The sequence below is a fragment of the Emydura macquarii genome, unplaced genomic scaffold (genome assembly GCF_026122565.2).
Source record: "Emydura macquarii macquarii isolate MOO-44397 ecotype Brisbane River unplaced genomic scaffold, CSIRO-AGI_Emac_v2 contig_1119, whole genome shotgun sequence".
In the NCBI taxonomy this organism is placed as follows: Eukaryota; Metazoa; Chordata; order Testudines; family Chelidae; genus Emydura; species Emydura macquarii.
The window spans coordinates 21,617,881-21,738,189 of NW_027131256.1; the positions used below are offsets into that span (position 1 = coordinate 21,617,881).

Consider the following 120,309-nt stretch of genomic DNA (forward strand, 5'->3'; position numbering starts at 1 on the left):
TTAAGACAGGTTTGGACCAATAAAATGTAGATCTGACTTAGCAGAAATCATATTACATGAAAAAATACTCCTTAAAGAACATACACACAAAACTGAAATAAAGGAACAATTTCTTAACTATAGAAGTGTAGGTTGAAACAGTAACAAATAGTAGGAACATATTGTGGTCGATGGAAGTAACCTATTTATAGGGTAAAAAAGGAAATTTTAAAAATTCTGAATTTAAGGTTTAACTTAAAGAAACCCAAGCATGTACAGGTCTGGAGATACACAGTTAGGGCACCCAAATACCCTTAACTCTGCCCTGTAGGGTCACCATGGTGGGGAGGATAAAACTAGATGTATATTTTTTAAATTGTTTGATTAGCATTGGACTTCAGATACTAAAATGCCTTAATCATATGGTTATTGCATGTGTCACTACAGGGCAGAGTTAAAGTGTTTGGGTGCCCTAACTACATACCTAGACCTTTGCACATCTGGATTTAAGTTTAACCTTAACTCTGAATTTTGTTGGTTTATACTGGTTGCTTTCGGGATAAGTACACATCTCTCAAATATGTCTTATTCTAAATGTACTGGTATGTGCTGTCAACTTTAACTCCTTATCAGAGTTTCTCTTTTGTCTGGGAAATAAGCATGCATTACTAACCATAGCAACCACAATTCTCTTCCCCTCGCCCTCCTATTGTCTGTCTTAATTTGTAAAGTTTTGCCCATGCTTAGACTGTAAGCTGTAGGGAATAGGGGCCATGTCTCTTATACATTCTGTACACTCTAGTTAATGTATTATTAACATAACAATAGCTCAACGGGGCCAGATCCTCAACTGATATAAATTTGTGTAGCTCCATTGATTACAATGGAGCAAATTCCAGTTTCAACAAGTAGAAGCTCTGGGCCCTAACCTGGGAGGTTCTTTAGAAAGGCAAGTGGTGTTCATAGACTATTTTCATTGTTTGCACATTGACTATTTTTCACGTCCTTTTCCTTGGCAGATTTAAAAAAACCCAAAGCACTGTGTAAATGGGAAATCAAACACTGATAATGGAATTCATTTTCCTGGGCTTTTCAAACCATCCCAACCTTCAGATTTTATTCTTCTTGGTGTTCTTGGTCATCTACACAGTAACCCTCCTGGGGAACACACTGATCTTAACCCTGACAAGGTCTGATCCAACTCTTCACACACCTATGTATTTTTTCCTTGGTAATCTGTCCTTCTTGGATATCTGCTACACATCTGCCACAATGCCAGTCATGCTGCTAAACTTCTTCCGGAGCACGAAAACCATCTCGTACGCCGGGTGCATTGCACAACTATTTTTCCTCATTACTTGCACCGGCACAGAGTGTGTCCTGTTGGCTGTCATGGCTTACGACCGATATGTGGCTATCTGCAGCCCATTGAACTACTCAAGCATTATGAGCAAGAAGCTCTGTGTGCAGCTGGCAGCGTTTTCATGGCTGTGTGGCTTGGTGAATTCCCTGGTGCACACTCTCCTAACATCAGCCGTAGTCATATGCAAGTCCAATCTACTCAGCCACTTCTTTTGTGATGTCCCGTTGCTGCTGAAGCTCTCTTGCTCAGAGACCTATGTCAATGAAGCTGTGCTTCATTTGGCTAGTGCCTTGATCGGACTGAGCCCTTGTCTGTTCACTGTGGTCTCCTACGGCCACATCATCTGCGCTATCCTGAAGATCCGCTCATCCCAGGGCAGATTCAAGGCTTTCTCCACCTGCACCTCACATCTGATTGTGGTCGTCATATTCTACAGCACCTCCAATTTCAATTACAATAGGCCCAGCTCAGGCTACTCTCTGGACATAGACACCTTGGTTTCATCGTTGTATTGCATTGTGACCCCCATGTTAAACCCGGTTATCTACAGTCTAAGGAATAAAGAGGTAAAGGGTGCATTGAAAAGAATGGGCAGAAAACATTTCGCTTCAGTAGCCAAGTCCAGAGGAAGGGAGGGGGCACTTCAATAACTTTAGCAAAGAAGAAAGGTATCAGGGCATTATAACCAGGGTTTGTTGAACTTCATGGAACTGAAGGGTTTTCTGACTCTCAAACCACTTTGTGGGGCCAGGGTTAAAAATCAAACAGATTTCAGTTTACTACTAATTCTTATTATCCCTGAAGCCCTTGACTGAGAAGGGCACCAGTGTGTTTGGACGGTGGTTAGCACAGAGTGAGAGACAGTCCTTTCTCAAAGGGTTTACAGTCTAAGGCCATGGTCCTACAAATGACTCCATCTGGGAGGACCTGTGCACCTGCAGGGGAGCTTCATGTGTGCACAGAGGTATGCTCTGCAAAATAACTTGTGGAATGGGGGCACCAGATCAGACAAAGGGAAGTGGAGGAAGGAAGTGTTATCCCTATCTTACAGGTGGAGAACTGAGACACAGAGATCAAGTGCTCAAGCTCACCCGGGAGGATGTGGTGGAACTCGATCTCCTGAGTCCCAGGGCCCTGTCCTATCCTTCTCCTCAGTGTCTCCTTAATCTTAAGCTACTCTATAGAGGCAGATCTCTTGGAGGAGCCCAGTCCTTTGTAAAGGACTAACAGGGATGACGTCCGGGAGCCAATAGTGTCTGCTGCAAAGGCATCAAAGAGCATATGGTGCAGTTGCAAGGACTATCCAAACTGCAATGGTCACTGGCCAAATGGTACGCTAAAGACCTCAGCGTATCTTCAGAACAGAGTAGATGATTTTAGCCATCCATGCCTTCCATATGAGCTTCCACTCGATGTTCAAAGCGGGGTTTCCTCAAAGGACAGCCTCTGCCTGTAGCTTTGAATCCAGAATGGTGCTGAGCTCCTTCATCTCCTATGGAAGTTAGTGAGAGTTGCAAGGGCTCCTCTTTTCTCTGGATTTGGCCCCACATGAGGGAATTAAGCCTGTGAACTTGGTCCAGATCTGCCCAAATGCGAGAAGAGGCAGTGTGAGGAGCAGGTTCTGGGGTTGGAAAATCGGACTGCTCTCCTGGAAGCTGGACGACTCTGTCTGAGAAGGGCAATCTGATTCTCCTGCTCTCCACTGGACAGGTGTCCAATCGCCTACTGCTTGTACAATAAACCAAGCATAGGCGGACACAACGTGCCCATAAAGCAGACAGGCAAAGATGTTTCTTTGCAGAGGGAGAGTAAGACCTGGCCATGTCCTGAGTCATAGGTTACTGTGGTAAATATGCTTTCTGTCTTGCACACGGGAGAGCTGGCTGGATGCATTTAACTCATTTCAGGGGGACTAGAACCCAGTGGAAATTTCACAGCCCAGATTCTGCATTGGGGGATGGCTGCTTTGGGCCATGCCACCACTGCACAGAAGCTCTGAAGCTAGGGTAAACAGCAGCATTGCCCCAATGTAGTGGGATTCTTGGGCAGTGTGGTGGCTCCTGTCCCACCCATTCCTCACTGCTGCCAACACAAGGGATGGTTTTTGCCTCACTCGTTGCATGCTGCTGTACTGGCCCCTTGGAGCAGCTGGCATCAGCCTGCTCTGTCCTGCTGGGATATTGGCCTGGTGCACTAACACTTGCAAAGAAGGCCTCTTATCGGAGTGCTGCCTGCCCTGATCTCTGCTTGTACTCTGATCTAGGGGAACAGATGCCAATGGAGTGTTGGTGCATGGGTCACAAGAGGACTCTCTCCCCTCCCCTTAAAATAATCTCTTCCTGGTATTCAAGGACCAGACCTTTTGATGTCCCAACCAGCCAGAGGTGGACAATGTGAGGGAAAGGCTCAGATTGGTGGCACATCTTCCAGTGCAAGTAAAATGGCCCCTCATTTCTCAAACAACATTAGTGCAATTAATCGCTTCCACCAAAAATCATAACAAGTTTACCCTGCCTTTCTGCCCCCCTGTCCCACCCTGCTCTTTAGTTTGGGTCTCAGTCCGTTTCCCCTACATTCCTAGGGCTTTGCTACCACAACTCTCTGCAGAGCTGAATATTTCCGTGGGGAGTGTGTAGCTGTGGCCGGGGTGGGAAGGAAGGCTCCCTAGTGCTCAGATCAGGTGCACAGAGACAGCGAAGCAGCAACATGGTGATTCCCTGGCATAGAAGGCACTGGAGTCTGAAACAGTGGCTCGGCTACAGATCCCGGGGAGCAGCCTGGAAAAGAAGGGGCATCCAGGAATCCCCACAATTTTCCAAACAGAATCGTGTCAAGAGCCTATCCTCAGGCTTTGTCTCACACCTCTCGTCACGTGATGCACCACACTCAGAGGAACTAACTTTAAGCACATGGATGAGGTCTGCAATTTACACACTGCCAGAGTGGTGTAAATGGGCCTACGTGAATAATGGCCTGGGATAATGGCATTATGTGTTCTGAAGAGCTTGTGGCTTACATCCCCTACATGCTGCATGTGGCTTGGGGAAAGGAGGCAGCGCTTTTCTCCTCTCAATACTGCTCTTTTGGTCTGTGTATCAGTGCTCTCGGCAGCTTCGGCTTTTGTGTAGCCTCGACTGCCTGACAGCCCTGGAGATTCAATCCCATTGAAGCCCCAAACTGCTGGGAGAGCAAAGGGTTCGAATAACAAGCTGTGCTCCCCATTCAGTTTTCATGGCAGGGAGACGAAGCTTGTACAGAATACAGCTCCCTACCCACCCCCAAAAGGCATCTTGCTTTGCTTGTGTTGAAAGCTGAGCCCAACTCTGTAGCTCCAGTTGTATGGAAGAGCCTTTCAGACATCTCTCCTGCTCAGTGACTTCCTACCGACTCTCTGATCTCAGCAAGAAATCCAGCTTTTGGCTCTTGCCCATGCCATTTCACTCTCTCTCTCTCTGCTACATGGTATATACAAGGCCTATGTATAATGTCATTATTCAGCCACGCACACGGACACAGATCTTTTTTTTTTTGCTGCAAACTGTGCTCTAGAATCTGTTTACGTAACCAAATAAAAACATCAGTATGATAAATGCTGCAGAAAATAATTGATTTTAGACAGTTGTGTTAATATGTGTAGAGGTCACTAGAGATGAAGGTGGAATACTAGAAGTGAACCAATCTACACATGATCCATCATCCATTCAAAAGAACCCATATGAGTAATATCAGATTATCCTTGGTCTTCATCACAGTTGTGGCTGAGGTTGCCCTGGGGACAATCACCAGGTGGCAGTGTTTGGGTGATGCATCTTTGCCCATTGCGTCTGAGCAGCATCCAGGCTGTTTCTAGCCTTTCAGACTCACTCCCATGGTGTAGACTCCTTGTCTGGTACCTCTTCTCAGAAGTGGGAGCCTGCAGTCCAGCTGCCCTAGGTCCCAAGGCCAGGACTGACCCCCTAAAGTCTCCCCCCCCAGTAGTTTAAGCACACCACACCCTTTCCCAGAGCGCCACCCTCGGAGTACTCTGGTGTACAGTTTGTCCATTTGGGATGCGTGACAGTTACAGCAATGAACTCTGAGGCTTTGCAAAGTAACTTAAACCCACACCCCCTAATCCTAGAGAGAACACAGAGACTTAAAGATCTAGGCCAAAATCACAAAACCTGCACACAAAATCACTGCCTGCAATGTCCTCTCTATTCTGAAGGCCTTCAAGTTTTTGGACAGTCCTTCACTTCTTTGGCTCAGCCTTCAGGTTCTCTCTCCCTGTCCCTGCAACAAACTCTTCTGGGTTTGTTCAGGTCTGGCATTCAACAGGTTCCCCCAGTGCTGAGAGAGCATGTCCCTTTTTAACAACAGTTTCTAATGCCTCTTCCTTTGTTCTCCTTTATGAGGAATTTTCATTGTTTCAACTCCTGTCCCTGCAGTCAACCTGGGGGGAAACCAGTTTCCTCTAACATAGTCATTGTTCTACCAGCTCAGAGTCAATCCATGTTAACTATTCTTGTGATTGTTCTCTTGCTGCTTCCAGACAGGGAATGTGATCCATGAATCAGCCATTTTCTGACAGGGACTATGCCAATTCACACTGAAGACTACACAGACTTCATAACATCCATCAGAACTCATAAGCTGTATGTAGACCATTTCCCCAAACTGTCACAGTCTTCATTTCTTCCCAGTAAGAAATGACAACCATTTATGTTCCTGGGGAGGTCTTCCCTTTCTGAGCAGCAGGGGAATTAGTGGAGCTTCTTTTCTAGAAAGCTAATTTTTGCACTGATCCTGCAAACACTAGGCATGTACTTAACTTTACACACACAAGTGATTGCACTGGAATTAACAGGGCTACTTTTGAGCAGAGAGTTAAGCATGAGCATAAGTGCTCACAGCATCGGGTACCTTTAGGAAGAAACTTGAATTCTTTCCCTCCATCCAAAGGTGAAAGGACTTCTTGAATCACCTACATTGTTTGCTGGAGAAGAGGTTCTTAGTATGGACAGGCAAATGTTTTGATGGCTTGGGGATTAAAGTGTTTGAACAGGATTTGGGAGATCCAGGTATTCTTCCTGGCTCTGCTATAGTCTTGTTATGTGACTTTTGTGCAAGTCATCTAATCTCATTCTACTTCATCAATTTCTCCACCTGAAAAATAGGGATAATGCTTAATTGGAGGAGTTGCATGCAAAACACATGGTGATCCTTAGATGGCAGGACTGGAGAACAGCAGAATTTCTTCTTTGTCCACAATCTAGATTCCTCTATGTCCAATGAGCCATTTCAGAAACAATCCTTCCAGTTCCCATTACCTGGAGAGCAGAAGAGATGCCCACTCATTTTATGCCATTCCCTTCATGATTTAAGAGATTGCTCAGGCTCATCACCCTGCAGTTGATGGGACCTTACCACCACCATCACCACCATAGTATGGGAGAGTATTTCTAAGCTTTATCTAGGAACACATCGCCCTCACCAATGTAGTATCTGAGCACCTTGCAATCATTCATAGACCTTATCCTAAAGCTGGGAGGTATTATCCCCATCTCACAGAAGGGGGGAACTGAGGTACGGGGTAGACCAAGTGATATGTTTAAGGTTACGCAAGAAGTCCATCACCAAGTTTGGAAATGAACTCAGGTCTTCCAAGTCTCTTTCCAGTGCCTTATCCATGAGATCATCCTTCTTCCTTATCTCAGTCCATGCTATGTGCCCTCAGTTAGCAAAAGGAACTTTCCAGTTTTTACAGCACCACCTTTGGGACAGGGTAGGTTTTGTGAAGAGTTAATACAGTTTCCATTACCACCTCCAGAATTTTACAGATCATTTCTTAACCACTATCTGCCTAGCTATGATCAGGCTGCGGCTCGCTGTCTCCATCATGGAAGAGGTGAGTTTTAAGAAAGGATTTGGAGAAGAAGGTGGTGGCTTTCCAAACTTTGACTGGGAGCATTTCCCACTTGTAAGGGGTGGCATGGGAGAAAACACTTCCTGGAGAACTGGGCAATGAGGCTGGCATCGCTGTAGAGTGGTTGAATTATAATATTTATCAATGAACAAACATTTTTTGAAAACAGGCATTTTGATGGCACTCATCACTATAGGCATAGGAAGCAGGAGGCAGTGTTACTTGCCCCGATGACACAGGAAGTCTGGCAGAGCTAGGAACCGGATTAGGGTGATAGTAAAGAGAGGAGGTTTTTTTTAAGGGAAGCAACCCACCATAATATGGAAGTTATTTATTACACTTATTTTGGAAGTTCTTATTTCCACTAGAGGGCAACACAGGCTAGTAATAAGGAAGCTGATGGAAAAAACAGCTTATGAGCTGAATACCTAAATGGCTATTTTCTTAGTAACAGTGGGCATGGCAGAGTGAGGCTTACTCATATTTTGATCCCATATTTATATTCCAATACAATTCAAGCACCTAGAAGCAGACTATATTGAGCTGGGTTTTCTTATTGTCTCATCTCTATTTTCTTAGTTTCTTTCCTCTCTGATTTTTGTCTTTATTCTATTCTTGCTGTCTTCTGCCCGCCTGTCAGGTTCCTTCTGTCTCCCTCTGTCATACGTCTGTATTTTCTCACAGCCACACAGCCCTCCCTCTGTGCAGCTCCCTCCATGAAATGGAGCTGAACAAGTCCACAAGAGCAGCTTCTTTTTTTTTTTTAATGCCATATGCCGAGATACCACTTCTCTTATGGTATGTTGAACTCATTCATGCTGGAAACACTCTGACAATGGCAGCATTGTGGTGTTCCTGCCAATTCTTATATGGATCAGAATGGAATTAGAGACTGAATAGTAACAAAACCTGGCATTGGGTTGCACTAATATTTTGTCAACCTGAGTCAAATTTGGGCGGATCCTGCTTGGTCCAAGGCAAGACGCACTGTCTTGAAAGTAACATAGTAATCTTTCAAGAAGGTCATCCATCCATGTGCTATCAGTAAGCAACGGTTGAATTGGGCTGGGTCACACCAGGTCAGCGACTTGCCTCCTCCCCCTTTTGTTAGGCTTCCATCTTCTGCAGAATCGACCTTTAAAAAATGAAAATAATAAAAGCTAAATCTCTTGCCCTTGTAGTTGCCAACAACCTTGGAAAGGTGACACTGATGTAAATCGGTGCAGTGAGTAATGCCTGCCTGCATTTGTAGGGAGCCTGAAATGACAGTGGCTCTGAGAGGCGGAGCCTGTGAGCCACCCCAGTCCCCTCAATGCTCAATTGTCAACATTGTTAACTATTTCACTGCTGTCAAAATGTGTCAGGAAAGCGGGAGGGTCACAGATCTGCACAACCCACGGTGAGCAGAGTCTCATTTTAGTGGCACAAGTGGGCGGTGCTTGGCAGATACCACCACTTTTTCCCTAACTGATCCAGGGAGAAAAAAGATTAGAGGGGTTAATCGGCACCCTAGGAGTGAATTTGAGCCCCATGAAAAGGAAGCTGATCCACGGGGGCCGGCAGGACATTCAAGCTCCCAAGCAATGGTGGCCTGGTCTGCTCTGACAGAGAATTCCAGTGTCATCTCATGACTCTTTCCAGGAGCTGAGGCTATCGGTATGTGTCAGTTGGGCCTATGGCTCTATCTGACCTACCCATGCGTATATCTGAACCCCTCTTAACGGGAGCCCAGCCGGAGGATGCCTGCACAGCCCATGGGACCATGTTTTGGATGGGTGCACAGTCTGCAGTGAATGGTTTAATTTTGGCATTTCAAGTGGGTGGCGGTTGGCTTGCAGACAGAGCTGCGTAGTATACAGCCAAACTCTCCCTCTCCCCTCATCAAGTTGTCCCTGTAATCAGGGCTGGATTGCCAATTAGACACAGCAGGCATGTGCCTAGGGGCACCTAAGAAGTGCGGATTATTGCACAAGCCAACGGGGCCCGAGACATTTTGGGGGCCCCACACAAGTACCCAAACTATGGCCCCATCCCCTGCTCATCCTGTTTCTCCTGAGGCCCCACCCCCTGGCCAGGCTGGAAGCCAGAGTCCAGGGGTGACCATATTCCCCCTCACCAGGAGCTGGTCAAGCCAGTCACCCCAGCCCCTCTATTCCCACCACCCCTCCCCCGTGTGCAGCTAGCCCAGCCAGCCCCTTTCTCCCCCATCATCCCCCCAATGTGGAAGGTCAGCTATAGGTGGGGGGGGGCAGGGCACTGAAAAGGCTATTAAAGAAATGCAATAGTCATAGGGAAAGACACAATGGATTAGAAACTGATTATAGTACTGCAAACCCCAAGCAATCAAAATCATGAGGCAGGCTCCCAGAATCATGAGAACTAACATTTCTGATCTTTCAGTTCAAGTTTATTAGCCTTCTAGTGTTTTTAACCTTTGGAGTTCATTTGGGTTACTATAAACTTTTCTCCTAACCATGAGACCTAGAAACTTTCACTTAAACAAGAAAAATTGAGGTCTCACAAAATACAGTGACTCCAAGAGCTCAGGCTTTAAGACACTGCAGGTATTGTGAGACACCACAAATGTTGCCATCTTCCATGGTTTTCAGTTAGAACAAAAACAAGGAATAAATGGTCAATTTCTGAACAAGGTGAATAGTAGGATGCCATCACGTTGCAAAAATGCATCAATGGTCTTGAACATGATTTATTTATTATTTGAAGAAGAGGGAAAACAGTAATGTGGCAAAGCTGCAGAGGACAAAAGTTAGATTAGGCAAGACTAGAGAAAACCACCAGGAACTCCAGAAGTACGAAGGGACTGGCAGCATTAGGACAGATAAAAGTAAATGTAAATAAAGTGCAAGTGATGCACATTGGAAGGAGCAGTTTGAACTACTCATACACATTGATGCATTCTAAATTAACTGATCTCAGAAACAAGATCTAAGTGTCACAGGACAGCTCAGTGGAAACATCTGCTCAATGTGCAGGGATGGTCCAAGCAAACAAGATGATATGTTATAGTAACAATGAAATACAAAATGATACTTGGTATTACATAAACTGATGGGAGAGCTTCACTTTGAAAACTGGGCTCAATTCTGATCACCCCATCTTTGAAAGGATATAGCAGAAACAGAGAGTCTAAAAAAGGGCAAAAAATTTAGAAGCATGGGTAGAATTCAGTATGAGGAGAGATTAAAAAGATTGGGACTGCATAGTTAGGGGAGTGGAAAAATAAGAGATGACATGCTTCAGAGAGAAAATGAACAGTGTAGAGAGGGTAGATTGGGAGTTCCTATTTGATTTTTCAAGAAACAAGAATAAGGAGATACTCAACAAAATTAAAAGGCAACATTTATAACTGACAAAAAGAAATTATTTATTACATAAAGCACTTTGTGATCTGATGAAGAACTGATAAAGAAGATGCTTTATGAGACCTGGGTATTATAATGCAATTAACCTATGGAACTCATTGTGACTAGTCATGGAGACTCAGACACCTGCTAAACTTTTAAAAGGAGTAGATGAGGATAATGAGAACATCTACAGTTATTATATGTGATAAAAAGTTATAAAAGCTATATATCCTCCTGTGTAAGGAAATCACTAACCACAATAAGCTAGGAAGAAATTTCCCTTATGAGCAGGATATCTGTGCCCTCCTGCACTCTATTAAAAATGTGCCTATTACAGAGTTTCTTGGACCTCTTCAGAAGCATCTGGTACTAGCTATGGTTGAAGAGAGGATACTGAATTAAATGGACTGTTGGTCTGATCTAGTATGGCATTGCCTGTGTTCCTGTCCCATGTTCTTCAATTTTAAGACTAGGAACTAGGAACTCCTGAAGACCAATCCCTGCTCTGACTCTTAACACCCTCTGTGAATGACTTTGGGCAAATCACTGAACCACTCAGTGGGCTTTTTTTTAAAGCACCTAAGTCACTTAGTTGCTTTAAGTCATTGATTTTCAATGAGACTCATGCTCCTAAGTCACATAAGGTAGGATTTTCAATAGCACCAATGTCTAAATTGTACAGATGGGAAAGGGGAAATTATAAAACTCTCACAGGATTAATCAGTGCTCTTTATCTTCCAAACCCTTACCAAACATTAAATTGACTATTATCCTTATAGCTGTTTTCCCAACCCTGTTCTTATTAGTTTACATTTTTGAATACTGAGTAGCCACTTGTGCCTCTCTAGTTTTCCAGGTAACTTTGGATCATATCTCACTCCTTGCTGATACTCCCAGCAATGCCATCTGCAACCCTGCACTGCTTACTACATACTCCATCCTTTGTGCCATTGACAGAAAGTAAGAAAGCTGGATATCCACTGTTGCCTCCTTCCTAAAATTTCCAGAGGAAGGATTGGTTATGACTGAGTGATGGTCGGCAGATTATTAATTAATATTGTACCAATAAGGAGGCATTATAATAATCCTCATCAGCAATAATGCTGGGTACAGCTCCCTGACTCTTACCAGCCATGAGATGCGTGGGTCCACTGGTATAAATTTCTCCCTGGGGCCTTCAGAACCTCTGAATGAGACTCATACAGGGAGTGCGGTGCATTCGCTCTTTCCTGGTCTGGGTACCAGAACAACACTCCTGACTCTGATCAGTCTTGTCTGCAAAACAAGAAGAGAGAGCATTCAGCTATGAGACTGGGCAAAACTTGTTATTTGTAGCCCCTGGGTGCTAGTTCAATACTGTCATGGATCAGGGCTCCATTGTGCGAAACACAGGACAAATGCATAACAGAAGATATGTCTACACAGCAAAAGCTGTGCATGTGCTAGTCTACCTGAGATAGCCTCAATAAAGCTAGCAAAGGGGTTCTCAAACTTTTTTCGCAGGGACTCCCTTTGAAAATATTTCAGGCTGTGATGACCACCCCAAAAAGTGATGACCCCCTCGAGGCCATGCCGTCCTTACTGGCATGCACAGGGGATAACAGCTCATCACCTTCCCATAATAACCTCACGACCCCCTGAGAGGTCACAACCCCCAGTTTGAGAACCCCTGAGCTAGCACAAGACAGTGTAGTGTGGACATAAGCACAGATAGTATAAGTCCGGCACGGACCCTGGGTTTGTACTTGGCTTACTCTGAAGTCCACACTGTGCCGTCTTCTCTGCTATTATTACCTGCACTAGCTGGATTCAAGCTAGCTTAGGTCTGCTAGCCTGTGCATTGCTTTTGTTGTGTCAACATCCCCAAAGAGGCAGTCCCTGCTCAGTAGAGTTTACAGTCTAAGTAAACCTAAGTTAATCATTTGGCCATTTAGCAGGAACAATCTCGCTGATGCTGTGGTGGAGAAAAAGAGGCTTGCATCATGGCTGCTGCACAGTCTTGTAGACGCCTAATTCTGCAAGCAATTACAGCTCTGCTGCCGTTAAGGCCGAGTGTGATTTTTTAATAGATGACTGTTCTAAGTATTCTAAAATCTGCCTGTTGTCTCAGATCGTCTTGAAATTTGCTGTGCCTCATGGGGGTGTGGGATAGGATTAGTAGTCCAAATGAGGATTCCTTTGAGCCAGAGGTTCCTGAGGTATATCCCCTTCAAAAAAATCATGTGATTACAAACAGACTATGATTTACCTTTAGAAGTATTGTCAAGGAAAATTAGTGTTCACGAAATAGAGGGAAGATGAAAGACTAGTGAGCAGTTAAGATTAATAAAATAATGATCGTGCTCTTCACCCATTTCCTAAACAATGGGACTGAGTGTGAACGAAGGAAAGCAAGTCACTGGGTTGTTTAGTCAAGCGGTTCCTGATACACAACCACCCTAACATGAGCTGCTCCTAAGATTTGCAGATTCTTATAATTTTTTGAGGATGCAGAGCTAGGCCAACAGGGGGATTGGAGCAGTGTTGGGGCGTGCTGGCACAGTGCACTGGGATGTTGGGGGTGCAAAGGTGTCAGGTGGACACTATCCTTCTGCCAACCTTATGAGTGTGCTCTGGCACAACTACTGAGGGCCAGCAGACCCCAGACAATGATTCCTGTTAGTGTAAGGAATTATTCCAGCGTGGTTTTTGAAAACCCAGTTCGATGTCTAGAGCTTGGACAAAGAACCGGGTTTCCAAAACTCATTTTTCTGTGGTCCCTCAGTGAATAAAGGATCATCCTTAAAGGGACCTTTTTTCTCTGGGAGCTCAGAAGCGCTGACAGAGCAGAACCATAGGGGAAGAAAGTCAGGCTCTTTCCCTTCCCACGACACTTGTCAGGTGATGGGAGAGAAGGGAAGTGGAGCCATCTGTGCCCTCCCTCCCTCTGCTAAAAATACCCTCCGGAGCTGCTCCAGTAAGCCATCGGAGGGAACTCAAAGGCTCCACTTCCCTCCACAACTCCCTGATCAGGGAAGGAACCCAGAACTCCTCTCTTTTCCATGCTGCCTCCAGCAGTGGGTAAGGCAGTGTTTCTCAACCTTTTAAGTAGCAAGTACCCCCTAACTTCTGAAAATTTTAATAAGTACCCCAACACTCAATTTTCCACTCCGAGAAATACAACCTTTTGCCCCTTTACCGCTGGACGACTGTATTTCTCATAAATCAGGAGAATTCTGAGTTCTGCAGTGCTGTGTGGCTGTGGCAGATCACAAAACCCCCTGCTGTTTCTCCCCTCCTTCTTCCTCTCCTGCCTCGATATAGGAGCAAAGGTCAATGCTAGCTAATCACTATGACCTGATGGCGGGGGTCACGTGGTGTTCTCCTCACACAGGCGGGACTTTGTGAGGTATGAGCAGGCACTAGCGGCCCAGAGTGGATAGAAGTGCTCCCCATGGCCGTCCCTAGGGGGGTGCGGGCCTGGGGCAAATCACACTGTGTGGGCCCCTCTTAACATTTTTATGCTGGGTAAAATCTGGGGCTGTCATAGTTGTCAATTTCACTGCACAGCTAGAGCAGAGAAATTGACAAGTAAGCCTGTGGGTAGAGCCGGGCTCCAGGACTGGGCCAGCCGCTGGGCTCTCTGCCTGGCTTTCTGGGCACTGGGCTTTGAGCCGGGGAGGGGAGCTGCCACTGGGAAAGTTGCAGGTGACTGCTGCCTGGCTGCCAGCCCAAGAGGTGGTCGACTGCCACCTTCTCCGAGCTGGGGCGGAGGAGACTTCCGCACAGGCTGGGACCCAGGGATGTGAGCAAGCGTCTGCTGCCTGTCTTTAAGCCAGGGTGTGAGAGGCTGTCTCTTGGTTCAGAGCTGGGGTGCGGGTGGCAGCCACCCAGCTGCAAACCCAGCTCGCAGGGTGCAGGAGGCTGCTGCTGGGCTCCCACCTGGGAGCTGGGACCGGGCAGGACATGGGCGGCTGCCGCCCGGCTTCCCAAAAACACAGCGGCTGCTGCCCAAGCCAGCAGCTGCTGTCCGGTGTCCCAAAAAGCTGATGGCTGCCGTCCAGCTTCCCAGGACCGGGACAGCTGCTGTCTACCTCCCAGCTAGGAGGTGGGACTGGGCAGGAAGCTGGCAGCTGCCGTCGCCGGCCTCCACCAGAAGCTGGCAGCTGCTGCCTGCCTCCTGACACCTGGCTTCCCCAGAAGTCGGCAGCTGCCGCTTGCCTCCCTTCACTGGGTTTTTTGCTGCGTACCCCCTGCCTGTATCTCACATACCCCCGGGGGTATGTGTACCACAGGTTGAGAAACTATGGGGTAAGGGACACCTGGCTCACCTTTCCCTCTACTGCTGCTTTTAGGGGAAAAGGGGAAGTCAGTGCAGTGGCGGATATAGGGGGGGCTTCAACTCTGCCCCCAACCCTCTGACATCCATGCCCCCTTCATTTCTGTCCCCCACCTTCAAAACACACCCCATTGACCCCATGTCAGTCCCCTGTTCCTGTGTCCTTTACCCTGCTCGTCAACCTGAGGGGACCTTGCCGATGCCCACTCCTCCATGGAAAGGAGGGAGGCCCAGGCTGCCCTGGACAGACGGAGAAATGAGAGACAAGGAGCTGATGCAAGGGCAGTGAAGGGACTAACTGCAGCCAATGTAATCTGAGGCCAGTTTAACCATTGCCAAGGAGCTAGAGGAAGTGGAGGGGGAAAACTGGGCTGTGGAACACAGGGGTGCTGAGAATTTATTTTTAAACAAACAAGGAAATTAGCTACCCAAAAATGTCATTTAATGCAGAATGAAGGTTGCCCAGTGGTGCCTCATGCCCTTCCGGAATGTCGAGTTCAGCTGCTCTCAAGCCTCTGAAAACCAAGAGGTGAGCTCCTGCCACTCCTGCAATGCCCCCCACTTAACTGTTCCCTCCTTGAGCGATGGCTGAACACGCGATGGCAGACTACAGATGCTACAGAACCTTCCGGGAACAAAGCACCCGGTCACTGCAGGACAACATCTAACACCTTCTTGTCACTAAGGCGAAGGCTCATGTAGGTCAGGCATTGTGAACAGGCGCGATCTACAGCTGGCCTTCACTCAAACACTGAGCCTACGCACACAACCCACCCCAGACTTGCAAAATGTTAGCACCCCTTCTCTGTTGCCCTGAAGTTTCCTTCTGAGACATTGCCTTCACTGACTTGCCACTAAGGCCTGGGGACCTCAGTCATGCGTGCCAATCGCCATGATCAGAAGACCCCTGTGTGCTGTTTCTGACACAAATCACAGAACTCAGTGCTGAAAAGAGGCATACTTGACCCTTCGGGCACATCTATGCCTCTCCTCGTGTCACGGCGACAACTCTTCCAGCCTGCTCCGGCTGTCCCTCCACTATTCGATACAGCTACCCTACATCCAGTGACTGTGACCGGAGTGCAGGCAGATAAATGCTGCAGTTCAAATCTGGAACATGGCACAAACAACGTCACCGTCTCATAACCCTTCATGTCTACCACTTATGTCACCAAGACCTCTCCATTCCCAGTTGATATTGGAAAGGGAGATGTTTTGACTACTCAGCCATCCCCTCTAGCTATGTCAGAACAGTGAATATTGCAGTGTACGTAGCTAGAATGCTTTGCTTTTCTGTGGCAATCATTACCACAGTATGTGAGGATTAGCAAACCTTAGTGAACTTAATCCCCCCAACACTCCTGTGAGCTAGGGCAATATTATCCCCATTTTATAGATGGGGGAAACACAGGCAGAGAGACAGTTAGTGACATGCCCAAGATCACACAGGCATCTTGCGTCCAAATCAAAATGCATTCTTGTCACTACCCCACCCACACAAACGTAGAAGCTCCTGATTAGGTCATGAGACTCACCTGCTCTGCAGCAAGGACTGTCTCCAGCTCCTTATCTCTCAGCTTCCCAGTGCTGAGGGTGGAGCTGCTAACCAGAGGGAACCACTAACCCTAAACAGAACTGGAGATCTGGATGCTTAACCTTTAAATCCATGGCTTCCCTGGAAGAAGCAGTTGGTTCATTGGTTAATTGTCAAATGAAAAGACTGAAAAGTATTTCAAATCCTATTGACCCAGTCCTGTGCTGTTTTATTTCACGGTGGTGCATTTTTGAGGAGCTAAAGTAGCTGAAATGGGACCTAGAGATGTGTTGCGTGATATGTCTGGAAGGGCCTGTGCAATTATAACTCGCTATTTGTATTGTGGTCGCTCCTAGACACCGCAATCAGGGATGGAGATCCCGCCATGCCGCCATCATTAAAAAAGATTTCCTCTGCCCTAAAGAGCTTGCCATGGGAGTATAACACGAATGACAACAGGTGGAGCCAGCGAGCAGCCAGGGGAAACACACAGGGTAACAGTGAGGTGACGCTGACAAGTGGTGGTCAAGCACACCAACAATTTAATGCCTGAGCATGCCTAGACTGAACGAGAGCTTTCCAGAAGCCTGAGCAGTCTTGGGGTGAGCTGGCTGCTGTTGGCTTTAATAGCAGTGCTGTGTTCTGCTCCTGAATGCTAATCAGACATTTTAGCTGCAGCTTCTTTCTCCTCAGCCTGAACTGGACCCGGATCAGGCAGCAGAACCCGCTCCCCCACAAGCACTCTGTCTGTGCCCCTCCAATTCAAATGTCTCCCTCCCCATGCCTTGGGCTGGAGTAGAGGGCATAAGAAGCCTGGGCAATATCTTTTGCACATACCACAATTTAACATAACATCCCTCCATTCCCCAGAGCTCTTTGTGTCTGTATTAGGCACAACTGAAGACGCAAAAGTGGAGTAAAATCGTAAAAGTGAGGGCAGCGGTGGCTGACCAACCACTATTTTCACATTCTGAATGTGGTTTTCAGTCACTGTGTTGTGACATGTTAGCATCACCCTTTATTACGTGATAAAGCTATTCACCAGACTCTGTCTCTCTTGGTTTTTTCCCTTTCCTCTCTTCCGTCACTCTTTTCAAGCTAGGATCCTGGGGTACCCTCCTCTCCCCATTATTTTCTGTTGTTCCCTTCAGTCTGATTACTCCTTCTTGTCTCTTCCTCTTTTCTTGTGTTTTGTTCTTCTTCTCCCCTTATCTATTATGAGACTCCCTACTTCCATTCCTTCTATAGCCCTATCAATCTCTTTCTTCTTCCCCATCCCTAGCCTCTCCCTCACTTTCTTTTCCAAGCCATCCCCCTTCCAACCTCTACAATAGCTACATATGTCTGTCACCCACTCACTGCTGCACAAACCCTTCAGCACCTATTTATTGCTTCTTCCATTCACTCACTGCCCTTCACACTCACCCATGCACACACTCATTCATGGCTGGTCTACGATCCCACAGCCAACCACCACGAACTGCTGCCCCCTGTCCAGACATCAACCCACTGACTACTCTCTGAACCTCCCTTCCCCAGTCTGCTCTGTCTGTCCACCCTAATCTTTATCCCCTTGGATTCCCTATCTTTCCTCCACCCATTCCTGAGGGCTGCAGGCCTGCTTTTCTCTTCCCTTCCTCATCCCACTTCTGGGGCCTCCATCCCCTCAGCATCTCTTCCCTGGGCCTATCGTCTTTGTTGTGATGAAAACAACGCATGAGCCTTGCTAAATTTAAGTCAAAATGAAAGATGAGATTTCTGGGAAATTATTTATTTCTTAATTAGTGCTAAGCTGTGAGACTAAAGTACCTAAATCCAAATAACCATTAAAGCTGCCTTCATGTGGCCCTGAGCAGCATTATAATCACCTCATTGTACCAAAACAAGTGTGTGGTGTGTCTTGGACTATGTAGATAAAGGGATATTTTTAACTATATATACTCTTTCAAAGCTCCATAGAACTTCTAGCATTTCCATCTTTCCCTCCCCTTGCTTTGTTTCTTGATTCTCTTGCCATTTGCTGTGAGTATTTTCTGTTTTTCCTCTAGACTAAGGAATGGGGATTGTAGGTTTCGAGGCCTTTCCTGTAGCTGTAGGTGTAAATTACCTAGCTTGTGTCTGTAATTGGCTTAGTAGCTCTAATTTCTCCCTCTTTATTTTCTTTGAATTGTTTGTCAGTTGTGGTCTCAGAACTGATGGCAGTACTGGTGATAAAATGGTTTGACTGAAGGAAGGTTAGTCTAAATTGTGGCAGGGTGACATATGAGGTGTTTTTTTCTCTCCCGTCAGGTCCCAATCCTACTCCCACGGAAGGCAATGGAAAGATTCCAGTGGGAGTTGGATCAGGTCCTTCCACAGTAAAAGAATGGTAGCTTTAGCATCAAAATACACAGTGCTTAGAGTACAATAAAGGCCTCTCTAAATCCATCAACACTGAATGATTGAACCGTTTAAAGGCTAAATGTTACAGATAACTGGTTTTTAGTTGTGCATGTTCCTGCAATGGTTCACTGTCTCCACACTAACCAGTCTGGCTTCTGCAAACCAGTTCAGCACACCCAGTGCTCCCAGTTGCTGTTTTAGTGCACTGTAGGTCTCCCAAGTAACTATCCTGTATTTCTGTGCATCTTTGGAAGGGGCTTCTAGGATAAATTGCAGAATATTGTAGCACTGCAGTGGCCTTCTGAGAGATTGGACGACGATCCCAGAACTCACTGGAGATAGAACAGAAGAAGGTGGCAATCTCCATCCTGGACCACACAACACAGTCAGATGCTGCGTCATCTCCTTGCTGTGGCTTCAGTTAGAAGTGGGGTTTGCTGAGCAATGCAGAAACAAAATGGTCTCCGCAGCCCAAAGATGGCAGTGGGCACTCAGCTGTGAGTGAGGGCTGCCAGAATGCCAGAACCAGTGGACTCTGTCTCACTGAGTGCAAAGAGTCTAGGCTGCCACTGCCGATGCTATTCGGAAGCTGGGACAGATGAGATGCCAACACCACCGTCTCATTCCATCCCAGCTTCCGTGCAAAGCTGAACACTGCTCTTAAGGCCAGGATTGCATCCAGTGGCTGGTAGAAGAGGGTCAAGCTGAAGATCCCTAAAGTGAGGAGGGATAACTGCAGAACTGCTGACTGTGCAAGGAGACCTTTTCCTCTCCCTGGAGTGAGCAGCTTATCCTGCCACAAGAATGCCATGCTGTCTGAGAGAGCGTTCAGGTCACCGTGGACAAGAGAATGGGAGTTGTCCTGTGGAAGCCGGCAACCCCAGGTGATCACTGATCAATGGGACATCCATTTGGAGTTGGGAAACGCTGAATCCAATTGGATCCAGGTGGGGCTAATTGCGGGGGCGGGGCTTTGAGGGGTAAGTGCAGGGGCGGGGCAACTGCCCCAGCCTTATAAAAGGCAGCCAGCTGCGAACCAGCTGAGCAGTGAACAGAGGGGCGGCTAACAGAAGGAGAAGGAGGGAGTTTGCCTGGGAGTTCGCCTGCGGAGAGAGCCCACTGCAGGTTTTTGCCTTACAGACGTTGCTGAGCAGGAAAGTGAACATCTGAGGAGGCTCTCAGAGCAGTGATATGGAGATGGAGCGATCTGTTGTTGTCACCTGCACTGGGTGTGCTATGTTTGTCTTCCTCCCACAGGACAGAGATGACTTCATCTGTACCAAGTGCAGGCTGGTTTCCTTATTGGAAGAGAAGGTTAAAGGACTAGAGACCCAAATGTCAACCCTGCGGTGCATTACAGAAAACAATGTCTTTCGCCATCAGGCACAGGCAGAGAGTAAGGAAGATTCAGAGAAGGCCAGGCAGGCGAAAACCAAGAACGGGGAAGAAAATTGGCAGCATGTGACCTCCCGAAGAAAGAGAACCCATGTGCCCACCATGCAGATAGAAGTAAGGAATCGTTTTCATCCTCTCTGCACAAGTACTACCGCAGAGAATGATTTGGAGGACCCTTCGGAGGGAATGGATCATCAGGAGACCCGTTTGATCAGAAGGCAAGGGATGCATTCTCCTAGGGATGGGGGTTCCACGACCACCATTCCAAAGAGGAAGAGAAGGGTGATGGTGGTCGGGGACTCCCTCCTAAGGGGGACGGAGTCATCCATCTGCCGTCCGGACCGGGAAAATAGAGAAGTGTGCTGCTTGCCTGGAGCTCGGATCAGGGATGTGACGGAGAGACTGCCAAAACTTATCAAGTCCTCAGACCGCTACCCCTTCCTGCTCCTCCATGTGGGTACCAATGACACTGCCAAGTACGATCTTGAGCGGATCACTGCAGACTACGTGGCTCTGGGAAAAGAGATTAAGGAGTTTGAAGCGCAAGTGGTGTTCTCGTCCATCCTCCCTGTTCAGGGAAAAGGCCCAGGTAGGGACAGTCGCATTGGGGAAGTAAATGCGTGGTTACGCAGGTGGTGTCGAAGGGAGGGCTTTGGATTCTTCGATCATGGAATGCTGTTCCAGGAAATAGGATTACTAGGAAGGGACGGGATTCATCTAACGAAGACAGGGAAGAGTATCTTCGCAGACAGGCTGGCTAACCTAGTGAGGAGGGCTTTAAACTAGTTTCGACGGGGGACGGGGACCTAAGCCCGAAGGCTAGTGGGGAAGAGGGACACCGCAAGAAAGCAGAAGGAGGAGGGTGCAGCAGGGGAGGCCTCCCGATTCATACTCTGAAAGTAGGCCACTCGGCTACTTATCTCAAGTGCCTGTACACAAATGCAAGAAGCCTGGGAAACAAGCAGGAAGAACTGGAAGTCCTGGCACAGTCAAGAAACTACGACATGATTGGAATAACTGAGACTTGGTGGAATAGCTCTCACGATTGGAGCGCTGTCATGGATGGGTATAAACTGTTCAGGAAGGACAGGCAGGGGCGAAAGGGGGAGGAGTTGCACTGTATGTAAGAGAGCACTATGACTGCTCTGAGCTCCAGTATGAAACTGGAGATAAGTCAGTTGAGTGCCTCTGGGTTAAGCTTAGAAGCAAGAACAATAAGCGTGATGTCCTGGTGGGTGTCTGTTACAGACCACCAGACCAGGAGGATGAGGTGGATGAGGCTTTCTTCGCTCAACTAGGGAAAGTTTCCAGTTCACAGGACCTGATTCTCATGGGAGACTTCAATCACCCTGACATCTGCTGGGAGAGCAATACAGCAGAGCACAAACAATCCAGGAAGTTTTTGGAGAGTGTTGCAGACAATTTCCTGGTGCAAGTGCTGGAGCAACCAACTAGGGGCTGTGCTTTTCTTGACCTGCTGCTCACAAACAGGGAAGATTTGGTAGGGGAAGTGGAAGTGGGTGGCAACCTAGGCAGCAGTGACCATGAGAAGGTCGAGTTTAGGATCCTGATGAAAGGAAGGAAGGAGAGCAGCAGGATACGGACCATGGACTTCAGAAAAGCGGACTTTGACTCCCTCAGGGAACTGATGGGCAGGATTCCCTGGGAGGCTAATATGAGGGGGAAAGGAACCCAAGAGAGCTGGCTGTTTTTTAAAGAGACCTTATTGAGGGCACAAGAGCAAACCATCCCGATGTGCGGAAAGAATAGCAAATATGGTAGGCGTCCAGCTTGGCTTAACAAAGATGTCCTTGGCGAACTAACGCAAAAAAGAAGCTTACAAGAAGTGGAAGCTTGGTCAGATGACTAGGGAGGATTATATAAACACTGCTCGAATGTGCAGGAATGAAATCAGGAAGGCCAAAGCGCAATTGGAGTTGCAGCTAGCGAGGGACGTGAAGGGGAACAAGAAGGGTTTCTACAGGCATGTTGCCAACAAGAGGAAGATTCGGGAAGGTGTGGGCCCCTTAGAGAATGAGGGGGCGACCTAGTGACGGAGGATGTGGAGAAAGCTGAGGTACTCAATGCCTTTTTTGCCTCTGTCTTCACAGACAAGATCAGCTCCCAGACTGCTGTACTGGGTGGCACAGAATGGGAAGGAGGCGAACATCCCACAGTGCTGAAGGAATGGGTCCAAGACTATTTAGAAGGATTGGACATACACAAGTCCATGGGGCCGGATGCAATGCACCCGAGGGTGCTGAGGGAGTTGGCTGAGGTGATTTCAGAGCCGTTGGCTATTATCTTTGAAAGCTCGTGGCAACAGGGGGAGGTCCCTGAGGACTGGAAAAAAGCAAATATAGTGCCCATCTTCAAAAAAGGGAGGAAAGAGGATCCAGGGAACTACAGACCGGTCAGCCTCACCTCAATCCCTGGAAAAATCATGGAGCAGGTCCTTAAGGAATCCATTTTAAGGCACTTGGAGGAGAGGAAGGTGATCAGGAACAGTCAACACGGATTCACCAAGGGAAAGTCATGCCTGACCAACCTGATTGCTTTCTATGATGAGGTGACTGGCTCTGTGGATGTAGGGAAGGCGGTGGATGTGATATACCTTGACTTTAGCAAAGCTTTTGATACTGTCTCGCACAGTATTCTTATCAGCAAGTTAAAGAAGTATGGGTTGGATGAATGGACTATAAAATGGATAGAGAACTGGCTAGAGCATAGGGCTCAACGTGTAGTGATCAATGGCTCCATGTCTAGCTGGCAACCGGTCACAAGTGGAGTTCCCCAGGGGTCGGTCCTGGGGCCGGGTTTTGTTCAACATCTTTATTAATGATCTGGAGGATGGGGTAGATTGCACCCTCAGCAAGTTTGCGGACGACACTAAGCTGGGGGGAGTGGTAGATACCCTGGAGGGTAGGGATAGGATACAGAGTGACCTAAACAAACTGGAGGATTGGGCCAAAAGAAATCTAATGAGGTTCAACAAGGAAAAGTGCAGAGTCCTCCACTTAGGAAGGAAGAATCCCATGCACAGCTATAGACTGGGGACCGACGAGCTGGGCAGCAGCTCTGCAGAAAAGGACCTGGGGGTAACGGTGGATAAAAAGCTGGATATGAGTCAGCAGTGTGCCCTGGTTGTCAAGAAGGTTAATGGCATATTGGGCTGCATTAGGAGGGGCATTGCCAGCAGGTCACGGGAAGTGATTATTCCCCTCTATTCGGCATTGGTGAGGCCGCATTTAGAATACTGTGTCCAGTTTTGGGCCCCCCACTACAAAAAAGATGTGAACAATTTGGAGAGAGTGCAGCGGAGGGCAACCAAAATGATTAGGGGGCTGGAGCACAGGACTTATGAGGAGAGGCTGAGGGAACTGGGCTTGTTTAGTCTGCAAAAAAGAAGAGTGAGGGGGGATTTGATAGCGGCTTTTAACTACCTGAAAGGGGGTTCCAGGGAGGATGGGGCTAGGCTGTTCTCGGTGGTGGCAGATGACAGAACAAGGAGCAACGGTCTCAAGTTGCAGGGCGGGAGGTCTAGGTTGGACATTAGGAAAAAGTTTTTCACTAGGAGGGTGGTGAAGCATTGGAATGGGTTACCTAGGGAGGTGGTGGAATCTCCATCCTTAGAGGTTTTTAAGCTGAGGCTTGACAAAGCCCTGGTTGGGATGATATAGCTGAGGTTAGTCCTGCTTTGAGCAGGGGGTTGGACTAGATGACCTCCTGAGGTCCCTTCCAACTCTAATATTCTATGATTCTATGATTCTATGAATGGGGGCTGCTGTGCTGAGGTTGTGTATGGCAATATGTAAGATTGCCCTGAGATCATCGTGCAGTTTTACAAGCTGGGTTTCCCATACAGAAACAAGACTATTGATGGCAGTCGTTCCTGTTTGTACATACTTGTGGGATTTTACAAGCTGGGTTTCCCAAAGAGAAACAAGGCTATTGATGATAGTCATTCCTGTCTGTACTCACCCATGCAAGCCAGTACAACGTGTCCTCTGAAAAGAATACTACTCCCCAATGATGCAATCCCTAGTGGATTGCTGCAGTTGGTTCCTAAATACATAGGCCTGATAACTTGCATGTCGTCTTCATTGTCAAGAACTATGTGCAGAACGGCATACTCTTCACAGCCCACACCACAGACATCCTTGTGGAGCGGTAATCACATTGTGATTCTCAAAGGCATCATACCCACCTCTGCCTCCGGCTTACGAAACCCTAGGATGATTTCATCAGCATCACTTCATTTGAGGCAGGGGCACATGGTGGGTTAATGTGAGCATTTGGAAGGCTGAAGGCAAAATGGAGGTGTCTTCTGACGATCACTGCTATTGAAAATCTCTCTTATTTCTCCTCTGCTCCTATTATTTCAACCTGATGTATTGTGCATATCTGTTTTCTTAGAGCAAAAGGGAAATGATCCATAATAAGGAGAAAACCAAAGCTGAGGAGGCAACAGAATTTAGCAGAAAAAGCAAGTATCTGTGGTTCAGGACTACACAACAGTTGCCATACTTCCAGGTATGCCACCTAACAGGTATACCTACCACTTTGCCAGTATGTTGGGGCTGCCAACTATTTCTTGGGGACAGTGGATGCTTTGAGCCAGAGTGTGCTCCAGCTCACTGTAGAAGAGGCAGGTCTGCCTTTCTGGAGCTGTCCTGTGCCTTAATGAACTATACAAGCTCTGATGTTTGTCTTGGTGGAACTTGGCACTGCGCTTCATCTCAAGATAGGCCAGCCATTGGGGCACATTTGCTTACACTAAGGTGTTCCAGGTAGTGGAGTTCAGCTCATACTAGATCTCCACACTGCCCCATATACCAAAGAGGAGGATGCTAACCTCCATCTTGGACCAGCCAACAGCACCATCACAGGAAAGCTTCACGGCAGCAGGCATTATTTCAAAATCCAAAAGCAACGAGTGCAACAAGAACATGGCTCTCACAGAGAAGTGGATACTGACAACAAGGTGAGTACTATAGTTAACTGATGTCATGCGGGGCATTGTTTTCAGGTAAAAGTTTTCCTGGACTGTTCAACCACAGAATCTCTGGGCAGGGAGCAGAGTGCAGAGGGACCATTACTCAGCATCTTACTGGGAGGCAGGCAATGGTATCGTGTGATTGCGCTGGGTGGACCAAATAAACTGGGCAGCTGCAACATCTCATCACCTCTGTTAAATAGAAATAGAAATAGAAACAGCTCACCCTAAATTGCTGTGGGTTGGGACACTTACATGATTTGCTTGGGACTTGTGCAATTGTAACTGTGCTGGTAACGCTTGTGAAACATTAGGAAATCTCCCTTTGTATGGACATGAAGTATTCCAGGTACTTGTAATGGGGACACCAATATTTTTTAATGCCAGTGGAGCTTGGATGAGCCGATGTTTTATATAGTAAAGTACAACCAGTCACCCAACCTTCTCTCTCACATTTGTGAGAAGGGAGAGCGGCAGTGTTATACCCGCTCTCCCTCTGCTATGCTGCCACAGCTGTGCTCAACAGGGGCACTTGAGCTGGCTCCCTCACCCCTCACTATAAAAGAGAGGGGGCAGCTGACAGAGCGTTCTCTGTGATGGTGCCAGGACTCAAGAACCTGCTCCCCCCTTGGTCTGAAATTATCTGAATTTGATGATCTTCTGGGCATGCTGCAAAAGACCTCTGGGTTTTTTTGGAGAATGAATGGGTGGAAAAGAACTCTTTTTCTTTGAGCTGTCAGTTCTCATTTTTGAATAATTATTCAATGCTTTTGGGGCTTTGTTATCACATTAAGTATGTGTTAAGGCACCTAAAGTCTTGTATTGACATCTTATTATTTCATTATAAATAAATAAATAAATAAATATATGCAGTAAACCAAATGCCACTCTCTTTGCTCTCTACTGTTTCATCATTGCTTCTATCCAGAGCACTCAACCATACCAGATTTTACAGAACATTCTGCAATTGAAGCTGAAACACGATGTTAGCTAAACTAGATGAGAGAGTGGCTTCAAATTTCTTGCAGCCTAGGGGAAGGTGCACTGAGCTAGGAGCCAGAAAATCATGAACTCTGGTCTGTCCTCTACTGACTGCCATTTGTGTTTCATAGCACTTACAACTGACCATGGCTTCGTATCCTCCCCTTCCCCTCCTCCCCTCTAATTTTACAAATAAAATAATGGAAAAGTTTCACACGGTCACATCAGGTAGTGCTATGATTAGAACCCACATCTCTAATATGGTAAATGGATTTTAGCCTGTCACCAACACTATTTTTCAGGCTCAAGGTGCTACACCTATGTGATTTGATGAACCTATCTCTAGCTACTGCTCTGACCTCTAGCTCAGTGGTTCCCAACCATTTTGAATGAAAGTCCCACTAGTTAACACTAGGTAAAACACACGCTCCTTCGACCTGCCCCTCACCAGACAGAAACAAATACATATAATGATAATAATAATAATAACATTAAATTATGTAAATAATAATAATAAATTACTTTTACCTGAGCAAGAAGCTGAGACATCCCTGGTGCAGCCGCCACTGCACGCCCTGTGTGGCCCCATCTCTTCCCGTCCCTTATGTATTGAGGGTAATGGAGGCGGACCTTGGCAGGTTGGCCAAGCCTGCTCCAGGCCCCCACCGACACAGGGCTGCTCCTCTCTGGCCAGGCGCACAGCTGGTAGGGGACTGGGGGGGTTGCTTCCTCGCTCCAGCCGTGAGGAGCTTGGGGGTGGAAGGATTGTGACTGGCCAGCGCAGAGCTCGGGGGATGGTGGGGTGGCTGCTCCTCCGCCCCAGCTGACGTGGAGGTCGAGGCTGCTGCACCCAGCGCAGAGCTCAAAGGGCTAAATGACCTCAATATTACTGAAGCCTCACAGACCCACTGTAATCTTCAGCACCCTCCAAGGGGGTCCCGCACCCCAGGCTGGGAATCGTTGCTCTAACTCACATTCCCTTCCCAGACCAGGGGATAGAACCAGGTTTCCTGATTTCCAATATATTGCTATTGTCTGGCAGACAGTTTGTAGCTACCTGGCAAATTGTGAGTCAAGTCACTCTCTACTAGCTGATCTCCATACCAACAACAATTATTCCTATAGCTCTTGTGGGAGAGTGCTTTTAGGAGGAATCTCAACTCCACAGCCAGAGTTCAGTCCTTCCCAGTGACTCATTTAGGTGGACCTTATATTTGCATACAAACTTGTTTTTCCAGTTTTCTGGTTTTTAAGGGCTTATTAAATTCACACACTGAGAACATCCTTTAAAACTAAATCTTTTTAACAAATCTGTCAAATATGGTGCAGCATGCAACAAAATATAGGTGTTCCACACTGGGGTCATTTTTGACACACTTTGATTATTGGCACCTCACATGGGCAGGTTTGAAAGTTAAGGGGTATGTGTATATCATAATATGAATCAGGAGCAGCATGAGAATGGCAGGCATGCATCTTCAATGCTTTGACTGCAGGTGTGAAAGCAGTACAAGGTTTACACTAAGTAATGCTTTCCTCAACAGGGGAATGGATCCGGCTGTCCCTCTTCTGTGCCTGTACCTCACCTTTTCAACTTTGACTGCTCTTGTCAACCTGTTGCTGGTGGTATTTGCTGCAGGGGGCTGCTGCTGATCTGCATCCTGTCTCCTTGCCTGGCCTAAATTCTGTGGTAGCCACCCACAAGGTTGCCAACAGTCCTACATTATAAGGGAAGTCCCTCATTTAAAAACAAAATTGCCTGTCCCAGACAAAATCGGTATGGAATGCCTTTTAACCTGCATTTCAACCAGGGGTGAAGTGCTGCTGGAATGGTCTGGAGACCAGACTGCTCCAGAAGCACTACACCCTCTAGCTGAAATGCAGGATAAAAGGCATCTATGATGCTCCCCAGGGTTAGCCAGTATTGGGAGGCACCTGCTCTTAGCATGTGGAAGTTTTGTCTCTGCCTGCAGTGAGTCAGCACCCTGAAACCACCATCCTCCGGCAGCACGAAGCACTTCCTTCCAGCCCTCTGCAGAACTAGCTCTCTCTATACAGGTAGCAATAGGCACACACCAACCCCTGAGTCCTCCAGGCATTCCCTGTAGTGTCCAATCCTGGTCCACTGAACACTCACAGAATTACCAGGCCTGCTGTTCCCAAAGGAACAGTACACCACAGCTTATTGGTCAAATCTAAGAACACAGCTCTGCTACGCACGCAGCACTTAGATATATTTGTAGAATAAGTTTAACAAAGAACAGAGATTCAAGTGAGAGTGAGAGAATCCTGGAAACAAAGGGTTACATACAAAACAAAATCATAACATGCTGTCTAGAGACTAAACTTAGCTGACAAGTTCTCCTCCTGTCTAACGAAGCTTATCTCACCCAAAGTTCTCACCAGTGTTTTCAACCAAGCCTTGCTAAGACCCTTATTATGTGATGCAAACTCACTGTCTGTTAACTTCCTAGGTGAGAGTTGACAAGGTGTCTTCTTTGCCCCCCAAACATCTCAAGACAGGGTTCCACCCCTGCTGCTTCCCTCTTACTGTTATTTTTCCCCCTTTGATGTTTTTTTACAATCCTTCATTGGCATTGGGTTCAGACTGGTGAGTGGCGGCCTATTGTGAGTCACACAACACTCAGTTTACTTGCAAAGAGACAGAAGGATAAACATCTCTGGTCTGAAAGAAAACTTGCTTTTCACCTTTGCTGGTGACCAGTCCCTAGACACAGACCTTAAGAATATAATTTTCAGTGTGCGTATGTAATGGCTTGCATAACATCCAGACATGCGTATTACAGGTTGGCTGGCCCCCTGTGATTGAAATAGGTCCAGCGCTCCAGTACCAGAGCAGGTGCTCTGAATTGAGTCAATTAAGTGAGTGGGGCTGCAGCTGGGTTATAAATGGTCAGATGGCATTTGCCATTAGGGAGGACAAAGCTGGAAGGGAAAACTGTAGAGTGAAACTGCTCAGAGAGGGTCTCTTGCAGTAGTCCCTGAAGAAGGGTGTTGGGGCTGGGAAGAAGACTCTAGCTGGGACAGTACCTCAGGGAGGAAGAGCTGTGCCCAACTTAAGGCTGGGTGGAGTTTTGTTTTTGTGTTTGCTTTTTGGAACTTTGTAAATAAAGAAACCAGACCCCAGGAAGGACTGTGACTCAATAAGAGACTGTGTGGGGTTTGTTTAAGGAGCCCTGAAGAAGGGGAAAACAGGGATGGAGCATAGTAAAGGCACCCCCTAGCCACCAGGGATGGTCAGGTGGCAGCCACCATGTTACTATATGTTTTGCAATGATATTAATGACCAGTGGGACACTAGTTTTTATGTGAAACCTCACGTGACACTCTGTGGTGAACTAGAATGTGCGTAACAGACCCAGGAGGTCTGTGTAACCCCTATGCATCCCCTCTGTGCCCTCTGCAGTTGGCATTAAGGGGGTTCTGGGTCACAGCATCCTGTACTGATTTAGAATGCTGACAGAGGGGTAGCTGGGCCGAATTTGAGTGGCGTTGCTAATAGAGGGGTGGCTGGGCCAAACAGGAGTGGCTTTGCAACCTGGTGCACGGGGTTGTAATGCCACTCACATTGGGCCTGGCTGCCCCTTGGTTATGCACGTTCCATATTTTTGAAAGACAATGCTGGCAACCACTTGTTTAATGTCAAGCTGGTACTTGATTTATTGGTAAAGTTATTTGTTGAAAGACAATCACAACAGATGTTTGGACCACTTGTAAGACTATTGGCACTATATGCTTGTTTTGAAAAACTGTTGAGTGTCCTAACTTCATGAACACCTATGAATTTAATTGCACACCTAATGTGCACGTTCAATTGCCATGAGTGTGATTACCTGGTTTGCATCCAAAACTGCAATAACTTCATTGGCAAATTACACAGCTTTTTACTCGTCTGGTCATCCCTGTGCATGTCTAAACCATTGGCTTTTGGGGGTGGAAACATGGACAAGGACTTGATACTGCAGGAGCAGTGTCCAACAGTTTCTGGGAATTCCATACTGCCTGTAATCTGATGCACAAACTGAGGGTGGTTATACTGACCAGGTCCTCACTCTCCCTTGGGTTTCCAACCACCACAGCAGGTGCTGCAGGTTTGCTTTTCACACATTGCAAACGTCGTCTTTTCTTTTCTTTTTTTAAAGGAATACCACTGACATAGCTCTGGAAAATGCATTCTCCTCAAAATCTCACAAGCACAATACTTTGATCAAAAGGGGCTTTTTCTGTCTGACTCATTGAGGCAGATTGGAAGTCTCCAGAAATTTCACAGAAAACTGAATCAGAATCACCTGGAGAGGAATGGCAGCATTTTACACCAACATGTCCTCACCAGTTTGACACAGCTCTGTCCCTCTTCCCCTTGTGCAGGTTGTGTTGCTAGGAGAGGAAAGCTCTGCCATCATAAGGAGTATGCTTAGCTGGCTCCGCTGTTTATTCAGTTCAGCTCCATCTGTTGGTTACAACTACAAACTGCACCATTTCATTACATTGTATTACACCACCATAAAACAATGAAACTGCAACATAAATGTTTCCCCCTCAATGTGAAAGGACTTAAGGGTACCCTTATACTATACTGGTTAAGAAACTGCCATTTTTAATAGTCCCTTTTCTACCTATAACCACACTGTAAAGAGTACAATAACCTTGCTTACAGAGAGTTCTAAGAGCATCTAGCCTGCACTTTTGCCAACCCTAAGTGTTCAAAAATCATGATTCAGGACCTCCAAAATCAGGAGATTGTCTTAAAAATCATAAGATTATTTCCTAAAATACACTTTGGGGGTTTTTTTTTGGGTTTTTTGTTGTTGTTGTTGTTGTTGTATTCCAGTGTTTTGAGCATTTGGGTGCAGATTGGTCGCATTTTTCAACTTTTTCTCCACAACCTGCAGGGTAGAAACTTACTTTTTTTTAAAGTGAAAGTGGAGATTCTCACAAAATCCTATGAATCCAGGAACTGGGACTTTAGGAACAATATCTGATATCATAAGAGATGGTAACATGGAGACTGCTTGAGTTGTAAAGGTATCTAGGTAATTGGTGAGTCTGACCATGAATGTGATGCATGTAGTGCAGGCGCAATGTGGACTACATTGGTGACCCCTGATGGAGCTGAGTGGAAGAGCCTGTGTGTGCTGCCAAATGTGCAAGAGCACAATATTTCAAAACAACTGCCACAAGGGAGGCAGGGGGAGAGAGCAATCAGAAGCAGACTGCCTGTATATTATAGGAAGGAGTGTACATGTCAACAAATACAAAGAGGTCCATGAAGGCAAAGCCTTGCAAGTTAAGAGTAACACGTTCTAAACATAACTCTCAACTTAATTCAGAGCAGCCACCTGGCTGAGGAAAAAAAAATTGACAAGCAGCTGTGATGAGCAGAATTGTGAATGGCTGCTAAACAGGTAAAGATGAATCACTCCCTCAGTTTTTGGTGTTTCTCATTGTATATGTAAACAATGTGCCTGCTAGATGCTCCAATCCTGTGAAAAAAAGACAGTTATTTGGGTATATTCATATATATGAAGGCCAAACTATAACATTTACACATTATTTATATTACAGTTGTACCTGTTATTTGTGTTACCGAAGGGCCTAGGAGCCCCAGACATAAATCAGGACCCCACTGTACTAAGCTCTGTATAGAACAAACTGAGAAATCGCAACTGGGATCAGGGTCCTATTATATCAGGAATTGTAAATACATGTAGTGAAAAAGAGTTCCTGCCCCCAAAAGCTTACAGTCTAAACAGACAAGACAGACAGCAGGTGTGAGAAAGGAACATTATTCTTCCCATTTTTTGAATAGGGAACTGAGCACAGAGAAATTAAGCGACTTGCCCAAGGTCACAAAGGAAGAGCTTTGGTAGAAGAGCCAGATCTCTTGAGTCACAGCCCAGTACCCCACTCACACTACCATCCTTTCTCTCTACACAGAGTATATATTGCATATAGGAGTATAATTGCCAAGCTTGTGGCTCACCACCCATTGTAATGTGTTAACTACAGTTCAAGTGTCAAATTCTGCCCTCAGATGTACCAGGTAACCCCATTAATGGAGTGTGTGAGTGTAGCTGAGAGCAGAATTTAGCTTTGATCATTGACAAGAAGCTCAGGAGTTGGACAAGTCCTTCCTGAACTTTGTGAACTAGAAGTCCTGTGTTAGTTTGACAAAAGGGTAAGATTATAGTGCGGGAAACATTTTGTCCAGTGACCATTTAGCAATCGCTCCCAGAGCCTGAAACACATGTTCACCAAGACTAGTGGATGCTCCGTCCATTATACCACAAGATGCCCAGCTACACTTCATGCAGGTGCACAGGCCAGACTGGCACCTCTCCCAGCTGCAACTCTGGGTCATGGTAACATCCTTCTGCAGAAAAAATGTGCCTCCAGTATGAGTGCTCACAGCAGCAATCTTTTTAACTGGCCCAATCCTCTCAGAATCCCCATATATTATCAACTAATTTATACTCAGCCCAGTTATGGGCTTGATGAAGCAATCACTGGGTGCAATTGTAGAGCCTGAATTATGCAGAAGGTCAGACTAGATGATCATAATGGTCATTTCTGTCCTTAAACTCTATCAACCTCTTTTATCCACATCAATAAAGGGGTGGGTGGGAGACCAACCTACTGCAAGTTAACAAATTTTGCATTTCACTATAAGGGATAAAAACTCCAAGGATGCTGCATTGAACAAACATACTATAGCAGCAACCATTATAATGGGGCTGTTTTAGGGACAGGAAGCGAATACTACAACTAGTTAAAGCAACAGGGGAATTTACAGTGGATAGACACATACTGTAGCTCATACTGGACTTTTGTGAGTTATAGGAACTAACGGCCCTATACTTAAGAAACGTATCATGGTATCTTTAATAGCCACAAGTGACCAGGACTTTTATTTGATATGCTATTTAAAAAATGGTATCTGTATCATAGATTGTAAGGCCAGAAGGGACCATGGTGATCATTTAACCTGATTTCCTGCAGACCTCAGAAATTCACTTAGGAATGCATCTGAAACACTGAAGCATAGAATAGCATTACTCAGGAGCAGGGCTGGAGCTGTTGCCCAGCTACAGGCTAGTAAGCATTATCTATCCTTGGTCAGTGTTTTGACCCAGTTTTCATTACTTCATATTTTCTCCATGATCACTTCCATAAGTCCCATCATCCCCATGTCCCTACACTGGCACATGCTGAGAGGAGGTGCACGGGGAGCAGCTCCTCCTACAAATCATCATCTAGGTGTTACTCAGCCTGCCCACTTCTCTATCTGATGCATACAGTACAGAATCAGTTTGATTGGACGCAGCACCTTCTAGAGTGAGAAGAAGTGCTCCCCTGACATCAATAAGCCCCCATCTTTTCACTGATTGATGGAGTTGCTTCGTCCATCCAAGCTACTTTGGTGTGGCACTGAGATAGCACAGGCAGACAGGAGAGAAACCAAGTGGGAAAAGGTAAGTATAAGTGCTAAAAGGGGTGGGGGAAATGGTTAAGAAATAAGGAGGAAAACGTGTCAGAGGAGGATAGTGTGCAGAAGGAAAGTACAGAAAGCAACAAAGGAAAGGAAAGCAAATCAGTGAGATTTAGGAAGCTTGTACTTAAGTGTTGTCCTGAACTGGGACCATAAGGAGGAGAACACCAGACAAGAAAACAGAAGAGAAAAAATTACAGAAAAGAGGAAGAGAGGAAATCTACCTTACCGGGAGCAGTCAGTCACAGATTGAAGGAACTGCCTCAAGATGAGTCAATTCAGGCATTGGGAAGTTCAGGAGTCATAAAGGAAGACAAAGTCATTTGCTCCAAGGTAAGAAAAATGTTAGGGAAGAAAGCTGAAAATAAAAAAAGACACATGGGAAGCAGAGCGGGAAAAGTATTCCCGTTGCTTGTTAGATGGAATATGGCCCAAACAGGCTATGTTTAACCATAGAATTATTTTTCACCACAAATTGAACATAGGTACTTATAGTGGTCAAGCTTTAGCCAATGGTGGTCAAAAGTGGTTCCTTTCATCTCCAAAATATTCAGAAACCCTGAGCTTTTTTTTTTTTTTTTTTTGGGGGGGGGGGGGAAGGGGAGGAAGGGCAGAGTGTTGGGAGATGTGGATTGCATCACAATGATCCACGCCTTTGTGACAGCTGGACAAGGTTACTATAACGTGCTTTACTTGGGGTTATCCTTGAAAATGATTTGTAGGCTGTAGTTGTCAGAGAACATAGCATCAGGACTATACAATGACCTTTATCTGCAAATCAGCAATGCCCATGTGTACAACCTACACTGGCTGTACATTAGGCACATTAGCCAGTGCACATCAAAGTCTTTATATTACTACTGAAAGCATCAAATAATATAGGACCTGTCTCCTTGAAGTCCGTTGCCCTTATGTACCATTGAAGCAACTGAAATAGATGAAGCTGGAACTGATCATTATCCTGAGCTGTAATTTAGCTATAGTTTCTAGGTCCTTCTCTGTTGAGGATCTGCCACTCTGGAATACTCCACCCATTGATATGTGCCACTGTAAGGCCCCCCACTCAGGACAGCACTTAAACTCATGCTTAAGGCTATGCATGTGCTTAAGTGTTTTGCTGAATCAGCTATAGCTACAGCATTCTTCTAATGGTAGCTTAAGACAGTTTTTGTTTTCTGCTTAGTTTTATCTGGGTTGCTTGTGGTTTTATGTACAGAGCGGTAGGTTATCAGGTTGGAATGCTTTCCCCAGAACTGGACTTTATTGGTTACACACACACAAACACACATAATTAATTTACTGTTTTAATGTATATTTTGTTAGGTGCCTAGGAAACCTTTGTGCATGGTTGCCCTATGAAGCACAAAAATAATATTATTATTACCATCTTTTTCTCACTTTTTTTGCAGGCTAGGTCCTTTGTCATCCTACTCCCTATGCAAATACATCCCTAAATTAGGGATTCAGACCCTCCAGCCAATCTCATTTCTCTTGGCATCTCTGCTGCTTCTCTCCTCATCCAGCTAATTTCAAAACATCTTAAAGTTGACCAATGCTTTGCCTCTGGATTGTTAGCAATAGGATGCTAAACAGATTACAAAATGCCTGACTAATAACAGGTTTGTTTTTGTTTTCTCTCACCTTGAAGTTCCAGCCTACATGCTACTCAAGCCCGTTTTTTTCCTCAAGGTTTCTTTGAATCCATTTCCCCTCCTCTTTGGTATTACCCGCCTAACTTTTCAGTTACATGCCATCAGGAAATTGCTTAATGCATTATTGGAAGGTGTTCAGATACTACAATGATGAGTGTGCTATAAAAACCTATATAGAATAGAATAGAAAATTTGCACTTATTATACTTATGACCCATTATTATATATCAGGTGTCTCTGATTTTCCCTCCTCTCCCCTTCTCTTTTCATCTCTCTCTCTCTCTCTCTTTGACGTCCTCAGTCATTCCTCTGGTTTACTCTCCCTTCCTTTCTTGTTCTCTATCCTTCATTCTTGGTAAGTACTTAAGTAATTGCACTCTCCCTTCTGCCACTGAATCACTACATGATGTTGGACATGTCATTTAATCTCTGTCTCTTTCTCTGCTATTAAATTTGGATAATAATACTTAACCACCTTTGTAAAATCACTTTGAGATCCTTAAATGAAAAGTGCTATCCAAGTGGTGAGTATTATTATTATTGTTAAATAAAAGTATGGAATAAACTCACTGAGTCATGTATAAAACTTTTCTAGGCCTTACAAAGTTTTTCCATTGAGATTTTATGCAAAACCTTTTGTTGTCTATGGACAGGCATATGTTTTTGAAGACTGAGTTTTGTGGTTTTGTTATGAAACTTATGACAGTTGGTCATGTGGTCTGTGTTCTGGGCTGAATGAACCTTCATGAATCAATACACAATGCAGAGTTTAATGAATCACACCATTTAAGTTTTGGTTTGCCTTTGCTGAGCTGTGTTTCATGAACCTGAATTTCAAGGGGTGAAGAACCCGGTGAACTGAAGGCAATAAAAAAAGTTTGTCCAAACCCATCTGAATCACAACAAACAAATTATGCTCAGCTCTTGTCCTCAATACATGTATGCAATTACCTCTGGTTCCCTCCTGAGTATAGAGAACAGGATGTGGCCAATGAGAGCCTTACATTGTAAATTTAACTCCATGCTTCCTAATTCTTATGGTTTACACTACTTGTAACTCTCACAGTTTTTCCAATTCCAAAAGTGCTTGATCTCTATCATCCTCCAGGTTAATGTGAAAACCATCTCCCCCCAGTGCTTGTACACCTGTCCTCTTAAATCCCCCGTGAGAGGACTTGTGGTTAGAGCAGACGATTGAAACTCAGGACTTCTGGGTTCTATTCCCAGCTTTCATTTCTGACTCTGTATGACCTTGGACAAGTCAGGTAAATTTTTTATCAGCTCCCCCATCTGTAAAATATAGCTAGTGATACTTCCCTACCGTGGTACAGGGAGGCTTAATTAATTAACAGTAATACGAGCTTTACAATCCTTGGGTGGGAAATGCAATGCATGGTGTTATTTAACTCTTGGAATGATTTGTTTTTAAACTAAAATCTCAACAGATTGAGGTGGAGACACAATTTTGATTGGGCAAAATTCCCCACCCACTCCTTCAAGATACAGAGATTTTTTTTTTTTAATCCTTCCATTCCTGATTTGAATAATTCCTCCCCGCACTGGGATCCTTGCAAGAAAGAAAAGCTTTTGATTGCACGGTGCTGTCTGCACAGCTTCTCCCTCTGCCATTTTACTGGGACACAGAAGACAGCTTTCTCCCTGCCCCCAACTCAGCCTGGGCTCTTTCCTGTCTGTGTCTGAGCTCCCCCAGTACAGCAGCGACGCTGAGCTGCCAGCGTGTGTGTGTGTGTGTGTGTGCGTGCAGCTAGGCCTGCTGCTGTCACTGGAGTTTTAGTTTGCATCCTGAAGAAAGGAGGCGGGGGAGGGCGGAGGGAGGGGGAATGTCTTGTTTGTGGCTTGTCAGCAATTGCTTGAGACAAGCTTCCATGTGTGAAAGCTACTTGGCATGAATGCCTGGGCTGTACCAAGTGTCACGACGGCGAGAGGGGGAGGCAGAAGGAAAACAGATCAGGCCAGAGCAGACAATAGGCCCCTAAAGTGTTCCCCCTAAGTTGCTTTGATGTTGTCCTAGTGGCTTGGTAGCAGGAGGCCGGGGATTGCAGGCGCGGGGTCGCGTTTGGTTCGGCCGCCGCTGTCCCCCCTCGCGCGGCGGAATGATTCCCCAGAAAGCCTGCTCCTAGGAAGGTAAGAGGCAGAGCCCGCGGTGCAGCGCCGCGCAGAGCAGAGCCAGGCAGCCTGCTCCCGGCCGCGGCGGGCGGCTGCTAGGCGGAGGCGCCTGAGCGCTCCGAGCGGGCGGCCGGGGTGGGGGGGCTCATTCCACAGCTGCCAGACCGGGGCCGGCCCCGCTCGCTCCCAGCCGCCGGAGAAGCCCCGCAGCAGGGCTGGCTGGAGAGTTCCCCCCACCCTCCCCCGAGCGGGACCCCGCCGAAAGGCGCGCCGCCCCGGCTGGGGGCTGGGGCGGCCCGGGGAAACGGGGCCACGGCAGGCGGCCGGAGGCCTCCTGCTCCTCCGGGCACGGCTCGGCTCCGGCGCTTGCCTGCGGAGCCGCCGCGTTTACCTCGCGCCCTGCTGCGCCCGTGGCTCCGGCGCAGCCCTGCTGCTTCCCGGGGGGGGGTGTCTGGGAGGGAGGAAAGGAGGGAGAGGAGATGCACCCGAGCTGGGCGCTCGCAGCCCCTGGGCTACCGGAGCATGGCAGGGGAGAGCTGGGCTGGGGGGAGCCAGAAACTTTTCCACTGGGGGGGGGGGGGAGCCTCCGTGGAGAGTTTGATCGCTTGCGCTCCGTGCCTCAGTTTCCCCATCTGTAAACCGGACATCGTGATGGTGACCTATCTCAAAGGAGCGAATTCCTTAGTGCTGTGTCGCCTCCTGCCGCAGGTGGCAGGTGCTGGAGAGGGACAAAGTATTATGATGACTATTTATTATTAAAGAGAGCCTGGTGGAAACAGACTGGGGTGTCTGGTTCAGATCTAGTGTCTGGGCATGTCCAAAGGAACAAAAAGCTTTTTCCACCTGTTGGCTTCTGTCCTTGTGCCTTTTGGGAAGATTTATTGGCCAGTTAATAGGGAGAATGAGGTGGGAGGAGGGATTGGGGGGCTTTCTTCCGCCTTGCCCCTTGTACATCTGGTAAAGAAAAATAGTGAGATGCCAGGGAGAGGAAAACCCTGTCTCTTTTGTCACCGTGTATGCCAGACCTTCAGTTTTCTGGACCCTACTGAAGCAAGGGCAGATCTGTAAACTCTGCCACAGGGATGGAAGATTTTTATTGTGGATTTTGGAGATTAAACGAGATTTATTTACAATTGCTGTTTATCAGCGAGTAAATATCTGGCTGTGTGTGAGGGCAACAATGTGAGGTCTGTTTGCTCGCTGGTGGTTTTGTGGTTATAACCTACTGCTGCTGAGGTGATGCTGTGAAAGAGCAAAAAAGGGAGAGTGAGGGGTGAAGCCTGGATCCTGACTCCCAAATCTTTACAAAACAAAAATCAAAATTTGCTCTTGATTGTGTGGATTTTCTTTCTTTTGAAAATCACTAACATGATTTTACTGGAGCTATACTGTGGCTCTAGGTGAATCCTCCTGAGGTCTTTTACCTCACCTACCATAATTCTAGAGTTTCCCTGATTCTGGATATTTGTTAAAAAGTAATTTATACGAGTCTGAGCTGCACAAATGTACATCAGCCTAATATCCTGATACAACCTACGTCATATAGGAGCTGGAATAGAGAGAGAGTGTGTGAGAGGATTCAAGCTTTCCCAATCGAGGCCTGGAGGAAAGCATCGTGTGTTAAAGAATCTGAGCAGAATGGGAGATGGGGGAGGGAGACTAAATTGGCCTGAGACCCTCCTCAGTCTAACAAGGAAGATGGAGGCTCTGTGGTGCTGTAGAAAATGTGAAGGAGAAATTCCATCCAGTTTCCCTCTGTCTCACCTCCTCCAAAAATAAAAAGAAAAAAGAAAAAAAGAAAAGAAATCCCTGACCATTCCAAAACCGGTATTTGATATAACATGTGCCACACTAGTGTATCTCATGAACCCTACAGTGTTAAAGAACATCAGTTATGGAGATAAATAATAGCAGAGGGAGAAATTGAGATGTTTAGTCAGAGGAGAAAAAAAATTTCAGGTCAGATTTTAAATGAGGCAAAGGGATCAAGGAAGCATATTCCAGGGACTAGGACCTGCAGAAGAGAGGGCTCTGGCATTTATGGCATTGAGACTGGATGAAGAGATGGAGAGGAGCCCAGTGCTAGATGAACAGAGGGAGCAGCGAAGGAGGAGGTCCAAGAGAGGCTGGACCAGTTCTATGGAGGGTTTTGAAAAGTAGAGGGAATTTTGAAGTAGATCCTGACATGAACAGGGAGCCAGTGGAGTTGTTTGAGGGCAAGTGTGATGTAGCTGTACTTTATTGCACATAGGAAAAGGGAGACAGCAGCATTCTGCATATTGTGGGATTTAGGCAGGCCATAGAGAAAGGCATCACTATAATCGAGGCGTGGGAGATGAAGGCATGGATGAGGTTTTTAGCAGAGGCCAAATCAAGTACCTTGATAAATGGAGATCCTCAAGCTCTGCCTCATATTAGTGATTTGTTGCTGAATTTCTATTTCCTATACTGGAATCTGGCAACAAAAAATGATCATCTTGCACTCCCTATCCCCAAATAAATGTGTATTTATTAAATACATCTTTTATGTACATGCCCCTAAACACTGCTTTTCTGCAGACATAAGTAAACTGTGACACCACGTGTGTAACCACAAGTTGTTCATGTATCTACATGGCACATTATTCCTGCATAAGGGACAATGCACATAGTTCATACACAGGTAGGGCCTGAGTCTCTCTTGCTCTGCAACTTACATAGTGGTTTACACTTGTGCAAAGTGAATTCAAAATGCTGTCACGTCAGAGTGATAGCCATTTACACCCACTTTGTACTGGTATAAATGTCTACACAAGGTGCAGGGCAGTTGAGAATCGTGTTCTATACAACAGTGTCTATGCACATTACAACGGTCCTATGCACACACACACCACAGCTGCCGTTCTTGCACATTTGTGACACAGGCATATCACACACAAACCCTGTACCATAAAACTTTGACACCACACACACACCCTTTTTCAGGAAGTCAAACATATCACAATTTGTTCTCCTTGTTCTTTGCATCTGACAAAGTGGGTTGCAGCCCATGAAAGCTTATGACCATAGAAATTTGTTAGTCTTTAAGGTGCTACAGGACTCTCGTTGTTTTTGCTGTATACAGACTAACACGGCTACCCCTTTTGGAACTGTTCTCCTTAAGACGCAAAATAGGAGGAAATGTAGTTTCTGCACATTGGATGTGGGCATAGCACACTGTTCTCATGCACAAGGAACAAACAGAGTCAGCCTTGCACCCGTTTGAATTCAGCCCAGGTTGACAGTGAGTGAAAGTTACCACCTGATGGCAGTTCCCTGGCTTGCATGGTCTCAGTTTAGTTCCTAGTGGACAAAGATCTAGTCACAAAACCCAAAAAGAGTGAGCACTAATTGGCCCCTTGTTGGCAGTCTTAGCAGAAAGGCTAAGGACTGAAAGGGCATGAAAACTGGGGTGGTGAACCCACTGAACAACAGTTGAGAACCTGCACAAATAGTGAACAGTGAATGGGAGATGACAAAGTCAAAACCAGCAGTGCATTACCAGTGCCAGAGCAATCCATGCAAGGGCCAAGGAGAGCAGGATGCTGCTTCCTCTTTTCATCTGATGACTCAATCAGCTGTCAGCACAGAAGGAAGGCTTGTGCATATTGTATGTCACTTTCCTCCTTCCAGGACAAACTGCTGATCTGATCAGCTCTGCACTTCAAAATCCTGGATGCACTGATCAGTAAGTATGACCTGAGGCCAATAACAAACAGTGGCCTCCTGCCTTGGTTGCCTTGTGAACATCAGTTAAACCCTATTCTGCGTTGCAGGGAGAGTACATGCAGAACAAACGGTGTGCACCCCTCATGAAGTGCAACACGGGATGCAACTAGCTAGATGGAGACAGAGGCAAACAATGGCAATGTGTCAGGAGGTCATGGGGGCAAGTCGGTCATTTCTTCTGTTTGGTGATGTTTAAAATGAGACGGAAGTGGCAATTTAGTTTTCATTTTGAACCTTATCTGAGTTGCACAGGTCAGTTGGCGCCTGCAGGATTTTCATGTGCAGTTTAGGATCTGCGGGGTTGACAGTAAAGAATATATTTTACTTCTCCAGACTAGAGTTTTGGTTGTCTAAGGCTGCCAAACAAGGATTTTTCCTAGCCTGCTCCACCAATGTTGTTTCTATATAGCAGAGAAAACACAAGCCACAAACATGATTCCTACACACTGAAAACTTGCACACCCCAAATGCTCTTTACATACAAGGAAGGTATAAACCACAAACTTTTTTTCTTTTTCTTTTTTTTAACACTTTGGACACCCACGCATGTGTGTGCGCACATACACACACAAATATATTTTTCTTGTACTCTGGAGACATACTGATCATCATAAACACCATCCCTGCACTCTAGAGAGACAAACATTTTTGCTACATAGCATGGACATATGCAAATAGGCATCTGAACTAACAGTGTTCTTACTTTCTGCTTCACTGGGCCCATTTGAGAGACAGTATGTTCTAGTGGACTGAGCAAGGGGACTGGAAGTTAAGAACATTTGAGATCTTGACACTGATTTGTTGTGTAGCCATAGGCAAATCAGTAGTAAAGCTAGCATTAACCTCTTTGTGTCTCAGTCCCAATCTGTAAAATGGGGCTAATACTTACCTGCCTCCTAAAGTGGTGTATTTTAGGTTGCTAGGATAAAAGTTTGTAAAGTGCTCAGTGCCTTTTTTGGGGTATACAATATTATTCACAAATAATGCAACATTGTACAAACACACAAAGCATGCATTTTTACACACACAGTGTGAGACTCACCTGTTAAATTATAATATAATCTGTGTGCAGTCAGTGCTATCTTGAGTACTCAATGAACTGTTCTTTCAGCAAGAACAAAACAACTTTTCAGTGATATGCGTTGCATGTATTCCAAGTGAGAATATTATAAACCTGTGTACACTCAATATAAAAACTTCTGTCCACAGTCCCATGCACAATAAGATATTGATTAACAAAGAACGAGTGCCTGAAGCTATATTATCTCAGACTGTGATCTTCCAAACTAACCAAGGCCTGCAGTATCTGGGTTATAAACTCCGAATGATGATGTGGGGGTGTTGGCAGGAATTGGTGATTGTGGTTCAGTACACCTCCCTCCGAGGCAGTACTGAACCAATTTTTCAATATGGTGTTAGAGGACACAGTGCTTAAGGATGTGATGGACCAATTTCATCCTTGGAATAAGTAGCTGAAACTCCAGATAAGTCAGTGGGACTCGCGTCTCCTTATTCCCAGAATGATTTTGTCTCAGTGTCTTTCAGGTGAGATGTACAATCAAATCCTGACTACTTACGACCATTAAAGATTCCATGGTAATTTTTTGAAAAAGGGGAGTGGTCTTAGCCCTGGGCCCTTGGCCAAATTCAAACTCAGGAAATTGCATTCCATCTAGGTAAGATTCCCCTATGGTTTAATAGAATAAAGCATTCTTCACTTACTGTGCTAAACTGTCATACAGTGTTTCTGCAGCCCTAAACAGTTGCTGTATTCCATGCTAGAGATGGCCACAATTCCTTGTTGGGAGAAGCATTTTCTTTGTGTATAGTTTGTAAAGCGTTTTGGGGATACTTCTGGCTGCAATGTACTATATAAATTTGAGATCATTCTGTGGTTCAAATGAATGTGAAAATCAATTTGCAAGCATACATGCAAGAAGATATGATGCAGCGCCATTTACGCTGTGGGCAGGTACTTAATGAATACTCATCTTTCTGGAATAGAAGAATATGGGCCAGATTTTCAGTATTCTGCATGTGCAGTTTGTGTGCCTAATTTATACACTTAGTTATAATTGTATTTGCAAATAGCCATTAGGCATGTCACTGCCCATTTGCCTGTGCACTTGCCATAACTGAATGTACAAATGTTGTAACTGCACACACAGGCATACAACTGTGCATGCAAAATATTGATAATCTGGTGTTCCATGTGCAAAAATGAACTAAGAGTATGAGCATCTCTCAGTTTAGTTGTACTCACCTACATTTTTCAGTGGAATGCTTGTTTGGGCATTTTGCAGTGTTGTCATTTGTATTTTCACTCCAGGAAGAAAGGGCTAATTAAGTAATTAGTGGTGATTTGATCTTTATGTTTCTCATGGTAAATGGAGGGGAAAGTTACAGGGGTGTTATGGTGAGAAGTTCACAAATCATGGGGAAAACTATGAAAACAGATGGTGGTGGGGGGGCGCTCCAAAGGAAGTCAGTAGGACTTTCTTTTGCCACTGAGTTCAATATCTGGAGGAGCAGGGCCCTGACTTCTAGAAACAACTGCACCTTTGGATAAATAAAAAGGATATGTTTTTGTATTTGGACACAGTGCTGATCACCGATGTTGGACTGATGACCGTGAGGTCTGAAGTAATTTATTTATCTCCAAACAATATTAAGCATAGACTGCCACAGAGCAAGCTTCCTTCACACTGCCCTGCCAATGCGCCTCAACCCTGCCTGGTGGAACTCTTTCGGGGTGAGAGAATAATCCAGTTTCCCTGAGTATTCATTCTTTGGCTTCTATGGTGACATTGCTAACAAAGGGCCAGTCAGTTCTAGGTGATAGGGATCTCTCTCAACTAAAGAGAGGCCACCAAACTCAGTTCACAGAAGCCTCTCAGCAGCCATCAGGGAGGAGCAGTTTTTGTCCCTAACTATCTGGGCTGGCTTTGAACCCAACAACCTAGAAGTAAAAAGCTGTATATGCCATGCAAGTCCCCTCCTCTATTCAATTCCTCTGAACTAGAATTTTAAAAATATTTTTTGGATACTTTTTGACTTCATGGGTACCTGGCTACTATCATTTCCATCTCACATGCTTTTCCTTGCAATCTAATCTATCAATGTATATTTAATGCACCCAGCATTAGCGTATCTAGGCACCAGGTCTCAGCCTTCTTTCACTAGTTTCTACAAATGTTGTCTTTTTAAGTTGTAGTGGATGCCTTAATTTCACTTCTTTTCCTTTTTTGCCTTGGGCGGTTCTCACAGTCTCGTGTTTGAAAGCCAACACCACAAGTTCCCTCTGCTCTGGTCCTTTGACTTGGATTTCAGTCTAGTGACCAGAGCAGGATACTGGAAGCTGGGATTGTTGGGTTTTCTTCTCATCCCTGCCATTGACTTACTGTGGGCAAGCCACTTAACCTTACTGTTCCTCAGTTTACCTAGCTACCTCAGAGGAGCATTGTAAAGCTTAATTTACTGCAAGCTCTTTTGAGGCCCACAGCCACAAGGCACTATAGAAGTGCAAAGTGTGTTTTAGCAGTGTTGTGTCTGACCCTGACCTCCCCTAACCTCCTCAACAGTCCTGTGGGATAGTCTCTTTAGTCTCTTAATAGAGTTTCTTCCATTTTTCACCTGTACATTTATGCGCTATCTCAGCTGCAGGTAAATATACCAAGCTATCTGAAGTCATAGAAATATTTGTATAATCCTGGCAGCTGTGACAAACATTCCTCCTCAGCAATAAACAAACAAGGTACGTAACCTGCCATTACCATAGGTTTATAGCAGCAAGATCGTTGTTCCTCAACTGGGAGGGAGTGCTAGGCAATTCCTGTGCTTGCAAGTCTTAAAGTAGTATTGTCTGAGGTTAGGAGTACACAGGATATGGTATAATTCCTGTGGGTTTGTGTGTTCGGTGAGTAATTGGGGAACCTCAGTGTGTGTGTGTGTTTGTGCAAACAGGCAATAGGTGTTTGGTTTATGAGGGGGCCTTACAGTGAATATGTGACTCAGGCGTGTATGACTTTGGGGGTTGATATTTATTTATAGGCACAAAAAAGCATGTTTTCAATAGTGCTAGGTGAAATTTATACAGTACAAATTAAACTGTAAATATATAACATTTTTCTTTAAATCAAGTCTGTTAATAGATAGGTTTACTTAAAGATTCTCAAAGGAAACGTTTCTGCATATACCAAGTCTTTTCCTGCTTTCCTTGCAACCAGTCTTAAAGTTGGTGGAGTGGGCCAGTAGAGGTATCAACACTGTCAACGCTTCCCCTGCCTCCCCAAACAATTCTCTAAGCAAGCACTCCTGGCAGCCAGATGTTGTTTATTTTGGTGTTTTTTAGGTTAATTGAATATGAATATCCCTAAGTCAGAGTCTCCAAAGGTTCGGGCTTTGGTTATATAGCAGAAAGTGTAGATCCATATCCCGACTTATGGAGGCCCCTCAGAGGACCTATGATTCTCCAGCGCCACAATCTCCCCCTCCTCCTAACATGCTTTTTTCCTTACAGTATTGCTGGGGTGTGGCCCTCAGTTGTGTTCAGAAGGAGAGTATCAGGTCTGTTCTTCCCCCAGCACCTTAAGGAGAGGGCACCAGGAGTTAGGAGGTTGATGGCTCTTTCTAGCTCTGTCACTCACTGTATCATTCAGTCTGTCTCTCAGTTTCCCCATCTTTAAAATGGGGATAATACTTTACCCACCTTTTGTGAAGCACTTTGAGATCCATGGATGTAAAGTGCTAAGTGTGGTAATTTATTATTACCTTCCCACTCTTCTCAGGAAGGGCATTTGTCTTCTCCTTTTTCCATGAGGGGGTAAAGTGCTTCTCCTTCTGGGTCCTTTCCTTACTCTCTGCTCCTTTAGGTCTCCTCAGTTTCTATTGCAATTCTTTTATCTCTGTCCTTTCTCTGTCCCCTTTTATTTTCACTTCCACTCTTTCTGTCTGCATCATTTTCCTCTCTCACTCTGCATTCCCCCATTATTCTGTGGCATACTCCCCTCCTGTCTCCTCTCTTTTGTTTGTCCCCATCCCCTCCAAAATGCCCCAACTGTGTTTCTCCACTTTGGCCCCCTTTTGTTTCCCCTGTTTCTATATGTCTCCTCCTCCCTGCAGCATGGGAGATGCCAGCTGCTTCTGCAGGACTGGCTGGTGATCAGTTTGAGGAAAGGACAATGCTCCCACCACTGCAGAAAGCAGGTGGGAAGTTGATCCTGGTCCCTAGCCCTTTCCCTACCTCAGCCTGTTCTGCCACTGGTGTTCTGCTGTGCACAGAACAACTGAGGTGGGGCAGCACGCAACCTGCTGCCTGCTCTATACGGAAGCACCCTCTAGTTTCAAGAGTCCACCTGTATAGTTTTTGCATTTTTTGTTATACTTGGTTATCTTCTTGGGACTGAGAGCACCCAGGACTGACTTTAAAAGCCCAGGAAGGCTACCAAGCAGCTTGTGGCCCAGAAACCAAACAAAGCATAGTTCTGTCCAGTGCTTTACTCTTGAGTTTTAACATGCATGGATATTAATAAAGAAATAAAGGCTTTACCCATAAACATGGAATCAGATGGAATCAGATTGTAGCTGAGGCTACAATCTAGGCCTCGAACAAGTGAGGTTGGAGCTTTCTCTCTGAAAAAGCAAGGTGAGACCCCCTCTGCATATGAGGTGGTGTTTCTGGCTGTGCTTCTTGTGATCCCTCTCTGTTCTGTTCTATTCTATATAGGTTTTTTTACTGCATCCATCACCATAATATCTGAGCACCTAACTTCCTTTTCAGTGCCTGATTCTGCCCCGAGTCTTGCCTCATAACCTCACCTTCCCTGCTAGTAGTCTCTCTGCCGTCTGGGATGCAACCACAGAGCTTTCCCAGTTCTAATATCACTCAATCTCCCCCCTTTCCTATTCCCACATCTTCCACTTGTCTCTGTCAGAGTGGAACACAGATTAGTAGCCTAACTGGATGCAGTATGATGAATTCCTCTGGTACTTAGTTAACCATTTAGAGGTAGATGCCCCAGTCACCCCAAAGGAGATATAGTAAAAGAGATGCAGTTTGAAACAAAGCCAGCAGGGATACAAAGCAGTGCTCTTTCTCAGCAAGACCCACAGTCAATGGGTCAGGAACCTGCTCTCTTTCCTAGGGAAATCCACCCCTGACAAGAAGCAGCACCAAAGGGTTATGGAACTGTCCTCTCCTCTATGGCCATTGGACAGTTAGATTCTGCCAGCAAGAACCACATTCAGCAGGGCAGGAGGAGAACTACACTATCCCTAAGAAATCCACCAGCAATGGGGGAAGAGAGCTGTCCTTTCACCCTAGACAACCGCAGGAGAGTGAGAGCTACTTGACACAACCTAGGGAAAGTCCCATCTCTGACACATGGTACCTTTTCCTCCAAGAAAGCCTAAATGGATAAAATCTGCTCCCTTCACCTTCTTGGAGTGACAGGGATTTTGTTGAAGGAAGATTGGCTAGAAACAGCTGGTGAGGGATTGTATTTCTTGCCTAGCCTAGTCTGCCTTCCACCACCCTCTAACTGTTCTGCTGTCCTCAGAGTGCTGCATATTGGGACACTCGTCCCTGGCAAGGTGGACTAGATGCTGCTCCCTCCACTGCTCACCGACAATGCTTGGTCCGTCAATCAGTCAAAAGGGGATCAGTCAGTTGGGTGGGACACAAGGGTTTCTCCACAGTCATGTGCGTAGGGTGGGGTTGTTAAAACTCAACAGCCATTTTGATGGAAGGGCTAATGTAATTTCTCTGCTTCCGATGGAGTCTCGTCCCATCTCTGGATATTTCTAAATTATCCCTGCCAGAGAATATTTAGTCCTAGAGGGCTCATAAAAGGACAGTGTTTCAGCTTCTCAACCTTCATTCTCCCATCCAAACCACTCCCGATCCCTCCTTCTCTGTCCCTGTAACCAATCTGACCCTTTCTTATACCTCCCACAGCCTACTGCCCTCACCCCGACATGTCCCATCTCTCTCATGGCTATTTCTCTCCCTCTTCATACCTGTTACCCTGCTCATTCAGTCCCACTCTGGCTCCGTACTGGGTGACTCCCAGACGCTTGCCATCAGGTTCTTCTGCCTGGCCTGCCATCCTGTCTTGCTTCCCAGCTGGAGGGTTGAGCTGAGAACCACCTGCCAGATGGTGGGTGACATCGAGAGCATAGGCCAGAGATTAGTGAGGGTCTGTGAAAGCAGAAAGGTAGGGCAGGTTGGGATTTACTCCAAGCAAGTGACCCCGTTCGCCATGCCTCCCTAACCTACATGTGCACCCTTAGAACGCTTTTATTTTCCAAGTGCCCTCCACCTCAGTACTAACCAGTTTCTAAAAGGCTAATAAAACCATTCATTGCAAAGAGGAAAGTGCCTTCTAGCATTCTGTATGCGTTAATCCTGGGGATTGTGTAACACAACCCCATGGTATGTACAATGGCGTCCTTGGCCTCTGTCACCAGAACTCAGTGCCCAGTATCATTACTCATCCCCAAGATCAACTCGGGAAAACAATGGCAATCGTTCCTCCCTCATTCACGTCTCTCAGCAGCATGGGAGGGGAAGCTGGAGATGGCTGACCTCTCACCATTTCTAAACCCGACTCATCCACACACCCCTCCATTTCAGTGGTTCCTAATTTCCCCAAAATCATCATCAGGGGCTGAAATGTTTTATGTCTGGTCTCAGCTCAATAGGTGAGCTTTTTTCCAGAAAGCTTGCATAAAATCCATTCAGCTGTTTATGAGTCACATGAGCATGAGTAGAAACCAAACCCTGAAACTAATTGTTTTGACCTTTACTGCACTCCGAATACTCAAAAAAGACCTTGTTTTAAACCACAAACTTACGAGTCTGTTCTAGCTTTATACAACACAAGTCTGGGTTGGGCTGGGTGAGGGGGATGCAAAGCCAACAGCGTCAGTCCCTGGAGGCAGTGTGCAATCTGCAGCAGTTCCTACACTTTCTTTTGGGAGGTAGAGCCTGTGCCAGCCCATGTCATCAGGCCAGCAGGGAAGGGGAACAAAGCCAATGGCCTTACCTCCTACCATATCAGTTTGGGGCAGCTGGTAGCACTAGTACTCTCCTGGTTCTTGTACTTGGGGAGAACAAGCGCTAGGATTGTTTCGGTCCCCTGCCCAGCTCTTCATTGGGTTCCATACACCATCTGCCTCTCCTTTGCACACCCTTGTAGGCATGGCCATGGTCTGGGGCTTAGCACATAGGTTGCCTGGGGGGAGGAGTATGGGCATTGCTAAGTTTGATAAACAGTCCGTGTTTCAAACAACAAAGTTATGGGACGTTTGGAAATGACACCGTGAGCCTGGCTGGAGTAGTGACGTAGTGAACTGTGACTCTTACAAAGCTCCCTAGGACTACAGGATTGTATCCCAGCAAGGTCATCCCAATCCTTCATCCTTCTGAGGGAGACAGCTGAACTCTGGGCACTCGGCTGCGAGTCGGTCTTTTGGAGAAAAACATAAAAACAAGGCTTTGTTTGCTGTGCATGCACAATAGTAAATATTTATACTAGAATAGTGCCTAAAGACCTCAATTGGGACTGGGGCCCCATTGTTCTGGGCATGGTAAAACTGCAGAAAAGAGACCATTCCTGCCCATGGTGATTACAATCTAAAGTGAAAGAGCCCATGCTGCTTTCTGTGAGATTAAGGGGTTTGCCTTGGTGTTCTTCACCAACATTTTCCCTTTTGCGTCAGTGGCTTGTTTGCCTTGCTCTTGTCCTCCACTTCCCACGGTGAATCTTATCTTTAGAGCTTGTGAAGTACTTTGGGACATAGGTGCTGTACAAATGTAAAAAAATATGTTATTTATGACTGATTTTTCCTTTATCAATTTCAGCGTACTCACGGATTTCAGCCTGAGTTAACCCTCCCCATATCCAGCCAGTATTCACTCCCAATCGAAAACTCCTGAATTCCTCCTATTTAAACTTAAAGATGCCATCAAAAGAGGCCCAACAGCTTTAGTGTCATGATCTGCTGGATGCACCCCCAATCACAACTCTACCACCATCTAACTCAGATTTTGTGTCCTCTGATTACACTCACATCTGCAGAAATCCTCCTACCTCCACTTGTCCTGTTAGTGCCCTAACATAAACAAATGCATATATTTCAGTGTGTGATTGGAGAGTTCCTCCACTGTATGAAAGTGTGTGCATTCTGCAGATGCAATCCAATATATATATAGATATGGATGCATTTGTATCTGTGAGGGCACTTGGCCTCTGGGAGGGGGTAGGGAGTGGGAGGGTTTAGCAATTGGAAAGGAGTGGAGGCTTGCCCGAGGGTGGGAGAGAGTTTGGTAGCTTGGGATGGGGTGGAGAGATAATCATGGATGGAGGGGATTGGGTGTGTTTAGCAACTGGAATGGGATATCAGATTTGGGACCCATGTTACATGCTTAAGAAAAAAGGACTACATCATACATTAATATTTTACCATTAATTACATTATTATTGCGTATTGTTTATTAATCACCCATGGACAATACTATCCAGACCAAAAAATAAAAAAAGAAGAAATAGACCCTGACCACGAGGAACTTACAATTGGTTATTTCACACATCTCTAAAAGATCAATACATCAGGCATTGGTACCTATTCAGGTTGGTGTTGGAATTTTGCAGGGCTCATTTTAAAAGGCTTTGTAGAAGAGCAGAATGTTGAGGCATTTGAAGAAGAGGCAGGATATGTGTGTCACTCATGAGAAAATGGTGACCATTCCGTGGATAGGGGGCAATGAGGAAGAAGGCATGAAGATCATGGGTGAAATCCTGGCTCCAGTGGCTCTAGTTTTTCACTTTGAAGTGGGAGAAAGCAAAAAAAGTGAGCAGTTAAGGAGGGAGCCTAGGGAGGCAGAGGAGGACTAAGAAGAAAAGAGAAAACAGATTTTACTATGTGCAGAGTTATGCAGGAGTTCGAAGTTAAGGCTGAGGAGCTTGAATTTGGTGTGGATGGTGAGGGAGAAGCCAGAGAAGGGATCTGAAGAAAGGAGTGACATGTTAAAGGAATTTGGGCAAGCTCATCCCAACAGAGGTGATTCATATAGGTAGTTCTGAAAGAAGAGTCAGGGAATCCAAAAGTTAAGATTTTCTTAGGAATCTTTACTTGTCTACATTGCAGTCATGACCCATCAGGCTCTGATCTTATCTGATATGACAAGCTAAGCAGAAGATTCTGAAATTCTCAGATACTACAGTGATGGGGAACTTATACTATGATAGGTAGATGGCCCCAGTCAGCACTTGGATGTGAGTCCTTGCCTGCAAAAAAATTCAGTTGCTGCAGAAAGTGATATTGGTGTTTCAATAGATTGGATTCTTCTCCTTGTCAGTGCCAAACTACTGCCACAGAACACTAGTAGTGCTGCAAGATACCATCTTTCAGGTGAGAAGTTAAAGTTGTCAAACCCCATCCACCTGTAGTTCTTAAATCACCCAGGCTAAAATATGTTTCTCTAAGGCCTTGTTTATAGGATTTTGTCCCCGCACCAGTTTAATTGTGCTGGTGCTAGCAACAGTAGGAGTGGTAGTGTAGGCAAATTGTTGGTGTCTGTCATTGGTTTATCCAACCCTCCTCAGAGCAGATCTAAGTGACACAGTAATTAAGGCAACTGCTACCACTCAGTGCCTTATCTACACTAGTGTTCTCAACATTGAACTGGTTCAATACCTTAAAGGGAAAATATTGTATACACAGCCTAATAGGGCTATCCATTTATTTTTTTTCTATTCACAGGAGCAAGTAAAACTGTTAGGCCACAAACATAGTTAGTCTTGTAGCACAGGGAGCGCATTGCAAACAACTGTGTTAGTCAAAATCACCCTCTTCTCAAATCCATTGTAGGTAGCAAGGTGGTTCAGACACAGTTACTAAATGTAGTTAGGATGTAATTTCTATTCAGCTGTAATGTATATTCAGCATTGATACAAACCATATTACAGCCACATATGGCTATAACTCTATTTGAAAATTGTTAAAAAAATTATTGCAAACCCTAAAAAAAGGACAAAGTATTAAACGGAATCCCTTTTACACCTGTGTTCTGTATGGCACTGCTTATAGGCCCATGTTACAATAGCACTAGTAAAAATCCCCAGATACTGATAAGCTCACTGAGGAGGTAAAAATTAACCTGACCGAGAAATCCATCTGTTTTTTGGGTTTGTGTGAGTTTGGCTGGGGTTAGGTACCACTTTGCTAGGCAAGTGTCACTTTTATAGCAGAAGTTGAAGTGGACTGATTGTGCAGAATTCCTTAGGAGTGAGTTTCCCTTCAGTAGAAGTATTTGGGGGTTATTGGAGAAATGGGAGTTGAATTTGAGAATAATTTATCCCTTCAGAAGAGATGTTCTATTTCAAAAGTAAAATTCTGAATATTCCATGAATGATAAAATCACCCCTGTTTTTTCTTGTGAATTGCTAGAAGTCATCTATGTTGGTATAAATGAGATAATTTGGCCTAATTAGTTCTAAGCTTAATTAGCAGTAATTATCCCAACATGGGAGTAATACCCGAGTAGGAAGTACTGAGTCCTCGATTAGCTAGATCTCTAATTGGTGTTATAATATTGTAATTAAAGGATGCTTATATGCCTCTGCCTCAGCAAATGATTTGTTTTACGTCTGATTAAATAGGGAGTCCAGTAGCCTCAAGGAGGCCAGGTCATCAGCACTGACTGAGATAGTGCATTACCCCTTGTTGTAGGAAAGAAACAATGAATCATATATACTGTAAAACACCATGGGCCAAATAATTCCTGGTGTAATACTACTGAAGTTAATGAAATTAAAGAGGGATAAATATGGCCTGGAGTGTATAATCTATATAACACCCAGTTAAACCCTCATTGGAATGTGCACTCTGGCAATTACCCATGTAGATAAATGCAAGTGACTTAATCTGCATTGTGATCGCTGTATTGCAGGTGTGAGTTTATTTAATTGTTGTGTGATCATTAGATTGCACATTCCATTCAAAGTTTGCATGCTGTAGGGCCATGCATCCCAGAATGCACTTTGCCCATTAGAACTCTGTAAACTTTGAAATTGGTGCTGCTTGATGTGTCACACAGTGCTTAAAAGGGCGCCAACAAGTTTCTGTCTGGAAATGTACCTACTGTAGTTACAAGTAACACCTAAAATGACTACAACTGAAAGAAATTAAGGAACAGGCAAACAAAATTGTTCTCTTTTCTTTCAGCATTGTTACTTTGTGTATAGTGGGTCTGTTTCTCCCTTGCTGCAAACACCCTTGTAAATATCAGAGAAACAGAAAAACTTATACATTTTTTAAAAGAAATTAAAAAAAAAATCACAAATGGTAATTGTCTGAAATTAGTTAGCTTCAAAGCTTTCAAGTTGTCTGTGCCTCTAAGAAACAACCTCCTTGGAACTCCGGAAATGCACTGCTTCATTTCTAATCTCTTTTGTTAGGCACCAAATTATGGAATGGGTGAGTGCACTTTCTGTTTTGATTCTTTGACATATCATAGAGATTGTAATCATAGACATGTGGGGGATCCTACTACTCTATACCTGCAGAAAACAATAAATAATAATGAAGTTGCATTTCTAAGCCAGCCTTCATCCAAGGATATAAAAGTGCTTTACAATCACTGAAAAATTAAGACTCACAATAACGCCCTGGTATATGATTCCATTACAGATGGGAAAGTTGAGACACAGAGTTGTTATGCAAGTTACTCAGTACAAGACACTTAACATGTGTTGGGCAGAGCAGGGAATAGAACTGAGATCCTGTGCTTTAACCACAAGATCATCTTTTTACTCAAGTGACAAGTGGAAGAAGAAGGGAGGACTGAGCTGACTTAAGTTGTATCTAAGGCTTGCAACCATGATTTTAAACAATTTCTAAAGACAATTACACACACAAGCGTAGCTTGAATCCATGCTCCTCCACAGAGTCGCTCTTTGGATGACACTTGTAATACACTGAGGGCAAGCTCAGTGTAATGTGTGTATATATTAGCTCCTCTGTACAAATGCTGACAGATTTTTCTTCCCTTTCCTTCCCCCGCCCCCACCCTTTTCACTTTCTCTCTCTTTTTAAACAAGGAAATTAAATGCAGAAAAATAAGTTAATGCAATGTTAAGGGTGAGAATTTAAATGCTCCAACATCAGGACATTCAAAAGTTAAGGTTCCCACAGCAATATTAACTTGGCCATATTGCATATATGCTGTTTTGAAATACTGTTTATGATATCAAATGGATGCTTTAATATATATGTTCAATATGTCTAAATTAAGGTTGCCATGGACTTTAGCATTGTACCTGAAAGGCACAGCTCTGCCTTGTATTAGAAAGCAGCAAACTGCATTGTCCCAGCAGGATCTGTGGAATAAACTGTGCCTCAATCAGGCACAACTAGCTCTGGTAGGGAATTTGTCAGATTGATTTTCTCATTGCAGATTTTCTGGAAAATTCAGTTTCTGTAAAATTGAATTTTTTTGTGAGAAAAGGTAGTGGAAGGATTGCAGTTGTGCTCAGTTTCTGTGTTGCGGAGCATGAAAGCAGCACCTGGCACCGTCCCTTTAGAAGGCCAGGCAGATCTGATCCTTGACTTGTACCTTTCTTGAGTTATAAGACTTTTGACTTTTTAAAGTCAAATTCTAAAGTTCTTATTTGTTTTTTCTCAGTCCACCCTTCAAGAGAGCTCCATTATCACCAATGATGGTTTTGACTAAGTAAAAACTGAGCAAAATCTTCCAGATTTGGTGCTTAAACCTTAATGTTATATTACTTTTTGTGTTTGAATTTTCCTTATTCATCTTCTGCAGCAGGAGAAGCTGACGATCATTAATACAAGGTCAAATCCTGAGGGTCTTACTCAGCCTTTATTCAGGCCATACTTGCACTGGGCTTCTATTAACTATTTGTCTGAGTAAGGACCTCAGGATTTGGCTCATTGTCATTTATTTTGAAGGACAACATGGTTTCCTTCTCTCTCATAACAGGCGCTGGATATCTACGCACCCTATACCAAAGTGCCTAAAGAATGTTGTCATTCATAGTAAGCGAAAGACCTATAGAATAGACTTGTTTTACCATCTGCTGAAAGTCATTCTTGTATGAGAGAGAAACTGTGCAGGGGTGTGGAAGAGAGGAAAAGAGGAAGAGATTTTACAATAGAGCTGAATGGTGTTGTGTACTACATCGAGAAAAGCTGACAAATATCTGAATGTATAGAAAAGACTCCTAACCCAAAGGGAGGAGTTGTGGTTTAGGTTAAAGCCACAAAGGAAGTGAAGGAGGTTACCACTTTCCTGTCTGTGGGTAGATGGTTCTACTCTTGCTTATCTGAAGGCCTTGCTGCAGCTCAGTCTTCCTCTAGGCACATATTCATCACTGTACAGCTTCTAGAGAAGACTTGTGGCCGGGTCCTGCCATGTGTTGAACATCTGCAATGACCAGTGAAGTCAAAGGGAGCTGAGAGTTATCAGTACCTCTTAGAATCAGGTTTATGGTTTAGTATGCAGCCTCAAATATTTTAAAGTTTATTTTTAAAGCCAGGGTGGATAAAAAAACAATGTTTTTTTTTCTTTAAGATTTTTTTTTATTTCAGTCATTTTTTTAAATGTAAATCTTTTTTATAAATTTATAATACAATACATAAAATATAATACAACAATTTTTATAAATAAACCTTTTTACAGTTAAATTTGAAATTATGACAACTTATACTAAGGCCAACATTTACTAATCTATTACAATCATTTAAATTAAATAATACAGTAAGTTGTATATGTTTGCTGCCCATATTTTTAAAAATGTCAAACCACTGGTGGAAATCACTGGGTAAGCACCTGGAAGTTACCTGGGTAAGCATCAGAGTTTGTTGAAGGGCTAAATCTGTTTTTGAAAGCAGTAGCCTCTTCTGCAGTTGCAGAGAGAATATTTTCATTTCAGTCTATTCAGTTAGTACAGTTCAGTGACTAGTTAATTCACAGATAAGATACCAAATGGAATTTGAAAAAACAGGAAAGCTTGTTTTCTTCTTCCAATCTGTGAATAAATAGGTGAGAGAGAATGAGATCTACTAGTTCCAAAATCTTGAAGGACATGGTGTCCAAAACAGTCAGTTCAGTTCACTCACTGCAGATAATACTTCCTTTGTTTAATAAATCAGTTAGTTTTAAATGTAAAACATGTTTTGATAAACCTTTTTCTCGCCTTATGGAAACAGCACATTTAAAGTAGATATATTTAACCAATTAAAAACATTTTTAAAATGCTGTTTTGGTGCATTTTAATTGAACTCCAATTTCCATCCAAATACAGCTTGACACAAATCACAAGTGAAAAATTAATCAAATAAGAACTTCATCATTAAACACTATAAAAACTCTAAAAAAAAATAAACAAAAAGACCCAACAACAATAAATTATGTTAAGCTCTATAATTGCTTAAATCAATGTGTATAGATATAGTGTATCCTCCTATAAGATTATATTTAGCTGGAAATCAGCATGTTTTAATGGTTACCAGCCAATGAGAAGCAGCATTTTCTTTAGGCAAATAACTAAAGTACCAATGCAAAACAAGATTAAAATTGACTATTTAAATCAAGGTTTCCTGCTTGCTGATTTCAAGTCACCTTGATTTAAATCAATCCTCACTTTTTAAAATACATATATTGTCTGGCACAGCAGCATTCAGAAACTACTTTTCCTTGCTCCTTTCACTCTTTCTTGCTGACTTGCAATAAGCATCCCTTTGCAAGAACATCAAGGGCCATATTTGGAAATCAATGGGATTACCTGGAGTCAAATTAGCACCGAATTTGTCCTGAAGTTTTGGAAATGTGTGCAAACTGTGTTAAATTTTTCATATCCCTTAATTTTGACCAGTCTATCTTGTCCTTGTGTTATTCCTTCCACCTTTTCTTTCATTGTTATTGAGTCATATCTTTATCCTGATGCTCGATTTAGCACTAATTTATTTGCCAATTCAGTGCTGGTTCTGCCTGAATTTTCATTTCAAATTTCACCTATCCAATCTGTCTGCTTACTGCAGATTGTGCGTGGATTTCAGCTCCTGGTTGTTTGTCAGTGATTGACAGCTTCTGCTTCCATCCCAGCTGTGTCTGGCTGACTTGTTTGTTGATTTAGGGCAGATTGTGAATGAATTTGGGGTCCTGTACTGATGTTTCCCTTTGATTTTCACTGTGTGTGTTGTTTTGTTTATGGATCAGAGGCTCTAGTTGCATGTGGCTGAAATGTTTATTCTATCAATGTCAGGTCTCATGGATTTCTATAGCTTTGCTCTCAATCACAGTGAGTTAGACGGTTAGAATGGTGTGGCTGATTGAACCTGGTGTGCTGCAGAAGACATCGCAAAAGACAGATGAAAGAATGTAGGATAGTGAACTAAGAGGGAACTAACACTGAGCAGTCGTGTGTCATCGTCTCCTCCCCATCCCCCCCAGGCACTGGAATGTAAACCAGGCCCCCTAACCCAAGCTATCAGCTGGCTCCGGCACAGTTTACCACTGTCAGTGACAGTGACTTTAGTTTGCGCAATCCATGCTTTCTGATGATACTGCATTATTGTACAAGAAAAGAGCATTTGAAAGATATTCCCTGAAGAGCCATTATGTGTTATGTAGTCCCTAACCTTCCATTAGCAACTCACCCGAACACCTAACCCTGACCTTGGGACGCAGCAGAGGCATTTCACTTACCAGGTGTGAAATCAGATTTTGCCACGTGGGGATTATTGCTCTATCAGGTGTGTTACATTATCTAGTGTTTTAAAAATAGTTTTGTTGGAAGTACAAGATATTAAAGATTTGTGTGGCAAATGTGTCCCTTTTTTTGCAGCTTGTTTCCTTTAAGAGGACCTTCACAATATTGATTTCAAGAGGAATGTTTTAAAACTTTTCCTTTACCTTCCTTTCAATATTATCCACTGGACTTGTGTATAGTTCCAACCCCAGCCTATGCTGTTGAGCCAGAGTATCTCACTGGTGGTCTCTAGGGGCCACTTTGGAGGCTGAGAAGACTGTTAGATTGCCTTGTTCATTCAGTCCTTCCCCCAGCATTACTCCCTTTTCACTCCAAAAGATGCCCTGTCATCGAGCTAGGGTTGTGGGTCCACTTGCAAAGTCTGCCAATGGACCCAAAATCTGAGCTGGGTAGACCATGTGCCCTGCCCTCTCCTGGAGTGAGAGAAGCAATCTCAGTGTGTGCCTTTACTCTTGAGCTTCCTCCTGCAACACCACTTCAGGAACCCTTATGTGCCTATAATGGCAATTAACCATGTTTCTCTGAAAGACTGGGTTTAAAGCGTTAACACACAGTTTTCATAGTAAGACACAGCAATTTGAGTCAGTTAAAAACAGGATGGAGCTGAAACTAAGAGATCTTGGTACCAGCAGGTGATCTTTGACCCCCCCCAGTCATGGACACTGGACAGTTAAGAGGTGCCACTCTGCACAGGGCAGAGGATTTGAGAGTTTCTGTTTAGTATACCTGAGCCTATGGGTCAGAACACAGCTATCAGAATCGAGCATTGATGACACAGGACTCTAGGATGCCAGGATCCCCGCCTCCGTCAGGGAGACGCTTTGGAGAGCAATTCCAGGGTCAGCATTCATTTATTCCTCAGCCCAAGGATAGCAGACTGGGGCTGAGTTCCATCTATAGCTGAAAGAGTTCTTGGTTAGCGAACTACAGATTTGAGTTCCACCTCCCATTGGTAGGTCATGTGTATAGCATATTGAAGTCCCAGATTCAGTTCCAGAAGCCAAAGTACCTGGCCTATGGTAATTTACCTAATTTTGGGCCCCAGAAAGTGCAACTCCATTGAAGTCAGTGGAGTTGTGCCTGCTTATGCTGTGGTGAAGTTGGGCCTTTGACTGTCCCTGTAATACTTCCAAAATGCAGAAGAGTCTCCCTCCAAATCATATCATGCTTTTTCAGCCACCCTAAATGCAAAACAAGGAGTCAAGGAGAGAAACAGCAACCCTTCTTTTTGGAAAGTACTTCATAGGGATGGTTCAAATAACAGCTTACAAAACATAGTTTTTGATGGAGGGGGAAGACATAATATTAGTTAAAAACAGAAATTACCGGGTTCCAGAGAGTTGTGATGGGCCACTCCTCTTCCTTTCCTACAGCTCTGAAACACAGAGTCCCACAGCAGGGCTTAGTCCTGTCTCCACTCCTTTTTAACATCTTTCTACAGAAAATCTTTAGGGAACATTATAAGATGCCATGTATTCTGATGCCAGCAATGTGCATTCAGCACAGAGTGTGTAGTCTTCCAAATATCTCAGGGCATGGAGGAAATTGTAACTTGACTAAAGAAAAACTGGCTTCAACTGAACCCAGAAAGATTGAAGTTGCATTAGATAGAAGGGGAATTGGCAACCTCCACCACTTTACCCTCATCTGAAGGCGTCTGTACACCGGTAATTAAATATTGTTTGCAGCTGCAGGGTCATGCTGGCCTCCTTGCTGATGTTAGATACTCAAAAGAAGAACAATCACTAAGAGTACCTTCCTCTGCCTCTGGCTAGTAAAATTACTCAGTCTGTTCTGCTCAGAAGATGAGTTAGCCACAGCACTCTGAGCATTCCTTACCTCTAGGCTGGACTATTGTCATTCACTTTACTTGGGTCTAGACTGAATGGATACAAAAAAAGCTACAGCTGATGTACAGTGCAGCAGCTTGTCTCTTAAGCCAGACAAGCCACAGAGAGCGTATCATCTCAGTGCTCCATGACCTGCACTGGCCCCCTGTGCAATATCAGCTCCAGTCCTAAATGCTTGTTCTGATCTATGAGATCCTAGAGGGAATAGGAATGTGCTATCTCAAGGACCGCCGATCCTTCTTACAAGAGAAGGACTCTTCCTGATCGGCTTTGGGGTGGGTGTTTAAGTCCTACCCGTGTCAGAAAGAGAAGCAGACCTTGAGATGGTATGTGCTTATCCTATTTAGGACCTTGTAGATAAGAGCAAAGGTTGGATCTGGTAATCCACAGCAGAAGAAACTCTGTAGCATGCTCTGAAACATAAGCCAATGAATAAAACAAAGAGGCAGGGGGAAATCTGGTTTTTCCTTTTGCATGGAGCTCATTGTTTTATGTAGTCGTTATACAGCATCTAAATATCACAGTGATTTGTGTTTTTGAAATTTATTTAATTGATTTAAATACATACAAAATTTAAAAAAATAGCAGCTGTCCATTTGCTCTAGACTCCCTTGACATTAATGTACAGATACTAAAAATTGCTTAATTATAACTTCAGCAACTCCATTAGACCCCAACCAGCAAACACAGACAAATTAAAGATTGAACCATCCTCCTTCTTTCACTCCTAACCACCCTGATAAGCTTCCTCCCTCTTCATAATGGGGAGAAGAAAACTGGGCTTTCCAGTGTGCTGTGACACTAATCAGATTCAAGCTAATTTGGATGAAGCTGGGGGAACAAATTCTGAAATCACAAGAACTTCACCCAGAAGGACCTGCCAGCAGCTTTCTCTTATACCAAGGGGGCTCCAGTTTAAATGCTTCTGCTGATTGCAACTGCAGCAGTGTGGAAAGGCGAGATATGTGATCTCTCTAGTAGACAGGTGCAGGGCCACTTAGGGCTTTATAGGTTAAATAAAACATGTTAAAATCTACCTGGAAGCAACAATCCGCCAGTGCAGATCATGTAGCATCTGTGTAAAAATGCTCATGGTAGAGGATACATGGCTTACCAAGTGTGCCTCTGAATTCTGCACCAGCTTCAGTTTATGAATGGATTTAAAGTGCAATGCCATGCAGAGCATATTGCAAGATTCTAATCCTTAGATGACAGAGGCACAAATGACAGTAGTCAGATCTGCGTCCAAAAGGGATTGTCACTACTTCTTGGCCATATGTAAATTTTTTAAAAGCAGCCATCCTGGCGTTGCTGCTACCTGATACTTTACTAACATCTGGGGATCTAACCAGACCCCTAAATCAGAACAAAAGCCAAACCCACACTTCCTAGTCACAGGAGCAGATATTATCTTCCACTGTATTATAACTCATTACATCTTCTTGGTAGTTTCCCACAACCAGCATTGCTTCAGACTTGCCTGGATTGAACACCAGCTAGCTGGCTCTCATCCATGCCCCGGTCCCAACCAAGCAACTGCCAATGGATAGATTAAAGAGAGAGAGTGAGAAGAGGGACTATTGAATGTATTACATAATGAAGCATGGACTGGGGTGGCTGCTTTATGGAAGAGGTTAGCATTGGGGTATGAATTATAGGGATATGCAGAAAATAGAGATTGTGACATAAAGAATGTTGCTATTGAAGCACACGGGGAACAGAATTATTGGGATAGAAGGCTGAGGAATACAGTTAGAAATAGTCATAGATATGTGATAGGTAAGGAAAATAAGTGTACTTCCAAGCACAGGTGGTGCTCCTTTTAGGGAGCTGAGTGACAAATTTGCAGTCAGGTTAGTGCTCCAAGAATGTCTGCAACCCTGTGAAATGTTGGAGAGAAAAAAAGTTGCAGTAACAGTGAATAAGATTCAGACCTCATCTATCTGAGTGTGAGTATCTCAAGGTGAAATAACAGAAGGAGAGGAGGCGGGAATATTGATTTCTGCTTCACAAAACAGACAACAACGCCTACGTTTTCATGGCAGGCATTTAACCATGTGACTCCCATTCACTTTAATGGACCAGTCTGGGCTACAGTGAAAGATTGGTTTCTCCTCCGTATGCCATCTAAAGAGGAATATTATAGCATTGCAGTAGAGATGTTGAGCCAAATTCTGCCCTCGCAGGCTTGTGCACCACTCCCATTGATTTCAGAGGGAGTTACAGTCTGTGGGCCAGATTCATCAGTGCCCTCTGGCCCCTTTGGATCAGGATGCAGGGTTGCATCCTAGAGTACAACTCCACCTCAGAGGGCTTTCCCCAGAAGCCAAGGGATCTGGAGTAGCCAGGTGCAAGTTAAGGCGGCACCAGAGGCCAAAGGACCTCTGGCAGCCCAAGGAGTGTGTTCAGTGTTAGTGCTGGGTTGATTTTTCTTGTCTTTTTCTATTTGAGGACAGAATTCAGCCTCCCATAGTTAGTAGAGCCGACTAGGATACTCATTCATCCACAAAGAGATTAGCAGAGGATTGCACAAAATGGACTGTGTTGCAAACTTCTAGTAATGGAGATGCCACATAAGAAGAGGGACATTACTACTGAAAACTCTTCTCTTGAGCTGTTCATAATATTCTCAGAAATATTCCTTCTGTGCTGAAATTTCATTTGCTTTGTTTCAGGCCATGAAAATACAGGTGTGTATACCAGGGCAATGACAGGCTTTTTGATGGGTATTGAAAAGATGGTTTGGTGGGTGGGATTGTCGTCATGGTCTTGGCATGGTGTACAGCTGGATAGAAGCAGGATGCGGGTAGTTGGCAACTTGCAGGGCTGTGGAAGCGTACATAAAAAAAATCCAGGGTATTAAATAATATTAATAATTAATAAAAAGTCTAAGATGATAGGTGAGAACTTAAATGCACAAAAGTCAGGAGATTTTGATGCCAAGCTCCTATGGCTTGTCCACATCTAACTGCATGTGTAAACAAATAATCTATGCAATGTATGTCCAGTGTAGCTGAGTTAACATTCCTGTGCATTCAAGTTCTCAACCTTAATTTTGCACAAATGTATGTTATTCCATGTGTTGCATGAGCATGTATTTTTCCATATTACGCTTATCTGGTTTTCCTTCTGCTTAATATGTCTTCTTTTTTTAACATGTTGAATTTTTATCTATATTCCTAGATAAAGTTTGCAGTGTACCTGCTTAGTAACTGTAGGGGTTGCTTTGTTTATGAGAGAGGTTGGTTTTGTCAATTTGATGTCTGGATTTGGGCTAATGTCTTGAAGTGGGCAGATCAGGCCTCTCTTATGCAGGAGGTCAGTCAGTCTAGATGATCACAATAGTCCCTTCTGGTGCTGGAATCTATGAATTAGAAATGTAGGTGACAATCCTGCTAACTGCTCCGTGAGGTTGGACCACTGCTCCTTTACAGAATGGCATTTACTTCAGTGGCATTCCCTCGAGGCACAGGCAGTCTCAGAATTGTAGAGAAGTTTGCAGGATTGGAGACCTAATCAGTTTCATAAAACAACCTTAAAATAGTTTCAGGTACTAAAACTACCTCAGAGTTCCTCTGCCAATTTGTGTGGCTTAACAATAACGTTTTAATATTAAGAAAATGTATTTCTCTGTCCTGTGGCCATATGAATTTCCACACAAACAAGGGAAACTCAGTGGGCCTACTCACATGAGTTAAAGTTAAGCATGTGCTTAAACATTTGCAGGAATAGGGCCAAACTGATTTTGCTGGGGGCAAGGTGAGGCTGACTGGGCACACAATACTGTCAAATTCAGAAAGTACCAAAATGGAAAAAACAGCAAAAAAAAACCAAAAACCAGTTATAATCATCTTAGGAATTACTTGTAGCGGTAATAGTTTTATAAAACATTTTTTCAGACAGAAGAGTGGTCTTTAAATTAATAGTGGACCTTTAACTGCCTCCCATCTTGACCTTTACTGCCTCTTTCACACTTAGACTCTCATCCTGCAGTGAGCTTCATGTAGGGAGCCTCCTGTGCCCATGTAGAGCTCATTGCAGTATTACAGCTTTACTCATTTTGGTTTCTTCAGAATTTATTGTTACCTTTCTAGGAGGCTCAATTTAACACATCGTCACGTAAAATGCCAAACTTGGAGGAGAAAAAATCATAGAGTCTGAGTCTGTATGGTGTTGTGCCTTGTATAATAATTTACACTTGAACAAAGAGAGGTGGTGGTGAGTGGGGGTGGCAGAGGAGGGAACACCCAAAAAAAGTCTCCTACCAGTTGGAATTCTCCATTGACAACAGTGGGAGTATTTTATCCCCACTTTGCACAAGTCTGCTCATGACTGCATAAGGTGCAAGGAAGTGGAGAGTTCGGTTCTTAAAGAGTGTGTGGTGCTTACAGTGTTACAAGGTTGCATCTACACAGCAATTAAACACCAGCTAAACACCTGCGGCTAGCCCGTGCCAGCTGACTTGGGTTTGCTGGATTCAGGCTACAAGGTTGTTTAATTGCAGTGTAGACATTTGTGCTCAGGCTGGAGCCCAGGCTTTGGGACCCTTCCCCCTCGCAGGGTCTTAGAGATTGCGTGCCAGCCCGAGCCTGAACAGCTACACAGCACTTTTACAGCCCCTCAGCCCAAGCCCTGCAAGCCTGAGACAGCTGGCACGGGTCAGCCGCCGGTGTTTAATTGCTGTGTAGACGCACCCTAAGGGTATAACCATTTTGAAAGAAGAAAATCTTACTTAAACAGAACATATGTGGCACAATTTTAATAGGAAGCTGCTAGAGGTAAAATGGTCTAGAAACTGAAAAGGGTAGGAAGTGTTTTGTATGCCCCAATTCTGCTCCTGTTGAAGTCAATTGTAAAGTGCCCTTTGACTTTAGTAGGAGTGGGATTGGGGCCCAAAGGGCAGGGAATGCAATAATTATATCAGCTAACTGTAAGGGAGACCTGTGGTGGTCTGTAGAGTAACTATTGGTAAATACTGATTTCTTAATGGTGACTGCCTGTCTCGGGTTTGGGGAAAATGGCTAGTCCAAAGAAGAAAAGGAAATAGAATAATTTTAGGACAGAAGCAGCAGGGCTATGAGTGGTCCAAAGGGCCCGATCCACTGATTCGGAAGCACAACACTTGTTTTATTTGGAACAGCCATGTGTGTCTACAGTGGGAGAGGAGGTTTGACTGGAGTTAATGACAGATGGGCAAGGGCTAATATATAATTTTAGAAGAGAATAAAGCCCATGTACTGACAATGACTTATGCTGTTAATTTTATTTGCCTGAGTAGCCCCATCGAATTCAGTGGGTCTATACTCATGTGTGTAAAATAAGCACCCATGTAAATTTTTGCAGGACTGGGGACTAAAAGCATGAAAGCAGCAATTGGAATGCAAAGCTCTGAACCATAGAAAGTAGAATGTAAATGTATTGAGCTGGTAGGCATGTGAACCAGTACTATTATATGGATAGAATTGGGGCTCCTCAGCTGTGTATCATAACTCCAACTGTGCTTTTGAGCAGAAAGATTGAGGTTGTATGCCTGCTGCTGCTGTGAAGTTCTAAGACCATGATATGCAGGGTGGTGATAGCTGTGATGTTCTGGGTGTTCTTGGATTTGTTGTAATACTGTAAAGAACCAGGAGAGTTGGGTTCTTTGCAATAGCTTGTAAGAACTTGGATGGGGAGGGAAAGGCCTCCTTGAGTGTAGTGTAGTTGCTGACAATCTCTAAAGCTCTGAATGGCCTGGGATTTGGCCACCTGAGATACTGCCTTTCCACCTTACAACCTGTCAGAGTTATTACAATCAGCAGGGAGGCTTTTGTTGTCAGTTCCCATGGTAAAACTCTTCAAGGTCAGCAGTAGAGATTTCTCAGTTGAGAATTCCTGCCTTGGGACTTCACTCCCCTTGGCATTTTACTGTAGAAAATTCCCAGAGGGGATAGAGCAAAGTAGGAACTTAACTCTAAGAGTAAAGTAAAGCGTTCTGATAACTGGTTTCGAGAGCCCTCCAAAGAGAGGAAGGAATAGATACAAGGTGAGATAAAAGGAGGAAAAAGAAAGATGGCATGGTGGGGTTATTTGAGACTGAAGGAATGATTCTCCTTTGCTTTTCACCTTGTGCAGTCGTTTCTGCCTGTATGACATGGTACCTCTCTGATCTAGCAGTGTTTTACATCCTTCTCATACAGATCTGATTGCACAAGGGACAAGGCAGTGGAGAACCAGGCATAGAAAGGGGAAGTGCACCCGGTATCACTTGTTGCTAATTTTAGGTTGGTCAGGTTTCAACCGTGAGACTGGGATTTTCAAAGGCACCAAAATTGAATAGCAGTTGGTGGCCTAACTCCCTTTGGCAGCTTTTAAAATTCCAGCCTAAACTGCTTGGTCTCTCAAGGAGACCAAGATTGGGTCCATGATGTCAATGGGAGCAGGATTGGGCCCTGTACTTGAATCCCCATGATGAACATCTGTCTGTCATTTAGTACTGTATTTACTATAATAGCAGCTGGAAACCCCAACCACTGTGTGGCTCCATATTATTGAGTACATATAGTGAGAGACAGTCCCTGCCTCCCAAAAGCTTTCAATTTATGCTGTGCTCTAAGGGGAAGAAAGTAGCGGTGTGTCCGGAGGAGGAGGAGGGATTGTGGATATTAATTTTTAAAAAACCCAACAACCCAACTATGATAAATGCAGAAATAGGTCAGGGTTAAAAATTGGTACAGATGGGGATGGGTGGGTAAAGAAGCAGAGACAAGTTCAGGAGGAGGAAGGCTTTGTCCCACTGCTGCTACCATCAAAGGAGCTGCTTTGATAGTAGCCAAAGTGGGACACTAAGTAAAAAAAAAGACTCATATAAGCTACCCCTCTGAGTCAGGGTAGCTGCCTGGTGTGGGCTGGAAATGGAAAATTGCAACTGCAAAGAGTTTACTGTAGGGCCTCCTTTCAGTCCTCTCAAGATGTGGGGGATGGGTAAGTGAAGGCAAAGAAATTCCCAATAGATGACTGTGTGGGAGGGAACAAGGAGGAGACATTTTAAGTATAAAGGCTGGAGAGGGAAAAGGATAGAACTAGCACTTGTCTACATGGGGAAATCGATTGGTATAGCTATCGTGGAATAATACTACTGTAGTTATGCTGGTATAGCTCTCCATGTGGACATTCTGTTCCAGAATAAGTGTCTTTATTCTAGTATAATTATGCCGCTTCCGAAGAGCAGGGATTTATTTTAAGTGTGGGGATTAGAGAGGAAAAGGGATGGTGTCATTTGAAGAGTGAGGAAGGGAGAGAAAATGCTAACTTTTAATACACTAACACTTTATCAACATGTCAATCTATCCAAATGTTGCAAAAAGCATGAGAAATGCCAAAATTTGGATTTCTCTCAGTGACAGATGCAGTACATCCACTGTGGTCAGTGCTCTTCTCATGGTCCACAGGATTAAATATTTTGAGAACTTGTTTGTGGGAATAGGGGAGGGAAACGAGTGTATTGGGAGGAGAGGAGGATCTGTGTCTTTCTCAAAATTATCCACAGAATAGAAGGGGTGGGGTGCCACTGCAAACCTTCAAAACACTGGCCACAAGAGGGTTTCAAGTTGCATTAGCATTGAATTCCCAAAAGATCAAGCATTTGCTCAAAATGGGGCTTCAGCACATGTGAGGTTGAAAGGTTGTGTTTGTCATTCTTGTCCATTCCTCCTAAATTAGTTGTGAACTGTTGCACAACCTAGTGCTTTCTTCCTCATGCTAAGGTCTAGGGATCCATTGCAATGGATACTTCAGCCTGGTGGGGGCAGACCCAGACCTGCCAGTCACTGGCTACCCGGGAATGCCCCCTCCTGAAGTTTTCTCTGTCTCCTTGCTGCAGGGCTTGTCTGAGGGAGATTCCAATCTTGAAGTCATATTACTGACTAACAAGTTGGTTCAATAACATGTTTGTCTAATTCCCAGCCATGTCTCAGGGCTTCATTTGCCTTTTGGGGTGAGTATCCTCTTAGCTCTGTTTCCCCGCGGAGGTGTTTGCAGCAGCTTGTGCCCCTTCAGGCTTCAAGGAGCAAGCTGGGCTGAGAAAGCCACGGGGTAAAGAGAGGGGCTGTGTTGCCTGCTCCCCCACACTTTATCGAGCATCTCATTGGGAAAGTTGGCCATCTCTGTGGGCAGAGAACAGTTTTCCTCTCATAAGCTAGCCAGGATAGGGGATTGCTTCGACTACACTTCCTTGGGCAGGAAAAGACAGAGCCAGGCAGGATTGGCAGGTGGGGGAGGCCTCTGCTGGGCAAGATGCAGCCCAGGCCAGGTTTGGTCACCTTGATCCCTTCTCCTGCCAGGAAGGAGGCAGGCAGGATTGGGAAAAAACTGGCAGTGCCCCCATCTCCATGATGGGAGTGAAGCCAGAAAGGCAGCGTGCCAGGTGGAAGATCATGCCCGAGTCCCAGTAGCCCACACCTGCAGCCAAACCTCAGATTACGGAACTCAGCCACCTCTTTCTTCTCCGCTTCCCTGTGAGTCATGAACGGAGGGTACTGGACACAGCGTGGACATTGGCAATGCCAGAGAGTGCAAAAAGAGACTTTGGGCCCCCCAGCTTCCCACTTCCCTCCCCCTGGAATTCCCTACTCATATCCTCTGCTGAGGCCTTCAGGAGAAATACCGATCACGTGGACCCAATACAGCAAAGAGAAGTAGACCTTCTCTGAAGTCTCTTCTTATCTGAGAGACCCAGAAGAGACCCCTGTTGGGATGACAAAACAATAAACCCAGCCTCTGAGGGCAGGATGATCACTAAAGATGCTTGAAAAGTTTTGAGGGCAAAGCCTGAGATCAGTTTCACTCCCTGCACTGAAGTATGATCTTGGGGCAAACATCCAAAGGAGAAATAGAAATAAGTGAATTGGCACTTGGTTTGTATTCTCACCTTCATGGATGCAGCATGGTGGATAATCCTCAGTGTTTGGTTCCCCTGCTTACCTTGTCACAGAAACAAAAATCCAGTTTTTAGGGCAACCTACTGCGAATACTGATCTCATGTACAAGACATGTCAGTGATCCAGAGTTCATGTGAGTCCTACCCCCTAATTCCTGTTACCTCTTGTGAATCTCCCCTATCACATCTATTGCAGAGTTCAAGTTCACATTATCTATTGTCCGTTCCCCCAACTGGTAAATGCAGAGAATCTGATTTTTTTTTTTTTGAAGGGATCCATCCATTAGTTAACCAGACAGAGTGATTCACATGTCAGGAGCTAGCAGGGAATGATGGAAAGGGCTCCTTCAGGACCTGATTCAAGCCGGGGAATAGGTACCAAAAAGAGATCCATCTACTGGCTGGAACATAGTGATATATTGAGCTCTTGAAGCGCTCTTCCTTCCACGTGTAACAGATCTATTCTGGTCTTGACAGTCAGCCTATCTAATGGGGCTTTAATAAATAAACTAGGAAGAGCCCATCAGCCTAACCCAGGAATGAAAACCCACCTCTGTGCTGGGCAGAGCAGAGTTTCCTCGCTCTGTGCGCACAGCTGTCGGGGGGAAGAGGACACTCGACTTTTTTTTCCCTTTTCTTTTCCTCTTCGACTAGCAATGATCCCAATCTGTGATGTCGGGCAATCGATTAGCATGATCCGGGCTTGGGGAAGTTACCGCGAGTGGGAGAAACTTCAGGAGGCAGGGCAGCCTCCTCTGCGGCTGCCCGTGACGGACCGGGCTGGTGCTGCCCCCCGGCGCCCGGGTTCCTGCCGGCTGCAGGACCCCTCGCAAGAGATCCGTGGGGTGGGGGAGCTCGGGGCTGCTCGGGGGAAGGGCATTTCCAGGTGAGCCCAGACCCGCTCCCCTCCGCTGGGTCCCGTCTCCTTTGTGTGTGTGTGTGTGTGTGTGTGTGTGGATGGGCGGGCGGGCGACAAGTGCGGCCGCCTCGGGGAGCCCGCTGGTTCCTGGGGGGGCAGCGAGGGGGGCTTGCCTCGCGCTTTGTGCCCCCCGGGCTCGCTGGGGGCGCGCGGGGCTCGGGCGTACCCGCTCCTGGCCGCCCGAGCGCTGCCTGCAGCGGAGCCTGTTGCTCTTCGTCGGCTCTGCCCAGCAGCTCCCGTCCCAGTCCCGGGGCGGCTCCGGGCGCGGTGTGGCCGGGGCCTGCTGGTGTTTTGCAAGGGGCAGCGAGCTTTCACCGGTGCGCGAGGGGGCGAGATGGGGGGGGTGAGAGGGAGGGGAGGGGGCGGCCCGCTCTCTCGCCCCAGGGCGCTGGGAAAGGGAAGTGAGAAGGTGGGGTAGGTAGGGCGAAATGGGGGAGGGTCCCTTTAAGGAGCGCAGTTGGTGGGGTTGCGGTCTCTTTAAAGGAGAAAGGTGGGGTGGTGCCACCGTGAGGTGAGGGCCGAGCTATGTTAATTGAGGGGGAGGTACCAAGATGAATGGGGGGAGGGAAGGGCGGTGCTTCGTGCAGGCGCGGAAGGGGTTTATGGATTCAGGCCTGCCTCTTTAAGAAACTGGTTGATACCATTGTGGGGTTGAGGGGAAAAGGGGATTACATTCGCTTTCTCTGGGATAGTGCCATTCCCGGAGCGGGGTTGAGAGAGGCGGTGCCATCGCCTGAGTAAGTAGGGGACAGTACCATTCCCGGGGCGGGGCAGAGGGGGTGTCGGGCGGTTCCATTCGTCTAGTAGAAGGGGGGGCGAGACGGGCGGCACCATGTGTACGGGCGGGAGGGGAGAGGCGCTGGCGGACAATGGATCCTGTGTGTGTTTGCGGGAGGGCAATGGATCCGCCGTCGCCGGGGGAAGACGCTGCGCCGCCCCCTCGCGCCCGGAGTTGAGAGGCGCCACCTCCCGCTCCCGCCCCGCGCCCCTCGGTAAGTGGCGCTGCGCGTGTGCGGGAGCGGGGTCCGCGTGCTGTTGCTGCTGGCGTGGGGGGGCTGAGCCGCTCCCCCGCCCCCCGGGGAAAGTTTCAGAGTTGGGGGCTGGGCAGAGGCTCGCGGGGGGAGGGCAGAAGGGGAAGCACCAAATCTGGGGTTCCGTGCAGGGAGGTGGGTGCGCGCGCTCTCCTCAGGCCCTGGGCACTGTGCGGGGGGAGGCAGGTGCTGCATGCCGGAGGCCGAGGGACGGGGGTGGCATGGGGCTGGAGCAGGGGGGGCATGAAATCCAGGGGAGACCCCCCACCACACACACACACACGCAGACACGTATTGATTTGGGAGGCTGGAAGGAAGGATTTCTTGTTGGGAGGGAATGGGGGGGAGGGTGCTGATGGAGATACCACTTGTGGGAGATGACAGGGGTTCCCACGTCAGTAGGTGGCCCTGATTCTCCACCCATGGGCCATCTGGAGGGGATGGGACCCGCATCCTGTTATGGGCAGAAACATGTCCATTGAGGAGGCATTTGGAAGGAGGAAGAGGCTGCTTGAGGGGCCAGTATTCCCGGGTTGGGTAAATGACATGAAGATACAGGTGGGAAGAGTCCCGTACTGGGATTGTAGGTGTAGAAAGGATTCACCCCCCCCTCCTTTCCTGGGGTGCAAATGTGGCTTAAAAGAGGCGGTGGGTGAATAAGTGGTTAAGATGAGATGGGATCAAAAAAAAAGCATTCGGGTTTTCAGATTAGGAAGCATAGGGTAGCGAGAGGATTATGGCCAGAAAATTGTTTGCAGGTGGTGGTGATAGAGATGTATGCTAGGGAATTGATCATGAAACAATTCAAAGTCGGTCAGATGAGGAAGATCTGCATTGTAGAGAAAGCTTAGTGTTTTCAAAGTAAATGTGCGTCATGCAGAGCCCCAACTCAATCCATTGTCCTGGAACCTAACCTACTATTCAAGGACCTTTCTTGTGAAAGAGGAAAGGAGGACTCATTTCTGTCACTCTGTCTTGTGAAGAAACTGCCACTCTGGTGTCGGAACTGTCCAAACAAGTGTCCAAACTGTTTTGGAGAGAGGGGGAGAATGGTCATGCCTGAACGGGGCTTTTCACTTAAATTCTCTGATTATTAGTTTTAGGGGGCAGAGGCAGGTACTATACCTGCCTCAAGCTCCATCCTAGGAATTTGGGGGCAGGAAGCATTTACAATCACACTTTCCTATTCTGAAAAAAGGTGGTTTTCTCCCAAGTTTGGTGTGAAAGACATGAAAGACCCACAGAAACATTCCAGAAAACTGACTATATGTGAAGTACTTTTAAATGTACATAATTATTAATTTCTTTTTCCTCTTCTTAACTATCTCCATTTTGTAAACAGTGACCTTGGGTGTGTGTCGTCTTAAAATATTGTGAAAACAAACATTGAAAAGCCAGAAAACACTAAGTTAATTAAAAAAAACAAAACAAAACACATAGGAAGGTATGAAAATGTAGAGTTAACATCCCTTAGACAGCTTTAATTCTGACTCCATTCACCTCCAGCCTGCTTCTACACCTAATGGTAGTTAGTATTCATATGGTTAGGCCCCATCTATGTTAGGAAAAAACTACCCTTAGCTGAGAAGAAGTGTTGGTAATTGGTGCATGGGAACTTGTGCTAAACAGTTTGTTTTTTATCTACAACTGCAACTAAATTGCGTTCAATGCCAGCTCACTTGCACCCATTGCCTGTAATAGGTAGATCTGCTTTCTCCTGGAAACCAAGTTGATTTGGTGAACGATCTATAGATTCTATAACAAGTATGTTGTCCTATGTATATCTTGCCAGCTAGGTCTGATGGCTGTTGTTTTAAAGGTGGTCTCCAGAGATTTTAAACTGAGCTCGAGTACTCTCTTGCTGCTTTATAGGTATAAAGGGTCACAATTTCTCCCTTTCTCCTGTGTATGCCCCCACTTCTCATCAATATAAAATCAAACAAAAAATCTGTTTGTTTTTTAACTTGGAATTATCAGGAATGTCAGGCTTGGGCTTCCCAGATTTTGCTGGGGGACTGTTGTCGGGTGGGGTTGGGTTCTCAGCATTATTGTTAGCTCTTAACACCTTAATGAAAGGGTGGAGAAGTTGAATATTTAACAAAGATCTTCTTTAGCTCAAATGTTAATCATAGAAGTTAAACAAGTGTCAACAAAACCAACCAAAAAAACCTAGTTTTTTAAACAATTGACTATAAACTCCTCCCTCGCAACTGCTCATCTTTGGCCAGGTCTACACATTTGCTGAGATAGCAATGTCATTTAGAGATATGGGTTTTTTTGTGACTCTTCTATATTGGCAAAAGTGCATGGTTAACCAGTGTAAGTGATTTTGCTAGTATAGTTAATTTAACTTGGAAATGGTATAAACTATTTTGGCAAAATCACTTTTTTGCTGATGTAAGCTGCCTCTGCACTGGGAGCATTTGCCAGTATGGCTATGCTGGCAAATCTTTTCTAGTTCAGACCTAGCATTTCACTCCCAGCTCTTGTGAACTCATAATTTAATTGTCCACTCGTCTACGTGATGTTCCAGGCTTGGCAGGAATTTTTCTCTAATGTAAAAAGTAAGCAAAAAATGCTTTATATATTAAAAATAAAAAGAAGCCTTCTTGGTCTCCTTTATATATCAAAGAAACAAAGTGGACAAACTCCATTTTTTCCCCTTTGCACATCACCTTTAAACCCTGTACAGGTCAGTTCAGATTAGGATTATTCCATAGCCAAAGCAACAGGGTTTGTGACTGAACCACCAAGGAATACAGAATTTAAAGTAATAACTGCCTGAGATTCATATACATAGAAACATCAGTCCTATATCGCAGCGCTTCCCAAACTCTACCATGGTGTGTACCACCAACATAAAACGCCACCACCTGTAGGGGCGGGGCTGGGAGGGGGGAGCGGCTGTTGTGCTGCTTGGGGGCCGGGCAGGTGCTGGAGTGGCTCCTGGCCAGCTGCTATGTGTCCAGGGGGAGGGGTGCAGAATAGCCAGGCTGCCACACTGCTTGGAGGCGGCTCCTGGCCAGCCCTTCAGCAGCAGGTGGACACGTACCAGTGGGAGGTGACCTGCGTGTACCACCTGTGGTACGCGTACCACCATTTGCGAATTGCTTCTATGTCATTAAATTGGCATTTCGAAGCTCTGTCTATTTAAAGTCTTACTCTCTAACTTCCTGGATTTCTCCTATTTGCCTTTGTAAATCTTTCTTTAAAGATTTCCTCTTGAAATATTGATACACGTTTTCAGTTCTAAAGTCTTTCAGGATCTCTCTTTTTTTGGGGGGGGGAAGGGGAGTGTAGGAATTTCTTTAGGGTTTTTTTTTGTGTTTGTGTTTATTTTTTTTAGCAAAGTCAAGGGAAAAATGTTGGTGCCCTCTTCATATGGAACTACTTAGGGATTATCTCTAATTGAAATGCTACAGTGGCACACCTACACTGCGGCAGCTGTGCTGTCGTAGTGCTTCAAGTATAGACACACTGTAGCGATGGGAGGGGTTCTATCATCTGTATAGTTAATCCATCTCCCCAAGAAATTGTAGCTAAGTCAACAAAACAATTCTTCTGTTGACCTAGGCTGTCTAGACCAGGGGTTGGGTTGTCTTAATTATGTTGCTCAAGGGTGTGGATTTTTCACACCCCTTAGCAGCGTAGTAAGGTTGACTTAACTTTTTGAGTGTAGACCTGGTTATAGTCTTGACCAAATATGCAAATGTATGTCCTATATAACAGCTATATTAACCAATATGCCTTGGGCCATGTCTACACTAGGAGTACTTTCCTGGCAAAACACTCTGTCGATGCAGTTGATACCGGCAAAGCTGTGCTTTGACCAGTATTAGCTTATTCCACCCCCATCCCCAAACAAAACAAACTATATTGGCAAAAGCACAGTTTTGCATTTACACTAGGAGCTTGTGCTGCCACAGCTATGTCAGCCAGGGATCACACCTCTTCATACCCCTGCTGGTAGAGCTATGGTGGTCAGAAGTCTGTAGTGTAGACAAGGGTTTGGTGTTTCGCTTGCTAAAACTGCATAAGCGTTTCTTCAGAGGCATGCAGGGAGCCTTAAAATCCTTCAGTCTAGTTGGCTTGGACTTTGACTTTTTGGAAATCTGTGTTCAGTAAGATCTGTGGTATATTGCCATAGATATGAAATCCTTTAACCCAAGCCGTTTTGCTAAATACTTAAGGTTCTCACTTATGAGCTCTGTGTGAGTCCTTGTGGAGTTTGAGTTCTGCTAGAGAGATGAGTGCATTAACCCAGGTTCTGGGGACAAGTTGTATGTTGGAGGAGGAAGGAATTGTGTGGACTGAATCTTTGCCCCAATATCACTGCTTTGTGCAATGTAAAAAAACCCCAGTAAAAACAAACAAACAACAAAAAACCCTGTTTACAACTTTGAGACGCTTCTCAAGTCCTGCATATTTGTGGACCATGCAAAGTTCTCAAGAGCACTGGCAGACTTCATAAAAGTCAGCAAAAATTAGGATGGTCTTCATGAAGTCAGCTGAGTCCTGACTAATCATTCTGATGTAGTATGGCAATGAATAACTTAAAATTAGGGTTATTCGTATGTTGGAGAAGTAGGGTTACATGTTTAAGTTTCTAATCTTAGTGTGCTGGAGACATAACACCTTTTGTTCTGTTCTAAGAACTTGCCAAACATTATATACACTTAAATTTTCAACTTCCCTAGCTCGAACAGCTTTTTCAATTTACGTCAGATTTTGCTAAAAGATATCCTTCGGTGTCACAATGCACACGCTCAACTTAAAGGGGGGAAGTTTTTATGGTTGATTTTTAAAGAGGGGAAGGGAAAAATATGACTTGTAATAGAAATTTGGTTACAGTTTTAACTATGGAAAAGCTGACTGACTGACTATGGAACTTCTAGGTAGTGTAAATTGGTGGAATATTTAGTGCAATTGGAATTAAGCTGTGGGAGTCATTGTCACAAAGTTGTTGAGGCTAAGAATTTAAGATTCAAAAAGGGATGGGATATTTATATGGCTATCAAAAATACCCAGAATTGTTATAATTAATGACAATATTTTTTTTGGAAGGGATATTAAACCAGGTGCTTCAGCCAAGCCAATCTTTATTAGAAATCAGAATGAGACCTCAATGGGGGACAGATTATCCCACATTTGCAATTGCATAGTTCTTACATCATCCTCTGAAGCAGCTGGTGCTGGCCACTGTTGGAGATGATACTGGACGGTTGGCCTGATCCAGTGTGGTAATTATGGTGTTCGCTTTGGGATCTTTTACTTTTCACCAAGAACAGAAGTTTGTTTTCATGTGAATTTTGAATTCGCTTTCTGTATACCTTTTGCGGTGCATTCTGCATGCTCTTGAAATCCTAATTACAGTATAAAGATTATGATCAAATGAGTACTTAACTCTCACTGCAGAAGGTTCTCAAAAATACTCTGCAGATTTTGAAAGCAAATTTGCAAAATATAGCTGGAAAGTGAGTGACATCTACAGTTAAGGTAGCCTAAATGTTTCTGTTCTTAAGCCCTCTGTTTTTAAACAAACAACTTATAATTGAAATTTTCTAGGCTTGGTTTCTGTCCAGGAGGAGGTGGGGGGGAAAGTGAAGTGGTTTGTTTAGGGGAGAGGGTATTTTTGTTTTTTATAAAGTTGAGCAGAAACAGTCAACTGTTTTTGAGAATAAGGAGAATGGAAAAATACACTTGACCTATTACAAAATTTCTTGTAAAAACCATGGGACTGAAATTTGGTAAAGAAATGCAAAAGCAGTTGCCTTTAAGCATTCAGTGAAAATTGGGTGCTTTCTTGTCTTTGAAAATAATACTTTTTTTTAAAAGCACTTCTTACCGATGTTCTATAGGACTATAGCAGATGTCACTATATATGCAGTAACTTAACTGCATATTGAATAGAGCCTGTGCCTCAATCCCTGTGAAGTTCAGAGCCGCTGCAGTGCAGATGTAGCTAAATTAGTTATGCGCTCAACTTTTCTTAAAACTTTGGAATACTCTGAACTGGCTTTGTTCCATTTCCATATGTTTCAGGGAACTATAGGCCTGATAAAAAAGTTTCTGATTGTGTCCCTGTAAGCGTTTCGGGTTCCGTGGGAGGCCACAGTGGCTTCCTACAGGGGAATAGCTCACGCTTGGCGAGAGATCAGTCTATGCAATTCGCCCTCAGGTCGGGCGAGCGAGCAAGGAGTCTATTGCTCCAACCCCTGGGCAGGGTGAGCAGGCAGATCACTCAGGCCCTCAGGCAGGGTGAGCGAGCAAGGAGTCTATTGCTCCAACCCCTGGGTAGGGTGAGCAGGCAGATCGCTCAGGCCCTCAGGCAGGGTGAGCGAGCCAGGAGTCTATTGCTCCAACCCCTGGGTAGGGTGAGCAGGCAGATCGCTCAGGCCCTCAGGCAGGGCGAGTGAGCAAGGAGTCTAGTGCTCCAACCCCTAGGCAGGGTGAGCAGGGGAGGCAACAGCTTCCGGCGGGGTCAGGAGAGCAATTCTCCTGGGGTGGCTAGGGCAAAGGGGAAGGGGAGGGGGACGCAGGCCCACCCGTCTCCACTGCGTCCCAGCCCAGGGCCCTAGCAGTGGCAGAAGCGGCTGCCACTGTGCCGGCGGGGCTCCCGCCGCAACACACCGGCAATACGGCGGACTCAGCCACAGGCCGTGGCTGTCCCTGGGCTACTTCCTCCCCACTGACCCTAGTACCTGTTGCCTCCGAGTCCCAAGGATAGTCCACCTGGGGTAGCGTTGTTAGTCCTTCCTCATCGACCGGGGGTAAGGCAGGAAACTCCTCTTCAGGGGGCAGCTCCTCCAGGTCGTTGTAGGAGGGGAGCGGGTCGGCCTCGGGCAGCTCCTCCAAGTCCTGCCCCGTTGCAGGGAGGGGCTCGGCGGCCAGCAGTTCCTCCAAATCTGGCCCGGCCTCCGGGGGTGTCCGCCACTCGGGCTGCTCTGGGGTCTCGGCCCAGTCTGGTGGTCCCAGAGCACGGCCCCGGGCTCGGGGTAACTCGGCCCAGCCGTCCTGGCCGGGTTGCCTGGTCCAGCTCTTCGAGGGCTCTATCCAATCCCCGGGCCCAGGTGGGGCCGGGGTTCGTCAGCGGCGGCTAGGCTCCAGCCTAGACCCCTGCTGGCGGGGCAGCACGTCTGCCTCTGCCGGCAGTCTAGGCCCTACTGAGCTCAGGGGCCAGGCTTTTGTATTTCCCCTTCCTGTTGGGGCTCCACCCCAGGGCTGCCAATTGGCCTGGCCAGGTGGCCCTATCACGGCCCGGGGCCCCTGTTGCCAGGCAGACTCTGGGGCAGGGTGTGAGTTGTGCCAATCAGAGCTCTCGGGCCCTTCCCCAGGCTCTGGCTCCGTGGGAGGCCACAGTGGCTTCCTATAGTCCCCAAAATGTCATCTTAACCTGCCTGAGGGAATGCGAATAGGATCTGGAGCTAGCAAGTCCTAAATTCTTGGCCCATCTGTTCACCTGGCTGGTCTTCATTCTCTGTACTTCATGACTCTCACACTTGCCCACTGTTAGGGTTAAGATTCTGTCGTGAGTATTTTTAGTAAAAGACAGGGACAGGTCGCAGGCAATAAACAAATATTCGTGGAAGCCCGTGACCTGTTCCTGACTTTTACTAAAAGTGCCCTGGGGGAAGGGGGACAAACAGAGCACCACTGAGGCTTGCAGCTGCTCCAGCCCCACCACTGCTCCTGTGGCAAGGGCTGACTGTGGCTGCTCCAGCCTCGAGGGAGTGACCCAACCGGGCTACTGCTCCGCTGGGTTGGCTGCTTGTCAGCTGTTTGGGTGCCATCTGGGGCTGGCTGCTAGTCCAGCGCTGCCCCAGAAGAAGTCCCGGAGGTCCTGGAAAGTCACAGAATCCGTGACCTCCATAACCAAATCATATCCTTACCAACTATCATTCCTTTATTTTATAGATAGGGTTAGTGAGGCCCAGCGGCTTACTTAGTCAGTGTTACATAGGAAGATTGTAGCAATACTGGGAACAGAACTCAGAATTCTTGTGTAATATAGAATCACAGAATCTTAGAAATGTAGAGCTGGGAAGGACCTCGAGAAGTCATCTAATCCATTCCCACTGTTCTGTGGCTAGACACTTATACCTAGGCCATCCCTGCCAGGGATGTTTTATCCACTAGACTACAGTGTCCCAGAAAAAAATACCTTAAATCGTGTGCTTAGATATGCTGTCTGTAAAATGAAGCAATTAGTACTTTTCCTCTTTTATCTAGTGCTTGGAATTCTACAGATGAGAAAATCCTAGTGCGAAAGCATTAATTACTTTAATGATTTATATCTTTTATACCATTTGGAAATCAAAAGCACTGCATAAGAGCTAAATGTGAGGCCCATTTTACAGATAGTGCTGTGGTGGGTTGTGCAGATACTGACATTTGTTGTATGAATTTTGGTAAGTGTTTTGATATCCCTGTTTGTCTTAAACAGTGATTAATATTTATCTACATACATAACAGGGCGTGTTTGAGGATTAGGAGTATTTGCACAATTAATTGAAAAGACAACTTTTTTTCATAGGTGAAGAAGTAAAAATCTGTGTAGTTAGGGTTATAATGGAAAATGTAGGCAACCTTCTCTTGAGTAGTTCACTACTTCAAAAATTTCACCTGTTGAGTTGACATTTTCTAGGCTTCTTGTTCTTTTATATGGGGGGCCAGGAGGTGGTGGAGAATTTGATACAAAATGGTTAAACTGCGTTTGAAAAGAGAAATTTTCTTTCCTTTTTTTGAAAACAAAATCTTATGACCTTTTTGTGGTTGGGGGTAGAACATTGAAATTGTCAGAGAAATAGCGCCTTCATTGAGCAGAAATGCCTCTGAATATTCCAGTAAAACTAGTTTTGACATGACAATTTTGAGTCTTTGAAAATAGTACTCTGTGTATGCAGTACAGTTGATAACTTTGAAGTACTTCAGGTTTTGCTGTGCAAGTGCTCCTAACTTAGAGAAATATCAAACATGTACATCTTGTGTTGTGCTCATTGAATGATGCTGGGCTTCACAGCAACTGGAGCCTTGTTCACTGTACACCTTAAGACCTTGTAAAATGTATGTGTTAGGGAGTTTTGATATCAAGCCCTATAGTCCGGATTTTTTAAATTAACCAGTTCCATGTAAAAATTAAACTTCATACACAGTGCTTCATGATCTTTTTAAAATTACATGATAGTGACATTCTATCATGGAATTTAATGTGGGATACACGTTCAACGTGGGATACACACATACAACATCTTGTAGTTCAGTGTATAGGTTCTGTTGTGCAATGAATTTTTTAAAATTCCTATCCTCTTTTAAAGCATCTTCAACACAGCAGTGACTCCTACCTAAAAACCTGGGAAAATAACACACAATAACACTGCATTTTATCAGTTAAGGTTGCTCTATACATAATACTTAACAAAACCTAAAAATCAGAAAACAAGATGTTAAGGCTCTCAATAATACAATCCTCACCCTCCCCCCATTACACACACACCTCCCCAGTAGTAGAACCATCATGCCCCACAGAGAGTGTAGTACATAGGGGTACCAGCTTTCCAGCATTGTGTTCCCCAAATCGGAGTATGTGTAACTACAGAATTGTGCAGAAGGGTTCTGTAAGTGCGAGAGGTGGCTGATAAGTCTGGACTGTTTGTGATGGAGGTGGATGAAATTTGTGGAAGGCAGTGTTGGGAGGCTGGCATCCCTACTGAGTGTTTAAAGTTCTGGTATGGTCAATGTATTGCTGGGGAGGCATGTGTCTGTAGATGGGGACAGGAGGAGGAGAGGAGAGTACAGGGTATGTACTATTGGCATACTTAACTTTTAATTTCCGTACTTTATTTTTTGTTAGCTATAAAGTGACACAAAATGCAATGTTTTTGAATATTTGAGGAAGTATGGGATCATTACAGACTATATCATTCATACGTGCATAGGGCTGGGTAAACATTGAACCCTTGCAACCCTAATGTTCTCAATGTATATGTACAAATCACTGTCTTATATCACTGGAATGCAGCTACCACTAGGGAAGCCCTATAAGAACTCTCTTCACTTGTGTCAAATAAAATGGGGCTAGAGATATTTACCATGCCTCTACTTAACCAGAGGCTGCTATGAGGGGAGGGAACAACCAACCAACAATTCTGAAAGGTATCATGCAATGTACTACTGCAGCATACTGGGACACTGGTTCAGTAATTAAGTGCCCTAGTCACTTCCTGCAACACCTTTGCTTTCTTTGGAGAAGGAGGTCTATCTGCAAGCTGACCTATCCCACTCTTGCATGGCTTATGAGATGACAAGATCACAGCCTGATTTGTTATGCTTGTAGATTCTTCATATATTTCATTCTAGAAACCCAATGACAAGTTGTCAAAACAAATGGAAAAGGCACTTGCCACTTTCCATACCCGGTTGATATGTGCCTCCTTCTCCCATTCCTTCTGTTTAAACAATGCAGTGATATTGTATACTGAGGAACAAGAAGGCTTCACTTCAGTCAACTCACACCCTCACACCCCATTCTGACTGTAGGTTCTAACAACATTTCATGTTTGAGCTGATTCTTTTCTTTTCCATGTAGTTCTGACCTGTCCTGCAGTTTGAGCTGAAGTGTTAAATATCTTTTAGCCAGGAGAGTGACTTCCTTTTTGGGGGGAAGGAGATGGAATTTGGATGTGAAGATGTGGAAGCCTGTGTAGGCAACCTATTTGCATAGTTCCTAACTCTAGAAGAGCTACTCTTCAAAGACCAGGATTACCTGCTGGGCACCTATGTATTGTGTTGACTGGGATTAACTTTGAGTGGCAGACATAATTTATTAAGCACAGAGGCCCTGTCTACAGAAGGGAAATGTAGCAAAAAATGTCCCATTTGTTAGGGCATCAGTTTGGTTCCACTGATGTTAGCAGTATTGGCTGCATTATTAAAGTCTGTTAAGGCTGGTGTGCTAAGGATGGTTAGGAAATACTGTGCCTAAAATGCTAGCAGCCTCCTGTCTGCCCAAGGATTTCTAACATTGCTAATACTGGTGGAGCTGAAATGGTGTTAGCAACAAGGGGAAACATTTGCAAAACTTCCTTGGTGAAGACATGACCAATGTGTATTGGAACCTGGCTCATAGATGCACACTGCACTTCTGCACAGCAAAAAAGAAAAATAAACCTCATGGCTGAGAGTCCCAGAACCTGAGTCAATGACTGGGGTTCATGATGCGGAGCTAAAAGTAGCAGCATTCAGGCTTGGATGGCAGCCCAGCATCTGAGATCCGATCCCTCTTGCTGGATCTCAGTACCCAGGCCTCAGCCTATGCCCTACTTTTAGCCCTATAGTATGAGCTGGAGTCAATTGACCTGGGCTCTGAGACTTGCTGCCAGTGGTATGTTGTTGGTTTTTTTTTTTTTGCTGTATAGGTGTACCCAGGTGGCTTCTGGAGCAGTTAAACATCAGTGGTTGCTGGGAGATCATGAGCACATTGTTGATGTAATAATTGTACAATATATTAAAAGGGATAGTTTCAACTCAAAATCGAGTAACTTCAAAATGAATTGAAAGTAACTGTAGATACTATAGCTAGCCCTGAATCTCTTGCCAATTTTTATGGCATTTTTACGTCTTCAGGTGTCTGTGTCTCTCTCGTGTGGGGAAAACCCATGCAAATGGGAAACCAGTCTAAACTGTCACTCTTTGTCTTGTATGGTTAAAGTGTTGTCAAATGTACAATTCTAAAGATTTTTTAAAAAAATCATTGTTTGAAAAATCCTACCTGCTATTGCAAGCAACACCTAATATTACTGTGAATAGAAGATTAGACGAAAACATGCAGAAAATAATTAAAACACAATTAAAATAAAACAGAACAAGCTCTTCTCAATTATCAAACTGTACACATACCTAAATTAGTAAATGTATAACCTTATTGCCCTCTCCTTAGTTCTTTCTTATGCCATGCTCTCCCCACTGTTTGTTACCATCTGTTTTGTTGCATCTAAAATTACATATGCGCAGATTCCTGTGCTTGTAAGAAGTCTTACTGAAGTAAACAAGGCTCCACATATATGAAGTTATAGGATTGGGGCCTTGAATTGTAGACTCTTTTTGACAGGGATCCAATATTCCTACTGTAGTGCAAAGCACCTAGCACACATCTTAACACTACAATAACAACCAAGTTTTCAGTCATGTGCTGGGCTTCCTGTTCCATCCAAACCTTCCCATCCCACTGCCACCAATACATCACCATGCACAGCTGAAGATGGAGGTTGGTTAAATCCAGGGCTGTGTTCTTCCTTTTGTGGCATATCTTGGAAACATAAGTGTTTGTATAGTGGTATCTGATGGGACAACTCTGTAAATGGCTTGAAAAGACAAGAGACTAGGCAGTAAAGAGACACTTGCAGGGGAAGCGATTTTGTTACTTTACATATATCATAGTATACATATTTATCAATACTCTTCTTGTTTGCATTATGTGGGATGAGTAAATGGGATGACAGCATTTCACTCAGGGAGCAGAGTGGCTATGGGAATCCTAGCTGCCACATCTGCTCTGTATGGATTGTAAGAATGAGGAAAGGTTGGTCCTCTGATTAATGCCTGTACACAGGAAAAGCATCAGGGAAAGGGTGAGGAACATGAAAAAAGAATTAGAAGAAAGGCAAAAGTTTTGTTTTTACTTCAGAGTTTGCCTGGGTAATCTAAGCCTTCCTGCAAGTGTCCTCACTGTGGAGCCATACTTGAGTCATACTCATCTAGCTGTGTCCACAATGGTGCTGCAGTACCAGGTTAGGCACTAATGTTTCTGGGGTATATCCCATGGTTCTTAGAACAGCACTGAGTCAGGCTGTTCAAGGAATTGTTTCACAGTGTCTTATGAGAGACCTTATTCCAAGCCCCTGTGCGGAAGTGTTCTTAGCCTTAGTTAGGAAATACTTAGCCAACTAAAGTACTTCTGGTTCTGGAAGCTCCTCACTTCTGTCTGTTCCAGCTGGTGCCAAGACATGGATACAGCTTGTGGGGAAGACCTGTTCTTGCTTTAGGCACTGTTGATGGAGCAGGATGTACATGGAGGTCATGATATAGGATGGAGAGCATTTTGGCGGTGACTTGTGGCCTTCAGAAGGCAGTTGTGGATCTAGGTGAAGAGATCATGAAGACTGGATGCTGACATGATGGTGGAGACAACTGATGTGGGTTGCAGAAGCTGTGGGTTTTCCCTGTGTGGACTGGCGTTTCTTTGCAAGACCACAAGCACAGAGTGGGGGGACCCACATTATCATGCAGACTCTAGAATTTCCTCATGAAGAGAGCTGTGTTCATTGAGCAGTGTGAAAAGCTTGCCTTGGCCCTCTAGTGCCAGGACAATCAGATGTGGGAGGTCCTACCAGTTCATCTGGAAGCTGTCTACCGCAGACTGCTACATGTCTGTGGTTTACTAGGTTGATGTTTGTAAATTGACTGGTGCTGTTGTGGTTTGAGAGCAATTATTGCTGCATTTACCCCTGGGTGATATGCATTGCTAACATCCCTGAAATATCTAATTTTGTGAGAATCAGGTTCCTGAACTTCACTGGGGCCCATCCATATAGTGGACATGCCCATTGTCTTCCCACCACAAGGGACAAATGAATATGGCAGTTTTAATAAAAGAGCAGACTTTAACAAACTCAGAGAACGGATAGGTAAGGTCCTATGGAAAAGAAATCTAAGGGAAAAAGAAGTTTAGGAGAGGTGGCAATTTCTCAGAGATTGTATTTAAGGCACAATAGCAAACTATCCTGACATGAAGGAAAGATAGGAAGAATAGTAAGAGGCCAATATGGCGAATCAGGAGCTCTCTAATGATCTGAAAATCAAAAAAGAATCCTACAAAAAATGGAAACATGGACAAATTGCTAAGGAGGAATACAAAAGAATAGCATAGACATGTAGAGACAAAATCCAAAAAGGCTACGGCATAGAATGAGCCCAGCAAGGGTAATAAAAAGCCATAAGAATAGGTTCTATAAATACATTAGGAGCAAGAGAAAGACAAAGGAATGTGTAAGTCAGGGGTTCTCAAACTTTTTTGCTGGGACAATATTTGAAAATATTTCAGGCTGTGACAGTCCCCACCCCCAGCCAAAAAAGTGACAACCTTGTGCCATGCCACCCTTACTGGCTTGCGCCGGGACCAACAGCTCACAACCCCTCCCCCATAATAACCTCACGACCCCCTGAGGGGTAATGACCCCCAGTTTGAGAACCCCTGGTGTAGGTCCACTACCTAGTGAGGAAGGAGAGCTAATAATGGACAACACCAAGAAGGCTGTAGTGTTTAATGTCTATTTTGCTTCAATCTTGACTAAAAAAGTTAACTGTGAATGAATGCTTAATACAATTTAATATTAACAACAAGGGGGAAGGAACACAAGCTAGAACAGGGAAATAACAGGTTAAAGAATGTTTAGAAAAGTTAGATGTATTCAAGTCAGCAGGGTCTGACAAAATTCATCTTAGTATACTTAAGGAACTAGCTGAAGCAATCTTACTTTCAAGCAGGGTGGATTGATTTAAATCAAGGCGATTTAATCATTGATTTAAATTGGTGGCAGTCGACGGGAGTTACACAAGCGACGCAGAGTAGCTTGTGTAACTCCCGTCGACTGCTGTGCTTCCCTTTTGCGCGGTGTCTTCGCAGTTCCCGTCGGCGCAGTGCAGTGTTCCCGTCAACGCAGAGCTATGCCACTTGAGGGGGTGGTTTACCAGCGTTGACTTCTGGATCGATTGAGTGGGTCTTCACTGACCGCTCAATCGATCCAGATAGGTCGATCTGATGGCAGCGACTTTGCTGCCATCAGTATAGACATACCCTGATACTACTTCATGTATTTCTTAAGCAATGGTGCAAATCTAATCACTAAAACATGTTCATTTACAACTCAATACAGCATTTTACAATATCTAGGAGGGCATACTTTGTGTAATTTTTTAGATAACTTTATTTTTATTAATTTAGGAAATAGTACATAATACTCATAAAATATTAGAGTTGGAAGGGACCTCAGGAGGTCATCTAGTCCAACCCCTGCTCAAAGCAGGACTAACTTCAGCTAAATCATCCCAGCCAGGGCTTTGTCAAGCCTCAGCTTAAAAACCTCTACAGATGGAGATTCCACCATTTCCTTAGGTAACTCATTCCAGTGCTTCACCATCCTCCTAGTGAAAAACCTTTTCCTAATATCCAATCTAAACCTCCCCCACTGCAACTTGAGACCATTGTTCTTTGTTCTGTCATCTATTACCATTGACAGCCTCCCTGGAACCCTCTTTCAGGTAGTTAAAGGCTGCTATCAAATCCCCCCCCCCCATTCTTCTTTTCTGCAGACTAAACAAGCCTAGTTCCCTCAGTCTCTTTTCATAAGTCTTGTGCTCCAGCCCCCTTATCATTTTTGTTGCCCTCCGCTGGACAGTCTCCAACTTGTCCACATCCTTTTTGTAGTGGGGGGCCCAAAACTGGACACAATACTCCAAATGTGGCCTCACCAATGCCGAATAGAGGGGAATAATCACTTCCCGTGATCTGCTGGCAATGCTCCTACTAATGCAGCCCAATATGCTATTAGCCTTCTTGGCAACCAGGGCACACTGCTGACTCATATCTAGCTTCTTATCCACTCTAACTCCCAGGTTCTTTTCTGCAGAACTGCTGCCTAGCCCGTTGGTCCCCAGTCTGTAGCTGTGCGTGGGATTCTTCCGTCCTAAGTGCAGGACTCTGCACTTGTCCTTGTTGAACCTCATCAGATTTATTTTGGCCCAATCTTCCAATTTGTTGAGGTCACTCTGTATCCTATCCCTACCTTCTAGGCTATCCACCACTCCGCCCAGCTTAGTGTCATCTGCAAACTTGCTGAGGGTGCAATCTACCCCATCCTCCAGATCATTAATGATCATTACCTGTGTCAAACTGCAGATGCAGCAGCAGTACATTAGGAATGGTAAGAACTAAATCACACACACACACAAACACAATAGCACTTATATTTTATTAAACTAAATCTTAAATGTTACATAAATGTTTCACATTCGCAATTACAGCAGTCTCCTGAGTTGCTGGTTGATGGCTGTCCTTAAACCCCCCCTTTTTTTAATTTTCAAATTTTATTAACTCAATAGACAAGTCATCACAACACTAAACGTACGCTATCCTTAAAACTTCTACAACTATCTGTCATCTTCCCCACTCCCACTGTCATTTTTATTCATAGACCGAAACAGAAATACGAGTTTTCCTGCTTTTTCAACTCCCAGTCTATTTCTTAGCTTTGAGTGTATAATACCAAACGATGAAAATATTCTCTGTGCTTGCAGAGGAAGTTACTGCTGTGAAAAGTTGGCTTAGCAACTGAAGGAACTCTGTTTCAAGGTGCCTGGCTAATGATTTCCACCAATTCAGGGGAGTGACTTTGTTCAAAACATCATCAGTAAACATGTACTGTTTAAATGGTTCCGCTCCAGCCCTGAAATTTATTACGACCGGCATAACTGAGGAGTGATTTTGAGATGCCCATGCCAAGGCAGCATCATCATCTTCAGAAGTTAGGCATCTACCTTTATATCTGGGGTCGAGAATGTTCACAAGAAAATGAGGTGGAGTTAGTGCTTGATCCATTCGCTTCTTTATTGCCTGCAGTTTAACTTTCTGGTGAGGTATTTCTTTCTTCAATGTCTCTTGAAGTGCCTTCCAAATTTTGACAGCATCAGCACCGCAGCAACAATTTCTCTGAAGTTTGTTTAAGGCTATGGATATACGCTTCAGTATACTGAGCATATCTTCTACATTCCTCTTTAATCCGATGTTAGATACTTTGGATGAGATACTTCCATCTATTTTATCACAGTTTTCTTCACAAAGTTTTATGAGAATAGGCCAGTTCTTAATAAATTGTTCAAAACAGTCAACCACAGAATTGCATTGAACATCTTGAGGGAAAATTAGTTTGGATCCTCCTGTTCCCTTTCAGTGAAGCTGAAGCAAAATGGTTGTTACGGAAGTATTTTGTGACTTCAACATCATTTTCTTTTATTCCTGGTGAAGACGTACTTAAATCTTTGACTAAAAGATGCATTAAATGGGCACTGCAGCCATATGTTATTAAGGAGCATCCTTCCGTTTCTTCTTCTAAGTATCTTCTCATCTTTGCCACATTTGCAGCATTGTCTGTGACAAAACTGCACACGTGACAGTTGATTTTTTTTGTTCAGTTTATTGCAACTTTCACTGCCACTTCTTTTAAATATTCTGTTGTGTGGGCATTTCCTGATGTATCTATTGTTTCTAAAAATATGCAACCCCATCTTCTGTTGTCACACAGGCACATATTACTGGATCATTGTGTACATTGCTCCACCCATCAAGGCTTAAACTGGCAGATTTCCCCTCAGTATTTCTTGCACATGTTCAAGTTCCTTCTCTCTAGCAACCTTCCACCAATGTCTGCTCTACCAGATGGAGTGTAGCCTGGTAGTAAGGACTCAGCCATGTATGTCAATGAAGTGTTTATTGTTAACAATGCGAAAAGGAGAATTTGTGGCATAAATGAACCGAGCAATCTTTTCGTCCCTGGTGTCTTGTTGGTATTTGCTGGTCTTCACTACAAACCCATCCATGGTGGTGGTTTTACTGGATGATTGAAATCTTTTGCTTGCTGTTGATAGTTTGTTGTATGAAATATGTTTAGTTGCAGCACTGCTGCTAAAAGCACTAATGCACGACTCCACGTTTTTCTTCAGGCATATCCACATCATTTTCTCCCAATAAGCAGCTTTCATTATGATGTTTCATTCTTGCAACTGGGCCCTGCATCCCATTCTTGCACTGCTTACCCTTGACATGTTTTCCTTTTTCACCCAGGGAAGAAACTTATTCAACATATTCCCAAATAGGGTCTCTCTTGCACCCGTGACAGTTTTTCTGTGGCAAAAGTGTGGGAGAATATATGAAGCTGTGTGTGTACAGAATGTCTTCTCATTTTCTTTCCAGTCCACTCCACTGTTCCTTTCTACTCTGCCTCCGTCCTTTCTTTCTCCAGTGTCTTAACTAACTCCTCTGCCTTGGTTGGCCTAGCTCCACCACCACATAAGCACAGAACAACAATTCTATCCAGCCTGTGTCTTTCTTTGCACATGTGACTTTAGTCTGCTGAGGAAAACAGAAACTGAAAGCCCAGAACTTTCAAGAAACAAGAGCTGGTAGTTAGGCTGGACAGACTAGAGCCATTAATTCATTTTTATGAGACTTTAAGTATAGGTTTAGCATGTTTGTGATGAATTTTAATTGTAACTGTTACTTTTTAAACAAGATAAATTTAATATTTTATTGTTTTTATTTAAAAAAATAAAATAAAATAAACACCCAAAATTGTTTTTTTGTTTTTTTTTTAAATTGATTTTTATCCACCCTGTTCTCAAGAACTCATGGAGGACAGGTGAGGTTCTAGAGAACTGGAGAAGGGCAAACATAGTGGGAAGTTATAGACCGGCCAGCCTAACTTCGATACCTGGAAATTTACTGGAACAAATGGTTAATCTGTGGAAACAAGGTTAATAGTAATAGCCAGCGTAGATTTGTTAAGAACAAATCATGCCAAACCAAACCACTTGCCTTCTTTGACAGAGTTACTGACCTAATGGATAGGAGAGAAGCAATAAATATAATATCTTGATTACAATAAGGCTTTTGATATAGTCACACGTTAAATTCTCATAAGCAAAGAAGGGAAGCTGGTCTAGATGAAATGACTATAAGGTGCAGGTGCACAAATGGATGAAAAATTGTACTCAAAGAGTAGCTATCAATAATTCACTGTCAAACTGGGAGGATGTATCTAGTGGGATTCCACAGCAGTCTGTACTAGGTCAGGTACTAATCAATATTTTCATTAATGATTTGAATAATGGAATGGAGAATATGCTTATAAAATTTTGCTGATGATACCAGGCTAGGAAGGATTGCTAGCATTTTGGAGGACAGGATCAGAATTCAAAATGACTTTGATTAAATTAGAGAATTGGTCTGAAATCAAGAAGATAAAATTCAGTAAAGGTAGGTGCAAAGTATTTCACTTAGGAAAAATCAAATGCACAAATACAAAACAGGGAATAACTGGGTAGGCAGTAGTACAGCAGAAAAGCATCTGGGGGTTGTGGTAGATCACAAATTGAATATGAGCTACAAAGTGATGTAGCTGTAAAAAGGACCAATATCATTCTGGGGTGTATTAACAGGTGTGTCATATGTGAGACACAGGAGGTAATTGTTCAGTTTACTTGGCACTGGTGAGGTCTCAACTGGAGTACTGTGGACAGTTTTGGGCACCACAGTTTGAGATGTGGAGAGAATCCAGAGGAGAGCAACAAAAACGATAAATGTTTAGAAAATCTGACCTGTGAGGAAAAGTTAAAAATATTAGGTATGTTTAGTCTTAAGAGAAAAAATACTGAGGGGGGGGCATAAGTTTTTAAGTATGTTAAGGGCTTGCTATAAAGAGGACAATGATCAGTTGTTCTCTGTGTCCACTGAAGGGAAGACAAAAAGTAATTGGCTTAATGTGCTACAAGGGAGATTCAGATTAGGTATTAAGGAAAAACTTGCTATCTATAAGGATTGTTAAACACTGGAATTAGCTTCTAAGTGGGGTTCTGGAATGCCTGTCATGGGAACTTTTTAAGAACAGGTTAGACAAATACCTTTCAGGGATGGTCTAAGTATACTTGATCTCATCCCAGTGCAAAGGAGATGGACTAGATGCTTCCTCGAGTTTCCTTCCAGCTCTACATTTCCATGATTTAATGGCAACCAGAAAGATTACTGCTCTATTGCTATGTAGGCCTTAGTCAACCATCAGAGGACATTCCAGATCACCAATGCAGAATACACCAGTTGGGTGTGTGACACCAAGGTGCTCAGGAGATTTAGCATTAATCTGTTTGGAAAAGAAGTGATTGTTATTGATAGAATGCCTGTGTCCACTGTTATTTTAGGGGACTCAGCCTATTGTCTACAGCCCTGGCTCATGAAGTCCTACTCTGATTTTAGCACACATGGCAGAAGTTTTAATTAAACACTGAGCAGTTCCAGGATGATGGTAGAATGTGCATTTGGCTGACTGAAGATGGTGCTGTCTGAAAACCCATTTGGATGCCAGTGTACCCAGTGCCCTTTGTACTGTTGGAGACTGCAGGACACTGCACTACATATGTGAAGTTAAGGGGGAGATCTTTTGCTAGGAGTCGGTTCAAGATCACTGGGACTGGGTCCAGGGGAGTAGGGGAAGTAAGGTATGCTCTGTGTGCCCACGTCCTCACATTGCACAGGGAATTGTAGTGTATAGTGTTGCTGTTTAGTATTCCATATGTATCAGTTTATTTTCTGTTGCCTTTGTGATTTTTTAAGCAATTTTGAGACTTTATTAAAAGTTTTGGATAAAATTTCCTGCCTTTTTCTTGTTTCCCCAAGCTCTCACATTGATGTAGTGTATTTAAAAACAGTTTACTAAAAACTAATACAGGTTGCCCAGCTGCCATTGCGTAAAGAGTGCAGAATTTAATAATAAATGAAAAGTGCAGGGTGTGATGAAAACCAGCAGAGAATGCCAGTCAGTGCAATCTCATGGGTAGCATGTCGCTAGCATAACTTCTCCTTTCATCATGGTTGCATGAGGGTAGAGTGAACAGGGTACGTCTGCCTATGCTCACTTCCACTGCCTACTCCACACCAGAGTTCTTCATTGGCTGCCTCGGCTCTGGGACATGTAGGACAGAGGGGAGTCCACTGGCACTAGGGTCTGCAGCCTGCTGGCCATCAATGTGAGCAGTTGCTCAAATAGCTTTTGCTGTCATCCATTCTGCTCCCTCATTGCCCTATTATGCTCTAAGTACTCCGCCACCAGTCTGTCCTCCCTCTCTTCTTGTCCCTTACTGCACCCTTCCCCTTCTTCCGCCAACTGCTGCTTCTGAAATCCAAAGTGCTGGACTTGCCTGTGTCCAGAGTCATGATGCATTTCCTGCAGCAGGCTGTCTCCAGTCCTTTTTCTTTTCCACTGCTGGTTCAGGATCCTTGTCCCAAAGGTCCTAGGTGGCTGCCTCAGTCCGGCAGAGTCAAAGACAATGAAAAAAGCACTTTTTTTTTTGGTCAGTAGAAAGAATGAACATTTTCTCCCCTTGAACGTGCTGCGACCCAGCAAGACTGGAAGTTGGTACTTGGTGTGTCTTTATTTTTTCTTGTCAATTTTGTATTTTCAAAGCTGGGAGAAGGAAAATAGTTAATCAGTGATAACCACAGATATTCCTGCTGGAGTTTCTATCTAATTATATATGTCTGAAAGTGCCTGGCCATCCATCACCATTAACGGTTTATAAGTACACTTGCATTGTTCTAAGATTGGTGAGGAAGTAAACCAGATTTGGATGGAAATACTGCTGGGCTGGACTGTAGTAACATGGTTGGCTAATTCATAGATGTTAGAGATGGGTCACATCTAGTCAATTCCCCCCCACCCCCCATGAATTACATTCCCTACACTACATTTTTCCAGACTCCTGTAAGATAAAGTCTTGAATGTCTCAAGCAGTAGATCTCTGACCATTTCCTTTGAGGGGTTTTCCCATATCCCTTACGTCAGTGTTCCTGTGTCTTTACTCATGTGAAAAGGTAAACTTGGGCTTTGTGGTATAGCTGCTTAGGGCTAGGTTAGATAGAGAGGTGTCACTGTACTGGCTCTGGCTTGGCCTAGTGGGGATTATAATTGGTTGTGTTGAAGGGGTGTTGGTGTTGCTATGTCTAGTTTTTGCTGAATGAAATAGTTCGGCAGTAGCTGTCTTGTCAGCTACTGTTTGTATGTGAGACTTACTTAGATAAGGACAATCTACCATGTTGATGGTTTCATTGTTTGATTGGGTGGAGGATGCAACTCCATTATTGTTTGGGACTGGCTGACTAGAATGGTGGCTGCTTCTTCAAGATGTGCCCCTATGGGTGCTCCACTGTAGGTGTGCCTGCGCTGCTGATCGGAGGGCTTTGGTAGCAGTCCATCCTGCCCATGCATGCTCTGCTGTCCTCACTTGCCATGAGGCTAGCCAGTGTGTATGGGCATTCCCTTCTCATCCATCCTTTGCTAGAGACAGAGCTCAGAACTGTCCGTTCACCGATTGTTAATGTCATTTAGTTCTGTAAATTTTAGCTTCCCTTCAAGCCTTTTCCTTTGTTACCTTGTTTGTTTTCTGTTGGCAGTGCAGGGAAAAAAATAAAAAGAAAAGGAAAGAAAGGGTTTGCCTCCCACCAGCCAAGTATACGCCTGGCTCTCCAGACTTAAAAAAGTGCCTCAGTTGCATGGACTCTATCCCAGTGACTGACAGACACTCGCAGTGCATTTGCCATCTGGGAGAAAAGCACACTCCACAAAGATGTGGTTGGTGCCAGCAACTAAAACCCAGGTCCAGGAAAGACAGAGAGTTAAGGCTCAAACTCCTGCTCATGGGGTCAGCCCTTCAACCTCCGGAGTCTTGGCAAGAAGTCTCACTGCAGCCTTCTACTTCGAAGGCAGGTGATCCCAAAGAGACTCACTTAAGACGGGTAAGAAAAAGTCTGAGAGTCCCTGTATTGAGCCCCGCTCAAGCCGGAAATGATCTCCTGCTCCATTGGTACCGACGGCACTGAAGCCTCCTAATGCGGGTACCCAGGGCACGCACGATACCAAGCTGACAGAGCAAGTTGGTCTGCCCAAAAACCTGATGGGCATGGGCAAAGAAGTACCACTACCATTGGGTCATGAAAGGCAGAAAATACCCACCTCGAGGAAGGGTGCATCAGCATGGACGTTGGCACCAGCACTGACCCTGGTGTGCATGACACTGACGGACCATACATCCAGGTCCGCATCTAAGACTCCGTCGGTGCAAGCCTCTTGGTATTGACACTATCCACACCACTGGATTTCTGGTGCACGATGGATCTCTGTGCCTGATGCACTGGACTCACCCCTATTCAGAACCGGGGCCCCTGCACAGAGTTCTCCCAGAGCGTTGCAATCGCTGACATCTCCCTGCTGTGCACCACCTTTCTCATCATCAGAGTTGGAAAGTGAGTGAGAGGACTTGGGTTCCCACCGCTCTTCTCACCCACCACATGGGACCCAATCTCACTATGGGCACCACATGTATGGTCCACCCAACCCTCAGCTTCCATGGTTTGGCCAACCATGGTACCAGCCACCAGCCCCCTTCCTCAATGGCTGTACTGGGACCCTTGGCAGGCTCAGAGGCAGGAAATCTCCCAGCCCTCTAGCATGGCATACCTACAGGCAAGGAGGCATCCTCCTTCAGCTGCAGCTTTGGAACCCCCTGAACAGCTGTGGGAGGAAGTTGGTGCAGAGGCGGAAGTGACTGAGCTTCACCACAAATTGGGGGACATTTTACACTCTTCCATCTCTTCCAGAGTGGCCCTCTTGGTTAATGAGGCACTTCTGGACCCCATCAAAGTCATATGGCAGACCCCTGCATCCGTCCCTTCAACATGCAAGCAGGTGGACAAAAAGTATTATGTGCCGATAAAGGACATGGAATTTCTATTTTCCAACCCACCTCCCAATTCCATCCATTGTGGATGAGGCTAATTCTAGGGGCCACCAGCACCAGTTTAACTCCACCCTGTCTGACCAAGATGGTGAATGCCTGGATCTGTTTGGCAGGAAGGTATATTCATCAGCCACTCTCCAGTTCCGCATAGCAAATTACCAGGCCTTGCTGGCAAAATATGACTACCTTTATTGAACAGCTTTTGGACTCCCATAAAGATCAATACAAGGCCATAATCAACGAGGGCCAGTTGGCGGCTAAAATATCTCTTCACTCTGCATTAGATATAGCTGACACAGCAGTTCATTAGATTTCCACGGCCATTGTTAGGAGAGGGGCTTCATGGCTTTATTCGTCTTTCTTCCCTCAAGGGGTCCAAACCATGGTGGAGGACCTTCCTTTTGGGGGGTTGAAGTTATTTGCCGAGAAGACCTTCAACATGTGAAGAGACGTGTTGGACTCCCAGGCGACTCTTTGATCCCTAGGGATATACATGTCAGCCTACAAAAGAAAATACAGCCCTCAGCTACCGTTTAAGTGCCAGTCATCACAATGCAGAATGCACGTTTCAGTATTCATCACAAAGAGCTTATAAGCCGCAGAGGAAGAAACCGAGATACCCTAAGTGAAAGCGATAAGGACCCAACCGACTGCATTTCAGCTCTCTACCTCGAAGCGTCAGTTTTGACAGGGTGGTTGAGGCACTGGTACAACACTCTCCTTGCAACCTCATGCTAGAAGACCTTGCCCATCCTTTTGGAGACTGCCTTTCCTGTTCCGCAGCACCTGGGAACAGAACCTCACACAAGTGGGTACTGGAGATTATCTAGAATGGATATGCCATCTATTTTTCTTCCTCCCCTCTCCCAAACACTTTCCCCCTCCCTCTTCAGGAACCCTTCTCACGAGAGTCTACTATGCCATCTCCTTAGCCTAGCTGCTATAGAACCTGTGCCCGTACATCTCAGAGGCAAAGGCTTCTGCTTTTACTATTTCCTGATACCACAGAAAAAGGGAAGTTGGAGATTGATACTGGACCTCAGAGCACTCAACAGATGCGTCAAAATGCAGAAATTCAAGATAGTCACCTTATCAATGATCATTCCAGCATTAGAGGAAGGAGACTGGTTCTCGGCCCTCGACCTTCAAGAGGTATACTTCCACTTTTCCATCATACAGTCAAAGATGTTACCTCAGATTCACACTGGGCTGGGACCACTACCAGTACTCCCTTTTGGCCTCTCATCGGCCCCCATGGTTTTCTCCAAGGTCATTTTGATAGTGGTGGCTCACTTTTACACACTCAAGACATCATGATTTATCCTTACCTGGACGACTGCCTTCTCAGGGCACAGTCCTTCACAAAGGCCCAACGAGTCACTCAGGCCACATGGGACCTGTTTCTAAAACTGGGCCTACAGCTTAATGAACAAAAATTGACCTTAACTCCAGTACGGAGGCTAGAATTCACAGGAGCTGATCTCTGCTCCACTCAGGCAAAGGCACTCCTACAATATCACAGATTTCTTAGTCTCTCCTCATTGATAGAGACAGTACAATCCAGCCCTCAAATTTTGGCCAGAAATTGCCTCCAGCTCCTGGGGCACATGGCTGTGGGCACACTGGTTATTGCTCATGCCAGGTTGCACATGAGATGCCTCCAAGCATGGTTCGGTTTGGTTTACAGACCGAACGGACACAACATAAACTAATGATGCCCACCAAGGTCAAGCAATCCTTGGACTGGTGGAAGGACCCAGCAGACATCCATACGGGAATCCCTTTTGCTCAGTCTTCCCCATCTGTACTATTGACCACTGATGCATCCCTCATAGGATGGGGTGCGTATCTCAATGGTCGCACAATACCGGGCAAATGGTCCCCAACAGAGACATACCTTCACATCAATCTGCTCAAATTCAGAGTGTTCAGAAACAGGTATGCTCACTTCCTTCCACTGATCAGACATGCACACAAGAGTCATGACAGACAACATGGCCTGCGTGTATTATATAAACCAACAGGGAGGTGCTAGGTCTCTTTCCCTGTGCATGGCGGGACTAAAACTATGGAACTGGTGCATCTCCTACAACATCCTAATATAAGCAGCCTACCTAACCGGACAACATGACTGCTGACAGTCTCAGCTGCAAATTCTCACAAGACTACAAATGGGAGGTAGACAATGATACTACATGAGGTATTCTGGCAATGAGGGACACCAATAATAGAACTGGTTGCTACGTACCAGAACAAGAAACGTCTATAGTACTGCTGCAGAGCAGGGATTGGACAACACTCCATGGGAGATGCTCTCCTCCTTCCTTGGGACAAGGGCTTTCTTTATGCCATTCCCTCTATTATTGAAGGTCCTGTTGAAAATAAGAGAGAAAGCAAACATCATACTGATTGCTCCCACCTGGCTCAGACAGTCACAGCTGACATTATGTGCATCGATGGCTCTCCCAATCATTCCTTAATTCCTGTCACAGAATGAGAGATGCACTTTCCATCCCAATTTGCAGTTCTGTGACTCAAAGCATGACTCCTTCATGGTTCCAGCACATAGAGGTATCTTGCTCTGAGGAGGTACAGGAGGTGCTGTTACATAGTAGAAAGGAAACTACTTGCTGTACCTATCTTCAGAAATGGAAGAGGTTCCAGATCTGGTGCCAGTCCCAGGGTGTCACCCCTATTGCAGCTACCTTACCTTTTTGTCCTAGACTTCTGTTGGGCTTAAAGAAGTCAGGACTCTCTCTTAGTTCGTAGAAGATTCATTCAGCAGTATTTCCAACCTTCAACCAGCAGTTAGAAGTATACTCAATCTTCTCCCACCCATCTACAGGGATGTTTCTTAAAGGTATAGCAAACCTCTTCCCACAACCCAGGCTCTCCACTTCCCAATGGTATCTCAACCTAGTGTTCAAAGGACTGACTAGAATGCCATTTGAACCCACTGCCATTTGTTCACTAACTCACCTTTCCATGAAGATGGCAATCCTCATAACCATCACCTCTGCCAAAAAGATAGGGGAGATAATGGCTTTGATGGCGCATCTCCCTTTTAGTGTTCTTCCCAGACAAGCTCACATTTAGATCACATACACAGTTCGTTCCCTGGGTAACGTCTGCATTTCACATGAATCAGTTTATTCAGCTTCCAGCTTTTTATCCCAAACCTCATGAGGATAATAGAGAAGCCATCCTCTATAAGCTCAACGTGAGAAGAGCCTTGGCCTTCTATTTGGACAGGACCAGGGCTTTCAGGAAATCTGAGACATTTCCTCTCTGTTGTAGATAGGTCAAAAGGTACAGCGATCTCAGAGACTCTGTAAGTGGGTCTCCAGCTATATTAAGCTCTGTTACAAATTATGTAAGGTAGCTCCACCATCTTCAGTATGCACACATTCTGCGAAGTCAGTCTCCTCGTCCGTCGCTTTCTTCAAGGGTATCCCTATATCAGAAATCTGCAGAGCAGCTACCTGGGCATCTGCATATACCTTTGCAGAACACTATGCCATCCTTGGGGATTCAGCAGGTGCCAAATTCAGTGCCGCAGTACTATCATCTGTATCAGATTCATGTCTGAATTCCCGGCTTCCAGTGTGGGTACTGCTCGGGAGTCACCTATAGTGGAGCACCCATAGGGACACTTCTCAAAGAAGAAGACCAAGTTACTCGTCTTGTGCAATGTAGTGAGGCAGTGCGGCCTCCCTCCGAGCCAGTGGGTAAGGAGCCACCCTCCCTACCCAAGTAGGCAGAACTAGACCAACCTCACCCCTCCCACCGGAAGTGGGTGAGTGGGACAGGAAGTAAAAAAGGCAGGGCCTCTGGGGGGGCTGGGACAGTGAGGGAGGCGGACGTATCTGGCTTGCTTGAGGCTGCTGCCTTTGTCAATGCACCCATACGAGGCACTCTGCTTGCTGAGGAGTCTGTGCCTGCAGGGGAACCACCAGGACTGCTCCTGGCCATCTACCCTAGGGTAACTGAGGACGCCCCACGGACACAGGTACAACCTGGGTAGAGGATAGGAAGTAGCCTGGGCAGCCGACTGCATTTGGGCTATGTTGGGGCCTGTGCACCCGTCAGTGCATTACAGTGGGATCCCCTTCTGACCCAGTGGTAGAACACTCCCCCACTGTTAGGGCCCTGGGCTGGGATGCGGTAGAGTCAGGTGGGCCCGCTTTCCCCTCCCCTCTTGGGGTGGCAGCTACCCCCTGCCTGAGCCTTATACTGCAGAGGTGCTCAAACCCCTGCCATGGGCTTTAGACTACTTGCCTGCCCTGCCCTGTCTGAGGGTCAGGGATTATAGATGGCTAGAGTGTGTATTTGCCCTGCCCGAGGATCTGGAGGCTCTGGACTGTGTAGCTGCTCTGCCCTGCCTGAGGGCCAGAACTCCCTTCACGGCCTATTGGCTAATTCCCCCTGTCAGGAGACAGTGACTTAGTGAGGCAGTGTGGCCTCCCTCCAGCCCAGAGGGGAAGGGGCACTCAATGCCTGACTATTTGCAGTAACAATGGTTCTTCGAGATGCGTGTCCGTATGGATGCTCCATGACCCACCCTCCTCCCCTTTACTTTGGAGTTCTAGTAGTTGTCTCTGCAGTAGAGAAGGAACTGAGGAGGGGAATGCCCGCGTATACTGGCTAGCCTCGTGGCAGGCATGGGCAAGATGGACTGCTAACAAAGTTTTCCGAAGAGCAGCGCGGGGGCGCAGGTACACGTACGGTGGAGCACCCGTAGGGGGACACATCTAGAAGAATGATCATTACTGCACAGAGTGAGTAACTTGGTCATCATGGGTCTAGGTATTGTTACAGTGTTTAGGTGAAGTTGGAATGGATGATACTTTGAGGAGGTTGGAGGGAAGGGACTACAGAAGTACAAATTTTCATCACTCTTAATCAGTTTAACCTCAAAGCACAACCTATGTTCTCTGTTTCACAGATGGGTTAACTGAGTTGCTTAGGATCAGACAAGAAGTCTGGTAGAGCTGGCCATAAAGCACAATTGGGAATCAAGAGACTTGGTTTTTAACCACAATGCCATCCTTCCTGTGTAAATAGTATGAGACCCATTGTGTTGTCAGACTGAACTTAGTAGAGTGGTGTATCTTGGTGGTCACAATGGATAGAGTGGGTCGTAGAAATAGGTCTGTAACAGGAGTTTTGAATTTTTTATGCCTTGACACAGAATTTACCATGGAGTTCGACACTTACTGTAGAATTGTGCTCCAGAATCTTATGTCTTCATTTTATAACAGTAAAGCTTTCTGGATCTTGTAGTTGAAGAGGATTTTTATGTGTGAACTGAACATTAACTGATGTAATGTTTTCTTCAGTCTGATAGCAGGAAGAGTGGGACTGATTGGTTGTCCAGCAATGACCTCTCTGGCAATATGAGGAATAACTGGCAGCATCTGATGCTCAAAAATACCACCAAAACGGAAAGACTTTCCAATGGATAAACGTCCACATATAGGGTGGTGTCTTGCAGTGGAATGGTGGCCAATGGGACAGTAGATGGAGCTGCTTTACTGTCCCCTTTTTCTGACATTGGCCTGATATTGTCCCTGACTGACCAAAGAGAGTACCCAGCTTTACCTGGCTTTTGCATTTTCATTCACATGTGGGCCATCAGACTACCTGGCCTTGGAGGCTCATGGGGTGAGAGTAGGTGGACAAGGAAGATGGGTGGATGCCTATATAGGCACTGTGCCAGCTCTCGGAAGTACAGATGGGCTCACGGGAATCCATCTAGCTGAACTGGGGTATGCCAAAGCAGGTCTAAGCTGTCCCTTACTGTGTTTGTTTAACTGTCCAAGTATGTTTGCTGTAAATCTCATTGTGACTTTCTCCCTGTAAAAGGTTTCTTAGCACTAACAAATCATGCTGAGTTGAGCTGAGGTTCTCTTGTCAGCTGTTCAGAGCAAGTTTTGGTCTGCTTTCTGTGGTGTGGGAGGACACTTTGGAGGGAGGGGTCTAAGGGCTTGGGTATGCTGTAAGTTCCTTCTGATGGAGCTTTTCCCTCCTTCTCTTTTTCAGGTGATCTTTCCTTGTGTGAGAAGGGCTCCTGAACTCATCACCTGTATGATGAGCACTGCGATGTCGTGACACCCGGGGTCTTGGTGAGTTGCCTACAGGGAAAAGTGCTGTCCTATAAGATTTACAAAAACATAGGCTCCATCTACATAGGTCTCTGAGACACTGTGCTGAAAGCTTTTAGAACATGGCTTGACCACCCACAGTGGCGCCAGTCTCTGACACTAGAACAAGAATTGTTCTGCTGGTATATGGGTAGTTCTGCAAGGCAGAGAGATTCCAATGATGTGGACTTGGATCCACTTTCCCTGAAACCTAAGGAAAGGAAGAGCATAGAATCATAGAAATGTAGGACTAATGTGCTGAACTTAGATTAGTGGAGAGGAGTTTTAGCTTATTGGGTACTGAACTCCCACAAATAAAAATCATGATGCTTTCCATTTTGAGTCTCAAGTATTGTACAGTTCCAGTGCACAGAAGGGGGAAGCAAAAAGGGAGAAATAAGAGTTGACAGTCATTTTGCCATTAACTAGTAAAGTGCAAACTTAGAAAAATTAAAACTTCCTTGAATATTTACCCTTCCGTTCAAATCTGTCCTTATAATTCACTCCTGCGAAGCTTGTCAATATTAATCCATTGAACGATAGTGTGTGTCTTGTGTATATACAAAGACAATGTTAAAGAACAATATCCAGGTTGCCAAGTGAAGCACTCGAAAATTAGGAAATGTTGCATTTATGGTTGTCTGCACAATCTTTATTCCGTTGCCTTTTGAGTCTATCCTGTGCATTGAATGATGCAAGGGTCCTGTGGAAAAATAGTATGTGCTCATACAAGTATCATAAGACAAACACATAAAGAGGTAAAATTAAGGCATTATTCGTGAGTGAAAAACATATGGAAACAATTATATAAATCACAAGAAATCCACCACACAGACATCTGTCCTGGTTTTTGCAGCAAATTTTGCTCACTATTATGTCGTTATTCTTGCCTCCCCTGCCATGATGTGCTTTTGGTCTAACTTCAGTTTTAAGAGAGGGGCCATAAGTAATTTTCAAAAGTGCATAAGTCCTGTTGACTTTCAGTATGACAGGATCCTAAGACTTTTTTGAAAATGGAACTGGGTCACTTTTGAAAATTTGAAGTTCTATTTTCAAGAGGAACATAGGAGCCTAAGACACATTGAGAGTCAGTAGAATTTAGGCACTTTTTCATGTGGGCCTATAAAGCACCATGCACACCTTTGGCATGATAGAAATTAACAGTCAGATTATAACACTACATTGTTCTCAAAACCAATGAGATCCTCTGCTTGTGGATGTAGAGATGCATGTGGTCCCTGTGGAGTCTGTGGGTCTAACTGGAATGCATCTTGCTTTACCAAGTATCAGGCAGAACAAATGAAGCTCTTAATGAAGGAATGCTCCTTGCGTTAGTGGATTGAAGCAGGGCGGTGAGGGCAAGAAAACTGAGCAAACTTACTGGTGTCACCAGGATCCCTCTCTGTGTCTCCAAGCAGCTGGGGAAGTGATTGGAGGGGAAAATATCTGGAGTTGCAGAGATCCACAAAATAATTACATTGTCGCATCCCGACACTATGGATTGATATTGCATCAAAATGTGCTGGTATAATATCATGATACAAGTTGTGACATCATACCAAAATCACTTTGAGGAGCTGGAGAGCCACAAAGCTCCATATCATTATGGCCATACTAGCCATTCTGTCACTGGTAGCATTGTGATTGTATGGTGGCAAGTATTTCTTAATCCTCAGATAGCAACGCATCAATGAACCAATTTGTGTCCTCTGAATACCCTTAAAACACTAGTTCCTTCAGAACAAGCCTGACCCTGCCAACCTCATTAGATTTATTTGTTTCAGTTGATTCATACAGCAAGAAACTGCTTCAGAGCAGAGAAGGAATACTGGGAATATTTACATTTGAATAATATTTAACTAGCAATATTTAATACATTAACAATAATCTTGTTTATATTCTAAATTATGTGGATTTACATCTGAGTAGGTGAGATGAACAGAAGATCGTCTGTTGAAATATAAACAAGACCAAAACTTGTTCTAAAATTGTTTAGCCCAAAGGACATGAGAAACATAAATATCCAATATTTTCCTCCTGCAGTAACATAGAAGAAACAGTGTTATGTTGTTCTGTACAGCCAGCATGCATGTCACCTCTCTTCAGAAACAAACTGAAAAGTGTTCATGTTAATTAAAAAAAAAAAAAAAGTTTAAATAGCTTTTATGATGTTGCTGAGCAAATTTGGATGGGCAGCTCTCTAATGATCTATCAGCCTTTCCGTTAGAAACAGTAATTGACCACAAGTTCTCCTTTGTTTGCTCTGAGTGATCAAGTCTCATGCTTCATGGCATAAACTGGTGGCTTACAGGTGGTCAGGAAGGCATTTGCTTTCTCTCTTTCTCCCTCCTGTTCACCTTCCACCACACATTACACAAATGGATAATCATATTGAGGTGGTGGTGGTTGGGGGTGTGAGGGTGTTTATATTCCCCTGAGACATCAAGTAATGGCCATTCATAGTGGAAATTCTGGACTGTCTGGACCAGTGGCCTGGTCTAGTCCTGCGTTCCTAGTGATTTGGTGCGGAGTGTGCTTAAATAAGCCGCCCTATGCATTCACAGATATTATTCCATTACTTGGATCAGAGAGTCTGGGTACAGAGCGCTTCCCTACCTCTTTCTTCCCTGCTCTTTTGAATCCACTGTAACTTCTTTTGGGAGAAGGGAGACTGACTTCATCACTTGTGAGTTTAATGCCTGCTCAGAGCTTTCTCCTAGCAGTACATTCCAGCTATGGTCCAGCCAGCTGAAAACTCCAGTCCCTCAACCTATTAGTAAAGGGGAAAGGATTGCCATCCGCTGGTCTGTTCATTCAGTTAATTCCAGGGTTTGGACTGTACCTTACCTGTGTTCTGTTCTTCCTTCGGGGGCGGCGTGGCATAGTGTGCCCTGGAGATGCGAGACTTCCCCTCAGCAGCTGGAGGCACACGTTCAGAGAATGCTGGAGCTGCAGGAGGGACGGGCCCAGTGCAACAGCAGAGAGAGACAAAGAGAAAAAAGACAAGCAGACGGACAGCGGTGAGAAAAGCGTGTGGCAGAAAGTGCTTCAAAGCTGCCAGCAGCAGCAGGCCCCTCAGAGGAACTTGACAAGAGCCCATCTGTGTGTGTGTGTGTGAGCTCAGGATTTCTGTCAATGCATTCCAGTAACCCCAAAGTGAGGAACTCCCCATCAGGAAACACACAGAGGTGAGAAACTTCAGTGAACTGCTCTGGGGCTGGAGGGGGGAGGTGTCTCTGCTTTGCTGCAGTGTTATCCAAGGCCTGGGTGCAAAATACCGATTGTCCCTTCCTCCACTCTAAATCATGCCTAGAGAACCTGATCCTGTAAGCTGCTGAGCACCTCCTGTAGGATGTTGAGTATCCTCTATTTCCACTCAGTTGAATGGGAGTCAAGGAAGTTCCATACCTCACAGAATGAGATTCCAAATGTCCTAGAGTGCCTCACAGTCCACTTCATCTCTGTGGTTAAATAGGTTGTGATGTAGTGGACATCCTTCTTCTTCCCATTCTGTTCGCCTTCTAATCTTCAGTCTCCACAATGGGGGAATCACACAGCAGATGATCTTTGTGCTCGCCCTCCCACACAAAGTTCTCCCTGTGCTGCTGGCAGGAGCAGCATGGAAATGATTATCATTGCACAATCCTTGTCCATTTCATTCATCTGCCTGTGCCAGACCTCATCCTACACTGGCTTGGAAGAGGAGACGCTTTGAAGGAAAGGTGATGCACTGGATGTATGGTGTGCTTGACACTTGCGCTCCTGGGGTCAGCAAGGACAGACAGTAACTTGGAAGGAGTGCTTGTGAGTCAGTTGTCTGGCCAACTGAAGGAACAGCATGATAGTGAGGCTTGCTATCATGCCACTGCCTTTTGAGGTGGGGAGGTGGGACTGAGCTCCCAGCAGATCCCTGCAGAAGAAAAGAAGAGGATGACTGTGGCTAAAATAAAGGGGTTGGGAGGAAGGAAGACTGTAATTGCATGAAATCTAAGGAGACAAAATAGGTTTAGGATGGAGTTTATGTAATGGGATGGAGTGGGAAAAGACTGTGTTTTGAGTTTCTTTTGATAAACTCTAATGCAGTCTCCTCCACCCCATTTTGCAGGAGTGTGTGTGGAGACAATATCCTCTTTCCCCATTCAAAGGCAGGTTGTAGCTGGTTTAATTGTTTTCATGGTCAGAGGTTTGTATTTTCCTGGTGTGTTTCCCTGTTCCGTGATGTGTGCTGCAATAATGCTGGGTTTTCCTTACGCGCTCTTGGACTGGCTTGTGGTGGGTTTCTCTGCTCTGTGATCACAGCTGTACTGTGTCATTTGGGTCTGGATGGGTAGTGTGGTGAACTTTATGGTGCCCTGTTTGTTTACTTTAAGCTGGTCTTGGTGTGAGACGCTTTTCTGTGTACATAGAAACCGTTGTCTTTATTGACAGAAGCCCCAGAGGTGCCTCCTCATGTGACTGAACAGTTCCCGGGATCTGGCAGGCCTGCTGCTTGTTCTTGTGCCTCCTTGAGCACTGTGATCCCGTATTGGATAATAACCCTTTCAAGGCATGTTTGAAAGAGCAGCTGGATGATGCTAAGCATGCAGGCGTTTCTTATTCATCCGCAAGTGCCTTGCTCTGTAAAGGCAGCAGTGGTGACTGCTGCTGCTTTTCTCTAGTCTATTGCTACAGGAGTGACTCCACAGTCTAATTTCTATTTTTAATTCTCTCTCTTTCAGTAGCCCCAAATCAAAGCAGGAGGTGATGGTCCGTCCCCCCACAGTGATGTCCCCGTCTGGCAACCCCCAGCTGGATTCCAAATTTTCCAACCCGGGTAAACAGGGGGGCTCGACTAGCCAATCTCAGCCCTCTCCCTGCGACCCCAAGAGTGGCGGTCACCCCCCCAAAGTGCTCTCTGGCCCAGGTGGGAGCATGGGGTTGAAGAATGGGGCTGGAAATGGTGCCAAGGGGAAGGGAAAAAGAGAGAGGAGCATTTCAGCGGATTCCTTTGAACCGAGAGATGCTGGGACTCCCAGCGACGATTCTGAAATCAAAGGTATGTCTGCCAGAGGAGGGTTGTGTGTGTGTGTAAGTGCCAAGTATTGGTGTGAGATGATCATTTGGCTTGTGGATATTTGCAAAAGCATCTGTCTGCCTGAGGTGGTGACTGTGTGCCAGTTGAAGGAGTCTGAAAGTCCTGTAGAGAGGCGAGGATTTTACCAGCTGGTAATGGTAAATGTCTCTCTCCGTGTTCAGCTGGAATACAGCAATGATCAGGATGGGAAAGTTGTTCCATAATAACACTGAAACTTACCAAGGGGTTTTGGGAAAATAAATAAATAGCTGTCAGTCTCCTTCCACCCCACTCTGTCTTTTGTCCTTCCAGGAGCTGCTGTGTTTGAACTGGCATGTCAAAGCCACATGCAAGCCAGTTCTGTGAATACATATTGGTAAGGTGGATTGGGTGTTGTTATACCACCTACACCTCTTTGACTAATGGGAACACAGGACTAGGAGTCAAGACTCCTGGATTCTGTTCCTGGCTTTGCCATTGATTCTTTGTGTGACCGTGGACTTATCACTACCCCCCCCCCCCTTTTTACTTTCCTAACTTGTGAAATTAGATGCAGTATCATAGAGAGCTCCTGTATCTCAGAGTTGTGATATTTGATTAATTGCTCAGAGATCCTCACATGAAAGGTGGCGCAGAAGTAAAAAGCATTATTACTGCTCTGTGATATTAAGTCTTCCAGGATTTGCATTTGTGCCCTCTAGATGACTTGACAGAGTGGCAGCAGGAGAGCTTTGGTTGTAAAGGACCTGCCTGTAGTGTGAGTTACTTTCCAATTGGTGTGAATTAGAAGCTGTGTGGGTAGTCTGACAGTACAGCAGACTAGGCTTTAGGTGACATGAGTAACGGGAGAAAAAAAGTCTCATATAAAAACTCTTTCCCTGTGTTATAAGAATTTAAATAAATGTTTATCTGCTTGTGTCTGTGACTCACATGTGTTCTCCGACCTTGTCGTTTGTGAATGCCAGGGAACTAGCTAGGACTGAGACAGTCTGAGCTGCCTCCCAGCAATGCCTGCAGAGTTTCTTGGGTGGAGGGAGGAATCACGGTGCAACAGGACCGCTCCCTTAGTACCAATTGGGAGAGGTGCATGAATCTTCTTTATAGGCATGCTGGGTATCATGATGCCAGGTGAGAGAAGTGTCAAACTTCCTCACAGCTTCCGCACTGGTGAGACTCTTCCGCCCCCCTTCTTTCTTTCCAGACTGCAACTCTGCCGACCACATGAAGTCCCAGGATTCTCAGCATACCCCACACTCCGTGACTCCTTCAAATGCTTCAGCCCCAAGGTCTTCCACACCCTCCCATGGCCTGACTGTCACTTCGGAGCCAGCTAGTGGACAAAAGACTCCATCCAAAGTGGTTTATGTCTTTTCTACTGAGATGGCCAATAAGTACGTGAATGGCTGAATGTCCTTTGTGTCCTTACCCTGCATTTGTGTGTGCCTCATTACATGAAATTCAAAAGCATCTTTCTTCCTTCCAGTCCTTTGTGGGGTGGGAAGCCATTTACACATCATGGGGGAGAGTTACTGACACCTGTCCGTAGATGAGGATTTTCCGTTTCTCCCACCTAGCCTTGTTTTTGACAAATGGTGGCAGACAGCCCGTTGTTTCATGAACTTACACAGTGGATGGTTTGGGGGTAGCTTAAATGGTGACATGAATCCTAAATACTGATTAGTAAGATTCTGTAGATGTGAGGGTTTATCTTCTCCTTTGATTTCTGTTCTCCAAGATCTCTGGGGTCAAAAGACAAGTGACCCAGATTTTCACTTTTCTTTTCTCTTTGCCCCTAGTAGTTGGGGGAGAGGAGGATTTAAGAAAGATAATCATCCAACTTCAGCCTCACCTATGTCTGTCTGTCTTTACAGGGCTGCAGAAGCTGTGCTGAAGGGACAGGCAGAAACCATTGTGTCCTTTCATATCCAGAACATCTCAAACAGCAAGGCAGAGCGAAACACTGTACCCCTGGTAGGGAGGCTCTACTTGGTAGAAGGGGAAGATGGAGTGGTGTGTGCATGTGTGTGTACATGCATGCACTCGTTGGGGGAGGGTGACTGTTTATACTCTAAAAAGCATGTTCTAGGCTGGAGAGAGCACTGTGCAGACTGGGTTCTGGCTATCTGTGAATGAAAAGTTTTAGAGCATCCAGAGTAGTTTTTCAGCTGTATAATTTTTGGGCGGTGTTGCCTTGTGTCTGGAGTCATTCTGGTGATAGAGAAGAGGGGTGTTAAACATCACAGTTTGGTCCTGTGGGTGACATTTGAGCAAAACGAGCATTTCATTTTTTGTCCAAGATTCTAGTTTACAAACTGTGTGTGCAAAGCATCAGTTCCTGCAGGAAGTGTTCGTAGTGGGTTTGTGTGACTATGGTGGGTTTGAGACAGCGTATCTTGGTCTTTTTACTTTGTCCTCTCACTCCATTCACACAGATGTAAAGAGAGCAAATTAAAACGTACTGCTTTGTCTTTCAGAACACCCAGGTCACTGCACTTCGGAATGAAAGCAAGCCTCTGCCTCAACCTCAGCCGCAGCCCTCTGCTAACCAGGACCAGAACCCTCCCCAGAATGCCAAAATGCAGCCAGCTCCATCCATTTCGGCACCAGCATCCAAATCCACTGGCCCCCCATGTCCCATGGATCAGGACAGTCCTGGAGTAGAAAGTAAAGTAATGTCTGTTGGCAGCCCTGCCAACTCCACCCCATTGCAGACTGAGGGATTTGGGCAGAGTTCAACCCCCAATAATCGAGCAGTCAGTCCAGTCTCCCAGGGGAGTAATAGCTCCGCTGCAGACCCCAAAGGTCCCACCCAGCAGGTATCTGGTGGCGACCCATCCAGTTTAGGCGAGAACCCAGATGGACTGTCCCAGGAGCAGCTGGAACATCGAGAGCGCTCACTGCAAACTCTGCGAGATATACAGCGTATGCTTTTTCCTGATGAGAAAGAATTCACTGGAGGGCAAAGTGGGGGGCCTCAACAGAACTCTGGGGTTCTGGATGGTCCCCAAAAGAAACCGGAAGGGCCAATTCAGGCCATGATGGCACAATCCCAAAGTTTAGGCAAAGGGCCAGGGCCTCGGACAGATGGAGGGGCTCCATTTGGCCCTCAAGGACATAGAGACATGCCCTTCTCCCCAGATGAAATGGTGCCACCATCTATGAACTCCCAGTCAGGACCCATGGGACCAGACCACCTGGACCACATGACTCCTGAGCAAGTGGCCTGGCTGAAGCTACAACAGGAGTTTTACGAGGAGAAGAGAAGGAAGCAAGAACAGGTGGTTGTGCAGCAATGTTCCCTGCAGGACATGATGGTCCACCAGCATGGGCCTCGAGGGGTGGTTCGAGGCCCCCCACCTCCCTACCAGATGACCCCTGGTGAGGGTTGGGGTCCTGGCGGTCCAGAATCCTTTGCTGATGGCATGAATGTGTCTCATTCTCTGCCCCCCAGAGGCATGGCCCCTCATCCCAATATGCCTGGGAGCCAGATGCGCCTGCCTGGATTTGCAGGAATGATGAACCCTGACATGGAGAGCCCCAGTGTCCCGAATCCCACATCCAGACCTGGGCTTTCAGGAGTTAGTTGGCCAGATGATGTGCCAAAAATCCCAGATGGCCGAAACTTCCCTCCAGGACAGGGGGTCTTCAGCGGCCCTGGCCGAGGGGAGCGGTTCCCAAATCCCCAGGGCCTGCAGGAGGAGATCTTTCAACAGCAGTTGGCAGAGAAGCAGCTGGGCCTGCCCCCTGGCTTGAGCATAGAAGGTATCAGGCCTGGCATAGAGATGAGTCGGATGATTCCCTCCCAGAGACACATGGAGCCTGGGAATAACCCCATCTTCTCTCGCATGCCTATTGAAGGGCCCCTGAGCCCCTCCAGGGGGGACTTCCCAAAAGGAATGCCACCTCAGATGGGCCCTGGTAGGGAGCTGGAGTTCGGGATGGGCCCTGGCAGCATGAAGGGGGACATCAGTCTGAATGTTAACATGGGCTCCAACCCACCCATGATACCTCAGAAGATGAGGGAGGCTGGAGTGGGGCCCGAGGAGATGATGAAGCTGCGTCCCGGTGTTTCAGAGATGCTCGCCTCTCAGCAGAAAATGGTGTCCTTGCCATTTGGAGAACATCCCCAACAGGAGTATGGCATAGGTCCCAGACCTTTCCTTCCTATGTCTCAGGGCCCAGGAGGTGGTCTCCGTAATCTCAGAGAGCAGATTGGGCCTGACCAAAGGACTAACAACCGGCTCAGCCACATGCCGCCACTACCTCTCAACCCCACCAGTAACCCTAATAACCTCAACACGGCTCCCCCTGTTCAGCGCAGCCTAGGACGCAAGCCCTTGGATATCTCTGTTGCAGCCAGTCAGGTGCATTCACCGGGCATAAATCCTCTGAAGTCTCCCACGATGCGGCAGGTCCAGTCTCCCATGCTGGGTTCTCCCTCGGGGAACCTTAAGTCCCCTCAGACTCCATCTCAGCTGGCAGGAATGCTTGCAGGCCCAACTGCTGCAGCCGCTGCTGCTTCCATTAAGTCTCCCCCTGTTTTGGGGTCTGCTGCTGCTTCGCCTGTCCACCTCAAGTCTCCTTCCCTCCCTGCACCTTCTCCTGGTTGGACTTCCTCTCCAAAGCCCCCACTGCAGAGTCCTGGGATTCCTCCAAACCACAAAGCATCTCTCACCATGTCTTCCCCAGCCATGCTGGGGAATGTGGAATCAGGTCAGTGCTTCCTTTTCTATCCAAATATAAGTTCTTTGGTTAATGGATGGTCACTTGGTGTGCGTTCGGGGTGAGGAGTGCAAAGAGGAGAGACAACGTGGAGCTTTTCCTGTCAGTTTGAAGCAGGTTGTGTGTACGCTCAGAACTGAGTGAGTGAAACATGAGGTGTGCTTCATAACAAATCGCCTCTTCTCATCTTATCTTGCCCCTATGCACATGCTGAATACTGCCTTTGTCCCAAAGACGACAGTCAAGTGTATTTGGATTGGTCTGGAGGAAAGAGGGGAGGGGAGGAATGTGGGTGTGAGGAGGGGAAGAAGAACTGCAGAAGAATTTAGAATAGTTTGTTTGCTAACTTGTCCTTAACTGAAATATTGTAGCATTTGTTGCTGTTTAAATCATAAAGGTGCATTGAAATAAAGAGGTTTGTTGTCAGAAGAGAGGAGAAACAAAAGAGGTACCTATAAATGTGTGCTGTCATAGGAGCTATTGTTGACAGTCTGTTCAGGCATGGGTATAGTTTTACCCTGGGAGGAGCTTTGCTGATACCAATTCAGATTTTGACTATTTCTTGGATAGTTAGAGATAGCAGGTAGATTCTCTGCAGCTGATCCTCAGAGATGTATTGCAGGTCTGTGGAGGGCATCAGTATTGTTGTTTGTATTATCATAGCACCTAGGAGTCATGGACCAGGGTCCGTTGTGCTAGATGCTGATAGTCCCTGCCCCAAAGACCTTACAATGTAAGAACATAGACATGTTTCTGGATTCCCATGATCTGTTTGGCATTTCAGCAGCGCCAGTCCCATCTCTCTCTCTTAGATTCAAAGCTTATACGTGACTGAGTCTGTTCCTTCTGCAAGCTTCCAAATATGTAAATCCCTGGTGTGCAGTGTTTCCATGCAGCAGAAGCAGCAGTGTGATGGAGCCAGCTCTCAAGAGCTTTTCAGCCTGTGAAATCTCCTCGTTATTGCAGGAGTTAGTGAGGAGACTATGAAAGATATGTGACTACATTGCCCTCTAGTGTAGCAGAAGGATAACCGTATTGAAAGAGACCAGCAGGCTTTTTTCCTGTTCTAAGTGAATGGACTGCCCCTGTGATTCAGAAACATGCATTCTAGTGAGTTGTGAGCTTCTATGGCAGCAATGGTTCTCACTACAGATACTTAATGTCCAGTATATGCGGACTTTATTCTGTGTCAGTATCTGTCAGTTAGCCATATTATTTTGAGTGGTATGCCTAGCGTGTGCCGAACTGGGGAGGAGGAGGAGGAATCTGGATGCTTGTGTCTAGAGTGGCTTTTGAGATTGAGTGTTGTCATTGAATCTGGGCTTGAATTGCTGCAATTAGACCCAAACTCTCTAATCTGTGGCTACTTTTGTGCCTAGAGGAGTCTTTAATACTAGACTTTCCTGAGGTTTTTTTGGTGGTGACTTTTGCTTGGCTGACAACAGTATGTCTTATATTTCTTCCTGAAAGCAGTGACCCCTTCCTCCAAAATTGGTCCGGGCAGCTTGAAGTGTATTGGTGCGGAGACCTGGGGACTGGGAGCAGTACAAAATTGTGTTTGCAACTTTGAAAGAGGGAGTGATGTTTTAAATTAATAGGAACAGATAACACTCCTTGAGACTCCAACTATAACGAGCTTCTATATATGTAAGATTTAAGCTTAAATCAAAACAGGAAATTTTCCTTAATCTTTTCATAGAGCTTGCTGGAAATCAGCATGTATGCCTGTGGTTTGTGGCCTACTAAGGCTGTATGTCCTCTGGTTTTTGTCTCTATGCTCACATTTGAGGCATCTCCTAGAACCTGAACGGGAAAGGAATTAAAGGAATTACAGTGGATGTTTTGGGAAGTTCTTCCAACTAGTTGACCATGCTTCTGGAGTTAGTATTGTCAGACATGCAAGTCTCTCCCTGTTTTTTGGGGGGAAAAAAAAAAAAGAGAGGAAGGGGGAAAAAAAGCCCCCAGAGATAGAAATCCATTGTCTGGCAGTACAATGTGTATGTAGTTCAACCATACTTAACTGGTTGTCTCACTACTGCTATTTGGATGGACTCTTGGAATCAGTGAAGGGGTTTTCTCAGAGAAAAGGACTTTATTTAAAAGGAAAAAATATAACTTTAAATCCTTCCTAAATCTTTTAGGTGGCCCACCACCTTCCACTGTCAGCCAGTCTGCTCCTGTGACTCTCCCTGGAAATCTTCCCTCTAGCAGTCCCTATACGATGCCTCCGGAGCCCACTCTCTCCCAAAATCCTCTCTCCATCATGATGTCCAGGATGTCCAAGTTTGCCATGCCCAGCTCTACGCCACTCTATCATGATGCCATCAAGACTGTGGCCAGCTCAGATGATGACTCCCCTCCAGCACGCTCCCCAAACTTGCCACCAATGAACAATCTACCAGGTAAGAAGGCTTCCCTCCCAGCCTTCCATGCACAACTGCCTCTGCTGGAAAAGAAAAGGTTGGAATGCTTCCCAAAAACATGCACCCTCTTTTTATACAGAGGATGGAGCATGGCGACTGTCTGGTCTATGCCAGAGGAAGGGGGAAGCTAATCTGTTCCTTACTCAGGAATTAAGGGAGAAGAGAAATAAAAGCTCCTGTCCCCTTGGGCTTAATTACCTGCTCTACAATGAGTGAAATGTGTTTCCACTATAAGTCCCTGTCTCAAATTGCTTATTGTTCACAGGAACACAATAGAAATATGTTTAAAAAATAAAAAAAGCCAATGGGATAAGTACACAAAAAAGAGGACTCTCAGGGCAGGGGAGTCTGATAACAGACATTTGAAGACTTTTCCTGTAGGTTACTGGTTTACAGTCTGCCCGGGAAAGTAGTAATTGAAGCTGATCAAGTATCTGAAAAAAATGACTTGTTGAATAAATATCTGATGACAAATTGCAGCATTCATTGACTGACTAATTTGACCAGCTCAGTGATCAGAGCTTTCTGACTTGCATGTGCTATGAGTTTGGAAGAGCAGTGTTCAGTCTACTTTCAGTGGACAAATGTCCAAGGATGACTCCTCCATCCACGCACCACACACACTTGTCACTAATTTTCCCCCTTGTTGGCAGACTTGGCAAAATGATCAAGACATGAATTGGACCTAGATCAGGGGTAATCAATAGCCAGACTGTGGGCCAAATCCAAATCACCAGACACTTTTGAATGGACCCCGAAATCTTTTGTATTACTTACTGTTATCATTATTGTTGGGGATTTATTTTATTGTTTTCTCTAAAGTCTGGACCTTGCCTATACCTTGACCAAGAAATTTTGACCTTGACAAAAAATAGACTACCCCTGATCTAGATTGATCCTCTCCTCTTGTTTCAAGAGCCCTATTCAGTCACATGTCAGCCACATTGGAGCAGCGGAAGGATAATGTAGGGCTATTAAAGCCCATGATGTGTAAATTTTGTGGTTAAATAGAACAGTAGCCCTAGCAAATGAAGTTTTGGCATCTTTCACTGGCACTAACTTTGTTTTTAAAATTGGAGCCAAGAATATTACACAGAGTTCTTGTAACTTCATTGATTGTTTCCGATCTAAATTTGATTCTTTTTCTTCCCTAGGAATGGGCATTAATTCCCAGAATCCTCGAATTTCAGGTCCAAACCCAGTGGGTCCAATGCCAACCCTTAGCCCAATGGGAATGACCCAGCCTCTTTCCCATACCAATCAGATGCCCTCTCCAAATGCTATGGGACCCAGTATACCTCCTCATGGGGTCCCTGTAGGACCTGGCCTGATGTCACACAATCCGATGATGGGTCATGGTTCCCAAGATCCTCCAATGGTACCTCAAGGACGCCTGGGCTTCCCACAGGGATTTCCTCCAGTACAGTCCCCGCCACAGCAGGTGCCATTTCCCCACAATGGCCCCAGTGGAGGGCCAGGCAATTTCCCAGCTGGAATGGGCTTCCATGGAGAAGGACCTCTGGGGCGTCCCACCAACCTGCCCCAAAGTTCAACGGATCCAGCACTTTGCAAGACTGGAGGCCCTGGAGGTCCAGACTCCTTCACTGTTCTAGGAAACATCCCTTCAGTTTTCACTGATCCAGACCTGCAGGAGGTGATCCGCCCTGGGGCCACTGGAATACCAGAGTTTGACCTGTCCAGGATTATTCCATCAGAGAAGCCTAGTCAGACATTGCAGTATTTCCCTCGTGGGGAAGTTCCAGGCCGCAAGCAGCCACAGGGTCCTGGTCCTGGATTTTCTCATATACAGGGAATGATAGGAGAGCAGCCTCCAAGGATGGGTCTTGCATTGCCTGGCATGGGAGGCCCAGGGCCAGTGGGAACTGCTGATATCCCCCTCGGAACTGCTACATCTATGCCAGGCCATAACCCAATGAGACCATCTGCCTTTCTGCAGCAAGGCATGATGGGACCTCACCATCGGATGATGTCACCAGCACAAACGGCAATGCCTGGCCAGCCCACGTTAATGAGTAACCCGGTAGCTACTGTGGGCATGATTCCAGGCAAGGACCGAGCCCCTGCTGGGCTATATAGCCATCCAGGACCTGTAGGCTCACCTGGTATGATGATGTCAATGCAGGGCATGATGGGACCCCAACAGAACATCATGATTCCGCCCCAGATGAGACCCCGAGGTATGGCTGCTGATGTTGGAATGGGTGGATTTAGCCAAGGCCCTGGAAATCCAGGGAACATGATGTTTTAAGCTGCTACCATAAGACTGGATGTTCTGATCCTTGTTGAGATGAGATTCCAAGTCCTGAGGGCTTGTGGGGAGCTTCAGGAGTACAGTTTGGCCATGCAATAGGTGAAAAGAGACCAGAGGAAGCTTTGGGAAATCTCGAATGTATGGAATTACCTGAAAACAAATTATTCATTTTAACAGGTTTTTTTTTTAAGATTTATTTTTTAAAAATTATTTTTGTGGACTTCGGTATCCCATGATGGCACCTGCTTTGAGAATCTGTAGCTGTATTTTGAGAATTGCCATTTGTCACAAGTTGCACCATTCTCTGTATGTTTACGTCCTTTGGACTGGCTTCTCCCATGAGACTCGGTTATTTTTGGGTTTTTTGTTTTTTTTGTGTACTGTACTATATTGTAAAAGGGATTTTAGCAGAGACTTTAGTCTTTGGGGTGAGAGGAGAATGGGATTCTAGGCTGTTTACTTTAGGTGGAAAATCCATCTTCAGAACTTCGGACTATTTTCCTTCAACTCCAATGTATAGAAAACCAAACTACGACCTCAGAGCAGAGTATTAATGAAAAGCACAAAAAAGGAACTTAAGTTCAGTGAGGGGAATCTTTTAAAAGAAATAAGTTAAGGACATATTTTTCAAATTATGGAGTGCTGTCCAGCACCTTCTGTCTCTCCCTCCCACTCCTTGTTAAATAGGCTTCTCTTGCCGTCCCCTTCTGTCTCCTCCTTTGGCAGCTGCAATACAATGTATTATTTTGGGGAGTAAATCTAGGAGAGCCTCTCCTCATGTGGGGAGTTTTCCCACTTTCAGGAAGGGGCTGGACTTGGACACTGTTACATTCTACAGTAGTCTCTCTCTCACGGTTTCCTATTCTCCTTTTCTTAGAAACCCCAAGTGATTTTATTAATGTGGGAGTGGAACAGACACTAAAAGTTATCCAGGATTTTTTTTTTTTTTTTGGTGGTTATTTTTTTTTCCTCCCAGCGTAAAACGTTCTGTGTAACCTCCATTAAATTTGGTACAAAACCACTCGCCAGGGCTGTGGTGTCAGAAAAATAAAATATATTGTTTCTTACAAAAATGAACTGTCTTTTTTTTATTTTTTTTAAATCCAATCCAGTGTTGTTCTGTGTACTTCAGGTGACTGGCAATCTTCTCCTTGTTTGTTTTTCTCATTAGGGTCATAATCATACCAGCTGCTAGATGGGACTTGCTTGTGTAGTTTATAAAAGCGACTGTATTGGCAGCTGTGTGCCTCTTTCAATTCACTTCCTCTGTACTTTTTTTTTTTCCCCCCTCCCCCTTTGCCTGGGCAGAACTTGATTGTTTTTTAGTGTTTGGCATCATCTCAAAGGGGCAGACATGAGCCCAGGAGATGGTATTCCAGCCTCTTTCAACATTTGAAGGCTGGAGAATAGATAAAGACTCCTTCCTGCTTCTGGACATCCTTCTGGGTCGGTGGTGGTTCTTCTACTGCAAGGCAAGTGTCTCCTTTCTATTGCAACTGGGAGAAGGTATGATGCTGTTCAAAGTCTGGCCACTACCAAAGTATCTCTGCCCAAAGGGCAACACTCAATGGTTCTTTGTCACACTGGGTTGCTGATGAGTGAGGCAGGGTCTCTGACTTATGGGTTAGAGGCTGAGGTAAAGGGGAAGAATGAAAATAAATGACATAGGTGATAGATAAATCTTCCATGAGCATGTTTGTTTTATCTAGATGACCTGAATTGTTGCCTTGCTGCTGTTTCCTTGATTCCCTGTCTAATCCTGTCTCTGCTTTTTCAAATCTTTTTCGGAGAATTTCAGCAAATAAGTTTTATGTAACATGCATGGGGAGGAGAGACTAGATACCAAAACATAGTCCTTTTTCCAGAGTAAAACTGCATTTTACTCTCAAATCTTCCCTCCTGCTTTGTTTGAAAGTAAGAGGTAGACTTTTTATTCATACAAGCTTGGTTGCTCTTTCTCTCTAGTAACATGGGAGGGAACATTCTGCTGTTCAGATTATCTCACTTCAAATCTCTGTATAGCCTGATGGCAGAAAGGCCCAAAAGGTAACCCCCAGAAGGTGAACTTCTGAAACTTTAAAGGTAACATCCCTGATAGTGTTATACTTTTAAAAGAAAAGACTAGCAGGATCTTATTCAGGGGGACAAGGCAATATGCCACATTTATTATGAGAAAAACACAGTTATGTTATATCTAATAATATCTAATATATAACTAATATCTAGTACCTATCCTCCCCCCCATGTTCTGCAGTTCGTCAGGTTACCAGTCCTGATCATTGCTTGAGTTCATAGCTTGAGTTTGTTACTGATGTTCGCAGCTCATGGTGGCTACCTGGCCAGGGAAGTTGAGCACAAGGGAGAGGGGGTCTCTGTCGGGCATGCACCACGCTCTTTGATGCTATGCAGAACGTTACCCAAAGCTTTACAATCTCACCCATTCTTTTATAGATTTTAATTTTGATGTGAGAGTTCTGCTGTGTCACTCTGCCTCAGGGCTCGTGTGTGATCATTGATCACCAGTCAATTGCAGACATGACTTTCATCTTGTCTTGATTATGTTTTTGTGGGGTTTTTTGGCGGGGGTAGGGTGGGGTGGGTGGATCCTTCTTCTTGCTTTTTCAGGGATTTGTCTGCATTCTTCTTCAGCCATTAAGGTGGTACTTGCATTTCATCAGGACAGGCTGGTGTCAGACTGATCCCATCATGCGCACACCCTTCATTCACACATCTAAATGAAATTACACAGTATACACCTAAAACCAAGTTTAATCAAGAGTACAAAATGGAGTACATTATTCAAGATGGAGTTCCAAATTTACAATATGGAGTCTCCCAGGACGTTGGTCATGATGTAATAGGACAAGCTTTTAAACAGTGTTAGAGTTACTTTAGTTATGACATTAAAGAACAGATACACAATATTGACTAACAGATACTCTAAAGGCAATTTCTAATAGCTACCATAAAAGAATGAGCTACTTAAAAGACATACAGTTTCTACCCATGATGATGATAAAAGCACAAGTGATTTAAACAGTAGAGGGGCAGGCGGCAAGTGACTTGGAGACAGCTTTGTCAGTGGCAACTAAATGAGAACGCATGAAAGCCATGGCTCTACCAAGCGTCTCCTAATAAGCGCACAGCACGATTTTATGAATGAATCAATTAGCATAGTTTTAGTGTGTGTTATATAGACAGTAAAGACAATTCATTTATAATATGAATTCAATTCATTTTATCTATCTGTACCCTTATAATAGACAAATACATGATTAAAATATTTGAAATCTGTTTTAAAGTAGTAGATTGTGGTATCACAAAAAGTTAATCTGTAAAGTACACATGCAATTCTCAGTAGCAGGGTCTAAAAGACAGTACATTCCCTGGGTTAGACAGTACATATGATGGTTAGCTAATCTACTCAAGAACCATCCAAATGAGGATCTGTACCTTGCATACAAATTATCCTACCAGCTAACTTAGTATCGGTCTTCTGGTGATACCCACTAACTAATGATTAAGTGGAAGATTTACTACATTCCTTATGCTCCTGGGATCTAACCTATGTTGAATAAGAAGGTACTGGGACAAGTTACTGACTTGAGATGTACCAATGTCTAAGCCTCATTCTTTGATATGAATTTAGGTATCCACATATCTTACTTTTCCTAATTATAAACGTGACTCATAGACAAATTACCTACACTTCTTAAATCTAGTATCTTCTGATTAACTACCAAGGCACTGTAGGCCACAGATTGCAAATATGCTGCATAAAAGATTTAATTTAGTCAATAAGACCAGCACCAATAATTTAATCAAGAGTCTGCTTATTCTCTTCCTGACAGCAGAAAAAGGCACATCTAATTAATTTTCACCACACTTCATAATTTTGAACACATCAATCATGTCTAATGACATGTAATCTTTGCGCACATGTCTTCACACACAAATATATGCAGTCCTCTGCAAAACCTATTTGGTGTTTCTTGAGGGGATATGAACAAAGTTGGATGCAAGAGTTCATTTAGAGAAGTACCATGGTCTGTTACATCAACTTAGTAGCAGCTAACCTTAAAATTAAAAAGATCTTATCTTCTGCCACTGCCTGTTCCCTTTATTTTCTTCCCACTTTCAGTAGCAGATCCTCCAGGTTCAAAGCTAGTCAATGTAGATAATTTCCAGTTATTTTTATAGCTGCCTATTATATTGTAGGCATGACACTTCAATAACTTGTACTATATACTATATTTTAAACAGCTGGAGTGTCTTTTTCAATCCTTAAAAGAAAACTCCACTACTATTTACTATGTTGGAGCCACTGACAAATCAATTCAATATCAACTTCTCTTCCACTAATGAAACTTCCACACCAAGTTCTAAGCCATTCTCCCTAACTTCTCAGTGTGAAAACCAGTTCTTTACCGTGACTGATCATTGCTCACCCAGTTTTTAAATCTTCAGAAATCTGTTTCCCCATAGTTATTCTCCTTAAGTTGGAGAGACTTCTAGTTTAAAAAACAAAACAAAAGCTTCTGATGTTGCATTGACAGAGGGATGGACTGGATGCCCTACATGAACTTGTATTGCATTAAGGCTTAGTTTTCCTTTGCAGAAACTTCTTAATTTATCACCTTAGATACAGCTTACCTATTGGATACATTGTATGAACTGTAAGTAGTGAGATTCCTCTTTACTGACTTGCAGAGAGAAGTCCTGTTCCCTATTTTGGAGTTGATGACTTGAAAAATATTATCCATGTTCAGATAAGTATCTCAGTTATTTCCTATTTTTATTTGCTTTCTAGCAGTTGCCGCTGTCATCCAGTCCTGAAGACTTACAGGTCTTAACTTCCTCCTTTGTCGTTCCTGTATTGGTTTAAAACTACACTAATCTCCCATCAGAATTCCTTTTGAAACTTACTTGTTCTGCAGTAGCGTTTAGAGGTCTGGATCAGTGCTCCAGTGTACTAGGCAACGATATCTGTAGCTCTTGGATAAAGCCCCCAGCACATTGCCTTTCTGTTGCAGCGTGCTCCGGCTGCATCACTTCTGGCTGAGTGTTCTGCAGAAGAGTATTACTGCTAGTCATTGGCAATGAGCAAAAGACGGGGGCAGCTTTCTCAGAAGATTTTGGCTTAATTCTTTCATCATACCACAATCCTTCAATGGTAATCTTGTGCTTATCCTGGAGTTGTCATATGGAATTAGACATTTAGTCCAATATCTTGTCTGACAGTGGCCAGTGCCAGAAACCCCCTATATAACATCATGGAATAACCTTTTGAGAGGGGAAGTTTCTTTCTAATTGATC

General features: G+C 45.0%; 3 protein-coding genes and 1 long non-coding RNA gene across 6 annotated transcripts; 3 read left to right on the forward strand and 1 right to left on the reverse strand.

The window, feature by feature from the left end:
• The first annotated feature begins 1,026 nt into the window (after positions 1–1,026).
• LOC137151935 (olfactory receptor 5V1-like) lies at positions 1,027–1,992 on the forward strand. The gene has a single exon (XM_067546432.1). The coding sequence runs from the start codon at positions 1,027–1,029 to the stop codon at positions 1,990–1,992; it is 966 nt and encodes a 321-aa protein (XP_067402533.1).
• Positions 1,993–37,430: 35,438 nt separating this feature from the next.
• On the forward strand, positions 37,431–103,612 carry LOC137151833 (uncharacterized). 2 transcript variants are annotated; one of them, XM_067546320.1, is made up of 3 exons: positions 37,431–37,525; positions 100,423–100,505; positions 103,409–103,612. In XM_067546320.1, exon 3 carries the CDS (start codon positions 103,421–103,423, stop codon positions 103,610–103,612), a length of 192 nt encoding a protein of 63 aa, XP_067402421.1. In that variant the 5' UTR covers positions 37,431–37,525; positions 100,423–100,505; positions 103,409–103,420. The 2 variants fall into 2 exon arrangements, with proteins under 2 accessions (XP_067402421.1, XP_067402420.1); XM_067546319.1 differs by lacking the exon at positions 37,431–37,525 and adding an exon at positions 70,340–70,473.
• On the reverse strand, positions 94,632–97,453 carry LOC137151924 (uncharacterized). The gene is made up of 3 exons (XR_010919410.1): positions 97,360–97,453; positions 96,629–96,752; positions 94,632–94,881 (listed from the first exon to the last, which is right to left on the reverse strand). It is a non-coding gene; the product is annotated as an uncharacterized lncRNA (long non-coding RNA).
• BCL9 (BCL9 transcription coactivator) lies at positions 103,610–116,121 on the forward strand. Of its 2 annotated transcripts, none has more exons than XM_067546317.1 (7): positions 103,610–103,711; positions 105,242–105,558; positions 106,778–106,967; positions 107,448–107,547; positions 108,051–110,289; positions 112,440–112,700; positions 113,876–116,121. In XM_067546317.1, the coding sequence occupies exons 1-7, from the start codon at positions 103,659–103,661 to the stop codon at positions 114,988–114,990; spliced, it is 4,275 nt and encodes a 1,424-aa protein (XP_067402418.1). In that variant the 5' UTR covers positions 103,610–103,658; the 3' UTR covers positions 114,991–116,121. The 2 variants fall into 2 exon arrangements, with proteins under 2 accessions (XP_067402418.1, XP_067402419.1); XM_067546318.1 differs by having other exon boundaries at positions 105,242–105,336.
• The last annotated feature ends 4,188 nt before the right edge of the window (positions 116,122–120,309 follow it).

Bases quoted from the DNA above. Each gene is read 5' to 3' on its own strand.
- LOC137151935 (XM_067546432.1), top strand. From the start codon at position 1,027: ATGGGAAATCAAACACTGATAATGGAATTCATTTTCCTGGGCTTTTCA.
- LOC137151833 (XM_067546320.1), top strand. From the start codon at position 103,421: ATGCGAGACTTCCCCTCAGCAGCTGGAGGCACACGTTCAGAGAATGCT.
- BCL9 (XM_067546317.1), top strand. From the start codon at position 103,659: ATGCATTCCAGTAACCCCAAAGTGAGGAACTCCCCATCAGGAAACACA. The intron at 103,712-105,241 runs GTGAGAAACTTC...TCTCTCTTTCAG, and splicing joins CCATCAGGAAACACACAGAG to TAGCCCCAAATCAAAGCAGG. The intron at 112,701-113,875 runs GTAAGAAGGCTT...TTTCTTCCCTAG, and splicing joins ACCAATGAACAATCTACCAG to GAATGGGCATTAATTCCCAG.